General features: G+C 41.0%; 4 protein-coding genes across 8 annotated transcripts; 3 read left to right on the forward strand and 1 right to left on the reverse strand.

Moving 5' to 3' along the window:
• Positions 1-9,799: 9,799 nt before the first annotated feature.
• LOC125009874 (desmoplakin-like) lies at positions 9,800-35,012 on the forward strand. 3 transcript variants are annotated; one of them, XM_047588110.1, is made up of 25 exons: positions 9,800-10,354; positions 12,113-12,206; positions 13,003-13,124; positions 13,214-13,364; positions 14,465-14,590; positions 15,419-15,478; positions 15,570-15,737; positions 15,956-16,060; positions 16,144-16,239; positions 16,857-16,982; positions 17,068-17,223; positions 17,876-18,030; positions 18,148-18,274; positions 19,041-19,227; positions 19,335-19,744; positions 19,825-20,003; positions 21,381-21,519; positions 21,807-22,000; positions 23,175-23,337; positions 23,456-23,539; positions 23,626-23,733; positions 23,881-23,979; positions 24,251-26,077; positions 27,186-33,298; positions 33,344-35,012. In XM_047588110.1, exons 1-25 carry the CDS (start codon positions 9,942-9,944, stop codon positions 34,476-34,478), a joined length of 12,537 nt encoding a protein of 4,178 aa, XP_047444066.1. In that variant the 5' UTR covers positions 9,800-9,941; the 3' UTR covers positions 34,479-35,012. The 3 variants fall into 3 exon arrangements, with proteins under 3 accessions (XP_047444066.1, XP_047444065.1, XP_047444067.1); XM_047588109.1 differs by having other exon boundaries at positions 9,801-10,354; positions 27,186-35,012; XM_047588111.1 differs by having other exon boundaries at positions 9,801-10,354; positions 24,251-24,748; positions 27,186-35,012.
• Positions 35,013-35,685: 673 nt separating this feature from the next.
• Positions 35,686-42,726, forward strand: tbc1d7 (TBC1 domain family, member 7). Its single transcript, XM_047588114.1, has 8 exons — positions 35,686-35,993; positions 36,151-36,304; positions 36,932-37,012; positions 37,152-37,342; positions 38,051-38,188; positions 39,078-39,223; positions 39,644-39,773; positions 41,138-42,726. The coding sequence occupies exons 2-8, from the start codon at positions 36,193-36,195 to the stop codon at positions 41,222-41,224; spliced, it is 885 nt and encodes a 294-aa protein (XP_047444070.1). The 5' UTR covers positions 35,686-35,993; positions 36,151-36,192; the 3' UTR covers positions 41,225-42,726.
• Positions 41,457-84,052, reverse strand: phactr1 (phosphatase and actin regulator 1). 2 transcript variants are annotated; one of them, XM_047588113.1, is made up of 13 exons: positions 83,822-84,052; positions 60,990-61,154; positions 54,475-54,555; positions 53,540-53,662; positions 53,243-53,446; positions 52,901-53,162; positions 50,834-51,054; positions 49,229-49,385; positions 46,584-46,639; positions 46,423-46,484; positions 44,383-44,523; positions 44,229-44,305; positions 41,457-42,773 (listed from the first exon to the last, which is right to left on the reverse strand). In XM_047588113.1, exons 1-13 carry the CDS (start codon positions 83,934-83,936, stop codon positions 42,758-42,760), a joined length of 1,680 nt encoding a protein of 559 aa, XP_047444069.1. In that variant the 5' UTR covers positions 83,937-84,052; the 3' UTR covers positions 41,457-42,757. The 2 variants fall into 2 exon arrangements, with proteins under 2 accessions (XP_047444069.1, XP_047444068.1); XM_047588112.1 differs by lacking the exon at positions 83,822-84,052 and adding an exon at positions 66,090-66,594.
• A 2,142-nt stretch (positions 84,053-86,194) lies between these two features.
• sirt5 (sirtuin 5) lies at positions 86,195-90,586 on the forward strand. 2 transcript variants are annotated; one of them, XM_047587270.1, is made up of 9 exons: positions 86,195-86,327; positions 86,947-87,062; positions 87,159-87,292; positions 87,378-87,603; positions 87,914-88,001; positions 89,160-89,213; positions 89,318-89,441; positions 89,736-89,851; positions 89,964-90,586. In XM_047587270.1, exons 2-9 carry the CDS (start codon positions 86,960-86,962, stop codon positions 90,034-90,036), a joined length of 918 nt encoding a protein of 305 aa, XP_047443226.1. In that variant the 5' UTR covers positions 86,195-86,327; positions 86,947-86,959; the 3' UTR covers positions 90,037-90,586. The 2 variants fall into 2 exon arrangements, with proteins under 2 accessions (XP_047443226.1, XP_047443227.1); XM_047587271.1 differs by lacking the exon at positions 86,195-86,327 and adding an exon at positions 86,407-86,427.
• Positions 90,587-108,340: the final 17,754 nt, after the last annotated feature.

A 108,340-nucleotide genomic window follows, 5' to 3' on the forward strand; every position in this document is an offset into this window, starting at 1 on the left:
TATCTGGTGTGAGGAGACAATGGGAGGATTTTTTTGGAGGGGGGGATGGTGCGCTTCCTCTGAGCCGCCAGGGGGCGCCAGGCGACCAAACTAGGCGCCCTTGCTTTTAGATTGACTCTTAATAAGACAATAAATCAATCAATAACTAAATAACAAGGGAGAAAATGAACTGCAGTGGACACATCTGAATGTTCACATGTGATGAAGTGAGATATCTCCAAACGGCTGCAGCTGCTCCCACGTGACTCTGAGCGTGGGTGACCTTGAGATGGACGTGAGTGACAGATTTTCCCTGAGCACCGTGGAAGCGAGCGTGTGCGTTTGTGTACGTGTGTTGGCAGCTCTGGGCCTGTGTCCTGTACGAACCTGATGCCCGGACGCCAGGCTTGTCTTCAGGGTGCGGCTCACGGTTTGACAAGGAGGTGACAAGTAGTGTCTCACCTCCCTTTTCCTCCCCAAAGACTTATTAGGAGTTACAGATCCAGGAGGAGGAGGAGGAGAAGGAGGAGGAGGTTCGGAAGGAGTCTGCCATGAGTGTGTGTCTGCCGTTTCAGTCTCCAACCACACCCTTATTATGGCACATACCAGAGATGGCTCAGGAATTTTTGAGGCGTTCATCAGAATGCAACCCACACAAATAAAATAATAATTAAATTAGATAAGACCAAATTTAATAATCAAGTTGAATTTGTTTGCAGTAATGTCTCCAAAATGTCCCAGTAAACACTAGAATGATTTATATGCGCACATAGAGGAATCATTCATGACCATTTTCTTCTTCTTCTTTTTTTTTAGTTTTCTACTGGTAAACAAGTCAATAACCAGGAAGCTTTTGGAAACTGTAACCGCCTCACGTGTCAGTTCAGTGCTTTCTCATTCATTTATGTTTAGTTCCTGCCTACCTGTTTCAGTTGAGGTGGTGCTCTTTGTTTTTGTTTCCACATGGTGCAACTTTTAACGAGGCGGCACATGGCGAGGGATGAGTAACACGGTCGGTTGTCTGCACACTCGATAAAGTTAAGTTAAATGAAGAGTTACAAGGAATAAATGTAAACAAAGAAGACAAAGATGAGATGAAGCTGCTTTGAGTCGTGTGCAGCCTACGAGGTGTGTTTATTGGTGTATTTGTGTAATTGAATTAAACTACGAGCCGTGCGTTAAGACATTTATTTACCTGATTATTTGTTTTCTTTACATGCTCACTGCTTAAAGATGCTACAGAAACCTGGAATTACAGCAAGATCAGCATCGTTTGCGGCGCCATTGTCCTTAAAACTGTCCAAACTCAGTTGCATCACGGTCCGTTTCTGCCAGTGAAAGGATTTCTCCGTATTTCAAGCAGCATCGTTTGTCTCCGTGTGACCCAGATTGGTTCAGGTGTCATGTGGCAGCTCCCCGACAGCCCCTCCCTCTTATTCACCCTCCACCACTACCACCCCCACCCCCACACCACCTTCCAACTGGCTCTGTGTCCATACCCCCAGGAGGCATATCCATGTCACCCTGCTGCACAGGTACACCACTGTCACAGGATCTGTGAGCTGCAGCAGCGACCTGCCGCCGGTCTGCTCTACGCTCCTGATAAATCTGAGAGGAACAGTGGGAACGCGTTCACATTTAAATTATTTTACGTCATGATCTGTATTCATCATGTAAAACAAACCGAAAACAAAGTCAAATCGTGTTGTAGCTGAGCACAGAGCTCCTCTCAGTTTCCCTGTACAGTCACCTCTTTCACCTTCAATGCAAAACTCCCACAGGCAACGAATGAGTCTCCTCTTTGTCTTGTCCTCTCTTTAGCTCTCCTCCTCCCTCTCACTCTCACACACACACACACAAACACACACCTGCGCAGGTGTAAACGCAAGAATGAGAGCTGCCTCCTTGGTTTCGTTTCCTTGACTCAGCCGGGTTATTAAAAATTTACCGCTGTCAAAGCCATGAGAGAAAAACTCCTGACGCTCCCCTTTATGTGTGTGTGTGTGTGTGTGTGTCTGTCAATGTGTCTTTTGGTTCACGGTTGCTATGTAACCAGCTCCACCCAAGCCTCCACCACAGAGACGGTATCAGCGCATGCAAGTGTGTGCAAATATATTCTGTGTGTACGAAACGAATCCAAATTGCCACGAGCAATAAAGTAGGACGACGTTAATGAGCCACAAATAAAGGACTGAGCTCAGACATGTCAACTTATTCTGTCCTTGTCTTTGAAGCTGCAAGAACTGCCCGGATTTTCTTTGACTCTCTGTCTAAGGTACAAACAAGATTTAGCCTGAAAGTGCATTTGATCAGAATTCAGAAAGAATAAGCAGCAGCTGTTTTAAACTTCATTTGGTTTTGGTTCCAGCAAACTCGTTTTTTTTTAATGATCTTGCTTGTGATTCATTATTTCAGTAGTGGATAGAAAAGGTACAGATGGAAAAGGTGAACCGTTACCTGGTCAGAATCAAACAGTTACACACTGTGTATCCTCTACACTCCAAAATATCTGATACTAGAAAAGAAAATCTATTCAGCTTCTTTTGCAGTGTATATACAGTAGACTATGTACATCCAAGTAGTCATACATAAAACAGTCTGCACCAGCTCGGGGCCTTAGCCACGGACATGAGCCGGTTTTCCATACACGGCCTACCTCCACACCGCTCTGCACCGCCCACATTAAATCACTATTTCCATTGTTAGAAGGTGAACTGAAATACTTCTCTGGGTACTTTTTAGTACCTTTAGTTTTGACTAGACAGATGGGATTGACTAGTAGTAAGCTGCTCACTTTCAACTTTCTGCTTTCGTGTCGGTAGATTCTTTTAAATGATGACTGGAAAAGTAATGTTGTTGTGGACCAACCCAAGGGTGAGGTCCTTTCTGTCCTTGTTGGGAGAAGAGAATAGTCTATACAGCAGGAATTGGACGGGACCTCTGGGAACGACAAGGTTTTCCAGCGGATAGCGGCTGAGCCAAAACTTTATCAGGACGGTAAAACAAATGAAGGAGAAGCTTAAAAAACTTAAGGCCGACAGGGAAGCTTGCCTTGAATCCATTAGACCGTTGGTGCAGACCTCCGCTAAGTTTTTATCTTTTATTACATTCATTGTGTTCTGCTTGAAAGCTCATAACTGCATGTTTTCTTTCGTTCACTGGTTGTTGGAACATAACTTTACCGTGTAGCCCGCCGTTGCTAGTAGCAATGAGCGTGGGTGTCGCTAAAGCTCGCAAAACCGGGGTGTGGGGCAGTGAGGTGTGGAGTGGTGTAGAGCTAGGCTGTGGTGTGGAAATCCGGCTATAGAGAGGCTCAAACACGTGGCCTCGTGGTTCTGAAGTTTTCCAACCACTAGCCCACAGACCCACCCTTGAGTTCAGATAAGGGGGGGGGGCTGTGGCATCGCGGTTAGAGAAGCAGCTTGGGGCCGAAGGGTCACGGGCTGTGCAACAGTGCACAATGTTGCACGAGTGGCAGCTCCCTGCTCCCCCCGAGGGTATAAATGGATGCAGAGGAAGTGTTTCCACATAAGGGATCGATAAATTAATTATTATTATTATTATTGGATGTCATCTGCGTAATATCATCAAATTTAGGGACATCCTTTCTCAGAGTGATGCGGAAAAACTAGTTCATGCATTTGTGTCTTCCATGCTGGATTATTGTAACTCATTACTGTCTGGCTCCAAATATTCTTTTTAAAAAGCCTCCGATTGATTCAAAATGTTGCAGCGCTGACGGGAATTAGCAAGAGAGATCATGTTACTCCAGATTTAGTTTCTCTTCTTTAGCTCCCTTTAAAATCTAGAATTGAATTTAAACTCGTCCCCCTGACATAAAAGGCCCTGAAAGGCCTAGCTCCATCATATCTGAAAGACCTCATTGTACCGCGTCGTCCCAACAGATCAGTACGAGCTCAAAGTGCAGGTCTGCTTCTGGTTCCTAGAGTTTCCAAAAGTAGAATGGGAGGTAGAGGCTTCGGCTATCAGGCTCCTCTCCTGTGGAGGCAGACGCCGTCTCTGCTTTTAAGATCAGGCTGAAGACTTTTCCTTTGTGATGAACTTTATAGAGCTGGACTGGACCACCCCTTAGATATCCTGCTTGTATTTTATTGATTCACACAGGGAAATTATTTTGTCACAAGATAAGACACATGAGAATAAAATAAAATAAGAATGAGGCAGAAGTAAAATTTATAATTTATAATGTGTTTTATTTAATTAATAAGGATAATGTAAAAAACACCAGTAATTTATCTAAACAGAATTCCTGAATTGTATCATGTTAATGCTTTTTATATGTGTTTATTCTGATATTATATCGATTTTATACTAGATTCAGAGGATTATTGCTCTGTTGGTTAGCAAACCTTTATATGCTTTAACCATGCTGAACCACAACTGACTGAGACATATATAATATGAAATTAAGCATAAAAATAACAAACGGTAAAGAAAGCAGTGTTGTAACTCTCGTGTCTGTTAAATAGGTTTCCAGTCCCTATGCTAAGCTAAGCTAAGCTAAGCTAAACTAGCCCCTCTGCTGGCTGTGGCTTCATATTTAGGGCGCAGACATGTTTGCATTTAGTTTTCGTGCCTGTTTGACCTTTGAATCGCTGACTTCCTCATTTGTGAAGATCGTCTTTCACAGGATATTTATTAGGCTCCTGTGTAAATTAAATAAAATGCAGCTTTTTGTTCTTCATTTATTTTACTTTTTCACATTTCCAGAAGCTTCTGACTTCTGACTGTGCAATACTACACTTGAATATTTCTCTGCGTATTTATTGCACTCATTCATTCTTTCGTTTTGAATGTGAATGAGAATTTAGCGCCTCCACACCGTGTGTCTGTTCAGTACCTGTGCAGGTGTCAACTGCAGAGTGTCAAAAACCTTCAGGGTACGGAAGAGACAAGAAACCACCCGGCCACACCCGGCTCTTCTCTTTATTCTTTGTTCAAGGTGTAAACTCTAACATCGATCATGCAGATTGACAGATATTTGACACATTTAGCTGAAAGTGTCAGAACTTCAACAACCGAGTTTATTATTTGTCACAAATAATTCTATGCACCTGAAATGATCCCGGTGAGTAAAGGTCGGGGGGAGTAGAGAGCAGTCGAAAACAGAGCTGTAGATTCAATTAAAACATTTAAATTTTATTATAGTTAATCCCAGTGAGCAGCAGGTGAAATCTAACCTTCTAGTCTGGGAAAGTTTTACTTCATGTTTGGAGTTTTCACTAGTATCTCTGGGAACTGAGACCAACGCCAGACAAGCAGGCACAGCCCGAACACCAGCAATTATCATGCAACTTACTCATCACCACATTTAATCCTTTGTCGTGATGACTGAAAACTTTGTCCTGGCGCACACACACTCAGAGTCACCGTTGAGGACATGCAGAGCCGGAGATGCCAAGGACCTGACAAGATGAGACAGCCCCTCAGACAGTGAAAAAAACAACGCAAAACTATTAACGCTCCTCCTCCTTACTGGCTGTCAGGGAGAAGAGAGAGACGAGCTGTCTGTACACGCTGTGAAGCAAATTGAGTCGGTTAGGATTGTGTTTGTCTATGACCCATGAATTCAGCCAATCATGAGTGTGATTCTGAGCGTGGAATGCAAGTTCGCCTCCGAGTTTCCTTCAGATCACCTGTGGGCCAGGTGTGAGACATTCACAGGCCGTTGGATATATTATTATTACTAATCTGATAGGAGGATCTGCTCTAGGAGGATGGAGGAGCCTCAGATCATTATGTCATTTGAAATCATCTTTTTTTTTTTTTTTCAGGCATGCACAAAGCTCTGGGATTGACCTCAAAGGACCCCAATTAAACCAAACGAAGTGACTTGTGTTTTAAGGTACTTTTTAATCGTGCAATTTTTATTATTTCTTGTAAAACTAGATGCAAAAAAAGTCCCTCTATATTAAACTTGAAAATGCGAACCCCACAAGGCTTTTGTGCGTGCACCAGAAAGTGGACGGAGAATAAAATGAATCCACAGAGCTTTGCAGGATAAGTTTGGTGACGTGGGAGGAACGCACAGGGCTGCACAAACTGATCCCTGCAGGAATTTTTGTCTCAGGATAATTTCATTCGGCTAAAATACTCTGGAAGTGGATAACGGCCGTCATAGATATTAATTAAATAGTTTGTGTCATTGACTCCTGTCTCCTCTTTTGTTTAGTAAATGGTGGAAAGTGAAATGCTGATAATAGGTTGAGACCAGATCTCTGTTCCCATGAAGTTTGCAAAGAAAAACAAACGTGTAGTTTTTCCCCGATATACAAGCAAATCCACAACTTTCCTCTGAAATGAACTGAACTTGCCACTGGCCTGTACAGCTGATTTCACTCAAATGTGCTTCAGACACAGAGCGTCCATCTGTAGTTGTGTTTTAGCTGCTACATGCATCACTCTTTTAACCAGCTAGTCTCTGACTTTGTCTGTTGTTTGGTCCTGAACAGGTCACGGGTTTATCAGAGCTCCTGGAAATGACTCTCTCAAAGGCATGGCATCTAAACCATGCATTTAATAAAGCTACTAAGAGCACAGCTACATCTCAGAGATGACCCTGGGTGTATTTGTGGTTGCAGGTGATCCTACCTACATTACATGTTGTAATTTGAAGCAGATTTAGTAAAGAGAGGTAACCACAGGTAAAAGATGTTCTTTGAGCACCCGTCATGCTGCAGGACTCTGGGCCAGATCAGGGAGTGAGACGGGGATGCCTGAGTGATCCGTCACGACAGAAAGTTCAAGACGTCTCTTCTCAGGAAGCGCCTCAACTGAAAACTTAATTTATTGGATGTATGAGCAAGTAATTCTTAAATTCTGGCAACCCTAGAAAGCCATTAAAACGTGCAAGCCTCGTCCTGCTTGTGGAAAGTTAGGAATGAAAGGAGCCGAGGGTGAGAGGGTGGGAATACCGAGGCTACGCCTCAAGTTTACACACCTTGAATAGATTTGGAAGGATTCATCGTCAGTGGGAAGACAAAAAAAAGGATTCACCCACAGACAACAGATGTGCACTGTCCAGTGATTCAGTATTTATTCTGATTATGTTTTCCCTCCTTTTGTGTTAAATGCATTATTTTGCCAGAGGCAAAGAAAACATGCTCGGGCAGATTCACAACTTGAAGTTCAACGCTTTATCATTATACGTGACACCAGGAGCTTCTAGAGCTGCCCATTAGGGTTCAAAGTTTGACTTCAAGAACAAGACATCCAGCACTGGAATGCCGTCTTGGCAGAAACCAAAAAAAAGAAAGTGTATATCTGTTTCAGTTGATGCACAGTCAAGGGTGTGTTCCTTAATGTCATTTGCCATAGGGGATAGCCTGATGGGAAGGTGTGGCTTCTTTTTGTTTTTTTTCCCCCCTGAGAAAATACTATCAGAACAAACATCTGGACTCTGTAAAAGTCAGAAGAGCTGCGGCCGTTCATCTTCACTTCCCGAAAACTACTGTGGTGCACAAGTCTGCAATTAGACTTGAGCTAATGGAAAACAACTGCTTGCAATAAATCAAAACTGCAAACAAACACGCCATAATCTGCCTGTTCCCTCCTCTCCCCCCCTCTTGCATGGTTAGTCTCATAACTCACAGTCCTGCACGGCTACAAACACACACATGCTACATTCCTCAGTGGCTGCAGAGTTTATCGGGTGACAGGAGGGCGACTGTCCATGAGCTGCGTGAGCTGCTACTATTTTCAACATTATTCATGCACTAGACTCCATAAGGATGTGACATGTCTGTGAAGGTTCTCAGTCACCCAGGACAAAAACAAAAACAAAACAAAGGTTATTTGATGAGGTTTCACCGCTCATCCAAGTAGCAGCTTCTGTTTTAACTTGCATGAGAAAACTCAACCAGTCCAGATGCATTTGGTTGTTGCTCGTTCTTGTGATTTTAGTGATAAAAAATATTTAGTGATATAAGGATGTGACCTGTGCGCTGCTTTTGCGCCAAAGAATGCTCGTAAAGTATGAGACATGATCGGTCTTGACGCAAAAACACCAAGAGCAAATCCACGTGCATGGTTTTACATTTATGAAGTTGTTTTTTCCTCTTCGTCTCTTTCTCTTCTTCTTCTCTTTGTAAGAGTTTTCTCTGCGACCGGGACTCCCTCGAAAGACAACTTTACATTTAGCTTTGAGAGCATTTTGAAATTTGCGGCTGAAGTGGAAGGAAAAGTCTTCTGCTTTGCTGATTCAAAACGTGGGGACACATTTTAGAGCAAGTCGTCCATTGCTTGAGGTATTTCGATTTGGATCAAATTGCTGGTGCGGCCCCACGAAGAATGCATTTAAATCAACCACACACAAATTATGCACTTAGAAGTTTTATTTGAACAGACATTTCGATTCCCAGAGTCACCCTGCTAGCGTCACACCGCCAACAAACAAGCCACTGTTATTTTATGCAGCATGAATGCAAAGCAGAAGACAACACTTAAAGATAACTGGACTCAGGGTTTCTGTGTACGACTCTGCACTTTCCTCCATCTCTTATCTTTTTCAAAATGCCCATCGAGGAAGCAGATGTCAAAAAATGTCCTTGCATGTCTGAAAGTCAAATGAGTCACCATAACAGCATGTAAACTCCTTTGCCTCCAGCTGAGTTTGGAGGGGAGGGAACCAGCACATTTTAATTGTGGCACGAATTCATATCAGTGTAAAGGGACTTTAAACGGTTTGCTAACGGGCTGCACTTTGTTCTAATAGAAAGACCCAGAAGTTGTTGTCTTTGTGGAGCATCGATGAATGCACTGTTCTCAAAGCTGTGGATTTTCAAAGTTAGAAAACATTTATACTGACTGGCTAAGGGCCTCTCATATTTAAGAAAGTGATTTTCAAGATCTTGGAGAGTGATAATTAAAAATTTCTAGGCTGCTGTCACTTGTGAATAGCAGTTGAGCTTGTTTTTCCTGTGCGTCCCACCCATTAGCTGCAGGCTAGTGCAGAAGAGCTAGTGTGGGAGTTTACTCTGAGTGGAAGACGCAGAGAGGCAGTGAATGAGTAACGTGTGTAAAGTCAAAGATCTGAGGAGAAAAAGACTGAATCGCTCTTATTTAAGTTGCAATTTAAAACCGTGCATCCCCGGATCAGGTGGAGCCATCAAGTGACTTTTAAACAGTTTACCTCAAAGATTTTTAACAAAGAAGAAAAAATTTACCTTTATGGAAAATATACTTTGTATGAACTGAATATTATATATATATTAACTATTGCTGCATAAATAACCCAACTAGATGCCTAAAAATAACTGTAAACCTATCTATCAGTCAAATTGTGACTGTCTTCACCTTCAGCAGATAAAATATCTTTGTTTCCAAAATGTCCTCACTTTGCACCTTTTTAAAACTTAAAGTTTTCCCCTCTCATGGTGTTTTTAATTGCAAAGTCTCTTTTCTTATCCCATCTTTAATTATTACCTGTAATATCCTCAGCCTTTAAATAATATGCATGCTATGTATATGCAAATCCAATCATTTATGCAACACCTCGTAAAGCACACACCTTACCAAACTGTCCTCACTTTCCAGAAGGGCTCCAGGTTTGTTGGCATTTGTTGGCATTACCAGATGTTACCTAGCGCACCAAAAATGTCCCCACAAGTCTGAAAGTGAAATTAGTCCTCAGAAAGACGGATATACACACACACACACACACACACACACACACCTCTGCCTCCAGCTGAGTTTGGAGGGGAGTGTCAGAGTGAGAGATAATTTTTTTTTTTTGGGCTTCAGAGGTTGGGCAGGGAGGAGACAGGGAGGTGTGGTCACCCGTTTCTAAAAACGACCGTCCCCTGCTCTCTGAGAGCAGTGTGCGCTTGGGAGCCCGGGGAGGGCAGGTGGTGGGGGAGACACAGAGAAAGTTTACCCGTCTGCTGCGGCTCTCCGCTCGGCCTCCTCTCTATAGTTTCTGTGGCTGCGGTTTTCTGATCAGAATGAGCATGTACAGTTCTCATAATGAGCTCAACGTGGACCGCAGGGCCGGCTCCAAAGGCGACCTGGCCGGCGCAGGGAACTACAATTACGCACGGAGCGACATCGTGCACGGAGGCGGAGGCGGTCAGGGATACGAGGTGTACGGGGACGGATACCGAACCTACAATTTTACGAGGACCAATACAATGGCAGGCGGCATGATGAGGGGCATGGGAGGTGGTACGATGAGCGGCATGGGAGGCGGCGGCATGATGAGCGGAACGATGAGCGGCATGGGAGGCGGCGGCATGGTGAGCGGAACGATGAGCGGCATGGGAGGCGGCGGCATGGTGAGCGACATGGGAGGCGGCATGATGAGCGGAATGGGAGGCGGAACCATGACCGCAATGAGGAGAGGAACAGTGAGAATGGGGTATGAATTAATTTTAACTGTGGATTTTCTGAGTTTTTAACTCACCTTTGCAGCTTTTTACGCATTTTGGTGCGCGCACTGTGAAGACCTGTTGCTGCAGGACTGCGCTGTGCTCGCTGCAGAGAGGATGCATGCCAGTCTAAAGGGCTGTTTGCCATTAAATATTTATCCCGACTGCTTGCTTTATCCCAGTATCCATTTCATCTCTGCGAGTCCTCTTAAGGCGTCATTTACCAGGGATCATCACTACGAGGAAATATTTTAGTTCCGCCGAGACCACTGCTGTGATCTCTGGACTATCCTGACCGTCACACCTGTTTGCCTCTGTCTTGTTAAACAGTGTTTAATGCTTCACTCAGTGAGTCTCTCTGATCTCCAAACAAATTCAAGTAAAACTGCAGCTACTTCAAGTTGCAACCAAACAGGCTTGTGTGTGCACTCACAACTTGTTTACTGAAGGAGTTTCCACGCTGCCTGACCCTTGAATTGTATAATTGATCCCACTCATGGATAATGAAACAAAGCTGTGCTGTAATATGTGTCTCAGTGATGACTTACAGCTCATATGTTTTGCATATTTATGTATATTTTTTTGTTTAATTACAAGGCTCCTTCTTTGCTGCAGCTTCTCTCTCTGGAGTGATTTATAGTCTCACACTGAACTGCCCAGTTCCCTCTGCTGCAGCCTCAACACTCACTCTTTATTCCAGAGAATGTATGTATGACAGCTTCAGACTTCAGACATGATCACACACAGAGGAAATGTGTTCGCTGTGGTGCTTTGGAAATGAACAGGGACATGACCACAACATGTCTGACTGCATTATTCCTCTGTGATGAGTTATGTTAAAGCTGGAAAACGTCAAGAAAACTATGTAGACTGTAACTTCTTAGATTCTTTTGAAAACCGAGAAAAGAAAAATGGGGCTTTTGTTGAAGTTATATCTCAGGAAGATATAAGTATGTTTTATTATTTTGGCTGATAGGTCACAAAAAGTTGCAGGATAGAAAAGTTTTATTGACTTTTGTTCCTATCTTCTTTATACATACAAAAAACTGATGTCATAGAATTTGTCTTAACCTTTTATTGACTGTAAAATAATAAATTATTATCCGACAGGTACAGGATGCACAGTAGCTCAATATAAGAACTCTTTATTTCAAATACTGAATAATAATAGTAATGAATAATTGTGTATTTTTCTGTGATCCAGTAACGTGAAAAATGCCACCCAATTTAAAATACAGAGCATGCATTTTAAATGTTAAGACATAAATATAAAAAAAAAAGTTTTAAAGACGTCCCTGTCCACTGAATTGTCGGATAATTTAGGAAGTTCTCAGACTTTTGTCCAATAATTAAGCATCAGTTACTGCATTAATCTTTGCAGGAAGGTTTATAAATATGTATAAAAAATACCTGTGAGCTATGAAATTTTCTTGGAAACTGCAGTGATGCAGAAACGTGTGCATGACGGACACTCATCCCAACCATGTGGTGTAAACCTAGTGCTGGTTCTAAAACATAAGACACAAACCACAAAACTTAAAGGTCTCCAGAGTTTTACCTCATCTGGACTGCAAATATATTCAAACTAAATAAAATTCAGTCTGTGATTCTTTCACCCATGCAGCATCACAGCATCACACAGCTGCATTTTAAAGGGTCACACAGGAAAATAAACCTGGGAACCCGCTGGTGTGAACGCTGATATTTTGCTGAAGGATGATCTTTGTTTGCTCTGCTGCCCCCTGCAGTGGCTCCAACATCACCGCCATCAACCAGAGGGCTGCCATCCTGCAGAGCCAGTGCAACGAGTACCTGAAGAAAGCCGAAGCCTCCATTCAGTCGGTGAGTCATGGTTTTCTTTGGCACGCAACCTCCCGCCGACTATTTCTCCTTTAGTGCAGATAAAAATCTGTTGGTATAGTGTTGCAGCTTGTCCTCCGCTGGCAGAGAGACGCCAGAAGAATGGATGACATGTTGCGTGTTTGTAATCACAGGCTGAGTAATAGAAACCAGGCTGGTAGTGAAAGTTTGTAGTGTGGTGAACTTTTAGTCCACTCCTCCTCGGTTTGGTGTTGAGCAACTTTCGTGTGAATTATTTGTGTCTCTGCAAAATTCATCAGAAAGCGGTTTGAGCAGTGTGTGATTTATTGGTTGTTGACTTGTGTCACCAGCTTTGACCTCCTCACATCTGTGCTACCCCTGTTGTGTAACATTTGTGAAATATATCACAGCCATATTTCATCTAGCTGCTCCAAAGTTGTGAAATTATCTCCTTTTACTGAAGATTTTGATATTTCTTCTGGGTTTCTACATGTGTTGCATTCGGGGTTTTTATTTGCAAGAAAGGACAAATAATATGTTTTAGTTTTAGTAGTAAAATGTTAATGTCAGAGGTGGCTCATCTTGTTGTGCAAATGCCTAGTAAGCTGTGAATACAGTTGTTGCTGCAGGCTTGATTTGAGCATGCACCCTTTGCTTCAAGTCGCCTGGTCTCTCTTCACTCCAGTCTGTACGAATAAAGACAAGAAATGTCATAAAATTAACTTCAATCAATCCCAGGTGTCAGAATAGAGAAGGAATCTGCATTTTCTGCAGTTGTTTCCTGGACACCTCTCAGTGTTGTGTTCATGTCTTGCAGGGAAGTTCACCTGGTGAAGCCGAGCACAACATGATGTTGGCGAAAGAATCCATCGACAAGCTGAAGAGCTGTGCAATGGACCTGAGACAAATAGGACAACCCAATGAAAACGTTATCAGAAGGTAAGAAAGGCTTCCTAATTTTTTCCTTTTTTTTTTTGCTAAGTAAAAATATAATATTCAGCTGCCTTTCCTGTCTTCTCAATCTGTAGTTTAGAGATGTACAATGACCAGCTGAAGGGCGTCCACATGGCCATCAATGGCACCATGCAGAGGAGGAGGAGCACCAGGGGGAGCTCTGGGGGGTGGGAGGAACCTGGAAGGAGCTTCCACGATGCCATAGCCTGGATTGGGCAGCAGAAGGCATGTACACACACACACACACACACACACACACACAGACACAGACACACACACACTCAGCTACATGTCATTTTACTGCAGGAACTTTCCCAGGGGAAAAAAAATGTGCAATCAAAGGAATGCACAGAGGATTGCACAGAAACACAGATTTGTTCATGTTTATGTTTTTATTTATTTATTTAAAAAAGGACATTGTGCATTAATTAACTTCATCGTAAACTTGCCAGTGTTAGCTGCATCTGGCTAATTTCCAAATTTAGTCCTTTTGGTAAGATGATTTTAAAAAGTAAGCAGACGTCAGCGTGTTTTATTAAGTTCTCCCAGTTAAGGATGTAAAGTTTATCAGGACAGTGATTTCCGAGTTTGTGTTTTCCATCCAGCACCTTGAACGCTTGGTTATACAGTTATATTAGTTCAAATCGTCAGATGAAAAAAGCTGCACCTAACCTTTTGTCTTTTAAAAGTTTGTTCTTACAAGTTTTAAATTGTTAGGACACATAAAGCATTTTACATTATTTACAAACATAGGATGCAAATTTAAGTAGGTGTGACGGTAAATTCTGAATCTTGGAGCGTATTCAGACAACTACTGTCAAAGCGTCACTGTTTTGCATATTATGGAAAGGGTGTGACCTTAATTAAATACTCAACAAAGATGATTTGTGGTCTGATAATTAAACCTGAAAAACGGTGTTGGCAGATTTGGATATTAAATTTAAAGAACGAGAATAATCTTGATTATGGTTGAAGATTTTGATTTGATCATCAAGAAGTCAAAGAAAATATCTGTTTAACCACATTATAAGTTTGCAGAAACCCAAATCTATTATCCAGGTTTATATTAGAACCTTCCAGAGATCATACATTTAACATTAACAGAGTTTAGAGATGAATGTGTTGTTTCAGACACTGCATTTAAAAAAATAAAGGTGTGTTAAATTTTTCTCTTTTTCCTGGTTTACTCCCGAGATGTTTCATAAATCCCCAGAATAACTAGTTTCTTTTCCACCACCTGCTGGTGACGATACGCACAAACAGCGTCTCTTCTGAATTTAGGTTTTGGCTGCACCTCGATTTATTTCTGTGATTTTACATTCCAGCGTCTGATTGAGACGTCGACGTGGGGAGAAGATCCTGAGGCCATCGAGCAGCAGCTCACCAGCCACCTGAGGTTTCAGAGCTCCATCCAGAGCAGCCCCGAGATGGACCGAGCCAGAAGCGACCTGGTGGGTTTATTTTCATCGATTATTAACCAAATATATGAATATAAACATTTCACAAGTTCAGCGTTGCTTAGAACAGAAGCCTCAGAAAAGGTTTCAGTTTGTTATAATTTCATTTGTGCTTAGAAATCTCCCTTAGACGACTAGTAGCACGTGCACATATCAACCCTCACTGAGATGGAGCCTGAATTTTATAAATCGAGAAAATTAGAGAAAAATTAGAGAAAATCCTTAAATCAGTTCCCTTATATCAACTTTACTTTTTGTAAATCACTGTGTGTAAAATGTGCTGTAAAAAGTTTATTATTATGAGTTTTTAATTACAAAAAAATAAAAAGTGACAAAACTGATGCAACAGAGGGAGAGATAAAATATCTGGCTGCCTTCAATAAAAAAATACTGGCATATATTTTCCATAATGCACTTTATATTGTTCTTATTTCTCAATTAGACTTACGTTTAAACACTTTGTGTGACCATATGTTAGATGGTTGCTTCCCTATTATGAAGCAATAAACATGATTCTGATTTTGATGCCATTAATTTTTAATTTGTTGATTTAATGTTTTATGTTTTAAAAAATAAATATAATTGTGGTATTACATTTATTTAATTATTTCTGTTTTGTTTTATTTTATTTTATTGTATTTCAATGAAGTATATACTTTATATTTTATTTAACATTGAATTCAATATCTTAAATTTAGATTTGTTTTTATTAATGCTTTCATTAATATACATATATATGCTTCAGTGTAGTGTTATTTTGAACCTGTTGAAAATCAAAAATCTAAATGATGCTTTATTGATGGTTTTATTCTTGTGTCTTAGCTCAAGAAAGGAGACAGAGGAAATGTACACGCTCTGGAGCAGGAGTGGAACAGCCTGCAGGTGAAAGGAAACTTTAACTCTAAGTGTTAGTTTAAATGTAAGTGTAAATTCCTGGCATTGTTTTTAAAGTCACTCCCTTCTTCTTTGTCAGCAAATGTCATGCAGTCGGGCCGAGCAGCTGAAAGACCTCCAGCTGATCCTCAAGGAACTCTCCAGTGAGATCATGTGGGTGAACGACAAGGAGGAAGAGGAGCTGGTGTTTGACTGGGGAGACAAGAACATCGACCAGTACATCCCCAAGAAGCAGGAGAGCTACTCGGTCAGTGAGGCACACGGTCGCTGGGAACTGGAGTCGACTGACAGAAAAGCTTGTTTTAATTTCAATTTTTAACAGCTTAATTCTCATTGATTAGATTCTTGGCAATCCTGCGAGTCTTAACGGGGCTAATTGTCTTTTATGAAGTCAATCATCTGTGACAGATTAGATTTCGGCTGCTGGAGCCGCTCACCCACCTCTTTCCTCTTCTTGTGTTACAGAAACTGATGAGCACCCTGGAGGTAAAAGAGAAGCACCTGAATAAACTGAGAGCCAAAGTGGACACCCTCCTGAAGAACAACCACCCGGCTTCAGACAAGATCGAGGTGAGGGCGGACGAAGATGCGGCGTTTATGTTCGGAGTTTACGAGCGTGTTGGTGTGAGCTTTGTTTTTTATTCGTTTCCCAGGCCTACAGGGACACGCTGCAGACTCAGTGGAGCTGGCTGCTTCAGATTACAAAGTGCATCGACGTTCATCTTAAGGAAAACGGTGCTTACAGCCAGGTAACTTACAGCTCCTCCACCTGTGCACCGATCAGGCATAACATTAAGACCTCCTTCCCTGTGCCTCTAAATTAAATGACACTCTGTTCTCTGTGTAGCTCATTGCAAACACATTGAGTCACCTTCCTGGTTTAATGGTTGAGTGACACATCACTGTAACGAACATGATCTAAATGTGAATGATGCGGTTAATATTCCACCGGCGTTGTGCATTATTCGAAGGGAGCATATGACGTTATTAATCATTCACTGTCATGTCGCACGGCGCGGGAGGCAGCTCCTGACACCTCTCATCTCTCTGATGATTCAATTACTCTGTTGCTCTAAAACCAGCCTCGCTAACCAATAAATAGCTTTGCTGTGTGACACCATTACATCACAGGTTAATATCAGGGATGCACCGACGGTGAAACTCTGTGCCAATTTAGATACTGATGTTTAAAATAACCGTTTATCTGATGCTGATTTTTTTCTTTTGTTATTTACACATTACTGAACAAGTCTTTCATCTCTTCATCCTATCATCCCAATGAGCACAAATTCAATCAGTCAAATTTATAAAACAAAACGTTTTCTGTTCTGTTTCTAAAAGTGTAAATGTGTTTTCCTTTAAAAAGTTCTTCAAGGAAGCCAGTGAGACGTACAGCAACATGCAAAAGGAACACGAGGTGGTTCGTAAGTCGTTCATCTGCAACAAGGAGTCTCCTCTGGAGGAGCTGCTGGAGCTTCTCAAAGGCCTGGAGGTATGATAGTGTTTCTTTACATGACTTTTTAGAAGACAGCCATATTGGAAGAAAAATGTAACCTATTTAACTTTTTTATCCTCAGAGGGAAAAGGACAAGATTAAAGACATCAGTCAGCAGGTGAAGCACCTGGTCAGCAAGTCAAAGAGCATCGTGAGACTGAAGCCCAGAAACCCCGAGGACAAGAGCAGCACCGGCGTCATCGTTGTCAGGGCTCTGTGTGAATTCAAACAAGACCAGGTCGGATCACAGTCGCACACCGTAGATGACAGGAGCAAATTAGAGTTTATTTTGTGTAGCTAGCATTTGTCGGGTGAAATGGCTAATGTTAGTCAGGCAGACACATAAATAAGGTTTTTTGTGACTGACAAAAGCCGGTGTTATGTAGAATAACTTGAAAAAATAGGGGCCCTATGTCCATGTAGCCGAATCTCTGGGTAATATATGACATCTGTTCCCAATCAGAATAATGTTAATAGAGTTCCATAATGTTAAATTAATTAATCATGACATAAATACAGCATGAAGCTTTTATTAAAAACATGCTTTATAGTAAACTCTACTCTGACGTTACCTACTGTCATTTCAGTTCAGCATTAGCATTCACTTCTTTAGCTCTTTAACATTATAACTAACAACTCTAACGTTGGCATCATAATTTAAAGTAATAAAGAATTTGACTGCCAGAGTCTCCATCATACATTCATTTGGTTTTTGTGCTTCTCTCTTAAAGGGAAGCAGAGAAAAGTTTTATTTTTTTTAAGAAGTTGCAAGATAGATATACAACGCAGCACCTTCTCCTTTGTTTTTACCCATTTATCAGTGACATAAGGTTACTGCATGAATCCTAACTCGTTTGGGAACAACATGTCTTTTTTTCTGGGCTCCACAGAAGACGATCTGTAAGGGCGACGAAGCCATCCTCAAGGACAACAGCCAGCGGAGTAAGTGGCATGTGACCGGCCCGGGTGGACTGGACATGTTGGTGCCCTCTGTGTGCCTGATCATACCCCCTCCCAACCCGCTCAGCATCAACATCGCCAAGAAGTAAGGAACACAAACACTTAATGAATGGTGGTTATATCACCCTCCTTTCCTTTCTTTCTTTCTTTCTTTCTTTCACTGTAACGAAATGTTTGACTTTGATTTCTGTCCCGTTCAAAGGAACGAGCAGTACTACGAGTCCATCCTCTCCATCTGGAATCAGCTGTACATCAACGTAAAGAGCCTCATCGCCTGGCAGTACTGTCTCATAGACATCAAGCAAATCAACTCCCTCACCATCACCATGGTAAGAGATGGAAACAGTTCATGCAGCATGTGGAGAAAAATAAAAAAATCAAACCTAGATATTAATTAGCCGTGATTTTTATGAGCAAAAACAGACATTTATACTCAAATTATTTTCCCTTTTCTGTGTCATGAGAATATCTGTGGAATAAATATGACCTGAAGGCATCAGTCACGTAGCTTAGCATGAAGACAGGTATGATTAAGTGTGGGATTAGTGACTTAGTGACTTTCTAAAAGCCGCAGGTTGCACTTTAAATAATGTGCGAGCGTGAAAGAGGAGCATCCGTCCACTATTTAATACCACTTATCCTGTAGAAAGTAGAAAGCAGGGGGCCTGGGGCATATTGCATGCATCATAATCCTGATCCTGATTCCTTTAGTTGAGTTTAAGGTTAAAATTCCTTTTATTGTCTTTGTATGGTACATAAAATGAAATTCAGAAGGAAATACATATATAGCAAATACACATGCACAGGCAGTTTATGCATACACAATAGAAATGTCAAGAAAGTCCATTGCACTTGTTAAATTATAGCATTACACATTGATGTTGAGGTAATATGGGCTAACTGATTAGTACAGGTGGTTGGTATAAAGATAAATCCGCACAGAAACATCCTAACCAAAATACTGATCAGCTGTTTCTCTACCATCGCCACCAGATTCTAGAGAAGCAGCTCAGATGATCACACTATTTCATTTTCGCTTTGTCTTTTTTTTTTCGTTTTCCTGGCTCTAACGTGTGTTTGTATGTGTCTCGTTAGTTGGCCAAGATGCGTCCTGAGGAGTACCGTCAAATCATCAAGGACCTGCAGGCTCACTATGAGGAGTTCAAAGTGAGCAGCCACGGCTCCGAGATGTTTGTTGATGACGACAAGAGGAACATTGAGACCCAGTTCACTGGAGCCCAGGCCCACTACAACCAGCTGGTGGTGCAGTTGCCTGCTTACAGTCAGTATATGTCCTGACTGTCACTGTTCTTCAGTAGAAACATCTCCTACGTTCTCTCTTTACTTTGTACTTGCTCGTTTACGCCCCCTGTTTCTGTTGCTCTGCAGTTGCACAGCAGGCGCAAATGGAAAACCAGCAAGTTGAGCAACAGTGGCAGCAGCAGCAGGTGATTATAATTCAGCAGCAGCAGCAACAACAAGCCGCAGCAGAAGAAGAAGCGAGGAGGGTGGAAGAAGAAAAACGGAGAGTGGAGCTCAAAAAGCAGGCGGAGAGGAAAGCGGAAGCGAAAAAAGAGGTGGCGACTAAGGAGCAGACGATCAAGAAGGAAGCAGGGAAAGTGACCAGGACGGAGGTGGTGAAGAGGAAGGTGGTCGTGACCTCGTCCCATAGTTTGTCAGAGCTGCACGCGCTCAGACTGAGGCTGGAGGCCGCTGAGGGCACGCTGATTCAGCACGTCCATATCTGCGTCGGAGAAAATGGGGTGCGGGACTGTGGCCTCAAGATCCAAGAGTTAGAGGTGAACGGAGACTCACAAAGCATGTAGAATGAAAACACCGCCCTGCGTTCTTTGCACTAACTCCTATTTGTTTCTTTCAGACGGTGCAGGGTGATATTGACTCGATGCGTGCCGAGTACCTGCGTTTGAGGGAGAATATTTTGAAGGAGCTGGAAGGCATGACCGATTCAGACAAGGCTCAGTTCCTCCGCAGCGAGATCACAATCATCAACCAGAGACTGGGAAGTCTGGAGAGCAGCTCGTCGGCTTTCATACACCGGTACAAAAACCACAAACTCGCTGACATAAAGATCCTCCTAACAAGAAAGACCTGAAGATTGAATTACCTACTTCGTGTTTTGTGTTTACCTACAAAAGATGCCACTAAAGTTCTTAAAATATCCGAAAGTTTATAAGAGTAATGAGTCTGTTATGTGAACAGATTTCATAGGTCTTTGTAAGCTGATGTTCATTTAAACTGCTAATACAGAGCTTACTCTTAAGCCCTATTTGCAGAGGATTAGTTTTACCTGGGGACCTCCAGTAGTTTCTAATAAGATGCTTGAGTCCAAAGTCGAGATGTCGCTGAACTATTTACCCGTTTAGATGGATGAAACCATTAAAATAAATCATTGATGTGTTCATTGGCAAAGTTGGAGCTGATTTAAATATTGAGTATCAAAAATAAGTAAGTGATTAAAACTGTCTCTGACGCGCAGTGAAGTGAGGTGGAAAGTAGCAGAGCCATAACAACGGAACGTGAATTTGAGTAAAACACAGAGTTTTTTTTATCCCATGTGAATGCGCCACATGAAACACAGACGTAGGAGGTAATATACGAATCACCGGACGTCCTCTGGTGAAACTAATTCTGTGCAAATAGGGTTTCAGTCAAATTAAAAGCTAAGAAATGAATGAAAATCAAAAAGTCCATAAGTAGCATCAACATCTTTTGCAGAATATCTCAGTCATCCAGAATAGATAATGAAGTGTATTTAACTGGAGATGCCATGATTTAATGAGAGAATCTGGTAACTTCCAAGGTGGTATCACTGGCATAGAAATACACATTATTACAGTAAAGTATGAGTAAAGCAAAAATCAGTGTACCCAATGATGAGCCTTGGGGGACACCTTATACAACATTTTTAGGGCTTGGTTGGAAACACTGGCAAAACACTTCATTTAGAATAAGTAGAAGAATCAAATCAAATGAAAATCAGCTTTGGGAGGGGTCACAAATTGTGCATTAGTGTGTTTTTTTTTATCAACTTGTGGCGAGGACACCTCCAGGGAGCTATGGTTTGGAGTTGAGCAGTGAGTTCAAGGGCTGGAAAAGACTGTAAAGCAGCTCTTAGCTACCGCCCTGTATGCAAAAATGAATACTAGTTAAATTTTAAACATGTAAAGATGATTCTGTGAGTACTGCTGTTTTAAAGGCAAGATCAAAATGGTCTTTTCTAGCAAATTTATTCAAATCAGTAAACATTGAAAGTGTGTGTTGCCTTTTAATTTATTCTGCCACATAGTTCCACTTAAAACTGGTCAGGAAGACACTCTTATATATAACTACCCCTCATTGACAACAATATAAATGTATCCCATTTTACCTTCTTCTCTGACCTTCACCTCTAATCGATCCCTTTATCTTGATCAGGCTGCGGGCCCTAAGAGACATGATGGAGAGCGTGGCACGAGCTGAGGACATTGTGAAAGTTCACGAGGCGAGGCTGACAGAAAAAGAGACCACGTCTCTGTCCCCCAGTGAAGTCGAGGAATATATATCCACCCTGCAGGTATTCTAACATATCGCATATCCTTCGAATTTGTAATTATTTCAGTCTCCAACAAGATATCACTTCTTTTTTAATAACCTTCAGGACTGTAGGTGAAGAATTACTGCAAAGAATCTATTCAAGTTGTTTCTGCTCAAGTGCATGTTTGAATACCAGTGCACATTAGTGCATGACCCAGTGGTCATGCATCAGGTTGAATTAGAACAGAAGGCCAGCTTTACTTGTACCTTATTCATATGTGCTGCAAGCTGTGCTATTTATACTGAGTTGCTTTTGTTGATGTGTAGAGCATTAAGGCAGAGCTGAACCAGAAGAGAGACATTCTGGCCTCCATGGAGACGGAGCTGGCCAAGGCGTGCCACTGGAACAGCCAGCTGGCCGCAGCCTTCCACAGGTGTGACATGATGCTGTCAAAATACACCGAGCAGGTGGGCGTCCTGTCAGACCGCTGGAGACGAATCGATGGACAGATTGACACCAGGTGTGTATCTCTTTCATACCGAGTTTATACCAAAGACGAACATCTGTGTCTCGTAATAATCACGGATCATCTATAACCAGAGAGTTTACTCTCAGTAAACAGTTTAAACCACTGAAATAATTTTGTTTTAAGGAATGCGGTTGATATTTTAGCTTGGTTGCTGACAGGATATGTCATGCTACTTCATTTGAGCGGTTTTGCAACCAGTCCTGCTCAAATGTGATTGGTCAATACTATGCAGACTACAAACAAAAAACAAAATGCTTCCAAGACCAATATGTTGTCCCTTAATGTAACTATTTATATTTTACATGCATGCACTGCAATTAAATTCAAATTACTTTATTTGTCCTCAAGGGGCAATTTGACCACTGCCCACAAAGTAGCTAAAAATAGACACAATCACAGTCAGTAGACACAAAGAGACACAAAAAAACAGCACACACAATATAACATGCAAATCATTCAGTGTTTCGTGCATTTGTGCATTTTTTAAATCATTTGTACACCCTAAGAAATATATATACGGAATGTATACTGTATCATAGGTGTAGCAAAGTTTACCTGGATACCACTTGATGGACCAATAAAATATTTTGAAATTGAAAACTGAAATATTTTAACGTAGAAATTGCAGAAAAATTGGCAATGACATAATGACTTTGGTTAAGTTTCTCAACCATATGTGGGGAGGTGTAAGTCAGAGGAAGTGTGTCAAATAGTTGTCTGCTTTGTGATCAGCCTTTTAATCACTTTGTCGATGTTAACACAATTTATTATGTAATTTTATAAAGCAACACACAAGTGGCACTTATAATCAGATCCTGAGAACCTGAGGAGAAAGGATCACATGCTGCAAATTAAACCTTGCATGCTGCAAACAGGGTGAAACGAGACCTTGTTGGAGCTGTTGCTGAATAGATTGATATAAAACAAGAAAATGTCCCAATTATCAGTAATTTTACCAATGTAAAATAAATATATTTGTATATAATGTAGATTGTTGATTAAACAATCAATAATATATAAAAAACATAAAATTAAATAAAGATAGTTATTACTTCAACATGGAGGAAGTCTTTTTTCACAAACCTGCACTGGTTGGAGTTGGAGCTTTGTGTAAAACTCACTTTGAGTTTTCATTTAAATTAAATTCTTGCCTTTTCTTGCCCAGACTCCAGGACCTGCAGTTGTATCTGCCTCAACTGCAGCACTACAAGCAAACCAGCACCTCTCTCCTTGAGTGGATTGACGCCACACGGAAAAAACAAGACGCCCTGCAGGCCACCAAGATAGACAGCGTCCAAGCCCTGAAAGACCACATCAACGAACAGAAGGTCTCCTGCTTAATCCTGTGTTGCTATTAATGATCTTGATTTTTCTGTGTTGAAGGCCCCCAGTCTGTAAACACTTCAGACACCTGACATGTTTAGTACTGTTGTTTTTTATTTCAAGGCCCTGAACACAGAAATCAAAGCAAGGAGGGAGACAGTAGAGAGCGTGCTGAGAGACAATGAGACCTGTGTGAACGCTATCAAGGTAAGTATTATACTGTATGTATATATACACTTCACATGCTGCAAAATCTAAATCTCCTACTTTCACTATCTATTTATTTATTACAGGACTATGAAACAGACCTTGCCTCATACACCTCTGGTTTAGAAACATTGCTCAACGTCCCCTTCAAGAGGACAATGCTGAGTTCCCCATCAATGGATCTGAATCAGGAGGTAATAAAACAAAACAAATAAAAAGTTACCTCTCATTAAAATACAGCCTCAACTTTTAGCATGTTGGGATCCAGTAGTATCTGAAATGTTTTACCCTTAGTTAAGTAAAATAACAAGACGCTGTATCTAAATCTGTCTTTGTCTCAGGCTACTCAACTACAAACTCGCTACATGGAGCTGTTCACCTTGTCTGGTGACTACAGCAAATACTTGGGAGAGTTGCTCAAAAACATGGAGGAGCTCAAGGTACTGGTCTTCTATGCTCAAAAGTTCAAAACAAACATGGAGATCACAAAGAAACACTGAGCACAAACAGCTCAGTGTTTCTTTGTGATCTCCATGTTTGTTTTGAACTTTTACCAGCAACCTGCGCAGAGACTGTGAACAAACTACAGGGTCTGGGTGACTCTCATCTATAATATTGTCCCTGAAAGTTACAGTCAAGTTGTCACTTGCTGCACCCAAGTGGCCTCTGATAAAATCTACCTGACACCTCTTTGCTCTATTCTGCTTCCAGATACGTAACACCCGTATTGAACTGCTGGAAGAAGAACTTCGCCTGCTGAGGGAGGACATCCAAGACCGCGACGCCAAGAACAAATCACTGGAAGATGCTGTTGCTCGTTACCGGCTGGAGCTGTGCTCGTCCCAGGAACAGCTGCTTTCGATGGAGGAGGTGAAGCAAAACACGGCAATGCAGTGCAGCGCCACCAAGGACAGCCTGGACACCACTCAGAGCGAGCTGGCAGACCTCAAAGATCAGGTGACACGCCTCAACTACATGCTGGATGAAGAGAAGAGGAAGAGGAAGCTGGCGGAAGAGCGCTATACCCAGCAGCAACAGGAGTATGAATCAGTGCTGAAGAAGAGGCAGGCCGAGCTGGAGACACTCAGCTGGGCCAAGGTGGATGTTGAGAAAACTGTGTCAAATAAGGAGCAGGAGATTGAACAGTTGCGGCGGCAGCTGGCTGAGGAAGCGGCAAAGATCAAGGATCTACAGAAGGAGTTGTCAAAGGTAAGGAGCCAATGCAGTATGGAAATAAATAACATAAAGCTCAGCTACGAGTCGCAGATCCATGCCAGTCGCACAGAAATGCAGCGGTTGGGTGCCCAGAGGGACGAGGATACAGCTGAGCTCCAGCTGCAGTATGACAGGATGGAGGCAGAGAGGAGGAATCTGGAGGAGGAGGTCAGGAGGCTTGGGATCACTATCACCCAGGCTGAAGAGCAAAAGAAGAGGGCAGAGGAGGAAGCTCAAAGTCAGCGGGCTGTGATCATAGAGGAAGGGCGCAGGAGGAGAGACCTGGAAAGCCAGATGGAGTTGCTGATGAGGCAGAGAGAGGAAGAAAACAACCAATATAGAGAAGAGCTAGCTGAGGCTATGAAGAGCCTGCAGGAGAAGAGCGATCAGCTGGTGTACATCAGACACACTCTAGAAGAGGAGACCCGCCGGAGAGTAACCACGGAAGAAGGGCATGGTGTGCTCGAACAGTCTCTGGCCCAGCTTCAGGTGAAGCTGACGAATTCTGCCGTTGTTGCGACCCAGCTGAGGGAGTGTGAGGAAGAGCTTGACAAAATGCGTAAGGATCTGCAGAGAGAGAGCAGAGAGCGATGCCGAGTAGAACAAAACATGAACAAGTTACAAGCACGGATTAAGGACCTCCAGGCTATAAGAGATGCCCTGGAGAGTCAGGTGGAAAATTTGAGGAAATCTAACCAAGACGAAGTGGCCAGAAGACGACAGGTGGAAGCAGAGCTGGAAAAGACCACTTTGACCTTAACGGAGTACACCAGCACAGTCACTGCACTACGCCAAAGCCAAGAACATACCAGCAAATCGGAAAAGAGAGGCGAAGAAGAACGTCTTAGGTTGCAGGAGGAGCTACAGAGAAGCTTGACACAAAACAAGTCTTCTACAGAGCGCATTACACAGCTGAGCATGGAGCTGAAAGCTATGCAGCAACAACTTCTCCAGGAGCAGGTTCAAGTCAAAGAAGCAAACCTCAGGAATGAAGGTCTTTACAAAACTATTGAGGAAAAGAGTAAAGCACTAAATGAGAATTCTGTTGAGCTTCAAAGGCTGAAGGAGACGATAGAAACTCAAACCAAAGAGCGTCTGAGGCTGGAGGAGGAGCTCAGGGCAGCGCGGCACGACAAACAGGAACTCTTGAGATCTAAACAAGTTAGTGATGATGAGCTCTCCTCGCAGATTACTGCACTGGAGCTGCAGCTGCAGTCCAGCCAGCGCAGTGTTGCCGATTACCGCAACCTGCTGTCAGAGCTCTCCTCTGAGAGGGAAAAGCTCAAGTTGGAGACTGAGAAAATATACAAGCAAGCCTCCGAGGTACATGGAAGTTTGGCTCTTAGTCCTGGACTGTTCTCGTCTTTCCAAATCAGACTCCTCACTTGGAAAATTCATTTAGCAGCCTTGCTTGCTTTTGGAACCCCTATAGATCCCCTCTAGATGCACGCTGCTTGAAAACTGATTTGAGCACATACATCTGTCTGTGCTTGAATAAACTTGCATGTCCATTACTTGCATGCAAACATAAGCTATGTCTCTCAGCCTGTCGACCTCCCCAGCCTGCTGCCCTTCCTGCCTATATTGTGCGAAGTTGTCCAGTGCGCTTGCTGTTTTCTTTTCATTACTTCTTTTGTTTAGAATGATCAAGAGCATTAATGCTGCTACTGATAGCGGACCCCGTGGTCTTATATCGCCTGATTATTGTTTGTGATATTGTTGTAGATTACTGTTGGTCTTCAAATCACATTTTGCAAATTTTTGAAATTGCACTGATACACTTGAAACATCCACAATTTGGAACCACATGATTAAAGTTGGCCCCAGAAAAATTGATTTTATGTATCAGGTTATTTTGAAAATCTGCAGAATGTGCATAGTATTCATTATATTTGTTCTGTTGGTCTTTTTCTGTAAACAATATAGTGTAAATAGAGAGTGAGTCTACTGGAATGGGAAGGTAGATTTTGTAATGAAAATTACTTTTTGACATATTAGGATATTGTGCTGGACAATTGTGGCACCAATTTTTATAAATTTTTACTTCCCACTCTAGTACGACATTATCTTGTTTTCTTATTCTGAAGAGAATTATGCAAAATGCACACAGACTTGCCTCTTATGTTTTGACCTTTGTCAACACAAATGCAATTTTATCATCAATATTTACAATGCACTAAAGTGCATTCATTTAAAAAAAAAGATTTTGTGGTCTAACTGTCACTTCTGTAGCTTCAAATTAAGATGTTACTGCTGCTAGGAAGGAAGAGCAAGTTTGTGTGCAGTTTCCTTCATTCACCTTCAGCTTCACTGATTCTTTGACAGTATACTGTAATTTAAAATGTTAAAAATATGTTGTTTGTTGTTGTACTTCTACATTGTAAATTTACCAACCATTTATCCTTCTGCTTTTCCCTTTATTTTTCTGCAGACAAAAACCATGATGCTGTCCATTCAGTCCCAGTACAACGAGGTTGTAAGTGAGAAAGAAAGTCTGCTGCTGAAATTGCAGTTGGCTGAAAAGGACAAAGAGCACATCAGCAAACTAGAGGAAGAACTCAGTCGCATTAAACTCTCCCAAGAGTCTGAGCTTCGCAATAAGCAGCGACTGCAGGAGGAGAATGAGAGGGTGAAGAGGGATTTAAGTTACTGGAAAGATCAATGTGAAAGTAAACAGGGCATGATCAGGCAGTATGACACAGACAAGGAGACTCTGGAGAGGGAAAAGAATAATTTGAAAAGTGAGATAGAGAGACTGATGAGGGAACTCAGGGAGCTGGAGGAGACCTACAAAAGTAGGCTGTCAGTCGTCCAGAGAGAACTGCAAGAGATGACCATTGTCAGACAAACCTTAGAGACTGAGCTGAAGAAAGCTAAAGAGCCCCCAACCTTGAATGCTTCCACTTTGATTTTTGATGGAGTCCGTAAGCCAGTCACAGCAAACCAGTTGCTTGATTGTGGTGTTTTGGACAAACCAACATTCAGCCAGCTTGTGAAGGGACAAAAGACTGTCCCTGAAGTGTCTGTTGACAAAAAAGTCAATCTAAAGGGCACAGGCCCAATAGCTGGGGTTTTCATTGAAGTTCCAAAAAGTCCAGGCTTCATTACTGGACCCCTTCACAAACTAACTTTCACCGAAGCCAAGAAAGAGAATCTGCTCCCGCCAGATAGCGTTGACTTGCTGTTGGATGCTCAAGCTGCTACAGGCCACATCATTGACCCCAGAACCAACCGGAAGTTGACTGTTGATGAGGCATGTGATCAAGGTGTGATTGATGATGAAGACAGAGAGCGGCTGCTAGCAGCAGAAGCTGCCGCGGTAGGATACAGTGGTCCGGACTCCAGCAAACCTCTCTCAGTATTTCAGGCCATGAAGATGGGCCTGATTGACAAGAACACAACACTGCGAGTGTTACAGGCTCAGGAGTCTGTGGGGGGCATTCTAGATCCCATACTCAGTGTCTTCCTTCCCAAAGATACAGCCATCGAGCGTGATCTAATTGATGAAAGCATTTGTCAAGCTTTGACTAAGAGGCCACCACTCTACTTGGACCCAGAAAATGAAGAAGGTGTAACCTATATGGCAATGAAGAGGAGATGTAAAGTAGATCCACAAACGGGCCTTCTGCTTCTTCCTGTCCCTGAGAAGGCAGATCCCTCCAAACTTGTCTTTGATGGTGTTCGGAAACCTGTCACAGCCAAGCAGCTGCTCGATTGTGGTGTTCTGGACAAGCCAACATTTAAGGATTTGGAAAAGGGAAAGAAAACTGTCCCAGAGGTGTCTGTCGACAAAAATGTCAGTCTCAAGGGGACTGGGCCCATCGCTGGGGTTGTAGTTGGGAGTCGAGGCAAGATGTCTTTGTCAGAAGCCAAGAAACAATTGCTGCTGCCAGAAGATAGTGCTGATTTGCTGCTGGAAGCCCAGGCAGCCACAGGTCACATCATTGACCCAAGAACAAGTCAGAAATTGACGGTCGAGGAGGCATGTGCTAAAGGGGTGGTGGATATTAGTGATCGTGACAGATTGTTGTCTGCAGAGGCTGCTGCTGTGGGCTACAAGGATCCTAATGTAGCCAAGCCTCTTTCGGTATTTGAGGCCATTAAAAAGGGATTAATTGACAAGAAGACTGGGGTACGTCTGCTGCAGGCCCAGGAGTCAGTGGGAGGAATTCTAGACCCTAATCTCAGTGTGTTCCTTCCTAAAGAGACAGCTATAAAGCGCAACCTGTTAGATGAAGAACTCCATCGTGTTCTAAATCAGAGTCCTAAATGTTACCTTGACCCAGAAACTGAGAATGATGCAAGCTATGAAGCTTTGAAGAAAAAATGTAAAATTGAACCTCATTCAGGTCTCCTACTTTTGCCAATCTCTGAGAGGCTAGATCCTTCAAAATTGATCTTTGATGGTGTGCGTAAGCCAGTAACGGCAAAGCAACTGCTTGATTGTGGGGTCCTGGATAAACCAACATTCAACCAACTAATTAAGGGGGAAAAAACTGTCCCAGAATTGTCTGTGGATAAAAGGGTCTTCCTTAAGGGTACAGGATCAATTGCTGGTGTTGCAGCTGGACCTTTAGGCAAAATGTCTCTATCAGAAGCAAAGAAACAGATGCTCATGCCCCCAGATAGTGCTGATTTGCTACTGGACGCCCAGGCTGCCACAGGTCACATCATCGACCCCAAATCTAACCAGAAGCTGACAGTAGAGGAAGCATGTTCCATGGGGGTGGTGGACAATAGGGACAAAGGTAAACTCTTAGCAGCAGAAGCTGCTGCTGTGGGCTATAAGGATCCCAGCTCAACCAAGCCTCTTTCAGTTTTTGAGGCAATGAAGAAGGGATTAGTTGACAAAAAAACTGGACTACGTCTGCTGCAAGCCCAGGAGTCTGCTGGAGGTATTTTGGATCCCAACCTCAGCGTATTCCTCCCTAGAAAGACAGCTATGAAGCGCAACCTTCTGGATGAAGACCTGTGTCGTGCACTAAATCAGAGTCCGAAGTGTTATCTTGATCCAGACACTGAGTGTGATGCCAGCTATGGGGATTTAAAGAAAAGGTGCAAAACAGAGTCACACACTGGCCTTATTCTTCTACCAATCACTGAGAGAAAAGACCCTTCCAAACTCATGTTTGATGGTGTCCGTAAGCCGGTTTCAGCACAGCAGTTGTTTGATTGTGGTGTCCTTGACAAGCCAACATTTGACCAACTCGTGAAAGGGGAGAAAACTGTTCCAGTGGTTTCCATGGAAAATAAGGCATCTCTGAAAGGCACTGGGCCCATTGCTGGGGTTGTAGCAGGACGTCAGGGAAAAATGTCTTTGTCAGAAGCCAAGAAACAGAAGTTGTTGCCTGAAGACAGTGCTAATTTGCTACTGGAAGCCCAGGCAGCCACTGGTTACATCATTGACCCTAAAAATGATCAGAAGCTGACAGTAGAAGAAGCATGCACCAAAGGAGTAGTGGATATTAGAGATCGAGACAGATTATTGGCAGCAGAAGCTGCTGCTGTGGGCTATAAGGATTCTCACTCAACCAAGCTTCTTTCAGTGTTTGAGGCATTGAAGAAGGGATTTATAGACAGAAAGACTGGACTACGTCTGCTGCAAGCCCAGGAGTCTGCTGGAGGTATTTTGGATCCCAACCTCAGCGTATTCCTCCCTAGAGAGACAGCTATGAAGAGCAACCTTCTGGATGAAGACCTGTGTCGTGCACTAAATCAGGGTCCGAAGTGTTATCTTGATCCAGACACTGAGCGTGATGCCAGCTATGGGGATTTAAAGAAAAGGTGCAAAACAGAGTCACACACTGGCCTAATTCTTCTACCAATCACTGAGAGAAAAGACCCTTCCAAACTGATGTTTGATGGTGTCCGTAAACAGGTTTCAGCACAGCAGTTGTTTGATTGTGGTGTCCTTGACAAGCAAACATTTGACCAACTCGTGAAAGGGGAGAAAACTGTCCCAGTGGTTTCCATGGAAAATAAGGCATGTCTGAAAGGAACTGGGCCCATTGCTGGGGTTGTAGCAGGACGTCAGGGAAAAATGTCTTTGTCAGAAGCCAAGAAACAGAAGTTGTTGCCTGAAGACAGTGCTAATTTGCTACTGGAAGCCCAGGCAGCCACTGGTTACATCATTGACCCTAAAAATGATCAGAAGCTGACAGTAGAAGAAGCATGTGCCAAAGGAGTATTGGATATTAGTGATCGAGACAGATTATTAGCAGCAGAAGCTGCTGCTGTGGGCTATAAGGATTCTCGCTCAACCAAGCCTCTTTCAGTGTTTGAGGCAATGAAGAAGGGAAAAATTGACAAAAAGACTGGACTACGTCTGCTGCAAGCCCAGGAGTCTGTTGGGGGTATTTTGGATCCCAACCTCGGTGTGTTCCTCCCTAGAGAGACAGCTATAAAGCGCAACCTTCTGGATGAAGACCTCTGTTCTGCTCTAAACCAGAGGCCTGCTTGTTACCTTGATCCAGAAACAGAGGGTAACATCAGCTATGGGGCTTTGAAGGAAAGATGCAAGACAGAGCCTCACACGGGCCAAAAGATTTTGCCACTGTCCGATAGGATTGACCCCTCCAAATTGGTCTTTGATGGTGTACGTAAGACAGTTACAGCACAGCAGTTGCTTGATTGTGGGGTTCTAGACCAGTCAACATTAAGCCAACTGGTAAAGGGAGAGAAAACTGTCTCAGAGGTGTCTGTGGATAAGAAAGTCTTTCTGAGAGGTACTGGGCCAATTGCTGGTGTTGCAGCTGGGCCATTAAGTAAAATGTCCTTTACAGAGGCAAAGAAAAAGAAGATTATGTCAGCTGAGTGTGCTTCCATGCTATTGATAGCTCAAGCAGCCACAGGCCATATCATTGACCCCAGAAATAATCAGAAACTGACAGTAAAAGAAGCATGTGCCAGAGGAGTAGTGGATAAGGAGGATGAATCAAAGCTATTTGCTGCTGAATCTGCAGCTATAGGCTATAGAGTCCCCAATACTGCTAGACTCCTGTCAGCCGGTGAAGCCATGAAGAAGGGATTAATTGACAAAGACACGGCACTATGTGTACTCCAGGCTCAAGAGGCCGTAGGGGGGATTTTGGACCCTGGACTCAGTGTATTCCTACCCAGGGACACTGCTATGGATCGGAATCTCATAGATAAAGACCTATACCAGGCATTGAATCAGTGTCCTGAGTGTTATTTTGACCCAGACACCCAACAAGCAACTACGTACGTGTCCCTGAAGAAGAGATGTAAAGCTGATCCTAGCACAGGTCTTTTACTTCTCCCTGAACCGAAGAAGCCATTGACTGTCCAGGGGCTTAGGGGCGAGGTGTCGGTCATGGATCTTGTGGATGCAAACCTGCTGCAACGATCTGATATGGATAAACTCAGAACAGGTAGACTGACAAGCAAAGACATTGAGGACCGCCTGCACTCTTACTTGAGAGGTTCCACTTGCATAGCAGGAGTTTATGATGAGGCCAACGATAAGGTCTTACCAATCTATCAGGCCATGAAACATGGAGTGTTGCGATCTGAGACCACTCTGGAGCTGCTTGAGGCCCAGGCTGCCTCGGGTTTCATCATTGATCCTGTCAATAACCTCTATCTCACTGTCAGTGATGCCTACAGTAGAGGGCTGTTTGGGCCGGAGTTTAAGGACAAGCTGCTTTCAGCAGAAAAGGCTGTGACTGGTTACACATTACCTGGTACAGACAAGATTATCTCCCTCTTTGAGGCCATAGAGAGAGGTTTAGTGGAGAAAGGTCATGGTATCCGTCTGCTTGAGGCCCAGATTGCCAGTGGTGGCATCATTGATCCTGAACACAGCCACCGCATTGAAGTGGAATTCGCTTACAAGAAAGGTTACTTTGATGAGAAAATGAACAAGATTCTGACCGATGAGGATGATGACACAAAAGGTTTCTTTGACCCTAACACACAGGAAAACTTAACCTATTTGGAACTTAAGAAACGCTGCATCACAGACAAAAAGACTGGCCTTATCCTTTTGCCGATCGTGGACAAGAAAAAACAAGAGTCAAAACAAAAGAATACTCTCAGAAAGCGGAGAGTAGTAATTGTGGACCCAGAGACTAATAAAGAGATGACAGTACGTGAAGCATATGACAAAGGGTACATTGACTATGAGACCTTCCTGGAGCTGTCCGAACAGGAGTGTGAGTGGGAAGAGATCACTATCACTTCTCCAGATGGTTCCGTGGGGTTGTTTATCATTGACAGGAAAACTGACCGACAGTATGACATCAACGAGTTGCTTGCAAAGCGGGTAATTGATGAATCTATCCTCCAGAAGTACCGCTCAAGAGTCATCACACTTACTGAATTTGCCGATATCATCACCAGCAAAGCCAAACATGGATCAACACTAGTATCATCATCATCGTCAGCAACTTCAGGACCATCAGCCAACTCAGGCAAAATGTCAGTGACATCATCATCAACATCAACTTCAAGAACAGCAACATCTTTGGCTAAATCTTCCAAGACATCAACATCAAGAACATCAAAGACCTCAGTTAAGTCAACATCAGCTTCAAGAACAGCAGCATCTTTGGATGCATCTTCAGCTACATCAGCTTCAAGAACAGCAGCATCTTTGGATGCATCTTCAGCTACATCAGCTTTAAAAACATTAGAAATCTCAGTTCCAGCAACACGGACGTCATCGTCGTCGTCGTCCTCCTCCTCCTCCTCCTCCTCCTCCTCTTCCTCCTCCTCCTCGTCCTCCTCCTCATCATCATCAGCAGCAGTAGCAACAGCAGCAGCAGCATCAGCTGTGTCAAGATCCTTATCACCTGGTCTCAGCAAGATGACCACAACAAGAACTACCACTGTCTCACAGCGAAGCACCACAATCAGCAGTGTTGCTCAGGACTCCAGTGACTCCCTCAAGCATATATCCAGCATATCCATCGCTCTGGTTTCTCCTGTTGACACAGTGGGTGAACACCAACCTGTGGGTGCCATTTTTGACACAGACACTGTGGAGAAGATATCCATCACAGAAGCTTTAGAGCGTGGTCTTGTGGACTCCATCACTGCTCAGAGACTGCTTGAGGCTCAAGCCTGCACTGGAGGAATTGTCAATCCCGCTAATGGCCAAAGGCTCAGCATCCAGGAGGCTTCCCGTATGGGCATAATAAATGATGACATGGCTGTCAAGCTTAAACCTGCCCAGAAAGCCTTTATTGGTTTTGAGGATGTAAAAACCAAAAGGAAGATGTCAGTTTCTGAGGCCATGAAGGAGATGTGGCTGCCTTATGAGGCAGGTCAGAGATTCATGGAGTTCCAGGCTGTAACGGGGGGGCTTTGTGACCCAGAATTGGGCTGTAGAAGAACCATACAAGATGCTTTAAAAGTGGGCTGGCTGGATGGAAGAACAGCCCAGAAGCTCGAAGACGTCAAACACCACATGAAGAATCTAACATGCCCCAAAAGCAAACTTAGAATCTCTTACAAAGAGGCTCTGGATAACTGCCTGGTGGAGGATGGCACTGGAGTGAATATGCTGCAGGCCTCATCTATATCTTCCAGAGGAATCAGCAGTCCATACAATGTTGCCTCTGCCCCAGGATCCACCACAGGCTCCAGGAGTGGCTCACGACGAGGGTCTCGCAGGGGAAGTTTGGACCTTGGCTCCTTTGGATCCCCATCTTTTAGTCGCCACAGCCTTAGTAGCTTCACCACCTACTCCTCCACTAAATAAATCAAGAAAAAGAAAAGATTAAAATATGTTCATGTTTAGCTAAAGAACTAGGGAAAATGTGTGTGGGTAGAAAATTCAAATATGGTTTTAGATTGATGCTTTGGTGATGCTGTGCTTTAAAAAAATGCTTTAATTCAATATACCATGGAACACTACTGAGCCTTTTTTTTTTAAACGGATCAAAGTATTAATGGCAACCATCTTAAAGTATTTGGATTGAAAATAAAGTTTATACTATAATTGTTGGTGTCCCCTATAGGCTTGGAAATCATATGCCATATTTTTCTTAGCAAAAATCAAATATATTTTTGAAAAACTTTTTAAAATCTAATTTCTTTATGCATGTCATTGCAAACCTGAAGATATTGTCTGGGTGGGAAAAAGTTGGATGGCATATATTTGCTTAACCGCTGTTAAGGGATTTTAAGGGTTTGTAATCATTTGTTAACCATTAGTTGCTTTCTGTTTAGTACTCTCCGCAGTTTTTCACTAACTCCAAATAAAAACTGAGTGACTTTTTTTTGCTCACGTTGATTCATGTCTCTTCTTATTCATTTAATTTCTTTTTGCTGAATATATTTCTGTAATTTAAATATGCAGATAGATGCATAGATATTATGTGTTACGTATCATGTGCACTAGCCCACTTTAGCTTTTTTAAGATTAATGAAATGTCGATCTAGGATTGAGATATGTGCATGCAGGCTTTGCAAACAACAGCTTCTTTAATGTGTGGGTTTAAGTCTGGATTTTTTATTGATAGGATAGTGGAGAAATTTACTATGTTACAAAAGCAGCGGAGATCGAACACTCACACACAGGGTCAGGACAGTAAAAAACAAAACAAAACAAAACAAAAAAACATAAATAAGTGCCAGTAAGAATGAAATTGGCCTATTTTATCATTATTATGATTATTTAAGTAGGCAAAAAAGTATATATATAAGTATAACAATATATATAGGCACTTTACACACACACACACTATATCATTCTCTTGAATTTTTTACTCATTTTCAAATTCTAGATCGTTATTTTCCCTATAAATATCTTTCATAAACGTTTGTTTATGAATACTAAGACCGGAAAAACATGATAACTATTCTTCAGAATAAAAGTATTTTGCTGTTCGTACGCGGTCGTTTACTATATATATGTATGGGTCGTTTACGCTTCAGTTTCCGGCGTCGACTTTATTCCGAAGGTATTACCCGGATGTGCTGTGATAACCCGGATGTGTTTTGATAACAACATAGATTAGCATGTAGTAGACAGACTCGTCAGTTTGGCCATGTACTACTGTTACAATGACGTTTATTTAAATGCCGCACAATTGTTTAGGAATTAATATGAACATTAGTGAAAGGGGCTTTTGTTTTATTTAATTTACTTTATTTAAATTGCTTGTTTTTATCCAAGCTAACGTTAGCTTGTTGGCTAAAGGCATGCAGCAACCTAGCAGCTAGCTGTGGACTACTAGACTTCAAACTGGAAACACGATAGAAACACAACAAGGTAGGAGAATATTTTAAATATAATTCTGTAATGATTTGTGGCTATACGTGTAATGTAAAAATTATTGACATGAGCAGCCGTGTTGACGCCTTCTCGCGCTACGTGAAATAAACGCAGCGTAAATGCTAAAAACAAAAATTGTGTCGTCTAATCGCAGAGTCAAGTCTCACACTGAAGACCTGGGAATGTCCTGGACGTCATGGCCGACGACCCTCAGAGAAACTTCCGCTCTGCTTACTATGAAAAAGTTGGTTTCAGAGGAGTGGAGGAGAAGAAATCTCTGGAAATACTCCTGAAGGACAATCCTCTGGGTGGGTACATGCTGACACCACTGCTATTAATGCAGCACGAACAGCAGCTTAGTCCATGGAAACAGGGACATCTGTTGTGCAGTGATATGACATACACAGATCAGGCATAACATTATGACCACCTTCCTAATATTGTGTAGGTCTCCAAAATAGAGAATGGACACTTCTGAGAGCGTCCTGTGGTGTCTGACAACACAGCGTTGTTAGTGGGAGACATTTGGGTCCTAATTGCACATTATTTGCATCTGTAATGCCAATGTCTACAATGTAGCTTAAAGGAATCTCAACCGTTTATCGTAGGATGTCAGAAAACCATGTGGAATAGAATCGAAGTGCTGATACTTGTCAGCATTATCACATTTGTCAACACTAGGCCACTTCTTCTTCATGTTACCTAATAAATCAGTTATGCTCAGCGTTCATGCAGAGGTGGACCTTGCAGACCATAACTGAACCTGATTTGCTTCTAAACTTTACCCAGAGACACAGCGATGCAATTTAAAATGTGTGCTGAAGTGACCATACAAGGTTCCTTGCCCCATAAAGGGTTAAACTCAGAAAGTGTCAATAATACACATTCATTTCTTCATTAGCTGAACCAACACAGCTTGTTTTACTTTCTTACAGATCTAGAAAAGCTGAGCACCTTCAGTCAACGGTTCCCTCTCCCCTCCATGTATAGGATCCATGTGTGGAAAGTACTGTTGGGTAAGAAGCAGACATAATAGAAATACTGTCAGCTCAAAGACATTGTCCAGAACAGACTAAGATAATGACTACAAAGTCAGCATAAATTGAAATCATTCCTGGGTGCATTCCCTTGATTCCCACACTGCTGCTCCTGCAGGCATCCTGCCTCCCCACAGTGACTCCCATGCCCTAGTGGGAGGCTACAGGAAGGAGCAGTACCAAGACATCCTGGAGGCTCTGGAGGTGATGAGGTACATCAACTCCTCCACACCTTCCACCCACGTCTACCTGCGCATGTTTCAGCTGGAGAGCCAGGTCCTCCCACGCTGCTCCGAGACTTCGCCTCCGGTAAGACAAAGCATGTCGTTGTGAGCTGGATAAAACACTCGGTCATGAATTTATATTACAGGTGTGTTTTTAAATTGCTCAACTGAAGAACTAATGAGAGAGGAAATCGTTACAAAATAGTGAATGGGACAATAAAAATTTAGAACCTGGTTTATACATGACTGTCATTAGGAATGTATGAAGAGGTTCACATTTCCAGATTGTATCAAAAGCACAATGATTTTTTTTACACTTTTATTTAACATCCAGGTTAAAGAATTATTGTTCATGTAGTTTCTTTTGAAGTCACATACTTGAAGTTGGCAGCTTTTCATCATGACTGGCACGCAAAGATTTATGTAAGATCATCACTTGCAGCCATTACGACATCAGTAACTGATTAATTATATTAATTGGCGTCATAATTAATCAAGGAAACCACTCAGACTCACAGTGATGGAGAGAATGTGCTGCAATCACTCACAGTTGTTCATACTTCATCAGAATTTACATCACATTTACATATATAAATGACCTAAATAATTATTAAAAGAATTATGTTTAGATGTGATGTTTTTAACTCAGTCATTGAGTCATATATCTATTTTGAGAAGTTGTGTCAGCCTGGTTAAATTCTACTAAATGCATTTCTAAAATTCCAGCCAATTTTCTGTGATTTCTTTATTCTGTGTGTTTTGCATTTTGAATTATTATTTTTTTTTTCCTCAGGATGAACAGAACGAAGACTTCCTGTCCATCAGCCGAGCCATGGAGGAGATCGTGGACGATCCCGTGGACTGCTACTGGCTCATCAAGTGTTTCGTCAATCAGTTCTACGCCAAGTTTGGAGACTCCATACCTCACCTTGTGAGTGTTACGTTTAGTTTGACTAAAACACAAATGGTCCCTAGATTGGATATTTTAAGAGCTTTCAGATGCAATCAGTAGACGTAAGTAGATAGTAATATGTTTTAATGTCCAGTTCCTGGACTTCGTGGGCGCTTTATAAAACTCTAAAGCAGGTGATTTTTAAGAAGATGAAAGGATGATTATTGGACACCGACCAGGAAGTTAAAGCTTTGTAACTGCGTCTTCCAAAAAGACACTTTTGTGTGTGTAAAATTCTGACTTCAACTGTGTTTACTTCTCTCAGACATGACATTTTCTATGAGGGAAAAAGTTACAAACCAAGAAGCTGAGAAGCGTTTTACATTTCCTCGTTGTTCTGCATCTGTGTGCATGACACAAAAAAAAACATTCATACTAATTTTCTGTATCAGAAGAAGTATTTCTGCCTATTTATATAAGGTGTACAGTTTTCTGAAGCCAGCTGCAGGTAGACTGGAGGCTGAAGATTTAATGGTTTAATGACATTTTTTAAAAATGTAACAACAATGATTTAGATTTCACCACAGTGATTTATATTAAGGTGGTGGAGATGCTGTAAATAACGACAGTTGTGCATAAAAACACCTCTTCTGTACCTAATGAGCAGTGGCACAGATGTGATTCTAAATTGCCTTTGGTGAAGTGTCGAGGGCAAAGACGAGGCTCATGCACTATGTTCATCTTGATAAAATGAATGTCTCTTTGAGCTGTGGATTCACGTGTGTAGTGTTGAACCTTCGCCAGCGATGGAAAGGACCCAAAGCATTTTCTGAATTACGTTTGTAAAATAGCAGCATCACTCTGGTTATTTCAGGTGTGTCCCTGTGAACTAAGGCTTTGTTTTCCGTCCCTTTCTGTCCTGCTGTAGCCAAAGAGCCTGGAGCATTATCTGAGTCAGGAGGAACCTCGACTCCTGAACCACCTGAAGAACAAAGGGGCCCTGAGTCAGCTGCCCTACAACCTCTGGTTCAGACGCTGCTTCGCTGGCTGCCTCCCTGAATCCAGCCTGCAGAGGTCAGTTTCCTGTTCCCTCCACAGGTTCCTTCAAGTGTATTTATGCCTGGATACATGCACTCTGGTTAAAATCAGCAGGTCTGGCATGTTGACCCTCTGTTTACTCATCTATTAATCTATTAATACTTGGCTCTGATTGGGCAACATTGCCACCAAAATGATGTATTTTATGTCTTAGGTTAGTCTGATTCTGTGCAGCCTTTTGTTACAAGCACTTTTATCACGTTTATGGAGCAGAAAAAAGAAAGAAACAGCCACGTTCTCAGTGTAAAAATGAATCCTGCAGACTTCATTCCTTCCTAAATCTGCATGTTTAAAACGCAACGTGGCTCGTTTAAGAGTTATGTTTTCTAAAAGCCACGACTCCTTCATGATCCCGTCATGCATATTAATACTGTATCTGCTGTTCATCACACTCAGGGTGTGGGACAAGGTGATCAGCGGCTCCTGTAAGATCCTGGTGTTTGTGGCTCTGGAGATCCTGCTCAGCTACAAGATCGTGTTGATGGGCATCAACCGGTCAGATGGCGTGGTCAAGTTCTTGTGTAACGTGAGTAAACAGTTTGGTACTTACTCTCGACTGCAGACATAAATCAGATGTTGGTATGTTAGATGATTGTGCTCTAAAGTGTAGACAAACTCAGATTAGCAGGATTCAGGAGAGGTCAGTGCTCTTAGTTACCTAGGCCCCAGCTAATAGTAGAATAATGCACAGACTAGTGCAGTTATTTCCTTTCATGCAGAACATATGTGCCAGCTGGTTGTGGCTGTAGTATTTGTGCTGTATTGAAAGCACACACCTTCCTTGTCCTGACCTGTCCTCACCTTTAGCTGACGTCACAGCAGCCATTTAAATTAAGTTAAATTGACCTGTTTTACAGAGAAACACCATCTGGTGCACAGACAAAAAAACAAACAAAGAAGACACTGTTGTCTCTGAGTGGACAAATGAGATTATTTTTGACAGAAATCATTTGGATGACAACATGCATTAAGTCAAGTGAATCCTAATTAATTTTGTGGGAAACTATTCGGATGCACACGCGTACTGTTAGGCGTGGGTGTCGGTGAATATATATATTTATAAAATATATTTTATATTAAAGTTCACAGCAAACTATCATATTAAAAGCAGTTGCATGGGGCGTGTCAGGATTTCCAGCCAAACTAAGCTAAGCTACTTAATTTGAAACTAAATTGGTAATGGAATAATTCTTCAAATTATATCATATTCTAACTCTAAATTGCAAAATTTACATCCTAACATTTAATATTAGTTATTATTTTTAAATCCTTTGTTTACAGTTAGGACACATTCTCCAAGCTTCATAATTTTACTCTCCATCTTTCCGACAACAGTGACTTAGATGATGCCTTCATGAAACTCGAAAATTCTGTGTTCCAACTCGTAAATGTCAGACTTCTGGTTTAACTCGGAGAAAAAAATAAGTTTGGTATATCGTCACCATTTACCATTAACATTAAAACGTGTGCAGCAGTTATTTATTTGTATTTTGGAAGTAGTAATTTCTGAATTTGACAACTCGAAGCTAATTTTTCCCAAGTTGTCTTGAATGCAGCATCAGCCACAGCTGAATCTCAACCAAACTTTCTGAGACTCACCCTACTTCTGATTGGCTAGTGATGTTAGTTTAGAGGGAAAGCTGCGTTACTCTCATTCCATTGGCAGATGAACTCCTGCTCCAACCTAACAATATCCCACATCAAATTTAGTTTTTTTACTCGTAATCAAACGCCACAAGCCGGAGATCTCTGGCTCCACCCCAGGTTGGGAACGACCGGTGCTGTTACCGAGTATCGGTCGCCATCCCTACGTACTGTTACACTCTTAACATTAGTTTCTGCCTTTGTAGACGTTTTATTTAACCTTTGTCTCGTCCCCGTCTCTTCCAGATACCGCAGGAAAACACGGACGCCATCGTGACTAAAGCCATCGACCTGTGGCACAAGTACTGTGGGACCCCGATGCACGCTGTGTAAACCACCCGGAGACCAGAGGTGAGACGATGACTTCCCACAATCCACTGGGAAATTCACCTTCCAGGGGGCTTTGCCTCTGCATGACTGAGCTGAGAACTCATCACCGGCTGCGTCTGATGAGCCCGAGACTCTGGAGCAACTTTTCATAATGACGGACGATTTGCAGCTTCCTCCCGGGACTGTGACAAACTGTTACGTGTGTTTGGAAGAAGAAGAAGAAGACAAGGAGGCACAAACTTATTATTTTTTAATAAGTTTCTTTCTTTAAGAAACTGCATACATCATAGAAGACTCACAATAAATTAATACCCACATGCAGTTTTTCTGCTTTACAAAAAAACATTTGAAAAGCCTCTTCGTTTATTTACATCCTCTTAGAATTCTTTCAAAATCTTTTTCTTAAACGAACAAGCGTCAGTAAAGTTACTGACTCTTTGTACCACAAGCACGCGCTCTCTCGTACACACAGTCATTACACAAACACACACAGCTTCTCCCCCAACACATCTGTCAATTCACGGACCCACTCTGACCTATAAACAATAAAAAAAAACTAAAAGTAAGGTGGCAGGGTTTCCACGTTTTCTGCCGTTTAAAAGCTCGTCTCAGGAAAATGAAATGTCCTTCAGCAGAGAGCTCAGCAACAGTTTACTGTGTCTACAGATATTATATCAAATAAAGGTAATTTGGCAACTTTTTAAATCCCTGTAAACAAAACTGTAGGCACAGTGGCTCGCTGAACCCTCGGCAGCAGTCGCGCTGGGATGCATTCAAGGTCGGGACTTCCACAGCTTTGGTTTTTTTTTTTTTTTAAATGGAAATCTGGAGAATGTGTGAGCGCTCTTGAATGCAGCCCCGTTAACAGACGGACAAAACGAATGGGGAGAATCTTGAGTTATTGCTCAGGTGATCGACGTGAACGGGGTTTGGAGATCAGAATTTTCATTTCAAGCATTTTTGGGACTTTGATCAGGATTTTTTTTTAGATTTGGCTTCAGATTCAGCTGCCTTGTTTTACACACTGATGGAAATACTTCAATTCCTCTGGCAAAGAGGCAAACACGACTGAGCCCCAAGAATAATAATAGTAATAAAAAAAGAAAGAAATGGCGCCCCACTCTCATCTCCCACGTCCCTGGACTTGGCTCAGACTTCCACCTCCGATAGGCTCGTTTCAAAAACAGAAGTGCTGTAACGTAAATGTAACACCTCCTCTTCATCATTTAAAAAAAATGACAATTAAAAGCTTTTGAATATCAAGAAGTCCGTAAAGTCTCCGCTGAGGAGACGACAGTCGACTTTAAATCCATCTGAAAGGTTGTTTTATTATTATTTTTTTTTTATCTTCATTTTTTTTTTCCCGTCCCTCTCGTTTCCTTGAATGACTCAAACTCACGTGCTGAGGCCGACCCGTCAGCCTGAAGCCGACGCGGTGCAGGTCGTTAGCAGTACGAGGGCAGCAGGTAGCGGTTTGAACACTTGAGGCTTCGGTGGGAAGATTTAAAAACACGGCGGACGTCGGACTGAGCCGCTCTATGGCCGATGAAACCTGCAGAGACGAAAAAATGGTGAGTTTGAAGTTAAAGTGTCGTACATCCACGACTTTAGTTCCTACGACCAAATTCACGACGCTCCTCGCCTGCTCTGAATTTGGTCGTAGGAACTAAAGTCGTGGATGCTGCGTCTTTGAGGTTTGCGTCACCTGTCAGAAACTTAAACCGCATCTGACGACGGGGTAAGTGCATCGTTGATGGTATTTTCATAAAGCACTGCTAAAAGTAGCGACCATCGGATGGTCATTCAACGGGTGGTGGATATCCCATCATGCATTGCATGCAAAAATATTAAACTTTTTCATGAAAATCACACATATTTGTTTACAAAATCATCATGTTTTAGTGATGTGTAAATTATAATGCAATAACCGGGGAGCGACAGCAGTGACGTCATTAACTGTGCCTGTTGCCTAGGCAACCAGAGCCACTGGAATCACGTGTCGCCTTGAAAGTGACGGGCGAACTGCTTAATTGTTGGTTTAGGCTTAAACCAACGGCATAAATGACATGTGGATGACCTGCAACTCTCGTGAAGTCTCATCTACTTTGTCCCATAATTCTCTTAAAATCTCGTCACATTGGAGAGACTTCGCTTTAAGAAAGACGGACCCTGCATCATCTCTAGTGACGGGGACATACACTTTTATATGGATAAGTCTGAAAAACCACCTCATGAGAGCGTAAAAATGTTTCAGCTTTAGATATTTGAGAGGTTTGTAGAAACACATGTTCTCATTACCAGTTGTTTATTGCGATATTTAGGTTTTGTGCATTTCTAGGTCATGTTGACTTTGAACTGTCACTGTAGGTGAAACAAGAACTCGATCACAATAGCACATATCAGGGCAAACTGTGCAAAACTCCCAACAGCTTCCAAAATTCATCAAGTTCAAGTAAATATTAGTCGACATTCAACATGACACGAAGCCCAGATACAGATCCTAATGCTGATGTTAGAGGATGTTCCAGATGTTCAGTTTTTAGTCAGTTATTTATATAAAACCTGTATCTGGTTTGGGCTGAGTTCTTGTTTCTGAAAACAAATGAGTTTTAAAATTAACATTTTAAAATCCATGTTTATAGAGAATTTAATGAACCCGCGGTTCACGCTAACATGCATTAATCTGAGTCGTAAACGTTGTTGGCTCTGCTGTTTTGTGCAGAGACTGAAGACCCGTGTGGCTCCGCTTGCAGAGCCTGAAATTCCCAGACTCAATATTACAAGCAGGAGGGTAATTTGAAGTCTTCACACTCGGCTGCTCCTAATCACAGTCTGAACAATGTGACGGCAGCAGAGCCTGACACAGCTGAGCATGAACTGAGAAAAGTTGAAAACGCGGCTAAAAGTTTAACTCAACTCTGGCGCCACCCACAGGACAAACGTGACACTTTTTATTTTTTTTTAACTGTGTGCTGCTTCAGTCTAGATAAGAGTTTAGGTTTCGTACCTGGTGAGATGACGGCTCGACTCGTGCACCTCCATCTCTGTGCTTTTAAACTCGTTCAGCTCTTTTCTGATGGCGGCCTGAACGAAGAAACACACGATTAGATCCAGTTCACAGACCTAATGGATTCACTTTTGCAGGTTAGTGTTAAATGAACCTTGTCTGCGGCCGTTAGTCGGGTCCATGGCTTGTCCGCTCTCCTGTCGTAGTCCTGAGCCTCGGCCACCTCCACGTAGTCGCTGAAGCGGATGAGGATCTTCGCCTCCCGCAGCTCCTCGACCGTCGGCCTCTGGCTGAGCTGGAGAGTAAAAGGAAATGAAGAGGTTAGTCTGGTCAGCGGGAAATAAACTGATGATTTGCAGAATGCGCTTCAGAAGATTATAAGTGCAGAAAAGGTTTTCAAGGATCTGGTTTCTGGGTCAAATCACTCGGTTCATTTCTCTTGAGGGAACCAACTTTTTATTGAACAACATGTTTTAAGTTTTTGCAACAATTATATGCAAAGGATCTCAAACAAATCTATTTTTATTGCTTATTTTTGTTAAATACGAGAAACCAAAAGAGGTTTATTTTACAGCTGCACAACACATCAAACTAATACACTTGTTCCAAATACGACAGTTCTTTTGGTCGTGTTTCAGCCTCTTACATTGTTTCCTGATGAATTGTGCAGGTTATATATATCTGGGACATTTACTAACACCCACTTGGCCACTAAAAGAAAATAAAACCTGTAAAAATGTGAGATCAGGTGGTAAAAGGAAAGTTTCACCGTTCTCTAAAATTATCACTTTCATAGAAACTTATCTCTCTAGTTCTGCATCAGAATGGAACAGAATCCAATTATGTTTTGCCTATTAGGTGAAATTGGATCACTTAATTATTTTCATTCAGTTCAGTTAATTCAACTACAAATAAATAAACAAGCAACTTCTGATTCAATGGCTAAAAATAAATAAATACAGAAAATAAAGAAAAAATTAAAAAAAAAAAAATAAATAAAATAAAAATATTAAATAAATAAGAATAATTCAACTAAAAATAAATAAATAAATACAGCAAATAAAGAAAAAAATAAAAACAAATAAAATAAAAAATATTAAATAAATAAGAATAATTCAACTAAAAATAAATAAATAAATACAGCAAATAAAGAAAAAAACAAAAACAAATAAAATAAAAAATATTAAATAAATAAGAATAATTCAACTAAAACTAAATAAATAAATATTTTAAAAAATATATATATATTTTAAAATAAAGAAAAAATAAAAAAAATAAATAAGAATAATTCAACTAAAACTAAATAAATAAATATTTAAACAAAAAATTTTAAATAAAGGAAAAATTAAAAAATAAAGAAAAAATATTAAATGAATAAGAATAATTCAACTAAAAATAAATAAATAAATACAGCAAATAAAGAAAAAAAATAAAAACAAATAAAATAAAAATATTAAATAAATAAGAATAATTCAACTAAAACTAAATAAATAAATACAGCAAATAAATAAAAAACAAAAAATAGTAAATATTAAAATAATTAAGAATAATTCAACTATAAGTAACTAAATAAATGCAGCAAATAAAGAAAAAACTAATTAAATAAGAAAAAGCTTTTAATTTTAATTATCAGCACCTTCTCATTCAATGGCTTCGGTTTTACACCAAAGAACCAATGACTAGATTTAGCCCTTGACTCCCTCTAAATAATAATAATAAACTAATTAGGTCATTGTTCATCATCGTCTTCAGATATCGATTTAAAAACATGACCTAAACTGGAATTATTGAATGATTGTATGAGACTAAATATAAATACAAAACAGTGAGAAGGAGGAGGAGGAGGAGGAGGAGGAGGAGGAGAAGGAGGAGGAGGAGAAGGAGAAGGAGGAGGAGAAGGAGGAGGAGGAGGAGGGATCACTGCTGTGCAGCTGCATCCATCAATACATATAATGAAATATCATCGATACAGTGGCAGCTGTTCTCCTCTAACACAATCATAGAAACAGTCCTCGGATGGACACGATCCCACAAACAGAATAACGGGGATGATGTAACCGCTAATACTATCATCCATTCAAAGAGCTGCAGCCTGAACGGTGGCAGCGCCGTCACCACGGCAACCGTGTTGATGCCTATCTAGCCGCTGGCTTATGAAATAAACGAGCCAACGCGATCAGAGCCTCTGTCTTACCTTCCTGGATAAATGTCTCTTGATCTCCCTCTTCTCCTCCTGCTCCTCTTGGTCGTTTCGAGCTGGAGGGAAAAGCAGAAACACAACAGTCACACACGGCAACGATTTATTTACCTTTGACTGTTTTTTCTTTTCTATTTGTTACATGTGAAGCGACGTACGTTTCAGTATGTTCCTCTGTTCTAGCTCCTCCGCTGTCGGCCTTTGACTCAACCGCCTGAAAAGACACAGATTACATCTATTTAAAGACGCTTATTTTTTTTATATAGTTTTAATGTTTGTTTGTTTTTTTATTTATAGAACATTTTGAACATTCTAGACAGTGAGATATACAACACAAGGCATAAAAATATAGAATCAACATTGATGTCACATCTGAGTGTCAGGTTAGTCACACAAAACCCAAATAAATAAATAAATTAATTAATAAAAAGAATTATTCAACTAAAAGTAAATAAGTAAAGCAAATACATAAAAACAAATATAATGAATAAATAGTAAATATTAAATAAATAAAAATAATTATTTAACTAAAGTTAAATAAATAAATGCAGCAAATAAAGAAAAAACAAATACAACAAATAAAAAACAAATAAAATATATAGTAAATATTAAATAAATAAAAATAATAATTCAACTAAAATTAAATAAATACAGCAAATAAAGAAAAAACTAATGGAATAAATAACAAACAAATACATTTTAAATATTAAATAAATAAAAATAATAATTCAACTAAAATTAAATAAATACAGCAAATAAAGAAAAAAAACAAATGGAACAAATAACAAAAAAATACATTTTAAATATTAAATAAATAAAAATAATAATTCAACTAAAATAAATACAACAAATTAACGAAAAACCAAAATGTAAAAATAGTAAATATTAAACAACTAAAGTCAATACACAATTATACACATCAATCCTCTTAATCAAAGTCTACAGAACGTAAATATATATATATCAAAAATATTTCAAGAGTTATGAAGCACCTCCTGAGCCCAATATATAGTTTTAATGTTTGGATGCTGCAGCTGATCTTTATTCTTCAGACTCTCTCTGTGGACAGTCGAGCTGACTGAGCGTGTAATGTCACTTTTATGAGGCAGTATTCTGTGAATTCACGGAGCCTGTAGAAGCTGAGTCAGAGGTAAAGCAGAGGTAAAGCAGAGGTAGGGTGACTGATAGCTGGGATGGAGACAAAAAGAAAAGATGCCGACTCTGCAGGCTGTGAGCACAGAGGGGGTCGGGAGATCAGCCGGAGACGGGGAAATGTTTTCTGGCTGCACAACGGTGTCATTTAACTACAGGTAGAATATGTCTCTCTGTGACGTTTGTTAAGATTTTTATATAAGAAAATAAAGTCATTAATGTGAAACTTGATCTCAAATGAAGTTTGAAATTAACCTAGCCTCATGCTAGCTAGTTATCTAGACTAAAGGCTTAGAAAAATAGCAGCTAGTATCATATATACTGTGAAACTCATGTGTTCATGTAATTTATGTCCATGTAGAAAGACACATTTAACTAACACGTAACTTTACCTCAGTTACTGCTAAGTTATCATAGCTAATGTGCTAATGTTATAATGATAATACTAAATAATGGTAAGACTAGTTTAATTTTGACTATTTCTGAGTATTTATAATTTTTCTTTTGAACGGTAATGGATGAACATGAAGACTGAGGAGAAGGTAAACACAGCTCCATGACTGATGAGGTGATTGGGCTACAAAGCATTTTACAGCTCATTTAAGATATTTAAAGGAAGTAGACGCTGGGATATTTAAGTGAGGATCTTTTACATATTGACAGACGTTGGTAATAACATTTATAGGCCCGTTAATGGTGAAAATAAGACATTTATTTCAACATAACACATCTGCCCCATAGGGTTACACTCAGTGCGTTTACATGCACGTGAAAAAAAAACGAATTATTGCCTTAATCGGACTGTAACAGGAGAATTTAAGTGCATGTAAACACGTTACTCCGATTAAAACTGAAGTTCTCATTATCCGATTGAGCCCAGATAATGCGATTGGAATCGAGTTTTCATCGGATAATGCGTATGCACATGCTCCACGACCGCCTCGGTGGCGTGTGACCCCGGAACTAAAACGTCCAAGAAAGCCGGGCGTAGAAGAAGAAGAGAAACGGAGCCGCTAGAAGAACCGTCTGAGAGATAACGCGGATCTTACCTGCACCAGAAGTAGCGCGAACATTACGTACGAGATTAAAAAAAATACTATTATCCGTCTGGTTGTTGTTTAAATGCCGGTCTGACGCATGAACGACTCTAGTTTATTATATCGCATAATAGGTCAACCCGGAAATCGGGCCGTATTAACGTGGTATTAACCCGCTGAAAAGACACCTATCGCCCCCTAGTGTGGAGGAGGAGAACTGTTATTAGATTTTCTTGCGCTGCATGTAAACTGGGACAAGGGTTGTAGTCAGAAAGTATAATTTTGAGCAAAGCTCGATTAAGCTCTGCATGTTAACGCACTGACTGTAGAATCTAACCTTAGATGTAGCAAACATGGCGCCCAACAAAAGAATCCATCAGCTGTTTTGTATTTGTATTTTCCTGCCCTCCACACTCGTCTTCTCTTTATTTTCCTCGAGTCTCGGTGTCCTGCTCTTCACCTCTAATCCCTCAGCTCTCTATGATTCACCATCCATCATCTCGTCCCCGTAGCCGCCAGGTCACAGCTGTCAAAGCTCACACGGTCTGAAACTCTTTGCAGGTGACTGGGCCTGCAGGTGGAGTCAGGCAGGTTTTAACTCTCCAAAGGCTCACCTGGTCAGCTTGGTGGCCGTTTGTTGCCGGGACTCGAAGCGCTCCTGGTCCGACTGCAGGGGCAGGATGTTCTTCTCCTCCAGCTCCCTCTTGGACGGGCGGTTACTCAGCTTGATGGCGAGAGAGTCTTTTCGTAAAACCCTCATGGCCAGTGTGCCTATGATGAACATGTGACAGGGGAAAAGGACGTACGCCCTCATCTCAGCTAGGATTTAAATGATGATCTAAACAGTCAGATTACGCTGCTTGAGTGTTTCTTTTCCCTGAAACTACACGTCCAATGCAACGCGCTTTTAGAACGTTTGCTTTAGCTTAAACATAAATCTGGTGGAGAACAAATCAGAGCTGAAAAGATGTGAACACTCGAGTCATGTCTGTTGAGATGTAGCTCTCTGCCTGCAGGATGTGTAATTAGCTGATTAATGCTAACATGTTAGCCGTGACATCTTAAGGACCCTTTGTGTCTATTTTTTTTAATTATTTGTTCTGCCCCCTAGTGGCCAAACAAAGTCAACTACTGCATCTTTACGTTTTTTTGTCGTTTCTTTCGGGTCCTTGCAGCTGAAAATGACAACTCTTTTAACAACAACAAGTCACGAAAGTAGACAGAAAGAATAAACGAAACTGAAATATTATTCTTGTGCATTTATGTTTTCAGGAAAATGAATCATTTGTTCGTATCTGTGAGATGCAACAGCTGATTTCAGTATCTGGTGCAGATGTGAAACACCTTTTAGCCTTGAAATTAACTTGTCATTGTACAGCTGCACTCACTCACAGATATGTAATATTGGCTCGTTTTCCTGAATAAACAAATACACAGGTAGGATATTTCTGGTTCATGTGTTTGGTTGGGTTTTCTGTTTCTACTTCCAGGATGTTCTGAGTCATTTTTATGCAGAAATGTAGAAAATACTGAAGGACACAAAAACTTGGTTTTACGTCTGAGGATTTTCTTTATTTTTTTCTCCACAATGAGATTCATCTAGTTTTTATTCTGACTTCCCTTCCTTCGTATTCATTTGTCTAAAATAAACTAAACAATACTGCTGCTGTGATAAATAATTCATAGACCTGACCGCAGGCTGCAGCTCTGGGTTTTTAAATGCATCGGTGACGGAGCTCGGGCAAACATATGGAGACACAAGCACATAATAAAAAAAGAGCTGCTTCATAAATATACATTGATATGTTAGAGCAGTGAGGATAGAATTAACAGACCCCTGGTGGTCCGCGATAATAAAATATGACATTTATAGAAATAGGATTATTTTACTCAAATAAGACTGAGACTTTTATCTACCTAAACTACAGAGTAACTATTAATTAATCTGTTTCACAAGTGTAAGTTACTGTATTTTATTAAGAGATCTCACTCCCGGTTGCATTGTCCAAAGTTGCTGCATGACGCTGTTAATACAAACCTAACACGATCTGCATCCTTTTCAAATTATGAGGTCCCTGCTGTGTCAGTGAAGATAAATCTTAATAATTAATGATGCTCTTACTGTGAAACAAGGTGTTGTGGGAAACTCATTAAGTTGCACATTCGAGGTGAAGTTGACATGAAGCTAATTTTTGATTTGAAGGTAAAAAGGTGCCTACTTGTAAACAGTGTATCGTCCTCATCCTCGTCCTCGTCCTCCTCTTCCTCCTCATCATCTTCCTCCTCGTCGTCCTCCTCCTCTTCCTCCTCCTCCTCCTCCTCCTCCTCGTCCTCGTCCTTGTACATGCCCGGCAGGTCCTCGTAGTCGGCCTCGTTGGGGAGGTTCTCTTTGTCGTCGTCGCACTCGATCATCACCGTGGGAACGCCGTGCATCATGGAGCTGCAGGGTCGGTGGGAAAGGTCGGAGGTCAGGAGGTGTGGGCTCAGCGCCCCGTGAAATGAGCTCGAGTCATAGAATAACAGACCACGAGGTGGAGACCGGACGAGAGGACATGTGACCGCGACGCACAGATTCTAAATACTAAACGTTTCCATCCAGTCGAGCACGGAGCAACGGGAAGAGCGATCTGTCCAAATAAAGGAGGCGGCTACCATCAACAACACCCGCCGCCTCCGAGCGGAGCCAGGGCGCCTGAGGATAATGAATCCTGAGACAGGCCACAAATCAAACTGATGAATGAGGAGGGGGTGAGGTGGTGGAGGAGAGGGATGGAACCAATAAGCTTCGATAAGTAAGAGACGAGGGAAGGTGGAAACAGCACAGAGGATTCTTCCCTTCACGCATTTAGAAAAGAAGCTTCACATCTATGAGATAAACAGAATCTAGTCTGAAGGTTGAGAATATGTAAATTAGATTTATGTTGATTCAATTCAACGTATGAAACTAACTGTATAAGTATCAGACATGTACTGTCTAGACATATCTAGACTAGAAGTTATTCTTATGTTTAAATGTTTTGTTGTTTCACTTTTTCATTTACCTACATTTTTAGTTTGCTTTACATTTGCCTGTTTTGTTTTTATACTTTACTTTTCTTTTTTATACTTGTGGGATATGTGTATGTTTATGTCTTTATGTTTATTTATTTACCTTTTTATTATATTATTATTTTTAATTATTATAAAATTTAATTTTAATTGAATTATTATATCTTTATTAAGTTTTTGTCTTTTATGGTAACTTATACTGCTATAAATCCTGTAATTCATGTATTATATAAGTCAGGAAATGTTCTGTAAAATATTTAAATAAAAATAAAAAATCCCAACTTTCCCTTAGTTTTAGTCCAGTTATGCAAATGTTTGGACTGGAGACATTTTATTTATTTATTTTATGGTAACGTTCTATACGTCCGTTCATTTATTATATAAAGTCATATGTCAGGAAATGTTCTGTAAAATGTTATGAACTGGAGATATTTTATGAAAAATAAGTTTAACTGCAGCGTATCTCTGTCTGCTCTGTAGTTCTGGGTGTTTTCTTCTGTCCTCTACTCTCACTAATACAGTGGAGAAATTATGAATTTATTTAATTTACAGTTGCTTTTATTGAAAAACTGCAGTTCCAGTCAATTTCTGCAAGTTTCCATCTGCTGTTTAGTCCTGTTCTGCGTTTAATTCATCCTGCGGTTCAGACTAGACCCTCTGATAGGACAGTTCTGGCCTTATGTTTGAGACCCCTATTGTTTGTCTAAGAGTTACATTTACTGAGAGAAGTAAAACATAAAATAGAGAACGCGAGAAATATTTTAAAGTTGTTGTTGTACGAAACTATATGATGTATATTCAGACATGATAACAGAAAGAAAAAGGAAGGAAGTTACATCACATACTCCAGTAATATCACACAAACACTGAGCTAACATCACTAAACCTTTAACCACAGTCACAAACATGAAAAGCTGCTTTTGAAAAGAGAATTAACATGAAAGTTAATACTGGTTTGTTTTTTCTCCCCTGTGGTTATAATGGACGCTGCTTAGCAAAGGTCACTCGGGGTCACTGAGCAGTTTGATTAATCAAATAGATAATCAGAAGCTGGTTAATTGGCAGCTATTTTCCTAATTAAATAATAGCTTTAGTCAATTAGGGGAAAAAAGGATGGATTCAGAGGAACTGAATGCATTTATTTGAACTATTTTCTGTTTTTTAACAGACTCAGTAACAGAGTCAATAAGAAAGCGATGATGCTGATGATCGCTTTAATATCTCGTGCGCCCGCTCACCTCTCAAACCTCTGCATGGTGAGGGCCAGGGTCTTGTTGAGCTCCTCTATGATGCGGCTGGGCGGGTGGAGGGGAACCGGCAGCGTCCCGTACGGCAGCGAGTGTCCGCCCATCGGGGTGTGGCCGGGGGGGGCGGGGCACTTCTGGAAGGCGAGCGGCGAGGGCTCCATGCTCCCCGCGGGGACGGAGATCATGAGCTTCTTTGGAGGTAGAGGAGGAGACAGCTTGGCCGACATGCACGGCAGCTTCACGGGGCCGCCGTCTGCAACGAGGGGGAACGGGGGTTAAGAGACGCGAACGGGGGGGACGCAGCCGTGGGGGACGAGGGGGAGACAGACGCACCTGTGATGTGATTGGGTAGCCTGCTGAAAGGCTTGGGCGGCAGAGCAGGAGGTTGCTTGTGTAGCGTTGGAGGTCTGGAGATGGTGGGTTCGCCCCCGTCGGACGGATACGCCGCCGGCTTCTTCGTGGGCAGTGCCTGGCTGGGTTTCTGGCCGTGGTCCTGGTGACATGCACCGTCACCGGGCATCTGGAAGTCCAGAGGACCTGAGGTCAGAAGAACACAAACCAGTCAGGAGCCGCGGGAGCTGCGTAAAAAAACAAGAGGTCGAGGAGGCTCCGGCTTCGCTGCCTACCCACCTACGGACGATGCCGCTCCCTCCATCAGCTCTGCACCTTCAGACTCCGACAGGCTGGAGCCGAGAACCGGAGAGCGACCGTTCTCCATCCTCACCTCCTCACGGACGGACGGAGACGAACCTTCTACACAGAGAAGAGATGGAAGCGGATGAAGGATTTTATCTGTTTAACAATGAACGCGTGGACGCGTAGGCCTGTCACCATGACGACTTTTGATATATTGCCAATATTATAATATTATTTTTATACTATTTTTCCACTAATTTAATGAGAATATGGCATAATAATGTAAGAACATCCTTTCAAAAGTAATAAACTTTTATTTCTCACGAGTATTTAACATTGTAATTGGAATGTCAAGAATTTTTAAATATCCTAAATAAATAAAAAAAATAATAACAATAAAACAATAAAAATAATTTGGACTCTTAGTAAATGGGTGCATTTCTTTTATAATGGAGTGAACTTCACTCTCTGTGAGAGCACATTATTTTGTGCCGTCTCGTTTATATTTACTTTCTCGGAAAAAACGGCAAATTGAAAAATATATATAAATTCTAACTTGTTACAGTCGTTAGAGCAGCAATCATCGCCTTTATTTTGTTGTTTTTTTAGTTTTTTAACAACTCAAAGATGTTCAGTTAGAAATAAAAGGGAGAAGTAGCAATTCAGTTCCAACTGATTAATTAATAATGAAATAAATGCTACTTTCAGCCCAGTAAAACAGTTTTTTTCCTCTAATTTCCTTGATACGCGGAACAAATCAAACGGTGATGATTACGTGACAAATATTGTTTGAAAATGGTCGAAATAAATATTTTATCCAGCATCACCGTGAACCACAGTCTGGAAAATGAACAAAAGGCTGGTTTCACTGGTCAGTTTCAGACTGAAACAACCAGATGTGACGGTGAAGACGAGAATCTAAACGTCACCTTTCTCGTAAACCTCCTTCAGGAGTCCTTTCTTGATGAGCTCCTCTCTGCTCTGACGGGTGGACATCTTCCTCTCCAGCACTGAGGAGACACACAGAGGACGTCACAACAAGGAGAAGGAGAAGATGACGTTCAGAGGAATTTTCCAGGGCACCAAACCAATGATCTCCTCAGACACGTGTGGATCCATCAAAACATGAATCACTTTAAGTTTATTGATGACAGTGAAGCTCAACTTTTTGCGCTTTTCAGTATTTTCTACATTTCTGCATAAAAAAAGCTCAAAATCTCAGCAGATTCTCAAAGTAGACAAAGACAACCCAGTCAAACAGATGAATAGAAACATTGTAGTTATGTATTTGTTTATTCATATCTGTTAGTTGTAAATGTAAGTACATTTCTAGGCCTGTAAGTTCATTTCAAGATCAAATTAGAGTCTGTTTCAAAGTGTTTTCAGCAGGGATGCACTGATACATCGGCTGTTTGTATTTGTTTTGTGTGCCAATCAAAATACAGTAATTTTTATTTATTATTAACATATTTTATTTTCCCATCGTTTTTACATTCACACTTAATATATTTTTATTTTCACAAAATATATATTTTTTATTGGGCAATTCAGGTACTGAAAAAATCTTCTCATTGTTCTAAATCAGGCTAAAACCAGTGAAATTATTTTGTTGGACAATGTAATACTGAAGAATTAGCTCGAGTTATTAATTAAAAATAATTAAAAATTCTATTAAATGTCAAAGTGACATTAAAGATTGTTTTAGTTTCGTAAAACTGACTGATTGAATTTGTGCTTGTTGGGATGAAGAGATGAAAGACTTAAAAACAGTTCAGTAATGTGTAAATAACAGAAAAAAAATCTGCATTGGGCAAAATGACAAACGTTGGCACAGAATTTCACTGTGCATCTCTAGTTTTCAGTCAATAAAATGAGATTTGGGTGTCATTTTAATAAAAAGTATGGATCAGACACTTGATCAGTTTGGGATCTAGTGGATTTGGAGGCCAAGTCATGTTTGTTTTTAGCTCTTCCTGAAGTGTTTTTGTGTGTGCGTGTCTGTGTCAGGCTGCATCTGGTCTAAGTAGAAGCTACATGTCTAAGTAACATCCACACGAATAAATGTCAAATGTTTCCCAGCAGAACTCTGAAATGTCACAACATGGTTTAAATGTTATTTACTTCCCCTGTCAGTGGTCATAATGTTGTGGCTGGTTGGTGCATATAAACAAATGAATTCGCTGCTGCCTGACGCCGTGAACACCGTCCTCCATTATATGTTGTATTAAAAGCCATCTGAAGAACCAACCTTGGTGAATTGTAAATTACGGCCCAGGCTTTGTACTGCATTTCATTCTCCACTAGACCTTTTCTCTTAAAATGGAAAAAAAAAAAAATCAATTTGCAGTTGCGTTAATGAGAGTTTTCAGTTGGGAATCACGAGGTTTCATTCGATTCAACGTTTTCAGTCGAGTCGGACGTAGATGCGTTTATATAAATGAAGGACAACCTGAATATTTCCCAGAGCGAAACACAGAAAGCAGCAGCGTGGGAATGAAAAAGGTTTCAGAGTCGTGTTTGTGACGTCTTTCAAGTATTAACCACCAAACACTGAATTACGCTCCAGATTTTACATTTAAAAAGAGACTCAGGATCCGTCGGTGTAGAGCTGGGCATTGGCAAAGACTTTACAATACGATACGTATCACGATACGTATCACGATACTTGAGACATTATTGCGATATTATGATATCGCGATACATTGCAACATTCTACATCGTTCACGGAGAAATTTTAAATGCAGCTTAAAATACAAGTTGTAAATATGTACATCAGAAGACAGTGATAATTAATTGGACAAACTGATTCAAAAAACAATATTAATCTATATTATAGGCCTTCAACAAGGAGTCCATGACCCCTAGAGGGTCCGCAGAGACACTGCAGGGTGGTCGCAAAATCTCTGGTTGATTAGACATTTTATATACAGTGGGGGAAATAAGTATTTGATCCCCTGCTGAATTTGTAAGTTTGCCCACTTCCATAGAAATGATCAGACTCTGGTTTTTATGGTTGTTTACTGGTTATGGGTATAGACAGAATATCAGTCGAAAATGCATAAAAAACACACAATCTAAAAGTTATAAATTGTTATGTATTTTATTAAGGGAAATAAGTATTTGATCCCCAACAATTCACTTAGAATTCAGGCTCCTACAGATTGGCTGGTGCGCATGTGGCACACAGCTATGCTCAGTCAACTAATTACCAATACTCCTGATCTTAACTCGTCATGTATATAAAGCACACCTGCTCTAAGAATCAGTTTCTTACATTCCAACTTCTACAGCACCATGGGCAAGACCAAAGAGCTGTCAAAAGATGTCAGGGACAAGATTGTAGACCTGCACAAGGCTGGTATAGGTTACAAAACCATCAGCAAAAGGCTTGGTGAGAAGGTGACAACTATTGGTGCCATTATTCGCAAGTGGAAGACCCATAAAAGGACCATCAACTGTCCTCGGTCTGGAGCTCCCCGCAAAATCTCGCCTCATGGAGTGAGGATGATGATGAGAAAGGTGAGGGAGCAGCCTAAAACAACACGGCAGGAGCTTGTTAATGATCTGGAAGCAGTTCGGACCTCCGTCACCAAGAAAACAGTTGGCAACACACTGCGCCGTTATGGATTGAACTCTTGCAGTGCCCGCAAGGTCCCCCTGCTCAAGAAGGCACATGTACAGGCCCGCCTTAAGTTTGCCAGTGAACATCTAAATGACTCAGAGAAGGCTTGGGAGAAAGTGCTGTGGTCTGACGAAACCAAAGTTGAGCTATTTGGCATTAACTCGACCCGCCGTGTTTGGAGGATGAAAAAACGTGAGTATGACCCAAAGAACACCATACCCACGGTTAAGCATGGAGGTGGAAACATCATGTTTTGGGGCTGTTTTTCAGCAAAGGGTACAGGGCAACTTCACCGCATTATGGGGCCAATGAATGCAGCCATGTACTGTAACATCTTGGACAAAAACCTTCTTTCCTCAGCAAGAACACTGAAGATGCCTCGTGGGTGGGTTTTCCAACATGACAATGACCCAAAACATACTGCCAGGACAACAAAGGAGTGGCTCAAGAAGAAGCATATTAAGGTCATGGAGTGGCCTAGTCAGTCTCCAGACCTTAACCCGATGGAAAACCTGTGGAGGGAGCTGAAGCTCCGAGTTTCCAAGAGGCAGCCAAGAAACTTGAAGGATTTAGAGACTGTCTGTAAAGATGAATGGGCCAAAATCCCTCCTGCGCTGTGTGCAAACCTGGTGACCAACTACAAGAAACGTCTCATCGCTGTGCTTGCCAACAAAGGTTTCTCTACAAAGTACTGACTTGTGTTGTGCTTGGGGATCAAATACTTATTTCCCTTAATAAAATACATAACAATTTATAACTTTTAGATTGTGTGTTTTTTATGCATTTTCGACTGATATTCTGTCTATACCCATAACCAGTAAACAACCATAAAAACCAGAGTCTGATCATTTCTATGGAAGTGGGCAAACTTACAAATTCAGCAGGGGATCAAATACTTATTTCCCCCACTGTATATATATATATTTTTAAAAACATCTAACTTGAATCCAACATATTTCAGTAAAGGGATAAGGGATAGCTTAATATTGAACGCAAAATGATCATAATAATCTATATTTATAAATAGCACTAAACCAATAGGGGGTCCCTACTTAATCTTTCCATCACTTTGGGGTCTTTGGTCTGAAAATATCTATATTATCCATTTTCAATTTATTGCCCTTGTACAGAAAAAGTTGTTCACGTTCACGATCGGCCCCAAAACAAGACTTTTTCTTTTAAAATCGATATTAAGACATTCAAAATCGATATTGGAAGGTAACGCGATATATTGCAGTATCGATATTTGTTCCCACCCCTCACATCAGCGGCTGGTGTAGAAGCTGTGAATGAATTCAATATGAACAATGCTGTTACTGTGCACTCACAGTTTTCACGGAGAGAGAAACAGGTGACACGGATACGAGCTGATAAAAGCACCTGTTCACCAGCGTCACGGTCGGTTGCAATAATTAGAATTAGAATTAGAAAACCTTTATTTGCGCCACAATGGTCGAAACTGCAGTTTGCAACAACATGCAAAGGTGCAGAAAAATAACAAGAATGAAGAGTGGACTGTAAAAAAGATAAATAATTAGATAAAATGGAATAATAAGCAGCTGATGGAGCATTTTTTCTTTCTAAAACATACTTTTTTGGATCTCAGTGGAACAATTAGCATGTCTATGATTTCCAGATGTTACTACAGCTGGATTTAGACAAATGACTGAACATTAAGACGTGAAATAAACGATTAAAAAAGAAAAATTTGTTCATTTAAAGAAAACACATTACGAGCTAATGATTTTCCTGTTTTCTTGTTGTAATCCCCAATTAAAAAAACCCCAAAACACATGACTTCTCCCTCCATAATTTAATGCACCTTGATTCAACGATGGCGCGTCTCCAGCAGAAACACATGGCGCGCACAACATGCCGCTACCTGCGTGTGTGAAATGTATATATGCACACCGCGCGCTATTTGGATGCAGAGATGTAGGGAGTAAAAAAAAAAAAAAAAAAAAAAAGAGGGATATAATGAAAGCAGTAGCTGCTGTGACAGCTGGGAGAACAGCTTGGCTGTAGGAAGCCTCTCTTCACCCCTCCGCTGTGTTTGTGTCTCTCACCGAGAACAGGATGTAAAACCAGCGAGCCAGCTGAGAGACGACGACAACAACAGCCTCCGCGTCGAGCGTTTTCCTCCGATTCTCATCTCGGTGCTACGGAAAAAAACACTGTAGCTCTGAGCCAGACGCGCGAAACAGCATTACCTCCGATGGTGGCACACGGAGTTAATTCACTGTTACAGAGACAACAGAGCGCTGACGGTCTCCATTTAAAGCTAATTCGTTGCTGCAGTTAATTATCGACTCTTCCACAGCTGTTGTGTTTGTGTCTCTAATCTACGCTGTAATTAACGGCTTCGAGCTATAATGTTAGAACACAGTCAAATTAATGGAAGATGTGAATATATGAATGTATATGTTTATTGTTTTGTGTTTATTTTTCAGACAAAACAACCAATCAGCCACAACATTATGACCGCTGACAGAAGAAGTAAATAACACTTAAACCATCTTGTGACGAGGGAGTGTCCTGCTGGGAAACGTTTGGACCTGGTATTCATTCGTATGGATGTTATTCAGATATGTAGCACCCAACTAGTTAATGCAAACTAACTCAAAATTCAACTTTCTCAATGTTGTCCTTGAACCAGTTTACATGTAATGGAGAAAAACGAATAACTGATGGGAAAACGTTCTCCTCCTCCTCCACACTAGGTGGCGATATGTGTCTTTTCAGTGGGTTAGTTTCCGTTTGACCTATTAAGTCATATAAGAAAGACGAGTCGTTCATGTGTCAGATCTAAACAACAACCAGATGGATAATAGTTCAGCTTTTTTAATCTCCTACGTAATGTGTGCGCTACTTCTGGTTCAAATAAGATGGCGCTATCCCTCAGGTGGTTCTTCTACCAGCTCTTTTTACATTCTTCTTCTTCTGTGACCTGCTTTCCTGGATGTTTTTGCAGCAGTTGTGGAGCATGTGCACGCGCATTGTCTAGTTAAAGTCAGATTAAGGTGTATACATGCCAGAGATCAATCAATCGGGCTTATGTGGGTGTCTTAATCGGATAAGAAGAACTCTAATTTTAGTCTCAGCAACGTGTTTACATGCACTTAAAACCACTGAAAGGAGAAGTAAATAACATTTAATGAAACAAGAAAAACAGGATGTTGACCTGGCCTCCAAATTCATAAGATCCCAAACTGATCAATTACCCTCCCTCAAAGAACCCCACTAACAACATCCGCACAGATACCACAGGACCGATGTCCACTCTCTGATGACTCACAACATCACAACAGAGACCTACACATTATTAGGAGAGTGGTCATAATGTTATGCCTGATCTGTATATTTCCTTACCTCTTCTACCTTCCAACCATCATCTACTCAGACGTCTCCTCTCTTTTCCTCTGCAGCGCTTTCAGTAAATTGAACACAGCTGACGAGCTCTTTTGAAGGAGCATAAATCAAGCTTTTTACTTTGTGTTCTCCTGTGTGGTTTTTCCCAACGTGTGTGTGGTTCGCTCTCACGCTAAAAACACCGGAATGAAACAGTTTCGTCTGACCTCATATTCTGCCTGATGAAGCAGCTGAGCTTTACCAGCCTCCTACAACCATAATCACACACAAGCACATGTCTGCCGCGGCCCCTCCATCACCCCCTGCTCTGCAGCCCCCTCTCCGCTCCCATCCATCAGCGCTACTGTTGCTAGGTGCCACGGGGAGACATTTATCTGCCGCTGCCAGAGACGCTGAGTGAAGCGGATCATTACTGGGAGAGAATGAAGGGTGTTCTGGTGTTTTTCTTCTCACCTGCCGACGTCTGCTTGAACTTCTCGCTCTTCTTCTTCCTCCACTTCCACGGTTTGAAGAGGCGCCCTAGGGTGGCGAACTTGCTCCGCCGTCGGATGGGCGGCGTGTGCGTGCCCGGTACCAGCGAGTCGGAGCGCATCGCCGCCAACCGCTCCACTTCCTCGGCTGGGGAACAAGACAGGGGACAAATAAACACACTGATAAAAAAATAAATAAAAATCTAGCTCTTCTGAATCTTCTTCATATAAATGAATGAATGAATGAATGAACTGATTGTGTGAGAGAAAGTTAGCTGGTTAAAAGATAAATGTTCTCACAGGTCAGCGTTTCCACTTTTATATCTTTTTCTATTATCCCGAATAATTTTGGTTAAGGACAGAACAAGACATTTGCAGACAGCGTTAAGGACATCTTGGAAAACCAATAATGTTAATAATCAGTAGTGACTAAGACCCCACGCTGTAAGACATCCCACCCCCCTCTACGAGTGCTCAATTTCCAGATGAAATCAATCTCCGGCGCTCATAAATATCACCAGTCCCACTCGAAACGACAGACACTCGTAAAAAGAAAATCAATTTTGACTTAAACTGAATCTGTTTTTTTGTTGCAGTTTTATATTTTTAAACTCTGAAAAACTGTAATTTCTAGTTATTTTAGTGCACATTCTTTAATCCACAAACAAGAAACCACTCGCCTCTGCTTCAAACATTTAAGGACATAAGGAATAATAATAATAATAATAAAAAAACTGCTGGGGAAGCAGCATGGAAGAAAGATCTAACGATGACTCTGACAGAAAGATTAACTGCGAGTGTAAAAGTACAGCATAAACAGCCTGTAAACAGGAAGTAAATATCCCTCCTCCTTGTTTCCCATTCCTTGTCTGCTCCTTAGATGTAATTCCCTCCACACTACCACCACCGGGACTTGTCTGAAAGTAATCACACCAGAGGCATGCTCTGTTTTTTTTCCATTTGGAGCTTTCCCATTACACGCAACACAACTGCAACATCGAGGGCGCGATGCCGGGGCCAAAAGAGGAGGAAGAAAACCAACAGGAAACACACGCAGAAACACCAGCAGGGAGAATAAAAAAATAAAAAAATAAAAACACATCTCAGCGGTTATTGCTTCAAATGTGGGTCTGTTTTCTCAATGCTGTCTGGAAATATAGTAGATAGTCACCTTTAATTTGCTGTTAGGGCAAATCCTGAATGACTAGTGTGCAACAAGACAGAGAATTTGTGAAACATTATAAAACATTAAAAATAAACGACCCCTGAAGTGTTTCTTTGGTAAATCTGTGTTTTCTTGCATTCTTGCATCCAGCTAAACAAAAACACATTTGCTCCATGGTCCAGTTCTGATGTGTCCCCATCATCATCAAACAAAACAAACCGTGATCCACTGCACACCTTTCTATCAGAACCACCCCAAATCACGATGCTATCTAGCTATTAAAAACATTTTACACAGTATGTTAAATGTCTGCACATAAAATAAGCGCATGCGCTTTAATTAGTTAACAAACTTAGCGACCAACAGCCTTGTGCAGTTCATCAGTTCATATGCATGAATAAGAAACAAAATGCTGTTGAGACGCGGTGCTCAAAGTACAAATGTATGTAAAATTAAATAGTGTCAGCAAATAAATCAAACTTATCGTAAACGGTTGAATTTCAATCTAGTTTCGCTAGCTAGCGCTACTGAAGTTAAGCTAGCTCACGTTAGGTAACGTTATGGAGTTTACTTCAGGCTTTCACCAATTTTCTTAATTAAAATAACTGTAAAATCATAAACATTGAGTTTTAAAATATGGGCAATAGGGAAAACAACGCAAGCACAACATTGTTTAAAACGTGTAAAAATATTTTTGATTCGTTATGAGATTTAGTAAATTAGACCCTGGCGGGCCGCCGTTGTGTTGACATTATATGGGACAGCCTGAGATCCTTGATCATCCATGGCCCTGTCTCCATTTCTTTTCCTTCCTTGAACCACTTTTAATAGGTTCGGACCATATATTGTGTTTAAATAACAACGCGCCGCCAATTTCTTGCGTTGGCCAAACACGTTACTCCCCCGGGTGTGCGGGCTGCGCCATCTTGCGATTTTAGAGTCTGCGCAGTACGGTCCAAGAGGTGACGATGCCCCGCCCACACGTTTAATCAATACTCCGATCTGAGCAAACTCCACCAGTTATAAATAAATATTGGATTTTATATACTGTACTTAATAATAATACTAATACTACCAATAATAAACATAATAATAAGCATCATTAGGATTTTTTAACAACTCCCGCGGGAAGGTGTACGGGCGGTTGGCATGGCAACTGCAAAACTTAAATTACACGAAACCAAATAATAAATTACACTTCTACATGCACCAGCGCTGTATTGACTACCTAAAATGACAGAAAGATTTATCTGACATGTATTTTAGTGTTTTAGTTTGGTCCAAGTCCTATACTGGCGCCAGACACCAGGGGGAGCTCTACTTGGAGATGCTCTGATATAGTAGTGCAGCCATGTCAAAGATGCTCAAATCTTTTTCTACTCATGCTACTTCCATAACCTCTGAGGGTAAAACATCTACATGCTGCCTAATATAACTCGCATACTGACATGATAACCAGATATCAAGTGATTCACTTCAAGCTACACACCAGAATAAATGCAAATGTGCCAAACTGACTCACAACAGCAACTACAGACAGATTCAAAAGAAACACAAAAAAATAATATATGAAAATAATTATTTACAAATATGGTGAATGGTCTTGTATTTGCATTGTGCTTTTCTTCCTGATGGTACTCAAAGCGCTTTAGAGTCACAAAGACACATGTACGTATGTGCACTTATACCAGAGCCGAGCAAATGAGGGTTCGGTTTCTCACTCAAGGACACGTTGTGGAGATTGAGCCACTTACCCGACAGTTCATGGAGAACACGCTCTACCTACCAGACCACAGCTGCAGATGTGTGTGTGTAAACATACATAGATTATTAGCATTGGTCAGGATGTTACGGCTCGTGGTTCTGCAGGACATCCAATCAAATTAGATTCTCTTTAGGCATAGAAAATCAATTTTTGAAAGCCATAAAAACAAGACTGACTTCCACGATTCGGAGGCAAAAAGTGCTTTATTAGAAGCAGCATGGCAGCATTACTGGCTCCAGACCTGCACCGAAAAAAAAACAAAAAAAACAAAAAAAACAAATGACTCACTCCTCGACTGATGCTTCAACTTTCAGTCGAGGATTCAGCCTCGGTGTCTGCACGTCTGATCGGGACGGTTCTGACCAAACATTACTTCTGATCTGACACCGCACAGAAGCAGCAGCTTCTACCGAGAGCACGGCCAAAAATAAAGCCCTGGAAGATTTAAAAACAAACTGACTGGGCACCAGCAAGCGGCTGCAGAAAAGGAGGAGATGTCAGCCTTGAGGTGGCCTCGCTACAAGAGAGATGTCAGTTCAAATCTGCACCAGCTCAGCTCTTCAACAACAACAACAACACAACAGCAGCAGCAGCATCCAGCCCTCCCCTCCCCTTCCCCACCCTGGTGTGAACGTCAGAGATCTCACACAGAAGCAAAATAAACGAGGAGCTCCTCCAGCTCCAACGATTCCTCCGCCGCCTAAGATCAGATCAGATCAGATCCGACCCGGCGAGACGTTTTTCCTTTTTTCTGAGATCTCCTCATTTGAAAGTCTCACAGATCCTGTCGAGCTGCCGCCTCTGCTCCTCTTTTGTCTCGAGTGAAAACACGTTTAAGTGAGTCAGAGGCTCAGACTCGCACTGCAGGGCGACATTCTTCCAGACTGACCCCGGCTCTGTTATCTCCAAACACTGACTCACTCCACAACAAGCTGGGGAAAAAAAAGCTCAGCAGAACCAGAGAGACGACGACGGAGGGCGCCGCACGTTTTTAAAGTGTGTTCTGATCCGTCTGCACCGCGACAATATGCTCCACGTTGACCTGGTCGTGGATTTTTACGGTCATGAGTGTGTTCGTCTTTGGAGACAAATTGTTTCAGTTTATCAAATAAATTCAAGTGATTTTAGTGATAAAACTATGAGTCAAGACTAAAAATGAACAACTACAGTATTGATAATTGAGGAGTTTAAGCTGTATAATGTAAGAATTGTGTTAAAATAATTAATCTGAGGATAAATTAACCCTTAAATGAAGCTGATTAACATGTTTCAAAGCAGCTGGTTTTAAATCTTTTGGAGAAAACTAACACCTGACAGACTGGAGACACAAAAACCACAAGATGATTAACTAAACAAATTCTATAACGAGCTATTGATCTGTATTATTTAAGCGCTTAAAAAACGGGTCTATAAATTGATTCGCTGGCTCAGTTTAAGCCATTATTGCTCTTCTGTATCTTAATGAATCAAAGCGAGATATTTAAAGACGTTGCAGATTTCACAGGCTTTGAAAAGTACTGGATTCATTAGAAAAAATAGAAGGATTTATAATCACTAATTGCAAACCTTCTTAATATTAAATTTAATTTAGTTAAATTAGTTAATATAGTGACAGTCACACTAATTTACGCCACACAACAATGCAAACACTGACGCTTAAAAGTTGTTTTCTGGAGCAGAATCTGCAGCTCAGAAATAAAATCACTCGCCAGTTTATTAGGTACAGAAAGTAGATGCGCTCTAATAAAACAGACCTGATCTGAATCTTACTCTGGCTGAGATTTGGCTGCTGTGGTTTCTAGTACTGAACTGATGCATGCTCCTGTTATTTTGTCAACCCATTTACAGTCGGTTAAATAACAGAAACAGCCCCATCGATCATGATTAGATGATTATAATTAAATAAAATGCTGTTTGTTTTCTTTTTTTTTTTTTTAAACTAGTGAACCTAATGTCTTGTAGTATAAGAAGCACAGTTTGAATGATCTCCTGCAAAGAGAATCTTGTGCTACAGTAAATCGGAATCTGCAGAAAAAGCTACTTAAAAATGATGCTTTAAAAGGCGCATTAAAGGTCCCTGTTCAAACTGAGCTGATTAAAGCTTTTCCCCTCACGCAGGGAGCGGATCCGTCTCCACCTGAAACTCCTCTCACCGTCCAGCTGCTCCGCTCCCCGGCAGTTGCTGCAGATGTGCTTGATCTCCTTCCCGATCTGGCAGTGGATCATGAACGGCGAGTTGTTGTTGTCCGCGACGGGGAAGGTTCCCAGAGGATGGAGCTGGAGCTGGAGCTGGACCTGGACCTGGGGCTGGACTTGGGCCTGGACCTGGACCTGGGGCTGCTTGCCGGAGCCGCTGCGGGACTTCATCCTGACCAGGCAGAAGCCTCTCCTCCTCTTCCTCGGCTTCTCCTCCTCGCAGGCGGCGGTCACCGAAGAAGACGGACTCTCTGTCTTGGATCCGGACCATGAACGCATCACGTCGCCTCCACGGACCGCCATGTTTACGCTCGGCTGCAGGGCTGCAGGGCTAGTGTTAGTGTTGGACCTGGACCTGGACCTGGGGCTGGGGCTGGACCCTCTCGCCCTTTTGCTCCGGGAGAGGATTTTTCAAAAGGTCTGCAGCTCTGTCCACCACAGACAAGCCCGACATAATGCAAACACACATCCGGCCACTCTTCAAAAAATAAAAGCGCTTGAACGGATTAAATCTGAGCGCACTAGAGCTGCTGCAAGAATTTACTTTTTTATTAAATTAAATTTAGAAATGAGTGAAACATTTGTTTCAAATACATTCTTTACAAAAACATGTGTAAATAAAAGGTTTGAAAAAATACATAGTCTATGTTGTAAATTACAATCCCATTCATTGTCTTCTTATATAACTGCACAAATTTACTGCAGCTATAGTGTTAATAAAAGTTAATAAAATGTTCTCTAATTAGAAACAAGAGAAATGTTGGTTTGCAAATACATTCTAGATAAAAACGAGCTTTTACTTGTGCCAAAAATAAGGAAAAAATGCCAATAAATCACATTATCCAGTCTGCTACTTTCATACTTGGATTACTGAACTAAATTAATGACAAAAATGTTGTTTTTTTTGTACAAGAGGTTACAACATGCATCAGTCTTTTTGAAAATAATGTGTTAGTGCTTTTAAGGAGGAAACACGGGTTAACTATGATGACAAATAGTAAAAAGAGTTGACTAAACAGGCACTATAGATGAGATTAAACACAGAGATGTGCACTGAGGACTGTGTTTCTGTCTTTTTCTTAATACTTAGAAATTTAAATGCACTTTGGAATGGAATAGGGAACTTTCTTAATGAAACATCAGATGAAACACCTTCTTACACATCCAAATAAATGACAGATTCAGGTGTTAAGTTGCATGTTACTCTAAATATATTCTTCATTTTATTCACTTTATTTGCTAGAAAACACACATTCAGCGCACTGCTCTGACTGTGGCTCATCGGTTTATATAAATAAGTCATCGTTTCACTGAACTTTACGCTGAAGGTCCAGTTCACTTCCTGCTTCGGTCTCTATTTCCTGCAGCAGCTTTACGCAGCTCTGACACGTCACACGTTCAGCCAATCACTGACCACGATGCGCCGATTTAGCCAATGAGGTCGAAGCACCGCGAGATTTGGAAAGCAGTAGATTTAAAAGATAAATAAATAAATATAAATACATTTAGAGACAATCTGTCCAAATTTAACACTCATCAACTGTGTTTTCTGTGCGTTTGTTATGTATTTATTATTTCTGTGTTTTTTTTTGTTTTTTTAAGATTCCGTTTTATTTTATTGTGAAGCATATTTCCTTAATTCCTTATTAAAACATAACAAAAAACATTTATTTTATTTACAGCTTAGACTCGACGCCTTTGTGTATATATATATCCTTTTTTTATTTTAAATATCTTTACATCTATATTATATGATTTACATTTGTAATTTTATGACCTAGTAAGTTATACACTGACGTTTTGATTATTTGTATTTATTTGTTTTTCTTATTTCTTACATATGAATAAAGATAGACAGACATAAATGTTATTTATGAATTATTTATATACAGATACATTAATTAATATGTTAATTATATATATATGCAAAGATATATAGAATTAAAAAGAATACAACATATGAATTTGTGGATGTGACTTTAAATGTGCTCAGGCTCATGCGGAGTTAAAAGCTCAGTGATGTAACCAGGTGTAAGCTCTCCCTGAGCCTTCAAAGTAATCAATAGGATCTTAAAATAGTTTCCTGGAAGTCAGTGGAGAGGAGCCAAAACAGAAGGTGCTATTTCCCAATGTCCAGGTTGCAGCAATCTGACAGCAGAGTTTTGAATTTGACTAAAACGACGCAGATAACAGCTTCAAGATTTAAAAAATATAAAAGAAAGTAGATTCTGAAACGTTTTAAAACAACAACAGGCCAGAAGAACTGAGTCAACGGTGCCTGAGACGGAGGTTTGCATAACAAGAGGCCAAGTATCGGTCACAGCCCGCAGTTACACGTCCACGCCAGCAGGTGGAGCCCACTCACAGCACATTAAACTACAATGAATGTGTCTGTCAGCAGTGACGGACTGAGCTGCGGGGTGCAGACTGATGAGGAGGAGTCGGTGTCTGATCGTCTCCTTCATGTAACAACACGAGGTTCAGAGGAAACGATAACACGCCGGGGATGCATCTTTATCCGCTTTCAGTCCTTCCAGGCTATTGTTCCTGTGCAGTGTGAGCCTCATGTATTCCACCCAACGCTGAGATCAGAGGCTGCCAACGATGACTCATGGAGGCTTTTCACATTTAAAACACTCGGCTGTGAGATGAAAAGGCGTGAATGAGCTTTTCTCCCCCCGATTCTCTGCAGGACGACTTCAGCGCTGCCTGAGTGAAGGGAACGAGCTCTAAATGCGTGTCTCTCTCGGCCTGAAGAGTCTCACAGGAGTCTGGTTGTGACGGCTGCTTCAGAACGACGTCAGCTCAATAAATCTATAGTCTTACTCTATATATACAGTATGTCTAATGAAGGCGAAGCTTCATGGCTTCTAGCATAAACAGGTAGAGAGCGAAACATTATGACCACCTGCCAGAACAGGTCCACTCCACCTCTGAAGGGATGCTGTGGTATCCTGGCAACAAGACGTCCTACAGGTCGCTGCCATGTGGGAACCACCATGGACTGTTTGTCCAGTGTTTGTCCAACAGATGCTTAACTGGACTGAGATCTGGGTTCTATGTGGACATGAACTCCACTTTCTGTGGAGACGATGCTGAGGACGATCTACGAGCCTGTGGTTTAGGGCCCCAAACTTTAGCTTTTTATGAATGAGAAAAAAAAATGTTGCACACAGACTACAGTTATTACGGTAGCTGCGCTGCTATTAACATTACAACATAAAGCAGTTTGAATATGAATAAATATGTAAAAAAACAAATGAAACCTTAATTGTTTCCTCATTTCATTTTGATAAAGGGATTTATCTTTTTAATGAGCTGTAAATGTAGCAGAATTTAACACGGGACCATGTTAACCTGTTTTACTACTAGTGTGGGATTATTCTACAATATTTACTCATCATCACAGTAAAATAGTTCATCCTTAGTCAATCTACTGCATTAATTCGTCTCTCAAACAGTAGGAAATGTTGTGAACAAATGATTGTGTTGTGATCACTCTTAACGCTGAATCAGTCTTTTTATTACGTATGTTTACACATTTTACCTCTGTCAAATTGTGAATAATTGCGTAATACGTGGTTTTATGCACCTTACATCTCATCTTTATTTTACTTTTATATATTTTTTATATTAATTGTTTTATATATTACAAGGATTAAGGATAAAATGTTCTGATTCTGAGGTTCAAATAGATTTGGGTGGCGTTGTGAGATTGTGAGATTGTTTTTAATGCTGATTTTACACAAAATCAAAATGTATCTATGCTTACGAAGACAGTCTGTGAATGTAAAGGTGTCAAACATAACAATGATAATGATAATACTCGGTCTGTGGTCTAATCTGACCTGGATGAATTAGCAAACAGGCAAATTTACATTCACATTTTCACACTGCGCTAAAACAAAAGAGAAAAATCCACACAGGATCAGCCAGGAGGTCATAATGTTCTGGCTGATCGGTGCACATTTACAGTACACGACTAAGCTGTGCATTATAAATTACAGATATTCAGCAGAGTGAAAATATGTGAAAGATAAATTATATACATATAGAATTTCCAGTGCACAAAACTGTTTCTTCATAACAACTAGTGTTTAACGTTAGAAATAACGGCCCACGATGCATTTCTCACGACGTCGCCTGCTATAAATGGCTATTAAAGTAATTAATGGCTGGTGGAGGTGCAGTTTAAAACACGGCGTTTATTTAGCGGAAACCAGAAAAATAAAATAAATGAACCAACTGCACGTGATTTTAATGATATTCCAGCTCCTTGTAAAATGGGAGTAAAGCTTACGAGAGTAAAGCTTTGTGAATGCGAGCTGTGCTGGAGGCGTGACAGGAGTAAGATACAGAACCTATGGGAAAATGTGATATTATTCATCAACACTGTACTCAGATTTATCTCGGAGCTCCGCCCTCTGTGTTTTGGGCATAATACTGTGAGCAGAACTGTCACTTCAGCAAACTCTGTGGTGCAGGTTGGTTCTTACTATCGGAAAACAAAAACATACAAACAGACAATTCATAGAACGGTCGGGAGAAATTAATAAAATAACCAATAACCAGCTACGAACAAGTCATTTTCAGGCTGAGCAATAATCTGCAGACTCTGATGGACTTTATGCCTCAGAGTGTCAGAAACACACTGCACCCAGATGTTCAGAGTCAGATTATTCACTCTCACCTAAAAACATCTCGTCCACTTGAATCGGTTTCAGATTAAAAGCATGTGTTTCTCCTGAACTGCCCAGAATAGGACCCTTCTCCTCCTCCTCCTCCTCCTCCTCCTCCTCCTCCTCCTCTTCGTCAGCTCATTATTCAGCCATCAGTGGTGACAGCGTCAGCAGATACAACAAACCCCGTCTCACCTGCCTCGGCTCAGACTCTCGTCTCCACGGAGCCGAGTTTCTAACGAGATTCCAGCACACGGACCCTGGAGCTTGTCACCCGACTCCTCGAGCATTAGAGGGCTTTAAAAAATAAATCAAAGTCCTCTTCAGCTTCACTGTCATGAAGTTGGCGTTGCTGTGCTTTCAGATTTGTGCGTTTAAAGCCTCCGCCTTTGTGCCTTTGTGTCTCCTCGGCACCGTTCTTTTTGTTTGGGCTGAACTTCCATCGAGCTTTTTGAACTCTCCGAAAACCAAAAGAAGCCGAATCTTTCAAAACAGTCGTGTTTCCCATCGATTTGTTTTGCTTAATTCTTACGTCTGAATTTGATTCAATGGGAAACAAAGTAAAGGAACAGAACGATTCACCCCGGTTATTGATCGGGGGTCCAGAGGTCCTGTCTGGATCTCTGCAGCTCTGCACTAACTGTTGGATGAAAACGCCGCGATCGATAGCGACAGCAGCAGCAGCTCTGACGCCGATGACCCGACTGACCTGGTTCACGGGGTTAAACCTGCTTTTAAGTTACGGCCTCAGGCTAAACGCTGCCAACTTTAACCAACACGTAATGGTGGTGAAGCCATCAGGGCCATCAGGGCCAAACTTACATTTTAGCATTTTCCTATTAATCGTATTAAATTATTCCCAGTAGCTTTTAATTTTATGGATTGTCTGTCTCTCAGCTGTGTGGTGCTTATGCCAGTGTAACTCTGCATTAGAGCTTTTATCATATTTCAAAGAAACCTTCACAATTAAAACTGCAGGAGGTGCAGCTACCAGATCTCCTCAGGGAGCATCAACAAAAAATACGATGACAGCACATTATTCATAAAAAAATAAAGTAATAAAATGACAAAATAATTCAAATTCAGTCCATTCATTTGTATAGTAGACGCACAAAGAAGATTCAATAATAACACGACTTTTATCAATTTATCCAAAGAATAAAAGGACAAAACTAAACCGCTAAGTTGCTCTGCTCCGATAACAACCGCTAACAGCTAAAACCGCTAACCGCTAAAGCTGCTAACCTCTCTTTCTCTTCTTCTTCCTGTTGTCCAACTAATTATAAACCGCGACACCAGCGTCTCTAACGGCTACGTGACGTCATCTGATCAGATCTGCATCTTAAAGAACATCGTAATGACGCTGCTCCTTCAAAAAGTCACATTTCTAGTTGGTATTCTCAGGCCGTCTGTGTTTAAGCCAAGCTAGTGGTTCCTGCACAAGCAAATCATCCCCATATTTATACCCATAATATCAAAGGGGGAGAGGCTACTGATTTGGTTGCAGATTTACATCTTTTATGTTTATTTTTTTAACATTTTCTTGGGGTCGACATCGATGCTTCTTCTGGATTTGACGTATGTGAGAAAGAGGAGACTTGTTGAACTGTAATGTCGTTCATCTCGCTATGTGAGAAACTTCGTCTATGATGCAAAGTTCGTTTTTATTGCACATCCACAGGATTTTCTGGAGTTTTGAATGAGACTCGAGGGCATTGAAGGTGAAAATTTGTATTTCCACAACATTATTGTTTCTTGTAAAGTAATTCTAGAAGTTTGTCTTGAGTCAACGTTTTTTTTTGCTGAAAGTCTAAATAAACACATCTGAGAAGCTGGAACAAGCACATTTTGTGGGAGCAGCCTTCAGTGTAGATGCAGAATAAACTGTTTTTGTCTCCCCGATAGAAGGATTTTAGAAGAAGTCGGGTAACAAGGGCAGTTTTCATTTGGACTTCAGCAGATCTTCCTTCACACTTTTGGACATGAAAACCGTCTACAGCAAGATCTAGCTAGAGACGGCAGGACGTTGTCTCCACATGAGTTCTGTTCTCGCAGACAAACCAAACCAACCTGATAAAACTAACTATCAAACTTGCACTTGAACTCACCACAGAAACTACCAGGTAGCTGGTGCATCACACCGACCAGGCGTAACATCACATTATGACAACTTCTCACACCAGCAGGTGGCAGTAGTCTACATTTGTCACACAAAAGGAGAAACAGAAGAGATCACAGCTTCTCCTGAGTCATGTTGATCTCTTGGTCTAAAGTTTATTAGTTCTAGATCTTCATGCTGCTTCTTATTCTCTCATTTTGCCTCCAGACAGAGCTCCAACCAGGACCAGTTCAGAGAGAAACAGATAATGCAAACAAAATACAATATGAAAACGAAAATGCGAAATAAAATATTTATTCCTTTGTTAATTTCCACTATTTTTAAATATCCTTGCACATTTCCAAATGTATTTACTGTTTTATTTATATCTAATTATATTTCCACATCTATTTAGTCTTTTATTTAGAACCAAACGTAAGCTTATCACAGCCTAAAAGCACATCTTCAACATTAGCACAGCCACAAACGCACTGGGATACATGCTAACGTGTCTATTTTTACAATAAACCGCGTAAAGTCTAAGGCTCTAAAGGTAAATCTCAGACTCTTCTGGGAGAACTCGACACAGCTCATCCATCCTATTTCTTAACGACTCTTCACAACTCCTATATTTGGTCCTGCTGCCATGATGCGCTGTGAATTTGTGCCTAAAATTTTACAAAGCTTCACTCGTCAGGTGAGCCGACCCTTTAATTGAGCTATTCTCTGCTTTATGTCGCGCTGGACGACTAAATAAATATCCTGCTCTATTACAGACACACATCCCATCTGGGCTTCTGTCTCCGTCAGAGAGAAAAGTCTTAATCATCCTCCGGCCCTTTGATGGTGCTGCTGCTAATTTGGGCTCCAAACCGAGCGGGACTGTGATCCTGACAGAGATTCAGTTTGCAAAATTAATGCGCCGCCGAGGCCGAGAGGTGGAGATCTGCTCTTCTGGAGTCTAAAACAGGCTTTTTCGCTGCCGTTTCATCTCCATCGCTCTTCCACCTCTTCTTCTGTCCATCTCTGATTGAGATATCTGCGAGCGTTTGTCAAATCTCAAAGCTCTGGGGTGCGTAATTCGGAAGCTTCCCGAGCAGAGTGGATGGAAGTGTTTGGTGGATAATTAGCGGCACAGCAGGAGAGCTGCCCGGTTCGCAGCCATCTTCAACTTCACAGCGCTGCTCTTCAAGCAAGGCACCGAGCTTAGGAGGATAAACTACGGCGAGCACACAAAATTACCAGCAGGATAATGCCGGGGGAATATATGTGGATGGGTTTGTCAAGGTTTTTACAACACAGACTCAAAATATTACAGAAAACCAGGAGTGTCAACACTGCACGTATAATGCTCCACGAAAGAAACACCACAAGCTATTGATAAAATTTGTTAAATTTATGGGTCATATCAAACTAGAAGCATTAATAAGCATAAAGAAATCATTTTAACCGTAGAATTTGATGGGATTTTGTTCCTTGTCCACTTTTGTCCTGTGATTCTCTGTAGGATGAATCCACTATCATGTTTTTAACCAACTAATGTGTTGACCCCTTTGCTTTAAAGTGTTTAAATGAAGCAGAATAAGCTGCAGTAAAGCCTAAAAATGAATGTCCCCATATGAGGACGCAGGGTCTCAGGGGGTTAAATATTTTAGTCAGATTTGCCTTCATCATTTATTTAGACATCAGAAACTGTGAACTACAACATCTAAATTATACAGATGTAGAAAAAAAAACCCACTGGTGTCACTTCAAAATCTTTCTAAATGAACTGCACGACCTTTTAATATCTTCTGAAAACTTAATTTTGTGTTTTTAAGTCACTTTTAAGTTAATTCTACATCTTTATAATTTAGATGTTGTAGTTCAAAGTTTCTGATGTCTAAATAAATGATGAAGGCAAATCTGACTAAAATATTTAACCTCCTGAGACCCTGCGTCCTCATATGGGGACATTCATTTTAAGGGTTTACTGCAGCTTATTCTGCTTCATTTAAACACTTTAAAGCAAAGGGGTCAACACATTAGTTGGTTAAAAACATGATAGTGGATTCATCCTACAGAGGATCACAGGACAAAAGTGGACGAGGAACAAAACCCCATCAAATTCTACAGTTAAAATTATTTCTTTATGCTTATTAATGCTTCTAGTTTGATATGACCCATAAATTTAACAAATTTTATCAATAGCAACGAGCTACAACGTCACTAATTAGCAAGTACTTGTTTGAGGACGTTGGGACTTCATTGTTCGCAATTTTAGTTTTGCTCAGCCAATGTTCAGGAGTTAAAATAAACAGTTTTATATTTTGTCACACATTGGTGACTTTATTATAATATAAATAATGAAATAATCCCAGTGTCCACATATGAGGACATTGTTTTTTTGTTTTGTTTTTCAAAAACTGCTACTTCCTGTTGAAAGATGATGCTTAGTTTTTATGCGTCCTTGATTCTTCCAGATTTAACAAGTCAATAGTCACATAAAACGTCCAACTTTACAGCAGGAATAAACTTGCTTTGTGTTCTGGTTAAAATAAAACAGAAACTGACTTTGGTTATTTAATCAGTTAGAAAAAAACCCTGTAAAATGCAGCAGACTGCACACAGCGTGGCCTTGAGGATGTTTCCACAGAATTAAGAGAATTAACAGAATTAACAGGCCACGCGTCCTGTGACAGGCACCATCATCTCCCACTACATTTATAATCCCATCAAACATGAAGAAACATCTGGTAAAATGAGCCTCATAGAGTCTTTCCTCATGCATTTTTATAATGACAATAGTTGTAGGAGGCTAAAAACCTTAATTTAAGTTTAATTGCAAATGCACAATAAGGTGAAGAGCACAAAGAGTTCTGTCAAAATTACGCTGCACAACTCTTCTCAAGTTTATCTTTCCTTATTCCCCACATTCACATTTTTAGCATTTTTAACCTCTGGAGTTCAGAAACTACAGAAGAGTATTAGGGCCGCACATGAAAACAAAAAGTTAAGTTAGTTCGATAAAAAAAAGTCTGAATTTCGAGTGAAGAGTCTAAATACATTGTCCAGAATAAAGGTGATCTTCAAATCAGCGGTACCATAAGGAATTTTGATCTTTTCCTTAAAATTTCGACTTTTTCGCAAAATTACGTCTTTTTCGCAAAATTTCGACTTTCTTCTCAAAATTTCAACCTTTTTCTTTGAAATTTTTACCTTTTTCTTGAAATTTTGACTTTTTTCTCGACTCTTTGGCTTTTTTCTTCTCAAAATTTCACCTTATTTCTCAAAATTTCATTTTTTTTCTTGATATTTTGACTTTTTTCTTGAAATTTAGACTTTTTTCTTGACTCTTTGGCTTTTTTCTTCTCAAAATTTCACCTTATTTCTCAAAATTTCTAATTTTTTCTTGATATTTTGACTTTTTTCTTGAAATTTAGACCTTCAAGTTCAGAAACTATGGAACAGTAAAAGGGCCACCCATGAAAAACAAACAAAAATTGAAGAAAAAAAGAAAAATATTGAACTAAATTCAGTTTCAATATGTCAGTTCTCAATATTGAGAGAATCAAAGTCAACAGAGATTGTGTTCAAAACTGAACAAAAAATAAATGAAACATCACATCCTGCATTAGGTTCCTGGTTATTTGTATAATAATATAAAATATTAATATAGACACGAAGCAACAGAAATTGTGTCTTTTAATAAAAAGCACGGTCTTTATATATATCTATATTATCTATATCTAGATCTATATTATTGAATGGAAACAAAATGCCCCAATACTTTCTTAGGTATTTTTTATGGAACCAATGAATTTTAGGTTTTTAATGGCTTTGTCTTTAGGATTAGTTTAGTATCTTGTCAGTGACTGTTGAATAAAAGAGATTCTTAATGTAATATTTCACAGACGCATGGAGTGTGAGAACATGCGAGGACCCGTTTAATCGTAGTGATCCTCTGTGAAACTGACTGAGTGAGGAAGAACTAGAGTCTGTGTGACCCAGATCCTTCAGACAACATTTAAATATGGAAACTGGAGATACAAGACGTTCTTCTGATTAAAAAAAACACACAGCTATCATGTCTGATCTGGTCGTCTTCTTCTTCGCCTCCGTCTGTTGAGAAATGTGTCGACACAGACCAGAGACTCGGGGACGTCGGTAAATAACGTCTTGACGAGACGAGGACGGACAAAGGAAGTCTGCGAGTTCAAAGGCAGCGCAGAGTTCAGTGTCTCCTCGTATTCTTTCTTCATCTTCGTCTCTCGCTGCCATTCACTGTTCAAAAGCTTCCCCCTCCACCCACCCCCACCCCCTCTCCATCTCCCTGTGACTGGACCCGCTATGTGCTGAATTAATGCAAAGTGACAGAACAGCAGAGCCTCTAGGAGAACAGTGTGTGTGTGTGTGTGTGTGCGGTTGTTTGTGTGTGTGCGTCTCAGTTAATGTGTGAATGTGAGACTTGGCACATCACAACCGAAATGAGTCACTCGCCTCGATCTGCTTCCATAGGTGGTCGTCACCAATACAGACAGCGTATGTGACGAGGGGGAGGGGGATTAAAATAAAAAAAAATAAATTAAAAAAAACGCCAACTTGAATCCTCTGGTTGTCGTTTGTGTGTTTTTTCTTAAAGTGCCCAGAGATGAACCACATTTAAAGCAAACACAGCTCCCAGACAAGCAGGAGGCAAATAATTAGGGATTAAGAGACATTTTTTGGGAAATAAATTCAATTGGGAAAATATTATTAAAATTATTATTATTACTAATAACCACTTTAACAAAAAAACACATGGGTGAAGAACTAATGCATCTTCTTTTAGCGTGTGTCAAAGATGTTGTTGGTGAAAATAGTTCAAAGGGACAAAAGATGAAAGTCAACAGCATCACGTCTCAGAGAGAAAGAAAGAAAAGTGGAAGAATGAAGGAATAAACAGAAACATGGATGAAAAGATGAAAGAAAGAAGAAAGGAAGGAAGGAAGAATGAAAAGGAAAGAAAGAATTAAGTTTTTAGGTTTTGATAAAACCTCAAACTCAGAAATCATGGAAAAAAATACTAAAAAAATCTTAGCTGTCAAAAAGAAAACTGATGTCTCCAAAATAATATCAGTTAATTAAAAAAAAAATATATATATATATATATATATAATGTAAAAAAAAACAAAAAACACTGTAATTCTTCACAGTTATTTAAAGTGACTGATCTGAGTGGAGGTTCAGTCGTTCGGTTCTAGTCGTCTCACACTTCAGGGAACTGAAAATCACCTGAGGTCAGTGAATGCGTCTCAAGTGGCTGAAGTGTAAAGACACATGAGTCTGGAAGGGCCCAGACTCTGGTTAATTAATATTAATGTGGCTTCAATTACACCAGGAAGAAGAAACACTAGAAAAAAAAAGAAAAAGAAAACTCCAAGGAACTCAGAGGACGGCTACTGAAAGTATGAGACAGAGGTTTAATATTTCCAAGCCAAATCCATCCAATAGAAATGGAAGAAATATAGTATATGTGTGTAAACCTACAGTGAGCAGAACTATGAGCGCCTCAAAATGTTAGTGGAAAAGTAATCATTATTATCACTAATAACCATTTAAAAGCTAAAAAATCTCATTTCCTCCTAATTGAACTCAATTATTTTCCATTTGGTGAACTCATCTCTCTGGTCGAGACACAAATACATCATCAAAATACGTCAGAGTTGAACACAGTAACTTGTATGAGAACATAACACGGAGATTTCTGTGATGACCAGTAGTTGATGTTATCGGTTTGTTTTTATGGAGCCTCATTATTCTCATTCTGATAAATTAACGAACGTCACCAACAATAAATTTTGTGCTGATTCTGTCTTCACTTTGTTCCTTCTGCTGGTTTCTACAGGCTCCACACGGTTTCTGGAAACGGTTCCATCCAGACTGAGAACTGTGAGAACCAGAGGCCGGTTGATCAGCGGCAGCAGCGTCCGAGCACCGCGGGGCGTTTTCTCTTAACGCCGACACGTCTCCGTGCTGCAGCGCTCTGACATCACACCAGCTGAGAGAGCTTCATGCTAGTCTGGGAAATAACTTCCCTCCTTAACATCGGCACAGAGGCCGGCCTGTCTGAGCTGTGAATGGACGGACCCACCACGTGTCCGGCGCAGGAAGAGAAGAGAGGAGCGTTTTGTGAGTTGTGGTGGGAGGCGGCCAGCGTTTTCCTCTCTGCGCTTTTGTATTCCGCCCAGGTAGGACTTGGCACCGTGCAGCTCGAGGCCCGGGGCTAATGTATGCAGATGGATGGCGGCGTTGGTGTGTCTGAGCCAGAGCAAATAAGAAAGACAAAAGAGGGGTTGGTTTGTGCATTCTCTCTGCGTCCTCCACATCCTCTTATTTGAGTTATTTAAGCCCTCTGCGGCTCCGTCTTTCCTTCAGGTCCGTGTCTCTTTGAATGAGAGCGCGCTAATGGCTGCGTCTCGTCTTTGTGTGAAGGGCTGAGCTTGAACTTGGCCGACCTGGATTTACATCACTTGAGCAGTGACGGTGTCACGGTATTTTTTTTAAGCATAGTCACGTGTTCGCAACATTTTCTACTGGTTGAGAGAGGAGTTAATGCAGCAGGCTGACTGAGGACTATTTTACTGTGATGATGAGTAAATATTGTACAATAATCCCACACTAGTAGTAAAACAGGTTTGTATGACCCCGTGTTAGCGCTGACTGCTGATGTGGAAATCCATTTACAGCTCGGAGATTAAAAAAAAAAACGAATTAAATCTTATAAAGATGAAATGAAGAAAGAGGAACAATTACGGTTACATTTATTTTGACATATTTATTCATATTTAAACTGCTATGTCTGCAATGGCTACCGTAATAATTGTAGTCTGTGCGCAACATTTTTTCTCTCATTCATAAAAAGCTGAAACTGGGGACATTTTCAGGGACAGCTTTAGCCTGAGGACAGATCATCCAAAGCAGGGACTGTCCCCAGAAATGGGGGACGTTTGGTCGCCCTTATTGGCACAAGTCTTCTCATTTTTCGGACTTTTCCATCTTCACCACACGTCACAGTTTTGCACCATGAGTGTTTAGAAGTGTTACATTAAAAATGGTCAAACACACCGATATGCCAGTGTATTAAAAATTCATATCATAACGAAAAAAGAAAGCTGTATTCTTTATAAAACCGATACACTACATAGGCCCAAACTCAAAGCTTCCTAATAAACCACGTAAAGTCTGTGCTCCGTCCACTGCTTATTCTTTATAATGAATTATTGATGCTACTTTCAGCAGTTTGCGCTGGCCAGTCGTTTACTCAAAAACTTCATTAATCAGTATTAAAGCAATGTTTACATCCTAAAGACCGGACGTGTGGGAATTCCTCAAACGGAGACGGACAGACTTCCATGCGATGCACGAGTGTCTCAGCGGAGGAGATTTGTTGGCTTTCTGACCTCAAGCCAACAGAGACGGCAGAGTCAGTGTTTGGACAGGGACAGTTTGTTGTTGTTTGGTGTCCAGAACCTGGGAGTCATCATTTCAGACTCTCCAGCGGCTTCCCAGTACATTTACAAGCTGTAGGCAGTTTTTTTTATCTGCACACGTTGACTGATAAAACTAAACCGTGTAGATTTTAATCAGCTGCATTAAAGGCAGAATAAAGCAAACACAATAATTCTTAATTCTTTTCCAAACTCTAAGCTTAGAGGAATGTGAGAATATAAGTTTGTTAATCATTTAGTGGGAAGTTAAACCAAAGGACTAATCAACTACTCAATAAACTGTTACATAACTGATCGATTAAATAAACAACTAAAGATCTTCAGTGACCTGTGCCAAAGCTACAACAGCGGGAGGCAGCAACGCACTAACCAGTGTCTGATCTGACGGAAAAAAAGACAAATCGCTGCAGACTTTGTCGTTATCAGTCATTTCACTTTCAGAAAAAAACACGAGAAGCCTGTAAAAAATTAAGAGAAAGAAAGAAAGACATGCATGACAGCACTGCACACAATGAAGAGGGAAAAACAAGACTTAAAACGCAAAGTTACGTCAAACACATGTGGCCACACGTACAAACAAACCTGTCCATCAACAAAACATCTACTGGAAAGATTAAGAACTTTAACCACGAAACTGTGTTTGGTAGTAATCTCCAGTAGCAGGCTGATGTCAGGTGTTTAAAGGTAATAAATACATTAAATATAAAAAAATAGATCATAAAATCTGTCTGGAACATGGGGAAGTGGGTTAGGAAAGTAAAAGAAAGAGTCGTCCATAAACATAAACTGGCTCGTTGGTAAGTGGTGGGTGGTTTTTTTGTATTTATATATATTTCATGTTGCAGTTTTGACTGAAATATGTCGTAATAATGCAGCTAAGAGCAGCTGTTTTACCAGTGCATTCCCCCATCTAATGCAAGTTTTATGTTATTATAAAAACACAAGTTTTAAAAGCACAGTTTCCCTGTGCCCGTAAAGCAGCATCACTGCAGCAGCAGCAGCAGCAGGAAAAACATCCTGCCAAGAACCAAACAACAGACGCACAAACTCGCAGACTTGATGAAGAAAGTGAGAAGCCACAGAAACTTTTCAAAAGAGAAACAAGAACTGAGAGCAAATCAGCTTCAATTGATCATGTGGATAAAAACACAACACTAATGAACACTAATGATTCTTCCTTCCGCTGGAAGTGCAACTAAGCAAATATAAGCCAACAGATCAACTGGTACAACATCCAGAGGATGAAACACATCAGAGTTATTCGCTCTCTTTTAGTTTCCATAAAGACAACGGGAGAGTTTTGGATTCTCTACTGAACTAAAGTGTTTTCTGATCTCTTGCATCTGATCATCTGTGAGGTCACTTTGTTTCCTGCGTCCGCTTCAAATGTTTGTTGATGTTTTGTCTGGGTTTAGGTACCAACCCGATGTGAGTAATGCCTTTGTTGTGAGCTATTTACTCAGGTGTTTCGGTCTCAATTATGATAATTTCTGCAATTTGAATAATCAAACTCAACACAAAGCTCTTGACAATAAGAATATAAAGAACAACTATGAGTTATTTATAGCTTTCGTTTGACTTTTGCAGCTGCTTCAGAGGAAACGAAGGCAAGAATCTGGAGCCAAGACGCTAACAACTTTTTATCAGAGTCTCCTGAAAGGTCAGGAGTTTTTTTTTTTAAGTCTAAAAATAAAATGCCTTCAGTCCAGACAAATGAGATCAATAAAGGCTTTGAGTAGCACAGAGACGAGTCCACGCCGATCAACAACGAACGTGGCAGAAGACGAAGAGAGCAGCAACAATGACGAGCCCGTTTGGCAAAAGCCACGGTGATAAACTCGTGTTTACTAAAGCCCGATACTCCCTCTCACGCACACACGGCCTCCCACACACACACATATGCACAGCAGACGAGCACACGGAGGGGTTGGCACATGTGAACTGTGACACACATCAAAAGGAGAGAGTGGGCTGGGTTTATGCAAAACAACGGCAGCAGCTAAACACACAAACCCACAAGGAGTGAATGGGAACAGAGCAGAGTGGCTTCAGGATTACACCAAAGACATATTTGGAAAGGAGAGAGGAAAAAAAAGGAAGGGAGGCAGGAACGTTTCATGTTGCTGGGGGGAAATAAGGCACGAGGACGTAGCCGCCGGTGCACGGTGGATTCACGATGGTGCCAGTCTCGTGCAGCTGCAGCCTCCCCCCCTCCTCCTCCTTCAGATTCGAGCCTAACGCAAAAGCCTGACACAAAGCTATACATGAAACGGAAACAGTGTTGTTGGTGAGGGCTCGGATTATCTGACTGAGAGGAGTCGCCGTAGTGTTTAAGAGGAGACAAAATGGAAGAGGAAGACGGTTGAGGGCAGCTGAGAGAGAGGAGGTGGGTCTGCTCGCCATGAGTCATGTGAGGTCTAAGAAAGGCTAAGAGGGGGGCACGTTTACAGGTCGAGTATGGGAGTAATTCCTGATCTCATTAAGAGATCAGGATGCACCTCTGAAAGAAAAGAGCTGGAGCTGAAACGGAAAAATAATGGCTCAACTCCCAGGTTACACACTCAGACAGACACCATGTGACGGGGGTTTGTCACAACTCATATATATATATATATAGAAAATAAATCAAAGAGAAAGGAGTCATCTCATCTCAGGCATGTGATGGGAATGATCATGAGTGGAGAAATACTGATGCTCGGGGGTTCAGGTTGGCGTTGACACGTTTTCAGCACCGAGGGGGAGTGGACAGCTCCGGCTGATGTGACATTTAAAAGCAGCCTCAACCTTAACAGACCTCGATGTCCACAAAGAAACAACGCGAGCTTGTCTCTTCTGCAAACCCTAAATAAATCAAGATGCACATCAGCATCATCAGGTTTCGTGACAGCGTGCAGTCGTGACCATGGCAACAAAGGAAACAATAACTTAAACGCAAACCGCGCTTCGTGCTACACTCGCCCCTTCCTCCGAATGCATTAATAAACAGCTGCATTTTAAATGAGCGGCCAAGTTCGACACTAAATTTCACCGCACAGCCAAGGCGGAGTCTGGCTTTGGGTGGTGGTGGTGGTGGTGGTGGTGGGGAAACATCACATCAATCGCACCCCCCTCCCTCCCCTCCCCACATCTCACGCATAGCGGGAATAAAAGGTTAATGTCCCCGCGCATGAGTCACTGCGTGGCCGCCGTCCACCGAGCTGCAACCGAGCAAATCTGCACAATAAGCCCAAAGTCATGCTGGTGCGTGGGAACTGTCACCAAGCGATGGGGGCAGTGTCTTCTCCCAGAAACAACCGAATTCGCTGCACAACCTCCCCCCCCTCCTCCCTCCTCCCTCCTCCCCCCCCCAACGCCGCCCAGCAAAGGCTGCAAAAAAAAAAATAAAAAATAAATAAAAAATACACCCAGACAAGAAGCGGTAAGGGAGCTGGCACGCTGCCTACCTGTCTCCAGGTGCAGAGAGATCCTCGCCTCGTTGATGTAAGGCGTGTCACTCTTGGAGCGGACCCTCCGGATCGGTCTGCGGTCGACCTCCTCCTCCTCCGGGGCCGCCGCCATGTTCGGCCAGCCGGGCAGCGTCCACTGGAGACCGGCGGGACTGCGAGGGCTTCAGCGCCGCAGCAGCAGCAGCAGCAGCAGCAGCAGCCAGTCGTCGTGCACCCAGACGGTGTAGGAGGAGGAGGAGGAGGAGGAGGAGGAGGAGAGAGGAGAGAGGATGGGGGGTGAGAGGGTGGGGGGTGTTGCAATGGTGATGAAGAGGAGAGAGGGAGCCTGAGAGAGAGGGAGAGAAAGAGCTTCTGTTCCCGTCTTTTCCTGCAACTCAGCTCCACCTGCTCAGGTTCCAACTTGAGAAAACTGACCAATGAAAAGCAACAGAAAACAATGACCTCAAAATCATCATTTAATCTGCCTCATGTGGCTCAGACCGTCAGTTAAAGGGCGAGGAATCAATTAGCAATGTAATAATTAAAAAATAACTGATTCAAATACAATTCATCATCAAGTAAAATGGCCAAACATTTTCTGTTTTATCTGATTGTGTTTCAGACTCTAGGTGGAATCAACTATTCATTAAATTCATTTACTATTAACTGATCAGACGGTTAATTAAACGTGATTACTACCTGTTATTTGTCTTTGTCTTTTATCACTGGAGCGAGTGCAAAACAACACGTTTAAAGAAGCATCTGTGAATTCTGGTTAAACCTTTTAACAACTATTTTCTGACATTTCCTGGATTAATCATTTAATTTCCTGATTCCTGATGAACTGATAATGAAGATAAATATTACTTGCAGCAGTAAAAAGATGCACATTTTCAGTAAGCATCCAAAAGCACCTGAATGCAACGATGCAGGACCAGTTTAGTTTTATTAATACAATTAGAAATAATAAAGTCCCAGCTTTAAATTGATTTAAATGCCTCACAGGTCGCAATTTAAGTCTATCTGTTTAAACATGAGTTATGCTTTCTGTTCAGTTAATTTAGTGCTGGCCTCTGGTGGAGATGACTGTGAACTGTGTTTCTGAGTAATTCACCAAGTCAAATATATGACATTTTATTATTTAATTGACTTGTTAAGGCTTAATACATTTTCAGTGAGGACCCATATACGGCCTACAGTTATTTATCAAAATGCCTATTTATTAACACTTTTTTTTTGTCGCCATTACACAGCTTTTTGCATTTCACACTAACATATACGGCAACATGTATAACTCATATCACTGTCTTTCACAAATGAAGGGAAACAGCTGCCTTTAATACCCTCTAAGGCTTTTTCTTGAAAAACAGAACTGCATTCAAGGCTTTTTCTTCAAGACTTTTCACAGCACAATGTGGATGAGTCTGTTCATTTTAGGGGCGCTGAGCAGTAAAGGAGGATGGGCGGAACAATGCTTTAATAGAGTACGTCTGTAGAATACACCTGATGGTGGAAGAAGGTAAAGTGTGTTGCACACCACGGTACAACAGCGCCCTCTGCTGCTCATCCTTTAAAATTGCGCTGTTATTTAGGGATGTGCGATACCACTATTTTTCTTTTCGACCGATACCAAATAGTAACAAGGCTAATAACCCGATACCAATATCGATACTTGTAGACGTCTACTTGAATATGACGACTAATACTATGAACATTTGTGAATGTTATTATGACAAATATATATATATATATTTTTTTACCTTTATGTAAGAATTAAACCAGCAGCTAAATAGCAGACGTCTCTTTAATCAGAGCAATTAAAGACAATCTGGGCAAATCAGCAACTCATCTGAAAATCTGAGAAAATCACATTTAACATAAATAAATAAATAAAGCTCTCAAACTAAAATGAAAATAAGAAGAGTTGCTCTGACTTCCACATAATTCTTTCTGGATCAGATAAAGTGGTCTTCAGGTTAGAACTTGACAGAACTTGAGCTTTGGTCACATTCTGCATTCTCTGTCACTTCCCATTTATATATTTTTTGCTAAGAAACAACAACATGTTGACATGATCTATGCGTATATACCTGTGATGGGCACTGTGACGTATTTCACCTATATACCTGGATGTTACCTGTCTCTCTGAATTTAAGGGCTTCCGTAATAGACGTCTGTCTCAGGTGTGGAGGCATTTCCCTGCACTCCCTCCCTCTCACGCTTTTTAATTTTTAGAGTTGATTAGTTTCTGTGTCATATTAAAAAAAATATTTAAAAAAAAATCTTGTGAAAACGGACTTGGTATCGATATTTTGATGTGGAGATCGATTTTTTTTAAAAAAACACACGTCTATATCGGGAAGTATCGATGTTGAGGATCGATACGCACAGCCCTGGTTGTTATTTACCTCGCTGTGCTACGCTGTGCTCTGTGATTGGCTGCGGCGGTCCTCACAGCGACGCCAAATCCTTCCCCTCAGTTCCTGTTTTGCCACAGCTGATAGCCCTGGCTTCGGCGTGACAGGTAGCCGGCGTTACCAAACACCACCACCACCCCCACGTCAGGAAAAAAAAACAAATATAGACCCCACTCATCCGTGGAAATATACATACACGCTGCCTTTGTAAGCGAATGCGGCGCTAGTTCGCATTAGCCGTTTCCATGGTTACCAGAACTCGCTAGCGTGCTAGCTCTCAGGCTGTTAGCCTAGCTCGCTATGAGCTAACCAAAGACCCTGTTAACTTCGTTTTAGGAGTAAATTATCGTGTTAGTAAGTCTAAAACTAGAGTATTGTATTACGGAAAGTTATGACGCTTAGCGAATACACGCGAATAACACATTAGCATGTTAGCCTTGTACTTATTTAATATCTTATTTATTATTTGAGGTGACCTTTGGGGGTTTTAAAGCTACAGCGCCACTCTTACTGTAACGTCACCTTTTACTACATTTAAAAGACTTTCACACGCATTTTCACAAACATAATGGATATTGAAGGTATATCCACCTGTTTCTTGACGTAATTAAAAGATGGAACCCGGAAGTAACTCGTCGCACCTGTTCAAATCTTTTACTGCTGGAAGAAAATCTGCCTCAAACATTAAACTCTTTACTCATTTGTAAAAATGTCTCACTTCCCCAGTTGCCAAAACCTGATGATTGTGCGCCAGCTCACCTGTAGATCCGTCTTAAATGCTCACCTGTACGCTCACCTGAGAAAGGGCCGAGCCAACCAAGACATGGCTAGACCCAGTTCAGGTAGCCTCGTGTTGTTTGCATGACTATAGCAAATCTATAAGCTTCTGTTGGTAATATTGTTGTATTTTGTCTAACTTTGGTGTGTTTATTTTTAAGACTTGGCAGCATTCAGGGAGATTTTCTCCAAGTCCAATGACATTGCCATCATCACCGGAGCCGGGGTGAGCGCTGAGAGCGGCGTACCCACCTTCAGAGGAGCGGGAGGCTACTGGAGGAAATGGCAAGCACAGGTAAGTCTGATCAGATCAATACACAGTAGTAAGCAGTTACAGTTCAGCTGCAAATGTAGGAATTCTGAAATTTAAAAATGTTCAGGAACTGGCCACCCCAGAGGCCTTCTCCAGAAATCCCTCCCGTGTTTGGGAGTTCTACCACTACCGGCGGGAGGTCATGCTCACAAAAAATCCCAACCCGGCTCACCTGGCCATCGCGGAGTGCGAGGAGCGTCTGGGCAAACAGGGCCGCAAGGTCACCGTCATCACCCAGAACATCGACGAGCTGCACCGCCGAGCCGGGTCCAAAAGCATCCTGGAAATCCACGGTGAGCAGGAAACTGATGACGGGTTTAAATCTGGATCGATTTTCAGTGCAAAATATGACATTTTGTAGCATCATATTTGACATTTGAGGAAATTGTGATGGGCGTTTTCTTATCATTATCAGATTACTTTCGTTACTTATGTCTTGCATAATACCTTCTTAAAATTGCCTGACTAAAAAATGTCATTTAATGTGGACAAAGGCTAATTATTGCAACAACAACAAAAAACAAAGATGCACATTTTGGAAGCCAGAAGCAAATGACCTGATGGTTTAAGTAGGTTTGTTGATTGATTTGTGTCTAAATGCAGGTAGCCTGTTCAGAACGCGCTGCATGACCTGTGGTCATGAAGCAGCCAATTACAACAGTCCCATCTGTGCCGCTCTGGAGGGCAAAGGGTAAGCGCTTCCTCTGCTATTGTTTTCTAAATCCAGCTGTTTTTTTTTCCTCAACAGTGTGAAAACGTGTAGTAAGAGATATCGATCGCAGTCGTTTGAGCCCAAAATGCCAGAGGGAAACGGGGTCGTTTCAGTCCGTCAAATGTCAGAGAGCTAAATGACGCCTGATGACATGAAAAAAAAAAAAACAAAGTGGCTCAAATGTCACTTTTGTCACTTACCTGGCATTTAAAATGGATGTTTTCAGATAACTGACAAATGTTCCTTTGTTACGTTTCATCTCCAGCTGCAGAATAAATATTGTGTAGGTTCCCTTTTGTTGCATCTCGGACTCTGAACGTGTGCTGTGGTTCCTGGCATCAAGACGTTAGTGAGATTTTATCGGAATATCTCCAGAGTTGTGTGGCAAGTTTTCTGAATAAAGAGCTATTCAGGTAGTCGAGAAACAAACATAAAGTATGTGACACATAAACTTGGGGAAAAAAATGTAACTGTGTAATTTTTTGGAGGTTTAAGTTTCCTGGGTTCAATTGACGCCAATGATAAAAAGTGTAAGAACAATTTAAGGTAATAGCAAGTTTAAAAGTATTTGCTATTCCTTAACTATTTTGGCTTCGTGGCAGCGTGTGTTATCCCTCAGAGAGCAGCCACACTCATCAATGAATAACGTGCACTTAAAAGTGTGTATATGCTGCAAGAATTGCCTCATAGTAACGTTTAAATGACTGACAGGAGCCAACGTGTCCCAGCTGAACATTGCTTAAAGCGTTACTCTGCCTTCTACCCGGAGTGAATCCTGATGAATGTAGATGCACCACTTTTCCTTCACTCTGCAACACAAGAGCTGCAGTTCACAACACGCTCTTATTCAGTTATTCAGCCATCACATTTGGGTTCTTGTCAAAATTGAACAAATACTTCCACTTGGCTATTTTTCTTTCTTCTAATACGTCAACTTTTAGGTTGAAAGTGTTCACACACTGACACTGTCTGAATCTGATTTATTTCTCACATAGGAGCTGTAAACACTTCACAGTGTTTTAGCACGACACAAGCAAACAATGAATGAAAATATGAGATGTATTTTTGTACATTTAACCAAACCTTAAGTGTGTTTGGGTGTAATTCACCTTTTTTTCTTTCCTTGCGTCTCCTTAGAGCTCCAGACCCAGACACGCACGACGCTCAGATTCCCGCCCAGCAGCTTCCCAGGTAGGACGGGTGCACACATGCTCTCTTTTTTTAGCTCTCTGCTCTTTTTAAATGAGTAGTATTTGTCTTGACAAAGCGTGTGTGTGTGTGTGTGTGTGTTTCAGGTGTGAGCAGACAGGCTGTCGGGGGCTCCTGAGACCAGCTGTGGTTTGGTTTGGAGAGACTCTGGACGCCGACATCCTCACCCGCGCAGAGAAAGTGCTGGACAGGTGTGATCTGTGCCTCGTGGTACGTACCCATTAATATTGTTTCCAAATTTACTGATGCACTTCATGACTGGATTTTCAATGTGTACAGCTATGTTTAAAAGTCATGTCTTATACGTGCAGGAGGAGGTCATATACAGAGCATCTTTCACAGCTCTAGAGGGGAAACAAACCTAACACACCTTGATTTGGAGGAATATTTAATTAATTGTTAAATCTACAAATGCATAAAAGCCAAATTGGTGCATTCATCGATAGTAACCCTCATGATTTTTGTTCTTGAAGTAATTTTTTCACCTGGCTTCCCTCTCTGCAGGTCGGTACCTCCTCCGTCGTGTACCCGGCGGCCATGTTTGCGCCTCAGGTGGCGGCCAGGGGCGTCCCCGTGGCCGAATTCAACATGGAGAACACGCCGGCCACCATGCGCTTCAAGCACGTTTCATTTGCTGTTGCAACAAAAAATCGCACACATGACATGATCTCCATTCACACACGTGTCCCACTAAAGGTGACGTTTTTTTTTTTGTTTGTTTGTTTGTTTCAGGTTCCACTTCCACGGCCCCTGTGGCAGCACCTTACCCGCCGCGCTGGCGCCGCACGAGGCCGAGCGAAACTGAACTAGAGCTAACACTGGTACAAAAAAAACGAATAAAAAGGTTTAAAACTTTAGCCAGAAAACGATAGAGCTAAAGGTTGTTTGTCTGTTGTAATTATGAAACTTCTGAAACCAATGAAAAACAGTGATTATCAATGAAATACCAACAACTTCATCCGTCCTGTTGCAGTGAATGACTTGATTGTGCGACAGCAGGGGGCAGTGTTTAGCTGCTGCTGTCAGAGAGAGGAAAGGAACAAAAAAAACCTGACTCCTTTCAAAGGATGTGTGAGCTCAGCTTGGAATATGTGGTGTTTGTGTATGTCACTGCAGTGTTGTCTGAATTTATGGACTGTGATGAATAATGTGCACGGTGCCTTTCAGAGGCTCTGACTAAGCTGAAGCCAGGAATCCAGTGACTGTGCATTACCCTCAGCGGCGGCGTCTCCATGCGTGTCCTTCTAAAGGATTTGTCACATGTATGTTGCGGTTTTTGACACAACTGGAGCAGCTTATGCGTGCAAAATGAAGTCTGTTTGGAAATAAATGCGGACTCATAAACTGCCTCTGCAGAGTGTGTGTGTGTGTGTGTTTGTGTGTATATGAAACATGCAGCGCTGCAAATAATGCGGCAGTGTGAATCAGAGATGATGGTTGAGTTCCCCGCTGCAGCGTGAGAGAAGTCCTCTGTAGGTTCTCCAGTAAAAGGCCACGTTCTGCTTTCCTACGAGATGAGATTGTGCCCGACACTTTGCTCCTCGGCCACATCCATCCCAACCCCCGCTTCCCCGTCATCTCGCCATAAACAAACGCCACAACTGTGTTACTGTCCAGTGTGTAGCAGGGGTGTTTATTGTAGTATAACAGATTCACCATTTTTTTTTTATACTTTACATGCATCAATCAGGCAGAAGTAGTAACTAATCGGAGGAAAAAGAAAGAATTTAACCTTCAGGCATCTGTTGAATTTACCACCCTCTTGTAACCTTAGCGGACAAACACATCCGTGTTCAAAAACTGCTATAAAACATTTTTTTTCAGCTTAAACAACTTCAACACTTTACAAAACTACCAACAATCCAGTAATTTTGAGGAATTTTAACCCTTTAAATGCCAGTTTGATTACTTGAAGTCACTGTTGTTTTTATGAAAAAATTTTAAAAAAGGGGAAATTTGCTATTTTCCATAAAACTAATGTTGGATAGTTTGGGTATTTTTTAAAGATTATGTAAAATATTGACTTGATTGCATTATTAGTTTTTGTGTAGCATCAGATTTAAAATTTACTACCCTCTTATAACCTTAGTGGACAAAAACGTCCCATTGACTTCCAACTACATTTTTTAATCTCTCAGTCATCACACAATAAATTCATTCATTCTGCAATATTAGGGTTTATTGGAGTTTTATTTGTCATTTCTAGTATAGAAAGGGCCAATGCATAAAATGTTTGATATTTCATTTGTTTTTGCACTTGTGTTATTGAGCTTAGCAGGAAGCTGACTTCAAGTAATCAAACTGTCATTTAAATGGTTAAAATTCCTCAAAAAGGTTGAATTTTTGGTAGTTTTTGGAAAGTGCTGAAGTGGTTTAAAAAAATGTATGCAGAAAAAATCTGAAAAAAATAGTTTTATAGCAGTTTTTGGACACGGACGTTTCCAAAAAATTTGCATAAAGGTAGACTTTGTTACACAAAAATGTGCCATATGCAGTAACACAGCCAAAATGAAGAGGAAGATTTTGCTCAAATGGACAAAAATATCCCCAAGGTTGTCTGAGGGTTAATAATTTAATGAACACGCTGCTGAAGATTCATCAATAAACTACATAGTTTCCCCCTAAAACCAAAACTACACATCCTGATACTGATTTAATACAATAAATTATTGCCAATTTTGCCTTAAGCAGGAAAGTAAACCACAAAACATCACAAAAACGTCATAAATTTGCACGACTACAACAGATGATGTGAATACGCTGGGTTTCTTCTAACATCTTAAAGGACATGAGGTTTAATAGTTTTCAAAGTGTCCAACAACAGTTTATTTACAATAATTTAGCAGTTATTGATTAGTTTAATTGTCCGTCTTGACAATTAATGGCAGTACAGATGCATTTTTGGTACTAAAACATTCATTTTGGACAATCCCTGGCTGCCGAAGCTTTTTATTGACTTCTAACCGTAGGTGTGAATGATATGCACAGTGGTAGTGCATGAATGTATGTAAGGGACAGGAAACTGGAGGATATGTGCTCAATGTCTTAACGGTTCAAGGAGACTCGCTTTATCGAAAAAGGAGCCTGAAGCAGAGAGAGCGTCTGCCTCATGAACCCAAGCCGGGAGCTGGTTTCACGCAAGTCATACTGCAGTAATGGAAGTCACAGTCCAGTGGTGCTTTTGTATTACAACAACAGAGGTAGAAAGTTTCAAGTCCAAAAGTTTCCCGGCAGAACACTGAATTGCCACAAGATGGTATTTACTTCTCCTGTCAGTGGTCATAATGTTATGCCTGATCAGCGTACGTAAAGTATAAGAGAGAGGAAAAATGGTGAATCTAACATTTAAGACCAAATGCAGCTCAATTATACGACAATACCAAAAAAATCTAAACATGGGAAAGTAAAGGCGCTGAGTCCTAACCTCCTGAGAGCTGAGCTTTTATTTTTCTGCGCATTTTTAATTTCTCCAAGGTATTTTGGGATTAGTAGGAACTAAGACGTATAAAAACTAAGCATCATCTCTGATCAGGAAGTACAAAAAAAAACAAAAAAAACAACGTCCTCATATGTGGACACTGGGATTATTTCATTATTTATATTATAAAGAAGTCACCAATGTGTGACCAAATACAAAACGGTTTATTTTAATACCTGAACATGGCTGAGCGAAGACAGAATTGCAAACAATAAAGTCTCAAGATCCTCAAACGAGTTCTTGCTAATGAGCAAAAATTGCTAATTTGTTAAATTTTCACGTCATCAAACTACAGACGTTAATAAGCATGAATAAATAACCTTTGCTACCACTAGATGGCAGACTAAAGCATCCACTAATGAGGACAGTGGGTTTAAATGAAGCAGAAAAAGCTGCAATAAAACCTAAAAGTTAGCATCCCCATATGAGGACGCAGGGTCTCAGGGAGTTAAAAAAATGTTTTTCTTATTTTTGCTGTAAAATGCTATAATTTGACAAGACGACGTAAAAAATGTGGTAAATACTAGCACTGTGTTGTACCTCAGACTATAAAGGCCGGGAGTCCCTGCTCTGGGCTTGTCCCTGACGCTTCCCTACACCCAAAACCAAACCAAATCCATCTCCTCAACATCTTCCTCTGACAGTGATTGTTATATTAGCTGCAGGAAATCCCACCACTCACTTCCATTCCTTTCTCCCTCTCCCTTTTTTACGCGTTGCTGTTTTCACTACGCTCCTGTATCTGTACATCTTCCATGTGTGCGGCGTTTGAAACGTATCCCCCCTTTTCTCCCCCCATTCACCGGCTACGCCTCCATCACCTGCTCATTAGAGAGAGGATGATGGTCCGACCGTCCCCCGTGACTCTGCTCCAAAAATAACAGAGCCAATTTCCCGGCTGTTAGGCGGCGATTTCACACCAATCTGAGTTGTACTGCCCGGCAAGGCCTGTCAGTGAAGAGAGAGGACGGCTGCGAGAGGGGAAGAGAAATAAGGTGCAAAAGCAAAGCGAAGGAGGAGAAGAAAAAATACATGTCAGGCTGTAATGTGTCTGAAAATACAAGCTCTTCATCCTGTAAACACGCCGCCCTCGTCAGTCAGGAGATCTTTTCAGGAACATTTTCTTTTTGTGAGACACATGTGAGCCCCGTTTACGTCACAGACTGTAGTTTGACTTTCTTCGTCGTGTACGTGTTTTCGTACACTTAAAGGAAAATAATGGCCTCAGCACAATTTACACTGTTTTCTGTAGTGGTGATTGATACCACCAACTTTCAGGCTGATATCGGCGATACCAATCCGATACCAATACCAGATACCAGAGTTATTTATTCATTTATTTTATCTCTGTAGTATATTGAGGTAGTGGCCTCATTTACTATATAGCTGAGCTAATACAACAACAGAAAAAACAACCAGAGGACACAATTATACAAAATACGTAAAATAATAAGACTATTGAAACTATAAAATCAAAGCATCTTAATTGTGACTCTCCTCCTCTGGTCTCCTCATCATAAATGCCTCGTATTCTGTGTTGCGAGGTGTTTCACAAGGTTTGTTGTGTTGACACAACTCAGTAGTTTAGTCACTTTCCACTGTGTTCCTACATCACCTCCAATCACTGAAGTGAAGTATCGTTATTTTGATTTGAAAATCGATTTTAGAGCTGGTATCGGAAGTATCGATATTTGAGTATCAATCACCCATTGTATAACAATTTAAAAAAAAAATATATATATATATTTTTTAGGGGGGTTAAATGAAGTATCTGAGCACCTCCCCCCTCCTTTGTCAGTGATTTACTTCACAAAATCACGGCCGGTGGTCACTCATACTGTAGCGACGCTTCGCAACGAAGACAAGAATTACAACGTCCTCTCCTCTCGGGCCCAAGGTCAGAGCAAGATTACGATAAAATGTCGCTCTGTCACTAGCAGACCACGTCAGGTCGGTTATATTCGTCCCCGGCTGCAGCTCCTCTTTCCACGACGGTTTTACAAGCCGTGAACCCACATGTGACCTCTGGCGGATGGACGGGGGGGGCGGGGGCGAAGAATGGAAACAGTGTCGCTGATTTCCCAGAAGTTTGTCGGCTTTAATTTGCACAAACATTTGAAAATATTTCACGAGTGTTTGTCGAGAATTATCGCCTCGCGCCACATGTTTGCCTTTCTGTATTTCTGCAGCGGCTGGGGTCGTTAAATGCAGAGAAAATAATATGCTAAGTAACAGTGGACAGAGAATTAGGCTGTGGCAATCAGTATATATGAAATAATATTTAAAAAAAGGGCAGAGGATTTATTTTGTTCTATTTTGATCAATGGAGACGTTCATGTTCCCACATCCCCAAGGATGCAGCTTCTGCCAACTCTGGGTAACCTAACGGACCAAGTTCATTAAATGTACAGTAAGTAAGTGTGTGTGTGGATGAATAATTTGTCCTCCTGCAAGTTCTCATTCAGCCGACAGAAATTCCAATTAGAGAATCTTTCCCAACTGGAAACTGGAGCGTCATATTTTATTCATTCGTTTGGCATACCGTGAAAGTGAATTAACTTTGAGTCACGAAAGACGCCCACCGACATACGTGCAGCTCTCAGAGCCATCGATTTTTAATCCACACGCAGGAAAACTTTATACTTTATTCATTCTGGAGAGAGAGGGAGGAAAAAGAAATGTATCAGCCAGAGGATCTGCTGCGTCAAGGAGTGTGTAGGATATACGCGGTGTGTATTTATTCTTTTTGAGGACATCGCGTGTTGAAGCTGAAGAATGAATCAGTCCAGTTCCCACTTTGAAAACTTTAGAGCTGCAGGTTCACTCCCTTTCCTCCTAACCTCGACGTAATTCAAATTCAACCGTATGAAGGTATTCTCTTTCTTCAAAGGTGCTTTTTGCAAAACTATCGTAGCTAGGTCAGTTGGTTTTGATCGGTCTTACATTCAAGTCTATTGCGAGTCTCATTTGTTTTCTTCTCAACATGTTGCAAGCTATGCAAGCTAAAGTTGAGTGGATGGATGGGATGTGCTGGTCTTATTTAATAGAGTGCATGAAATAGCGACAAACATGTTTGAGTTGTCCTTTAAGATACACAAATTGATTAATTCAATTGTAATTGTGACATTTAAAATTTGGTAATTAGGTTGATTGAAACACCACCTTGTAAACAGCATGCCGTTTTTTAAGGGGCGGGGCTTAGCTGGAGGCAAAATATCTGTAAATAACACTGTAGCCTGTAAACGCCAGTTAACATACTGTTTTGGTAAGAAAGGATGATATTTTAGAGAATATATGAATACATTCACTCTCCCTGAGTGTTATTTTAAAAAGTTGACTCTGATGGAAGTATGTTTACGTACTCCTCCACTCTCACTGGACGATTTGACCAAAGGAGGACACAGAGGGGACGAAGTCTGGTCTGTCCTTATCAAGTGAAGCCTCTCCAACAAAGATATTACAAGAAGTAAGTGGAACCACCATGGAGGGTTACGTAGTAAATGCAACCTCTGCTTGGACACACCTGAAACACAAAACTAGCGTTGCTTTAGCTCGCAGTTAGCATTAGCATGAACATGTAACAGGAATCCCCCAAATAATGATTAACTTCAATTTCAGTCACCATTTATTTTAACCCATAACATAATCCAGGCTGAAATTGAGGTTGCATTACATATTAATCTAATCTGATATGAAGTGTGCATGTTGTTGATTGTCTCACTCCAATCTTTTCTTTTAATCACCAAAGCCAAACCAAAGTTGTCTAGACAGCCAAGTGATTTTGTACTGATTTTGCTTGATTTTCTGCCTACCTGACTTTCTGATTTTGGACTGAATATACCGACTCTGTTTTTGCCCGAACCCTGACTCTGAATCTATGTGTCCAAACCCCTGAGTTCCGCGCCTGATAGTTATTGTTTGATTTTTCGGTTTTGGCACCAGAAAATCCAACAAGACGACATGATTGAAAGTGACGGTGTTCGCCTCAAGCTTCCCTCTGTTTTACATATGTAGTGACGTCACAGTGACGTGGTCTATGCAGGCCAGTTTGATCTAAAGGAGGCCGGATCAATAACATAATAGTAAAATAAAGGGAAAAATAAATGGAAACATGTTGACATTTAATGTCGTTTATGTCTGCAACAGTTACACCTGGTGGACAAATTGGCGCAATTTTCTTGAAAATATGAAGCTAAACTTGCAAGTGAGTGGAGTCATCTCCTCAATGACTTTTTGCTTTTTTAAACAGACAGATGAGAAATGTGCTACATGTCTTGACATTTCTGGAACCTCCATATCCGGCTGGGTTGTATCAAACGTTAAAGACATAAATGGCCGTTCAAACATGCCTCCTGGTCACCAAAGTGGCCCATATAGATAGAAGAGAGTTAAAGATACATATGCATACAAATTCTGTTTACTGGCTGCAGCACGGTAGAGTGGCTGATGCTGCTAATGTGTTGCTGTGGGAACTGAAACGGAGCCGGAGGAGGCCTGCAGCAATGCTACTGTATGCACGTTTTTTCAGTAAAGCGGTGCATGCGCATTGTGTGCATAGATGGTAAAATGTTATCTCGAGAAAATCACTACTTTAAGCTTTGTGAGATAATCCAAAAGGTTTCTGGGTGATTATGTTAAGAGTTTCAGAGATTGAGAATTTCTTAGAGAAGCGCTACAGATCTCTTAGCCTCTTATGGATTACTCATTTGGTTATAGAGTACATTTAGCGGAACAGTAGTTCTCCATCCTGACTGAAATCATTTTCATCGGAGATTGGAATGATCTTATATTATACTGTGTATGTTTTAAAGTCCATCAGTCTGAACAGAACTTGATTTGATGATGTTTTGAAAGTGGCTGTGGAACGTTGTGTAGGGTTTCTATAGGAGGTTGTTCAGTATTTTTCAACCATGGTCCAAATATTTTTTGAGGACAGACCAAGTGTTGAATTGAAGCCTTTTTTTTATTAATACCGCTTTTACATCAAAAATCCCGGGTCGACCCTTTGGTGGACTTTCACATCACCAGAAGCCCCGGGTAGGACCTCCCGCTGTGAGAGCTGTGTGCCTGTTTTTTCCTCTCTCTCATATGTCATTGCGTACATTGCAGGTAAACAATAGGGGGCATGGTGTAGTTTATTAACGCTTTCAGTTTGTGGATGACCTGAAGAATGGACCGGTCAAACCCCTGCTCCTTCAAAAGGCTGCTGATATTAGAATAAATCACTGTGTCCTGCACAGCGCCCGATATCTGCCGCCAAATCTCTTCTTCTCCTCAGGTGCAGAGCGCTGCCAAGATCATTAAAAAAGCGTGGAATTCCCCAAGCGGTGCAATATTCCTATGCGCTAATTCACCTACGCGCTTCCTTAACGATCTTATACCAACATATTTGATTTGTTTGATTGAAAAAAATGAACAAAAATCTCTGTCCTTCAGAGATCGGTCTTTATGAGAGTAGACTAAAACTTGTTTTTGAGCTGAAGCTTCTACAATGATACAGTCTATCAGGCTGTGAGTGACAAAATCCGAATGTAACAGGCAGATACATCAACACCAGAGCGAAAAGCCCGGGTCGATTGCCGGGTCGAAAGGGGCCCACAGAAGATGAGGTAGGAACATTTCAAACTCTTCAATTACACATTAGGGTTAGGACACCTGCTGCTTTAAAGCTCGATTGATTTAACTGAACAAAAAGGATCAACTCATTCCATAAAAACAACAGATACTTTTACTCTCAGTCATTTTTCCTAATCAGGTGCTGAGTGATCTCCTTGTAATGAAGCTTTCTCTTTCTGCTCCGTGTTCTTTTACAATTCTTTTTATATAAAATTTGATGTTATTTCCCACCCACACTCATGCTGCTTCACCTTCTGCTGCAGCGGGTGTGTTTGCATGTTTGCATTTGCTGAATGTATTTGTCTGTGTGTCTTTGTGTGCGAACATACATGGATCTATGTTTTCTATCTGTGCCGGGCAGGGTTTAACTGAATTAAGACGACTGAGGCTGGTGCTCTTCCCAGTCGCCCCAGATTGGGCTTTTGGAGTGAAAATCCTCCAGGGAAGCACTAATCCCTGACTGTCGGGAGCAATTTTTATTCCGTAAGCAAAGCTTTCTCGCTCCGTCTCTCTTGCTTGCTCCACCGCTCTATTTATAGCCCTCTTAAGCTGCTCTGCGTTCCAGTGTTTACATTTAGAGCCCCCCCCCCCATCCTTCACAGAAGCATTAAAAACAGGAAATCTCTATTGACTAGCATGCTCACGTAAAAGAAGTGGGGACACGATGGACATGTTAGGGAGATTATGAGGGCGAGGGCTCGACGGACGGAGGTGGAGAGGAGTGGAGAAGGAAAGACAAAGACGAGGGAGATGTGAAGTGACAAGCAGATCCGAATGTGTATTCCAGGCGGTCAGACAAGCTGTCTGTGTTTGAGGAGACAGATTCTGATAGGGAAGAGGAGGAGGAGGAGGAGGCTGGGTTTTGAATGGGAAGGGAGGTTTGTGTGTGCATGTGGAGCAACGGCGTAATGTTGTTGTTTTTTTTTCTTACGATTGAGAAGATGTTCTGGTTATTTTTTTCCATGAATTTTGGTGGTTTTAAGGGAAACATTTTGACATTTTAGGAAATTCTTACTTGCTTTTTGTGCAGAGCGAAGATTGACACCACTCTCATGTCTGCTAAAAGAAATGCATAAACAGAGGAAAGACAGGCTGTAACTTTCAGCACTAAGGCCTGAAACTGCTCAAAAAACTAAATGTTCCATCACTCTTTTAGGAAGGTGAATGTTCCTTCAACGTTTCGGTAAATAAAATATTCATTTTACCCCATGAAGCTAAAGGTTCCTTAAAACTTTTCAGAAGCTAAGCTAAATAAAGGTTCCTTCAGTCCGCTGCTATCCGTGTTTCCACCAAAGTCTTAAGACCCAACGACAATAAACGATCCTTTAACCTTTAAGGAAACAAATGGTTTCTTTGACCTTTTGAGAAGCTAAAGGTCTCTTCAATCTTGCTGGAAAGTAAAGGTTCTGTTAGCCTGTTGAGAAATGGATGGTTCCTTCTGACCAACAAAATAAAGGTTCCTTCACTGTTAACTGTGTTTTCACCAAGGTCTGAAGCAACATTGTGCAAATATCCTGGAATGAAGGTATTGTAAAAATGTATTAACTGAGACAGCTGGCGATTTAGGGCTTTAGATGAAAATGGACTGAAGGAACCTTCAGTTCCCTTAAAGGTCAAAGGAGCCCTTAGCTTCTTGTGCTTCAGGAATCTTTAGCTTCTGTGTCAGAATGTGGCACCTTGTGTTGAAGAAACCTTTAGCTTCCCTAAAAAGTTTGAAGGAATCATTAGCTTCTTGGGCTAATGGTTTTAAGGAACCATTAACCAAAGAAGCTGATGGTTCCTCAAACCATCTGCCCCGAGAAGCTAACGGTTTGAAGGAACCATTAGCTTATTGGGCTAATGGAAACCATTAGAAACTAAAAGTTCCCTCAACCTTTTAAGAAAACAAGGTTCCTGAAGCTAAAGGCTCCTTCGACCTTTAAGGGAACTGAAGGTTCCTTCAGTCCATTTTCATCCAAAGCCCTAAATCACCAGCAAGTTCGCAGACTTTTCTAAAAACCGAGAGCAGTTTCATTGAATACATTTTTACAATACCTTCATCCTGTGTTTCTCTATTTTAGGATATTTGCCTTGTTGTTAGGTTCCATATTAACCTTTATATGCGTAGGAAAATGGATTTAATTTGCAGTACCTTGGTGTTTCCTCTGTTTACAGCCTTTATGCTGCTTTTACCACCTTCATTGTTTAATTTTTAGTTTGATTCAGTTTTGTTTCATCCTCAACCCCACTTACTCCTACTGAGGATGTACACCTTTAAATATAGGTCACAAATGCATTATTCTAATTAGTTTTAATACCGCCATTTTAGTGGGGACTGCTTTCATCAGTGGACTAATCCACATTTGTTTCTCTTTATAGAATATTCGGGGCAGTGGGATGGTGTATGTGGGCCAATCTTAAAATAAGCTACAGTGTGTGGTCGTGGTAATGGAGGAACATGTCAGCCGGAGCAACAGATTGGCTCTTTAATGTGGTTTTAATAGTTCTTGGACAGGAACCAAGCTTTGCAGCACAAAGGAAGAGAACGATGCAGCAGGCCTTAGTTGTTTTGTTTCTCATTGTTGGTTTTGGTCTCTCCTGGAGATTTATCGACAGTGAGAGAAACTTGGAATTAATTTATATCAAAATTAACTTTGAAAGGCGATTTAAAAATAGGACTTCCTTTGGGGCATCCAATCATTTCATTGCCAATATTGTCCAGCCCCTTTCAGAAGCCTGCGTTTGCTTCGGTAGGGGGTCAGTTTGTCCCCTACAGCTGAGGAGTAGCAGTTTAAGGCAGCAACTAACATTTAGCTCATTATGTAAATGCTAATCATCGGGTTGCAGCACAGACCCTCGGGCTTTAAAGACGCTCCGACACAACTAAGGCTGGCAAAGCAGCCCTCTGCATTAACAGCTCTTGTACATGAACCATCCAGGTTATGGATCGAGAGGATCCACTGCGCTAATCTGTCAGTTTTGCTCCCCGAACGCTGCAAAGCAGCTGCGATGTAAACTAGTTATGTCATTTAATGTGATGGAGCTGCCTCGTCCTCTGTGGATTTTACACTCAGCCGAGGCACGCTTCCACTTGTGTTTCCTGCCCGGTGTCAATAACGTAATCACATGTGGTTCTCGCAGCTGCTCTACCTGTGAGTGTGTCAGTGTCAGTGTGTGTGTGTGTGTTTGGAAAACAGTGCAGGATTTGGACGGTTGTCTGCAGCGCGTTGTATTTGAAATGAAACAGTTTTTTGTTGTTGTTGTTTTTGGTTGAGATTGGGTAAACAGTGCAGGGCTGTGAAAAAAAATAAATAAATAAAAAATCAAGTGGTTTCTGTTGGATGTAGAAACCCTGAAATTTGTTGTGCATGTTTTACCCAGCTCTGTACCCTGGAGGTTTATTTTTAAACTGGATGAATCCACAGCTCACAATAGATGTCCAGAGCCTGTGTCTGCCAGAAAGCTGTATAAACTAAATGGTTTGTTTGGGGTATTACGTTAGGGATTAGCCTGGGAAGACCTCATCCGTGGAAAAAATGCCAACTCAAGGACAATTTGACTTCTAAAAAGTGCTTCTGAAATGGACACTGAAAGATAGAACAATGATTTTTTCCAATAGGATCTGAACAGAATACATGAGCTCTTATGAATATTCCAAGAACTGTAGGATTTTGGGGGGTCATTTTATAGACTGTGCATAAAAGTTGGACATAAAAAGAACAGTAAATGATCAGTGCAATCGTTTGTCTTTGGTTGGAATAAAATTATCCCTTCTGGGGATAGTTTTTAACAAAAACTATAAACTATAAACATGGAAACATCTTTGTCATCTTTATGCACTTAATCAATTCAGACCAGGTCAGTAAAGAGGGGAATGAAAACTTCTTCTACTGGTGTATTTTATAGGTTTGAGCAACCTTTTGTTTTAGGGGAAACACGTATAGCAAATCAAAATCAAGTCAAATCAAGCATACGTACAACTGTAATTAAATATGTGCAGCCTTAGCAAAATAAGTAAAAGCCTCAGTGCAAGTAAGTTAAAATACTAAAGCCGTAAGTTAAGTAAAGTGCAACATGCACAGAGCCCTTCCCAGATCCTATCAGCAGCTTGTGGGAGGAAACTGTTGAGCAGTCTGTTAGTCCTGCTCTCGATGCTCTGATACAGTTTTCCTGATGGCAGCGATTCAAAGAGTTTATTGGGAGGCTGAGAGGGATGCGCCGGCTCTGGCAGAGTCCTTGGACAGGAGGCAGCTAGACTCAGCGAGATCACTCTTTCTGCTCCCCTGCAGGGCCTTCCTGTCAGCCGGAGGATTGAGCGTGAGGATATACAGTAGGTCTGAACACTCTGCACCAATCCTCTGCAGAAGGTCGTGAGGCTGCAGGTAGGAAATGAAGCCTCGAGTACGTTCTCCACTGGGGTTCATTTTACGATTGACGCAAGTTTGCTGATCGCGTGAGGTTCATTTTATTTGGAATCTCTGATCAGAATGATTTAATTGAAGTTGAAGGTAGTCGCTGTGGTTTCACATCATCTTGTGATTGGAAAGATACATAAACGGTGAGTTTAAGGTGAGACTCTACAGGTGAAAAGGGTAAAATTTTTAACTAATACATATTACCAAGTTTTCTGTGAATTTATATTTAAATATGCAAATGAGGAGTTATCTACTTAAATATGCACTAATTTGAGGAACAGAAATCTATAATGGATAAAGTGAGGTTCAAAATTCTTGTTTTGTTTTGTTAACACATTAGATTTCCAGGAATTTACAGAGGAAATTTTGGATATCTCATTTTATCACTCCTTAAATCACAAAATACTGTCGCCAGTCCAAAAAAAAAAAGAAAAAATGCCATGTTTTTAGGGTCTGGCTCTGAATGATGTATGAAAAATCCCCTCTGTAAATACCTGCAGGATGTAGTTGGGAACAAATCTGGAAAGTTTGGTTTGTGTAAGAGCTACTGAAGTGGAGTTTTCTGGCTCAGAGTTTGTAGAAAAACTCATTTTGAGAAAACAGCTTTGCAAAATCATGTACATTTTTAGTGGAAATCACTATGAACCAATTCCAGATCTACTCAAATCCTCCTTCAAAATTTATCATATGATCATATATAATATCAAAATATAAGATAAAGCATTTAATACGTTCATTAAAGTGTGAAACTGATGATCTACATCCGTCTCCTTTTACCAAAGATAATTTACGACCGGATGAACTCAAATGAGTCTGACTTCCCCTCTCCTCTCCTTCATCCATCTTTTCTTTGACTTTTCTTGCTAATTCAAACTGTAATTTTCCTTTTAGAGACGACTCAACAGTATTTTTAAATATCCCTCCCTTTTAAATATCTGGTCACGTGACGCTTTTGAACGAATCACGTTCAACACCAACCAATGAGAGTTCAAGTTTAGCTTCAGATCAGCCTTTCTCCTTTCCCGATTGGTTGCCAGTACAAAGGATGTGACCATATTTGGACCTGATAGACTTCTTCAGGAGAAAAAGAGCTTCACAATGGTACTTCATACAGTAGAGACGAGGCTCACAGTAGAAAGACGACTTAAGAGTATATTAGAGGAGCAACACAGACAAATTCAGTGACATAAACACCTAAATGTTTATTTTAAAACTAGCTTCATAGAAGACAAAAAATCGTTTTTTGCTGCCTTGTCTCGTCTTCAAACACAAGCAGTTTGATCCATCACAGGCTTAATCCTCATCACTAGACGTCCCAGCAGCAGTGTATCTGGGGCTCTACACTTCCATCCAGCTGTCCATGCTGCAGCCGCTCATTAGCTCCTCCTCTGCTAGCTTGAGCGCTCTGATCCGCGCTCATCGATCGGGATCAATAATTCACACCGACGCTTTAATATTTGATGTGCGGCGCTACAATCTGTCAGGGATAAGTGCCGGAGTTAAGTGTGAAACACACACACACACATGGCTCCCGGTGTTAATGAGTATTTGTGATTATGTCCCTGGGACTCGGTGCCGATGGTTCCAGAGTGTCACCGAGCCGCTGCTGAATATTTGATGCGTCGGGTTGATTGTGAAGTCGACCTCAGAACGTGGTCATGGAGGGTTTTCTCCATCTCCCGGCCTCGACTCCGGCATTGATCAGGCCGACCAGTTCCCTCATCTGAAAATAATGAAACTATCGAGCCGCTCTGGCAGAGCAGAGCAGAGCGGAGCAGGTAGCACGAGGAAAAATACTTTTAACTCGTGTTAACATCGGCACTACAAGCGCAGAAGTGTTCGTTACGGCTCCCACAGCTTTGTTAATTTCCGAGCCTCCCTTTGATTTGTGGTTCAGAGGAACACACCAATTATTTTAAAGTCTCCAACGTGCCCTTTGTCAGCAAACAGCTTCTGTGTTTTCCTAAATGCTCTGAGTAACTGAAAGGTTGTAACAAATTGTCTTTTACTTCTTTTTCTAAATTTGAAACGCCAGCAGCTGAGAGAAATGCTCCGGTTGCCTTTACAGAGGTTGTTTTGACGCTTCTGTACGATTGTGTGCGAATAATCGAGCCTCGTGGTTTTTTGTGTTTATCGTAGGAATGACGCTTCGTTCCCAGATCTAACAAAGCTAACATTCAAAAACAAAACCCAAGTATCTTAAGTATGATTATTTTTTAGATTACTGTAGTTAAAGGAGGCCAAAAGTAATTAGACTAGTTAAGGCGGAAGTCTGTTAAGGAAACAGAAAGACTTTCTCTGGTTCGTTAGGAAAATCTGATCTCAAGGTTCCTACGCACGTATGAAAAGTACAGAATCTGATTTAATACATTTCCAGACTTGAAAACTAGACAAATAAACATAAAATTGTGAATATCTAAAAAAATAAATAAACGTATCGATCTCTTTTAAGGCACTTGACAGCACAGCTTTGTATAATAGGCTGCTTAGATGATCACAAACGGATTCATGTGCAACTTAAAATAAAAAAAAAAACTAGTTTGTTCTTAACTTATTTGTATGAGCTACAGTTATAGTCTTCTGGAAATGATTTGATGATATAACAGCATATAATTCCATAACTCTAAGAAGCATTGGAAAAATATGAACGATGTTGCGAACTTTGTGGGCACTGACATTAGAAAGGTGACTCGATCATCTTTTTATCGACTCGCCTCGGGTTTTCGGAGAAATCAGAAAATTAGAAAATTAGAAAATTAGAAAAACACACGATCAGTTTGGATAATATTAATAGTCGGGGCCTTGAGAAACACATTAAGTGTTAAGACATAGAACTCAACAAGGAGTAATCTCTAAATGTAGTCACAAACGTCTTCATTTATCACAGAGGTGCAGGGAAGAGTTTTAAAGAACGTAAAGAGCATTTTTGTTCACTCAACTCAACACCATCTGTTGTGACGTGTAGCGAGGAGGAGGCAGGACCTGAATGCAAACACAAGAGGAGGCAGGAAACAAAAGACTTTAATGAAACTCACAAATCAGGAACAAACAGCACTGAACTCTCAAAAAAAAAAGTAATCAACACAGATAAGGAGGTAAAGGTCCAAACACAAGCAATGAACACTGGAAAAACAATACACTTGAGGTGAAGAAACTTACATAAAGAAATGCAGGACTATACACACACACATATACATATATATATATAGCAAACTAAATAATCAATCATTGGAGGAAAACTACAAGAAACAAAACACAAAGGAAGAAATCTTCAAAACAGAAACGGGAACACAAAGACAGGTCAACCAGGAAATGGTTAGTACTGCTCATCTAGCATAAAGGGCAGGTAACACACCACCTGGATTTCATGAAAGATGAAAGTAGCTCCTACAAACAATCAGAAACATCTAGTTTTAAATAAATCACCGCATGAAGTCTGGCAGATCTTTGCTGAATCAGTTCCCAGCGGCGAGACTCCAGACCATCGATACCAAGCGCATGAATTTTGGAGACATTTCAGAAGTTTTGATTCTGCAGAACAGGCTCTGGAGGAGTTCAGTAGTTCTGTAACCGGTACAGCAGCTTACTTAATGATGCCGGTGCAATGCATTCTGGGATATAACAAGTCCACACAAGTTACCTCCAGACGAGTCCTCGATAGAACAGGAGCGGAAAAGTTGGGTCTGGCTTTCATGCTCCTCTCACTCAGCACATTACACTGAAAGTCCTGGTTCATATTTTTTATATCAACTGGAGCACACACTGATCAGGCATAACATTATGACCACCTTCCTGATGTTGTGTAGGTGGTGACAGGGGCCTTCTGAGGGACTCCTGAATGTTGGTCTTGATCAGTTTAGGATCTGGTGAATTTGGAGACCGGGTCAACACCTTGTGCTGTTCTTTTCTTTCAGGTTTGGTCTGTGAGGTCCAAACGTTTTCCAGCAGAACACGATGGTTTAAATGTTATTTACTTCTCCTGTCGGTGGTCACGAAAGAGCCTGAAGTCTTTTCTGCAGCTTTTCAACCTTCAGTACTTTCAGATGCTACTTTTCCACAGAACCATTTCCATTTTTTTTTGTAATCTTCCAGTGACTCACCTTTGGGATCCATCCCAAGTGTCGAACACCCATGATGCAGAGCAATGATGTGCTGGTGCGTCAACAGATGGATGAAAATGTCATGTTCACCTGTCATGTATTTGTTGTGTTAGACGGATTCGTGTGCAGATTTTGAACTGGAGCCGGGTGTTTTATTTTCTCCTGCTTTCATCACATAAAGTGAGGAGGCGTCCCGCTGTGCGATGTGTGATTGAGACGATTGTGCCTTTTTTTTTCACCGAGAACATGAGTGTGAGCGAAATCCATTTACCTTCCTGCGCCGTATTCCACCAGGACGACTCTAATCCTACTTTGCAGTCCACTGTGACTTTACTCGCCTCCTAAAAGCAGCGGCATGGGAGAAATTCATTAAGTTGTAGACAGACGCTCTGGGGGGAATTATTATTTCCATCATCTGCCATATGGTGAGGTATTATTTAGTGGCTCAGAGGCGTCAGGGGAATTAAAATCTCCCCTTTTTCTTCCTGAAGCCATTGATTTGTCCTGAAAGGTGTTAGTTTGTCAGTTTAATCTTTTATCACTTTTTTTTCCTCTGGCTTGACATGAAGATTTGATCATTGACTTGAATTCACCTGGAATCGTCTCCATTCAGGAACTAAATTCATATTTTTACTTGGGAAGTCCCAATCAACACTTTTTTGTCCCCCAATCTTTTTAATATTCGGTAGATGCTGTAGATTCCTCCTTGAGTCGACTGGATTCAGGCCAATAAATCTTTCTGTCAAACTTAATGTAGTGTGGAGAGAGGCGCTGCTGGTTTGTGTTCTCTACTCCAGAAATGTTCTGGTCCTCCAACGCTTTCCAGGAAACTTTCCTCTTCTTTTAAACTTCGGTGTTTGTTGTTGTTGTTGTTTGGGTTCAGCCTTAGCCTGAGTGAACTCCACGGATTCTTTTACGTGATCTTAAGTCATAAGAGTGCAGGAATAGACCCCTTTATGTCCTACGTCACTGTGACGTCACGGTGTTAGCTGGAGGCAAAACAGAGGGAAGCTTGAAGCGAATAATGTCAGTTTCACTTTCAACCATGAACATGTTGACCCAGTATTTTTATCTTAGCCTTTGACTGAGCGAGTCACCTGTTTTGAGCTTTTATCTGCATTATTTTACCGTTTTGCTTTTATTGTTGTTGATTGTTTTATCCTGTTAGACACTTTGGTAGAAGTGACATTCACACCATTTAAACAGAAGACAAAGAAGACATTTTGACGGTTTTGGTTAATGGCAGATCTAAATTAAATAACTATAAAAGATCAGGCTCAATCGAAGCCCGGTACCGATTGGGACATCCCCTAATTTTTAAATCCGTGTTCACGTAAAACTTCCCTCACAAGCAACTGGAGGGAAATTAAATAAAAAGCAAAACAAACAACACTGACAATCTGGACGACTTTATTTTTAGCTTTCAAAGGCGCAACTGGTGCTGCATGAAAGAAACTGTACACGTCTGTGCGTGTGTGTGTGTGTGTGTTTCTAAGTGTGTGTGTGTGTGTATTTAAACGA

Source organism: Mugil cephalus, chromosome 6 (genome assembly GCF_022458985.1).
Source record: "Mugil cephalus isolate CIBA_MC_2020 chromosome 6, CIBA_Mcephalus_1.1, whole genome shotgun sequence".
NCBI classification, from domain to species: domain Eukaryota; kingdom Metazoa; phylum Chordata; class Actinopteri; order Mugiliformes; family Mugilidae; genus Mugil; species Mugil cephalus.

Coding starts and splice junctions, on each gene's coding strand:
- LOC125009874 (XM_047588109.1), top strand. CDS start 9,942: ATGAGCATGTACAGTTCTCATAATGAGCTCAACGTGGACCGCAGGGCC. Junction 16,240..16,856: donor AAAACGGTGCTTACAGCCAG/GTAACTTACAGC, acceptor TCCTTTAAAAAG/TTCTTCAAGGAAGCCAGTGA. Junction 18,275..19,040: donor ACTCCCTCACCATCACCATG/GTAAGAGATGGA, acceptor GTGTCTCGTTAG/TTGGCCAAGATGCGTCCTGA.
- tbc1d7 (XM_047588114.1), top strand. CDS start 36,193: ATGGCCGACGACCCTCAGAGAAACTTCCGCTCTGCTTACTATGAAAAA. Junction 36,305..36,931: donor CCTGAAGGACAATCCTCTGG/GTGGGTACATGC, acceptor ACTTTCTTACAG/ATCTAGAAAAGCTGAGCACC. Junction 38,189..39,077: donor GAGACTCCATACCTCACCTT/GTGAGTGTTACG, acceptor GTCCTGCTGTAG/CCAAAGAGCCTGGAGCATTA.
- phactr1 (XM_047588112.1), bottom strand. CDS start 66,435: ATGGCGGTCCGTGGAGGCGACGTGATGCGTTCATGGTCCGGATCCAAG. Junction 61,155..66,089: donor GGGAGCGGAGCAGCTGGACG/GTGAGAGGAGTT, acceptor CTTGTTCCCCAG/CCGAGGAAGTGGAGCGGTTG. Junction 51,055..52,900: donor ACCATGCAGAGGTTTGAGAG/GTGAGCGGGCGC, acceptor CCGACCCTGCAG/CTCCATGATGCACGGCGTTC.
- sirt5 (XM_047587270.1), top strand. CDS start 86,960: ATGATTGTGCGCCAGCTCACCTGTAGATCCGTCTTAAATGCTCACCTG. Junction 87,063..87,158: donor CATGGCTAGACCCAGTTCAG/GTAGCCTCGTGT, acceptor TTTATTTTTAAG/ACTTGGCAGCATTCAGGGAG. Junction 89,442..89,735: donor GGTGTGATCTGTGCCTCGTG/GTACGTACCCAT, acceptor CCCTCTCTGCAG/GTCGGTACCTCCTCCGTCGT.